Source organism: Trachurus trachurus (genome assembly GCF_905171665.1).
Source record: "Trachurus trachurus genome assembly, chromosome: 1".
In the NCBI taxonomy this organism is placed as follows: domain Eukaryota; kingdom Metazoa; phylum Chordata; class Actinopteri; order Carangiformes; family Carangidae; genus Trachurus; species Trachurus trachurus.
Genome location: NC_139891.1, coordinates 23407799 through 23551977, shown reverse-complemented (window position 1 = coordinate 23551977; position 144179 = coordinate 23407799). Strand labels below are relative to the sequence as shown.

The 144179-nt window shown below is 41.8% G+C and overlaps 3 protein-coding genes and 2 long non-coding RNA genes across 6 annotated transcripts; 3 read left to right on the top strand and 2 right to left on the bottom strand.

Moving 5' to 3' along the window:
- Positions 1 to 9195: 9195 nt before the first annotated feature.
- hhip (hedgehog interacting protein) lies at positions 9196 to 42667 on the bottom strand. Its single transcript, XM_083976472.1, has 13 exons — positions 41784 to 42667; positions 37421 to 37613; positions 32929 to 33073; positions 30880 to 31081; positions 24876 to 25027; positions 22978 to 23151; positions 22737 to 22880; positions 22419 to 22537; positions 20978 to 21101; positions 20178 to 20323; positions 18821 to 18902; positions 11985 to 12133; positions 9196 to 11752 (listed from the first exon to the last, which is right to left on the bottom strand). The coding sequence occupies exons 1-13, from the start codon at positions 42054 to 42056 to the stop codon at positions 11556 to 11558; spliced, it is 2100 nt and encodes a 699-aa protein (XP_083832598.1). The 5' UTR covers positions 42057 to 42667; the 3' UTR covers positions 9196 to 11555.
- A 37655-nt stretch (positions 42668 to 80322) lies between these two features.
- On the top strand, positions 80323 to 81917 carry LOC310995036. The gene is made up of 3 exons (XR_014595814.1): positions 80323 to 80482; positions 81414 to 81626; positions 81801 to 81917. It is a non-coding gene; the product is annotated as an uncharacterized lncRNA (long non-coding RNA).
- An 852-nt stretch (positions 81918 to 82769) lies between these two features.
- LOC310986157 lies at positions 82770 to 98332 on the top strand. The gene is made up of 6 exons (XR_014595391.1): positions 82770 to 82850; positions 82995 to 83091; positions 83197 to 83283; positions 87249 to 87497; positions 88080 to 88174; positions 97821 to 98332. It is a non-coding gene; the product is annotated as an uncharacterized lncRNA (long non-coding RNA).
- Positions 98333 to 105002: 6670 nt separating this feature from the next.
- On the top strand, positions 105003 to 133940 carry frem3 (Fras1 related extracellular matrix 3). The gene is made up of 24 exons (XM_083978662.1): positions 105003 to 110194; positions 110781 to 110870; positions 121055 to 121201; positions 122095 to 122325; positions 122439 to 122564; positions 122815 to 123066; positions 125929 to 126078; positions 126176 to 126385; positions 126781 to 126978; positions 127066 to 127230; positions 127387 to 127569; positions 127660 to 127790; positions 128905 to 129063; positions 129183 to 129486; positions 129579 to 129710; positions 129820 to 130151; positions 130356 to 130548; positions 130643 to 130747; positions 131085 to 131212; positions 131319 to 131453; positions 131685 to 131811; positions 131931 to 132118; positions 132202 to 132348; positions 132450 to 133940. Exons 1-24 carry the CDS (start codon positions 105175 to 105177, stop codon positions 133017 to 133019), a joined length of 9423 nt encoding a protein of 3140 aa, XP_083834788.1. The 5' UTR covers positions 105003 to 105174; the 3' UTR covers positions 133020 to 133940.
- An 85-nt stretch (positions 133941 to 134025) lies between these two features.
- smarca5 (SNF2 related chromatin remodeling ATPase 5) lies at positions 134026 to 143007 on the bottom strand. 2 transcript variants are annotated; one of them, XM_084000876.1, is made up of 24 exons: positions 142755 to 143007; positions 141182 to 141304; positions 140925 to 141091; positions 140724 to 140851; positions 140510 to 140610; positions 140213 to 140392; positions 139554 to 139709; positions 139227 to 139358; positions 139010 to 139078; positions 138772 to 138881; positions 138416 to 138642; positions 138098 to 138219; positions 137836 to 137988; positions 137611 to 137743; positions 136861 to 137009; positions 136618 to 136740; positions 136406 to 136513; positions 136153 to 136266; positions 135949 to 136071; positions 135525 to 135657; positions 135313 to 135431; positions 134925 to 135137; positions 134699 to 134809; positions 134026 to 134470 (listed from the first exon to the last, which is right to left on the bottom strand). In XM_084000876.1, exons 1-24 carry the CDS (start codon positions 142827 to 142829, stop codon positions 134405 to 134407), a joined length of 3135 nt encoding a protein of 1044 aa, XP_083857002.1. In that variant the 5' UTR covers positions 142830 to 143007; the 3' UTR covers positions 134026 to 134404. The 2 variants fall into 2 exon arrangements, with proteins under 2 accessions (XP_083857002.1, XP_083857003.1); XM_084000877.1 differs by having other exon boundaries at positions 140724 to 140824.
- Positions 143008 to 144179: the final 1172 nt, after the last annotated feature.

Sequence of the window (144179 nt, the reverse complement as noted above, 5' to 3'; positions counted from 1 at the left end):
AGAATTAATTTTTCTGAGGTGAAACTGAACCAAATTGTCAAACATTTACTTTTATTATGATTCTTTGGGTTGGGTATTGGACATTTGGCTCGACAAAACTGTTACCTGTCACAGTTTTTATGGCCATTCCTCATTACTTATTATTTTAAAGGGTAATTTCCTAATGAAAAAAGTTCCCCTCATAATCCCTATGACGATTTTCTAGTACTAGGTTGGACACACACAACCTATCCAACTATCACTATCACTGCCAAATTGACTGACAGGTCTTGCACAATTGAGAGTAGGGTTAGGTTATGTGATGGTAAAGCTGTGTAAAGGGTTAGGGTTAGGGATCCTTCCTTCCTTCCTTCCTTCCTTCCTTCCTTCCTTCCTTCCTTCCTTCCTTCCTTCCTTCCTTCCTTCCTTCCTTCCTTCCTTCCTTCCTTCCCGGTCTGTTTGTGTAACAACCTCTTCCTGTCACCACTTTGCCATGCCTGTTAGGGTATAGCTACATTGGAAGTACACAGTGTACAGAGAGGCAGTGCAGCCATTAGACACAGAGCTTTGGAGAGATTAGGATGCACACACAGTACACCACCGCCCCAACGACCACAAGCAGTCTCTGTACCAAAATGAGGATTAGGGCTTTGGCAAATGGCAAGGCAGCACCATAGAAGAACACTTAACCATGCAAAAGGCACCAGAGCATCGCCAAGGAAAAATTATACACCATATGCATTTTTACCGTATGTGGCACTGATGAGTGGGCAATATTTTCTGAAAAGGAATGAGCAATATTTTTTATTCAATTCAATATTTCACTGAGAAAAGGGCATGTTTACTCAGTAATCCTACATTTCTGTAATAACAGTGACTTGATTTATTCATGATTCATTTTGTAGAGTGTGCTCTAAGCAGCAGTTGGAGTTATGGGGGTGCATTTATGTGATTGTGTGGATTTGAGTGTAAGGCCACGCACTGTTGCAGTTTGTTGTGACAGCAGAGCCATAAACAATCAAGACTTTTTTGTTTACCAAGCCTTTCTTGCCTTTATGTTTAGCAGTAAATATTGATTCATTAGACGGGTGTTTTATTTTTATTTTGAATGCTGACACGTTAAAAAGCTTTAGTTAATTACACTTCAGATCTTAAAGGGATGGATATGGGAGTAAATACGACTGTTTGCTTTTTTGCAGAGAAAAGGCTCTTTCTTTGAACCTCATTGTGGTACTAGATGGAAAGTCATTACAACACACACAAGTTTAACAGGGAGTTACATGCTGAAACTCTGACCAAAGTCTTGCTGTCTCCAGGATATTAAATGTCCATCATCTGCCATAAACAGTTGTCAGTCAAGAAAAAGGTTGTCCCATGTTAACTCTCCAAAAACAAAAATTGGTGTTTTCACATTTCAATTGGATTAAAGGAGCCATTTGTGCATTTTGGTAAAACTACATGAATTAAGCATCTATCTCAAGTGAACTGAATTTAGCATACTAATACGTTAGCCCTGCTACAGCCAGACTGCATCATTATTTTCCGATACCGAGTCAGTGTAGCGTCCTCGCTGCCCTAAAGAAATGTTTTTGAGTGAGCATGGTTAGCATCGATTCTTTGCGCTAAGTTAGGCTAACTTCCTCTTGATTCATGCTCTCTATTTAATATAATATAAGATAGGAAGATAGGATGAGAATGACTTAATTAACCCCCAAAGGTCTGTCAGCTCATCTACCATTTGCAGAACAATTAAAAAGCCGGATGGCTGTAGGTCCTTCAGCGAAGAGAGAAGAGCTGTCCACCACTGCCATTTTTTTTGGTTCCATCAAGACGTTATGAAGTAACACATCAATTTTCTCATCCAACATTTGAAGAGTAAGTGAAAAAATTTATTTATCCAAATATTTCTGCAAACTATGAGTGACACTGGCCATGAAGTCTTGTTATCCGCTATTTGAGGTTGAAGGACCTGATCATGAGTAAATTGTGTACAATACAGCAGATACATGCTGCAGGAGGATAATGGCTCTTGGAGGACCTATTTGTGTTCATGCTCGATTGTGTGTGTGTGTGTGTGTGTGTGTGTGTGTGTGTGTGTGTGTGTGTGTGTGTGTGTGTGTGTGTGTGTGTGTGTGTGTGTGTGTGTGTGTGTGTGTGTGTGTGTGTGTGTGTGTGTGTGTGTGTGTGTGCTATCACTTGTGCAAACCCCAACCTCTTTGCTAGCGGTGTGTGTGATAAACTGTCTGGCCCACACAGCGCAGCAGAACGGGCCGTGCCTGCACAGATAACAAGGCGGCAGGCATCTGGCAGAGTTCACTGGCCTGGACACACGGACAGAGGGCTGATGCAAGCTATGGCCCCACTTCACTCAGAGGAAAACCACATCTTTGCAAGCACCGAAAACCAACTACGCTTGACTTTCTTTTCCCTTTGCTGCTCCTCTCTCGATTTCTCTTAGGGCAGGAAAGTTCTGAGGGGGAGTCAGTGTTTGAAGAGTAAACACGTAGAAGAGCATAGTGAACAGAAAATTAATAGTAAAATAGTTACAAGAGGCCGGAAAATTGTTCTGGGCCGTGTATATTGGAAATGGGAGACACTGACTATAGTTTGGTCTGCTACAGAGATTCAGGTGCCTGTGAACACTGGTGGACACATTGACTGTGCTGACCTTTTTTGGCTTTACTTGGTGTCGGCGGTTGACACACAGTTTGAGAGACGCACACACACACACTATTTGACCCCAGTGTTAGCTCTAGTGTTAGCAGTAAGGCTGCGGCGGATGTCCCTCTGTTGACTCTGAGTGATGTAAGCTTGAGATGAGCCCTGCAGATTAAGAGTGAAGGCAAACAAAGGGCCCTGCCAAGATGAGCCGCAGTGTATACAGATTAATATAACAATACAGCCACACGAGCGCTGCCGTAAACCATTTGCATAACTCTTTTTAAAGTGTTTCGGAAAATTTCCTTGCTTTGCTTTGAGGAGATACCCCCACATGGAAACTTATACCTAGGTGGTCCATTCCACCCAACATCAGTTGTTTACCTAGCCCGGCTGAGGATCATAGAGAGGGGAAGCAGACAGAGAGCGATGTGTTGTCTTTGACAGCCACACGCACAGTCATATAGATCACACACACACACACACACACAGAAATATGAGATATATGCAAAGTTGCACATGCACTGCAAGGGCCCTCATGCCTCTGTATATGCACTCGCAGCAACACAATAAAAATTATTTTGCATTTTTTTCCCCTTTCAAAATTAGGAAAAGACATAACAAGTGGACAGGAATGCTATCAGTTCTAAAAACTGCGTGAATGAATCTGATTCAGATGCTGGCAAGGGGATTTTCAGAAAGCAAAATGGCAAAAATGAAAGTGAGTCAAATCTAAAATGTGAAGAAGCTTGTTGGTGTCGTGTGAGACACTTGTATCTTTTGGGTCTAATTTAACCAGCATGACAAACAGCCATTTAAAAAAGTGTCATGTTGTTTCACTGCTTAGTAAGAAATCATTTTAGCAATGAATTGTTCAATTTGAGGTGGAATGGTAGATCCCTATAGATGGAGAACCATAGGAACCATAGATGGGGCCTTAACGATCCTGGTAGTGGAGTGGTTTTGAATTGCTGGTAGGAATTTCATCTTGGTGAAAAGTAGGCTACTAAAGTTGAAGTCAGATTAAAATCAACCCAGCAAAATTTACTCACATTGTTTGGTTAGAAACAGGGGGGGGGTCAGGAAATAGTGTGGGTCAGGTTGTAAACACAGAAGCAGCAGTCCACAAAGATGTAAATTATACAACATGTTATCTAACATTTTACTGTCATCAGTCTCTATCACTGCCTTTGCACTCAAACTGGCTGGACATCGGAAAGCACTGTGATCTTGGTTGTGAAAGCGAGAAATGTCTCTTGTCCTGTTTATCACAAGATTTTTCATTGGAAACTAAAAATCTGGTCTGACTGAACCACGAGGACGTTCAGCCCAAAACCAATCAGATTTTGACGTGCCCATCGCGAGCCAATCATCTAGTTACTGTCAAATTTTAATATTAGTTCCTTTCTCTGCTGCTGTCAGCTGTCGTTTGCATTTTTTATTTTGAGCCGCCTCCACCCAGTTTCATCAGAACCAGCTGTTGAATGGTTCCTTCCAGTTAGCTGAGGAATCCTGTTGCACATCACATCCATACAGATCATCAGCTATTCAGGCTTTCAACACAGGACTTTCACTTTCATGCTATGCATTCAACTCCTTTTGTGCACATATAGAATGAAGCAATTTCTTATTGAGTCTCTAAACTCGTCTCTTCTGACAAAAACCAGATCACTAAAAAATGCAACTGGAGGTAATAAACAAGAGGTCTGGGATGACGTGTGTATTCAGAAACCGAGTCATGACATCGGCTACTGCACACACACACATTAACACACAGCTGATGTTTTCACTCAGAATAATCTCTTATCAATGTTTTATGGATTTGCAGTTTTCCAAATGTTCTCTGTTACACTTTGCTCCCTCTGCAGCACAAGACCTCACGCTCACCTCTTTTTTTAACCACCAACCCCTCACCCCCGTCACTCTTACCTGTCGCCCAGCACTCAGTGCTGCTCTCAGCCCTCTGTGGGGGTTTAGCATGTGTTAACATGACAGATTGAGCCCCAGTGGGAACCTTAATTGCATCATTTCATGGATGCGAGTCAGTGCTGTGGTCCGGGAGAGTAAACAAGCTCTGAATCCAGGAGCAGAAATACTGAGGATAGGAGAGGGGGGGGGTGATGGAATGAGGAGTGGATGGATAGATGAACAGAGAGGAGGACGAAGATGGATACCAGAGCTGATATAAAGAAGAAAAGAGGAAATGCTTCAGGAGGGGAAATAACTGAGACAGTGTGATAAATTGAGGAAGTGTGAAATATGAGATAGCCGAGGTGTGAGGACAGCAGGAAAAAAAAATCCCTCGGCTAATAAGAAGCTGACAAAAACCAACAGCCCAAATCCACCCAAACCTCCTCCAAGGTGGTCGCTGAGTGCAGTTTGTTGTGTTATGTGATAAGCTGAGAGTTTAGCGAGACAGAAGTAAATGGCAGCAGCAGCGGCAGCAGCAGCAAGCGGCAAGCAGGCCGGTCGGAAAGTGTGTCTTCATTAGTAAGTGATCGGGGGCCAGGGAATATGAGAGTTCAGCTGCCTCGGCCGTGCGTTTCAGCAGTAGTACTCACTGAGTAAGCCCAGAGTAAACACATGAGGTCACAGAATACACTACGCAATTAGGGGTGTGACAAAACCAGATATACAGCCGGGGGATTGACATGCACACAGATGTACACATGCACGCTCACACACACACACACACACACACACACACACACATAAAGAAAATGCAGTTACAGACTCACTGAGGCAACCAGCACAAATGTTTACACAGTCCAGATCCAATATTCTCACATAAATCAATATGTTGGAACCAGGAGTGGCCACAGTTTATATTGAAAATCACAAGAGAGCAGTGCCAGGGTGGACAAACACAGAAGTTAATGCACAAGATTAATCAAAGTTGCTCCCCCAGCTAGGATCCTACCCCGACAAGACATCATGACTTCATATGTTAACACATGACATCAAATGTGCAGCACACATTAAACAGTGATTTCCACAGAGTTGCGGTATTGTGGTGGAGTGGTAATGTACAGTTAGATCACAGTGGAAACAGTTATTCATGGTGCACGGAGAGTCGGGCAGAGACTTGAAGGGATGTCACAATCGTAGGGAACATCAGGAGAGGTTTCCAGAGAACTGCCATGATGGGTGGACATGGGTGGTATCAGAAAAATCAAATCATTTGAGTCAACAGCTACAAGAATGGGTTATAATGTGGGTTTGATAAAGAGCGAGACAGAGCCAGAAAACAGGGGTGGAGGACTCGTCTTTTTTGTGGCTAGTTAAAGAAGTACATTGAAACATGGTGGTCCACATTTTGAATAATTTAATTCAACCAGTTTTTCAGTCCCCTTTTGTGCAAATCAAAAAGTGTTTAAATCACATTACATTTATAAAACCCTGAAAAGACTGTTTACCAATTAGCCCATTAAAATGCATACTTCACACAGACTGTGGGCTTTGCAAGTTTCCAGAATTAGTTATGGTTTTTCCACCGCTGGAGCTACCATATGTACCTGCACTGGCACACTATGTTACGTTTGAAGTTCATGCATGCAAAAAGAAAAAGAAAAATACCCATAAAAGTACATATTATATAAGAATAAACAGTTTTTCATTATGTGACAACTCCCAGATGGTGTTTGCAGTAATACAGCACTGCTAATTTATACTATGTGATTTACTTTTGGTTTGGAAAAGGATGATCTGTCATGCTATTTATCTGCTATTCGTATCAGTAATAGTATCACTGTCATTAGGCAGAGATGTTCCAGCTCCTTTGACAATACCAAAAACAATAGTGAAATTAATGAGTCTATAGCAGGTATGGAACATGTAGTGTCAGTGAAGGGAACAGAACACAGTGTTAAACATTGGTACAATAACAGCGAGACGTGTCAGCAAAGTGAAATACACACCTGCGTAAATATGACTGGATGTTAGTGGACAGCTGTTGTAGCCTCACAGCTGGTGAATGTAACGTAACTGCTCTGACTGACCTAATGCTTTTTACTTTGTAAACAATGTCTAAAAACAGATTGGATTATAGTAAGAAAATCTTTTAAATTGACAAAATCAGTATAATTACCAAGTATTACTGTCAGAGTCGCCTCTCCCCGCATTCATGACCTCAGCGCTCTGTGATCTAGTCACATGATGTTCCCTACACAAACAGGCAGACTGTACACATCTCTGGTATTGCAAAAGCACTTTTGCTGTGTATACCTAAATGTATATTAAATATCAATCTCAATATGTCAGTCTGAGTAATGTGTAATGTATTATAATAAAAAATGAATATTTAGGACCTACAGCGTGTAAGACTGATGCAACTTTGAGTTGTTAAACCCAGTTGTGCACATCAATTAATTATTTTTATTGTTGGATTTCTGTGACACAGAGCAGTGATGGTCTGTAACCGGAGCAGCTATTGAATATCAGCTGTCGTTCCCAAAGGGCTTAATGCGTTACTACAGAAAAGAAAATGCAGTATAATGAATTGCTCACTTGGTTCTGGATGAGAGGGGAAAAGAATGACGTGTCTCTTTTTTAATCACGGCGCTATTGTTTCCCTCTGCTCCGTAGGCCTGCTCCTGTTACCCTATAAGTATTGCTTGTGCTGACTCTTTCACTCATGTATACAATATTATAGCACGCACTTCCAGCCATCTCAGTCCTACAAATATTTGGTACACAGGCTCCTCATGTTTATTCAAAGTACTGGGTTACACTGTTTGGGAAAGATAGCCAGACAAGGGCCCTTTGGGAGGGGAAAAGAAAACTATTCCAAATGAAAAGTAATGATTCATGCCGCAGATAGTGTATAAACTCAAATATACGCTGGACCTCGTAGCACGATTGGACAGTTCCACTTTATGCAATTTTGATTGGATCTGAACAGTGCATAGACAACTTAGTATTGCATTACTCTAAATATGGCAGTGTGTGCACTTGTGTGTCTGTCTGTGCTTGTGTGTGTGTGTGAGAGAGAGAGCAAGACTGGAGTGAGGTGGGTGGTCTCCACTCACTATCATTATACAACACAAAGCCTCATTGGTATTTTGAGAAGGAAATTAATATTGCCATCAGCAGTGGCTCTTGCGTGTGTGCCTCCATGCATGCATGCGTATTTTTGCGTACTTCCGAAAAACAAAGTGGAGAATTTCCATTTCAAACAAGGAATTTTCAGCATGAACTTTTTTTTTTTGAGTGATGCCATGACGCTGCATGACGACATAAGCAGCCATCACGCGGCTCTCCCCTCACTGTCAAATCTGCGGGCAGCTTTTCCATTCAGGCAGCGTTGAAGGGAAAACCCTGGGACTGCAGCCATGTTGGCCCAAGTTTAACTTAAACATTTTCTCAACATCTTTCTCTTTACTCCTCTTACCTGGCTGGAGGAAAAACCATCAGTGGAAATGTTGCAGCTGACTTACCAGAAATGAGACAATTCCCAGTATGGAGCCATGACTTCAGTACAGGGTGCCTATACATTTAATTACCATGCCATTATTAGAGATTGAATTGAAACTGTCCTAGTCAGACTCTGTTTTAACATTTACAGTGTTTACAATCTGTCAACAATGTTGTAAACCTGACTGTCCATATTGTAAATCTGCCATGTGGCAATATCCTGTACATGTCATTTATTGCAGGTCTGTGCATCCTGGGCTTCCTGTGTCTCTTTTCTGTTGAAGGTTTTTCTTATGTCCAAGGTCTCAGAGGCAAATTTACAATTTGTGATTCATGATGAATAAAATTGACTTTACTCAAACTGGGGACTGATTGCATGGTGTCTCAGTAAGGATACTGTTCGTTTGAAAATGGATCAGGCAAAAAAAAAAAAGAGGCACTTGTAGTGAGCAGTTTCCCTCAGGTCAGTGTTACAGGTTTGTTTCTTTCCCCCTCTTCTTTTTCCTTTTGGTTTTCCAGCCTGTAATTTTACTACTTGGTTAAGTTTAGCCTCACCACCCTCACTGATTCTGGCTGCAGAAGGCAACTGTTGTCAGATAAAACCACTGTTGCACTGCAGACACAGTTAGCAGCTAGCTGTGGTAAGAGATGGTGGAGACCAAAACTGGAGTTAAACTGGACTTAAATTAACCACGTGGCTGTATCATGACGCGATACGAATGCTAATGTTCAGTGTCTGTAGGCAACTGTTGGTTGACCCCAAGTGGTCAAAAAAATACTTGAAGTTTAAAGTTGAAAATAAAAATGTGGTCACCTGTAACTCCATGACAACTGAGTATCTGCTGAGGAAGAGCAGGCGATATGAAGGAAAGCTCCCGGACAACTATTGAAAAACTACGAGGGAAGATTGTGAATTTCAAGATTTAAGAACGATACAATTTAATACCAGACACATGACATATGCCTTTAAATCTTAAGCTTCTGATGTAACCTAGTATTTTAGTTCATTCACATGTTGCCTAAAGATGTATGTGTGGGTATTTCACTGGATTTAAAATTCATTCCCGAAACATAAACTAAAGGTTTGCCAAATCTTATCTCATTTAAAAGTGTTACTACTGAAACAAAAGAGACATGCTATACATATTTCAGACATGCTATAAATTTTAATAGACATATTGATATTTCTGAAGAGAAACAAAGTTATCCCTAGTTTTATTTACAATACAGGAATAAAAAATAGTCACATACAGTACAATGGTAAAAACAACATAGAGAACTTAAATAATTATTTTATTTGTGTAACTACTTAAATAATGAAAATGGTTATTCTATTCACACCACGCCGTCTCAGCAGCTACAATGCAACTTCACATTAAGTGCTAAAAAAAAAGATAATTTTCCATTTTACAGCATGAATTCCATTTTGACTCATTTAGACCAGGTAGAGTTGATTTATTTCAGCAAACACAAGCAAGGCGGGAGATGAACAACAGATACATATTTTATGGACAATGACCTTCAATTAACCATGATGCTTTGAAGCTTGTTTTTCAAAATAAAAGCTGGTGAGAAATTAAAAAAATTAAAAACTGTTAAACACACTGATGGTTTTGTCAAGGCTTATGGTTTGGAATTTGAAATGGCAGAAGATCAAATGTAGACTTCTTCATTAGATAAGTTATTAGTTCAGGTGAACACCTTAACGTGGCTCCAGACAATCCCAGTCTATGTTTAACTGTTCTCTGTTAATGCTAATTAGAGAGTAGGGTTCAGTCTTTTATCTCCATTAGACAGATCCTTAGATTAATCTCTCATCTGCTGCTCTTCACAGATAAGGTCTGCCTTTGACTGAGAGCTGCTTCCACAGTGACTTGGTGGCCCGACAGATTCTTTGATCATCTCACAACAGAGACACATTTCTGACATTCGTAATGCAACCAAATGTCACGGGGGGAAATAAAAAAAAATAGATGGGCTCAGCCAACTGCTCCGAATTACACTATGCAAGCACAGACATGCATTACTTTTACAATGGAATAAAAAAAATGGAAAGAAATGTATCCTCACGTGTATTTCTTAAAAGCTGCATATGTATAAGTACAACATGAAATAACATGAACTGACAAGCTTAGTGTGAAACTGCTTTCTATAAACACCATTCTCTCCCATATATTATTACGCTTAAAAAAATAAACCCTCCTCTATGATAACAATAGTAATGCTATAGGTTGTTTTTGCAATGCTAAGTAGTACTTAGGTAAGCTCTATTGGAAATATACATCACTGCACTATCTCTTCCCTTTGTAGTTTTGAGTCCGGGTTCAGTTTCAGTGTGTGACACAATGAAAGGAGTTTGTTGAATCATACCTGTGCTACTGTTGTGTGTATACGAGTGAATGTGAAACTACTCTCATTGCGCTTTTAATAAATGTTTAAATTCATTTTGAATAATAAAGTGAATGAAACAAAAAAAAAATGAATACAGTGCATGGGAGCTAATAACTCCATTCAGATTGTATGAAACTGGCTTTGACAAAGTACAATGTTCTCACTCAGTCGTTTCTATTTCTGTGTTACATAACAGTCTTCTATTGTAGATCCATTCTGTACATTGATAGCAAAAGAGTGTTGCAAAACAAAGTATACATACTGTATACTGTTATAGCTTTTTATGACAATGTGCCCACAAACTAAATACAACATCAAAAGTGAGACAACTTGGTTTATCCCTCTTGTATTCGTGCCTGTAGAATAGTTTAGCACAAAGCACTGTGGACTCTCTGTGGCCCACGACCTCAGGTTTTTACAGCTGACGATGAGGTTCCTCCAGAGTCTGTGTATTGTGTGTAGACATAGTTTGCTGTGTTTTGAAGGGACCATGAGTACAGATTGGATCTTTGAGCCATGCCACTCCTCAATTCGAATCCTTAGAGAACCCCTGAACAATCATCTGTCTCCGCTGCTATGCCTCCATTTTTTTGTGTTTGTTTTTTTGTTTTTTTGGGTGGGGGGTGGCAGGGATGTGTGTCTAAAGTTAGGCAACAGATAGCCCCCTTAGAAGATCCAAAGTCTTGGGTTAAAATGGTCTATTCCTGTGGAGTTCCTGTTCCTGCGGAGTCAGCCGTGTGCGGGCGTTTGCTGAACGAGAGAGGAAATGTCTTAGTGGAACTTCCGTAACGTGGCCATGCTTGTCAATCATCTCGCTGCTGTCTGCAGGACTGTCTGAAATGTGAACACGGCTTGGATGCCAGGCCTGGTGCTCAAGAGCAAGTAGCTTATAGGCGAAAAAAGAACAAAGAGTTTGGTACTGTGATGTGGATGAAAAAGCAGTCTGATGGGAATCCTGTGTGTGTATTTGTATGTAATGTATACATGCCTGTGTGGGTGTGAGGGAGGTTAAGAGGCCATATTAAGAAACACCTCGTTAGAGTCTGCTGGTGGTGGTAGGTAGATTTGTGTCAACTTGAGGATGACGGCGGGGAGCTGCCCCCCTCTGCGCACCCCTATACGATATAGCTGGTCAGATCCAGGAGGTACGAGGTCATGTCAATGATGTGGTCCAGTATACCGTCTTTCTCCTGGTCGTTTGGCATACCCCTCTCACTCTTCTCGCACTGAGCGCCGGAGTAGCCGCTCTTACACAGGCACTTGTTGGGCTCCATACACACTCCTCCGTTGCGGCAGGCTGGTTCACATTTGGCTACATCACAGAGAGGGAAGAGAGGAAAACAGTGGTGGTCAACAAGGGAAGTAAAAAGATGAGAAGAAACACAAATTGGCCTTCTGACTCATTTTGAATTAAAGTCCCAACTGGTCAAATGGGTTTTTGATGAGTTGTAAAAAGAAAACTAAAACTCCAGTTACACATGAATGTTTGACTACATGATACGACTCTAAAAGCAGCAAATGCACATCTCCTAAATCGTACTCACCAACTCGGCAGAAGGGTCCCTCCCAGCCGGGGCTGCAGCAGCACTTGCCAGTGGGAGTGCAGTGTCCGTTCTTACAGTGCCTGGAACAAGCTGTCATCAGCAGCTCTGGAGGCTCCACCTGACGCTGGCACTCCTTAGGGGCATGAGGCCTGCAACAGTTGTTAAAAAGAAGTTGGAAAACTTAGTATGTGATGGACACAAGCATCACATGCCATGGTGACAAATTACACAAAGTGGGGCCAGGCTTTAATTTAATATTATCACTAAATGCTGAGTTCACTAATAGAGGGATCACGGTCTGGGCCTGGGCCCAGAAGCCGTCCGATCCAGACCCAACCCCCCGACCCACAACCTATAAATTACCAGGAATAATTAAATTTTTACTGAGCGTTTCTATTTTAAGCAGCACAGCTTTTTTAGACCTTTACAGCAGTGATGCTCCACAGCTAATCACTGTAACAGCGGTCAGAGATCTGAGCCGGGATAGCGGGGGAAAGGGATATAAAGGGATGGAGAGAGAATATGTGGGTTAAAGCTTTTCAATTGCTAAAATATTTACAGTAAAAATGGTCGGGACTGCTGAGATGTGAGGTGTGAGTCAACAAAAATGAAGAAAAGGGGATGGATGGATTCAGGCAAATTTTTCATGTTTTTTTTGCACTATGGACTTTTCCCTTGAAATGAGAAAAGAACATATAATTATTGGAGTGCTTATTATTTGTAATGATTATTAAGTGTGATTATTTCCTCCCAACCCTGTTGTCTGTCATTCTAGCTGTCTAGTAGAGAGGGGAATACAACAAATCTTTGGCTCTAAGGCAACAGGGTTAAGTCATCCGCTCATTATTTTAAATTAGGTTAAATGTTGAGCTTACATCCAATGACAACGACTGCACTGAAAATAATTAGAGATGTAAACAGGGTCACAGTGATTTATGGAAGTCACGCAAAGTGCAAAGTAAGGGTGTGTATTTGAATGAATGTTCATGTTCTTTGATTGTTTGTATTGGATAATTAATACTCTATATTTCATAAGTAAAAAGTTACACCCAGCATTGGGTCTTATTGGACAGATCACCATTCTCCACACATTCATAACTTAAAGTAAGAGGAAATCTGTGTTGGAACAGTTTAAGGCATTTGTTTATTACTTTATCATACTATGATCTCAGATGATATGTAGGGACTGACAACAGGAAATGGGAATTATATAAGAATTATTATTATTGCGTATTAAATGTGATACATGGGTAATAGAAAAATAGCAAAATGTAGGTTTTTAAACCTCTGCAAGCACAGCAAATTAAAATGAATTTATTTGTAGATTTCTTTCCGTTCATGTGTCATCAGTGTATTGAAGGTTTTCCTGTACAGTGTATTGTATCTATTGTCAAAGATGTATTTAAACCATACAGCTATGTGCTAAGTGTGGTATTTTAATTTTTACTGACTCATGTTTTCCTTAAATTTTCCCTACTTTAAGAACAAAACAAGGCATAGGGTTAACACTGGGCTCCCGCAGATATAAACATGATTTTGGAAAATGCAGACACACACAAACACACACATCTCCACACCACATGCGTAAAGTCTGAACACCAAAGAGACATATTGTGATCGTTCCATATTAAGACAAACATCCAGACACGCACATCAGCAAATGGGCTGAAACAGAATTATTTCATATCACGCTCTACAAATCTGGAAATAATACAGTGGCTGTGTAATCAAGTTCAAATGTGAAGCGTGGGTTACTGCCTGTTGCCCACTCACCACATACAAACACACGCACTTGTCTTTGTCAGTGTTTGTGGAAAAGAGAGAGGGAGAAATATAGATATGCAAACTGTTGTACAGAGGTAAAAAGCCGACAGGGCATTATTTATACACTATAAATGTAATGCCCAGTCACAGGCCTCACTGCTCTCCTCTGGAGAACAAATGGTCAATCAGCAGTAGAAACCAAAACCAGGTGGAGCTTACGATCTCCAACCAGGGTACTATTACAACTAAAATCAGCACTGTCTTAAATTAACCGTATTACATCCATCTGGGTAGTTGAGTTGACTGTGGATTTCACTCCTAGATGCTGTCTTTATTCAGCTGAGTCTCATCTGTTCTGACCTTACAGTAAATATTATTTCTGTTTTACCTACTGTACAGGTTTAACGGTGTGGACAGACTTCAGCTTCCAGTAAAAAAAATCTGTCAGCTGGTGAATAAATGACTCTATGATGCTGTGTGTGAGGATAGCAGCATTTATTTTAACTAAGCAAGTGTTTACTTCCCAGTTTGAAAAATGTGTTGCAAATGCTGTGACAGACCCACTGACTGATGGCAGTGACAATACTGTGACTGTGTGTGTGTGTGTGTGTGTGTGTGTGTGTGTGTGTGTGTGTGTGTGTGTGTGTGTGTGTGTGTGTGTGTGTGTGTGTGTGTGTGTGTGTGTGCATTAAAGTTGCTTTAAATTTGGAGGGTGGGGAGGGAGGGGGTGATTCCCATGCTCCCATCAGCACCCAACTCCAGACTCCATCCACACTGGCTTTTGTTGTTGCAGGCTGCATGTAGTTAAAAAAGAGCGAAGGAGGGAAGCAAACAGAAAAAGAGGGAGAGAGAGAAAGAGTAAGAGTCCCTGGAGGATTGGGGGGTCTGTAGCTAACACTGTTAATAGCAGGCAGGGGTCAGCAGCGCTACTAAACAGTTTGTACGACTGCCAGGGTGGCTGTGAAAACAGCACCTGCTGGTAGCGCCACTTGACAAAGGCAGCTGGGTCAACAGCCACTGTGGGAATTTATCAACTTTGGGAGGGGTGGTGTATGTGTGAGAGCGAGGGAGTGGGAGAAGGGCGACAGTGCTCACACATGAGGTAGTTACATGGACAGAGAGCAAGATGATGACGACAACAAATATCAGATAAATAGATCAAAGATTGCGTCATAATTGAGATGGAAATAGAAAGGAAGAGTGAGTGACGCATAGAACACTTTTGAATGACTGCAAAGATAGGACAGAGAAACAGAAAGTGATGCGGGTTAAAAGTAAAATCTGCCCTCTCTTCTGTCCTTCAGCTGAACATCTTAACACTGACATCCTTTCAGGTCTGTGCCATCGGAGCAGTGTGGATGCTAGACCTCAAATTTCTTGCTGAACTGTTTGATTATTATGTTTGTCAGTGTGTGTGTGTTAGTGTGTATGTGTGTGTTTGTGTGTGTGTGTGTGTGTGTGTGTTTAGCTTGTTGGCTCGCAGGGCCTGTTTGATTGACATGAGGTATATGTGAGAAAAGGACTGTGGAGTGGTGTACATTGTGCACACCAACAATGGCTTAATCAAACGGCCCAGTGTGGTCTCTTTTGCTGTTTTGTCATCCGACTCCATTGTTTGGGGGCTTCTTTTGTAGCTTCATTCCCTGTTTTAATTGTGCAAGAAATTTACTGTGTATTGTAGGAGCCAGGGCTATTCAGTGGGACTGGCAAGCAGCTTTGTCAAGGGGAGGACCACAGCAGAGATGCAGGAAGATTTAGGAGGGATAGGAAAATAAAGAAAAGGCTTTTTTTTTTTTCTGCAGCGTGCTGGGAGCTAGCGCACCACACGCTCACACAGGCTCACAGATGTGCATGTTCGCGTGTACCCACCACCCACACAGTAACACAGAGAGGCACACATACAGATAAATATATCCACAAACGAGCACCCGCGGCCTCCTTCCCCCTGCACATCTAGTGATTTGTGACTTCCATGGCTAATGTAGTTCATAAAAAGAGGTCCCAGGACCCTATACAAAGTTCAGTGTCTTTTTAAGGTCTCTGCTCACTGTAATTCAATCAGTCCAGCCTGCAGCTGACAAAACCTGATTGTGTGAAAAGTCCGCCGTAATACAGCTTTGCCTTCTTCTCTGCGGAGAGGGGCTGTAACAAACAGAAAGGCAAACTGCATTTTACACCAGAAACCAGCAGGAGGTCTGGCTCTATATGTTACAATTAAGCTATTGCCAAGGACCAACTGTAAGAGCAAGGCAGATTCTGGCCCTGCATGGAAGGAGGGCAACATGTGCCTTTTGAATTATATGATAAACATGTAACATTATTAAATGGTTCCCATGGTGTATTGTATATACACAGAGGGACAGAAACAAATCCCTGGCTTGTGCTGTACTATAATGTCATCATGTTGTTTGTTAGTATGTTTCTAAAAAAGAAAGGCATCTCCCCTCACATTATTTATTCTTGGCAAAAATATAATGCTCTCACTATACAAATAATTATGTTATTAAATGCAGACTCAGTGGGGCTGAAAAGCAGCCAGACTTGCTGATGAATACCTGTCTACAGTATGTGAGCAGAGAAAATCACAAATTAAACTCAAGTTTCACTCAGTTTGAGGTCTACTGCTTTCTAAAATTAATGTTCAAGGCTCATGGAGGAAACAACACTGTTGAAAAGCAAAAAATATTTTGTCTATATTTTGTCACATAGACATTATTTACATATTTCACTTCTTCAAAAATATCATGTCTTAAAGGTGATTTATGTCTTATTTTAAGTAATCTGAGTAAACTTGCCTTGCTCATTCTTAAAGTTATGGGATCATCAGAATAAAATCTTAACGCAAACGTCCAGTTCTTAATTATTCACAGCCTTTACAGACATCTTAAGGTAATCATATAGAGACAATATGAGTGGAAATATTTCTATCCCACTGCTATACCACAAACAAGCCCTGTCTTGCTCTCTGCCTCTCTCTCTCTCTCATACACTCTTACACCACACACATTCAGCATGTTTCAAAATGCATGGTGGCCTATTTATTATTGGAGGGGTACTCCAACTGACAAACAAATACCTAGAAATGAAGTCATCTGGCCAGGACATGTTTACACAAACACTGCTGAGGGATTTTATGGCTGATGTTTCCCTGTAAGCCTTTACCGCTCTCCCTAACAGTTCTTCTCCCCCCTCCACCCCCCACCCTCTATGTTCCCAAACACACAGTTGATCAAAACACAGTGCTAGATGCTATACCGAACCACAAAAACCACCATACTCTAAAACAAACCTCTTTCTGAAAGGGCTTTAGGGTCCAGATGTCCCTGCAGTATGGAAGAGAAAAAAGGGAAGGACCACCAGACTTGATAACGCGTTGAGGTCAGACACGTTAGCTACCCCATTTACTCCCCTCTGTCACCCCCTCTCCATCCTCTCTGTAACAAGATCCTAATAACGAAGCCAGAATGTATTAGGAGTCAAGAATCCAACACCACAGGGTCCGCACAGACTAAACAAGTCCAGTTGATGGTGGAAAGAATTGTTCTTTGGGAGAAATGCGTCCAGTGGCCATGCCAGAAAACATAAATACGGAGCGAGCCACCAGGGCCCCTTTGAAACATCTGTGGTGTAATTAATTGTGCTAATGCCTGGGTGGCACTGTCGTCACCCAGGAATAATCAGCTGCGGATACATTTCTATTGTGATTCTGAGGTATGCAAATTAACTTTCCCTGCGTCTGCTTCTCTTACTTTATCTGCCTCTCCTAATCAAATCTGATCTAGCCTAAAGAAATACTATTTATTTGGGACTTTTCCGGTGCATTCAGTACGTTCAGAATTGGATATGACCCACTTGCTGACCTGAGCAGACAGGCCCCCTAACCCTGCAGGAGCTTACTCTCTCAACTTCTAACAAAAATCCTGATAAGGAAATTTAAGGGGGTTTCAACTTGAAACCTAAGAAGCGATTGGTTTGAATTACAAAGTCTGCTTATGTTTGCAGTGATTTCTTTACTGCCAGGGTAATATATCAGACATAAAAGCGTATACCTCCCTCCTGTATCATGTGGGACGAATTCATGCCCTGTCTGCATATTTTCTGGTCTTGAGTGACAAATGTTTTTCACATGTACTTGGCTTTGCACAAACAGTTTATAGATCCATCACTATCAGATTCATTTCTAATACTGTGATACATATGGTAAGTATTATGACACAATGACACATAGACACACACACACGTTTAAATTATGAAGTCGCACTCATGCGTGTGTTCCCTGCACATTCCAGTCGTTAAACATCAACTAATTAAGTATTAGACTCCACAGAAACGGACCGGCTCGCACCATTCAAAGAAAAGTTGATGCCTGTGCTGCAGGCGGCGATGTTGAACTCGTCCACATGATGACGTATAAAATGTGCACTATGTTACATGTATGGACATGTGCATATGTTTCGACATGTGTTTAAACAGAATAAGTGGAGGTCTCTTTGCTTGACAACAGGTGCCTTTGTGTTTTCCTTACTCTCAGCAGAATAAACCCTGCTGTCAAATGCTCTGAAAATAACCAGCATGCAATAGTTACTAAAGTGAAGACTGCCAGCTAGTCGGTGTTGCTGTTAGCAATACTTTACACTAACATTTTGAAATGCTATGGTTATTCTCCAGTTACTGCTTTGCATTTGTTTTGGCCGAGGCGGGTGGTGATGTGATGACTTGTTGAAGGGCATAAAGGTTCTGGTCACAGCGATGTGCTAAGCGTGTGGGAAGGGGACATGTGTAAGCAGTGAGGACTGAAAATACGTCACTGCTGTGAAATGTTAGTAACTATAGATCCTCGGTTGCATGAGTGTCAGCTCGTCATGCAGTACGTGTGGGATTATCTGAGTTTCACCATAAAATGATTTCAACATGAAATTAGAACTCATTAGACGGCATGTAAAAATACTGAGAGATCACTTACTTGTGGACCTAAGACCACACTGTACAAACACATGATGATGGAATAAAAAGATGTGACACGTTCAGACTAACCCCCAAGAAAAATAAAAAACACTACTTCTTGATTGTACCTTTTGGGATCCACCAGCTTGTAGAGTTTCCCACTATGTGACTGTGCCATGCTTTTACTGCTTGCCAGAATGTAGACTTCACCTGAAAAAGAAAGAGAAAAGTCACATGGAAAGAATCCATCTGCATGATCTGCATTCCATACAATGTGCTAAATACTTTCCAGTGATTACCCAATGCTTGAGGACACAGAAAGTGCAATAACATATAAACATCATGTGCAAGAAAGAGGATAAGAGACAAAAGGACAGGACATAGGATACAAGATGAAATGAATTAGTATAGCTAAAGCTTCTGCAACGCTGCACTTGCCAAAGGACTTTCAGAAAAAGTTTAATGGGACAATTGGATACTCATGACTGGGAACCAGGCGGATAATTTAATGAGGAACAAGCCCGCGAGAAAATTCCATAAGGGGACAAATTGTAAACATGTGTCTGTGGGGCCCGTACTTTGGGACACACTCCTGCCCCCTTCCACAATTTTTGCACCACTTGCAAATCATGATCAAATGCAGAATCTTTAAATACTTCATCAAATAGTGACTCCAAGACCTGGCAAGAACTGTGATCAAATGTGTCTGATGGCTGCGTGAGCGATCCACATCATGTGTTCGTTGTAATCAGAAACACCAGAGCTGACAGTTAATAATTCTGAGAGTGTCTGGTGGGGGTCCAACTGGTAAAAATGTTCTGTATCATATTAACCCGCTCACCTCAGCTCACCCTATCTTATCTTAACGCTGCAGCCCCCCATGTAAACAGTAACACATCTGCTTTGTAGGTGGCCCGATACAGTGAGTGGGCCATTGGAGTGTTATTGCTATCTTATGGAAATAACAATTAACCCACAAGTAAGTATATACTACTTAATATCCTGTCGGGAATGTGCCATTAAGGTAAAGTCAAACAGGTATTAGTTTCCCTGTAGTTTTGAATGTCACTTCCTGCTGGCTGGGTGTTGCAATTTTCTTCGATTTTCAGTTGTGGTTCTATGATCTGTTAAGAGTAAAAGCTTACAAACGTCTTGTTAAATAACCAACTGGAAAATTCCACACTATAATGTAAATATATAAACCACTGATAAATATACAACAAAATTACTCAAAGTCATGATTTTTCCATAGTTTTGACATCCATCATTTGAAGTCAACAAACCATCAAGGGTTCATGTTGTAAAACTTTATAAAATATGCTAACACATAGTTGTCATTTCTCTGGTTGTTGGGAGGGAGAACAAAACAAAGGAAGAAAAAAAAGAAAGAAAAGGCAGGCAGAGTGAGACTGAGAATCCAGGAAGAGACAGAAAACAGAAAGTCTGTGAAGAACTTAGAGGGTTTCTTATCAATGTCCTACTAACCCAGTTCATCCTCTCCGAAACCCAAGATGTGTCCCACAAGCATAGAGCCGCAGGAACCAGCAGAGCCCAGGCACAGAGCTTTCTCCTGCCACTGTTCACCACTTGCTGATGTTGACAATGTCGACTTCTGAAGGATCCGCAAGTTACTGAGGCAAACGAAACACACAGAGTAGGTCAATTACAGCAGTCATTGTGTGTTAGTATATCTCATGTAGACTGTCACGTAATACCCTATGGTATATATTCTGTGCATGACATGCATGTGTCTTAAATTTTCCAGTGAGAAATACAATACAATTCATTTGCAGATGATTTGCCATGTTATAGATGAGATCTGAAAACCAGGACAACTTTTAACTTCTCGTAACATGGTTCATTGACCCATCATCTCATCTTTATGTCCCACATGGTGGTATTTAAGACGTTGGCTTTTGGTTTCAAAACAAACATCATGCTGGAGCCTTCACTTAGCCACAACAATATGCCCCCCAATTGTAACGAGGCAAAGAATTAAACTACCACACATTAAAAACAAACTTGTTTTTCGCCCCACGTGCATAGAACTTTGTGTTTGCTTTGGCACACGCCGATACAAACATTTTTCAGTGTGAGAAGAGAGGGAAGAAGACAGAATGAAACGCACAAATAAACTGAACTACATGAAGCTGGTATAGTATATCAGAGCCAAAATCAAGGAGGGCCTAGATCGAGTACACAGGGAATCTATGAAGATTTCACAACACACAGTTGCATTAATAATCAGCACTGTTTCGACATTCACCCTTTTTTTTCGTACTCACCCATTTTTATCTCCAAATACATAGCTACCATACAGTCTTCTAGACTGGCAGCCCCTGTATATGAAGCCTCCCACAGGTGGTGCCCCTCCACTGGACTGCAGGTCATAGACAGAAGGCTCATTTTCTGAGGGAAAAGGATGTAACATTCTCATTTAGCCACTTCTTCATATCACACTGCTTGTCATCCATATAAACTACTACCACTGCACACAACCTCATCGCAGAAGCAATCACTATAGTCATCAATCTGCATTATTCAGTGGTTGTAATCAACTAAGTCACTTGAGTGCATTTAATACTACCCTTCATTACAATTTATGTTTATAGTAATTGCTGTATTGTTTGTGTTAGAAACAAAAAGATAAACAATGTTTATTTCATTTGTCTGGTCCATTAGACATAATGGTTGTGTGTTTCCAATTAAAGAGACTTCCATAAGAGCAAGGAAGAGAGAGAGAATCTTGTCTTAAATAGGACAGCAGCATAATTTAAGACTTCTTCCCTGGCAGCCAACTACTGCAGAATGTCTTTATCAAAAGTGGAAGAAAATATTAATCTTTTATGCGTAAGAGTGATGTTGAGGCAACATGGCATGTTTTTTTTTTTTTATTACACTTGTCTTGGCAAAGGGAAATATGAATGGAGGTTTGCTGCCTTTAAAAATTTATGATCCAAGACTTGGTGCGCTCATTTCCCAACTGTAATCACTTTGGAGTTTGGGTAACTGGCTGTCAGGGATCTAGCTCAGTGAGAGTTTGGTTTGTGACAAGACGCAGTGTTAAACTGGATTGAGAGATCAAGGTTGAAGGACTAATTTGGGTTGCCAAAGCAACGCTCTTTGTAGAGAAGATAACCAGCCCAGCGTGACCTGGATCAGATAGCAGCAATTTGTTTTTATAAAGAGATGTAGGCTAAGCATTGTCAAGGCACTGTTATAGATCATCTTCTCAATGTGAGAAGAACGCAGCCTCTCTCAGTTGCGCTTTCAGCAATGCTAAACCATCATCTAGACAGTTATTGCTGCTGACAGCTTTAAATCTTACTTGTGGACACAATCTCACATTCTCTTGGCAAATCTTCGCTCCACAAGGGGGAAATCTTTCTAGATCACATCATTTTTACATTTAACCTTCACTGTCTCTGCACTCAATCCGGTGTGTTTTCTGAACCTGTTGCCAAAACATGATGTTCTTACAAAATGAAAGGCATTTGTAAAAACAGATGTCATTTTCAGCGGAATAAATATGAGAGGTTATCCAAGAGGTTAATGGATTTTCATTTCTTTCTTAGGACGTAATGCCATCAAACAAAGCTGAAAGGTTGCACACAAGTTGTATTTATCACGAGCTACATTGGTATTGCAAAATTAATGATCTCTTTCAAAACTTAATATATTTTTTATGGACATTTCTTGTCAATTTTCATGGAAAATGTAACTCACCATAATCTTTCCCCTTGGTAATCTCCAGTATTCTTCCTGATGATGAGTTTTTGCCACTGGCATCTGTGCAGAGGATTAGGAGACTCCCATTGTCCGTCTGAAGACGATCCACTGCACACCTTCAGTGCAGAATGCCAGAGATTAATACAGGAGAAACTGAGGTCATGTCTTGACATTTACCAACTACATGGTAGCAAATTGGCAGAACAACAGCCTGAGTTTACGATACGATTTGCAAAAGACAGTTGAAAGTAGTAGTAGCCCAGTTCGGAAGGGTGGATGATGTTGATGAAGTTTCTCGTCACATGTTTCACTCACCTGCCTGGGTCATGTAATCCATGGGCGAAAATTTCAGGTGGCTGGTTGGTGCTGTTGAAGTATGGGTTGTTCCGCGGTATGGAATAAGGTGACGTGCAACAGTCCGTGTCCACGTCTACCCTCAGGACAGACCCTGTGAAATCACTGCATTCAAACACACACATTAAAAACCTTTGTAACTCAAAAAGAAATCCAAAAGCACTCAGTCATTTGTGCGAGATCATCTGACTTGTAATCTCACCTGAGTCCATCCATTTCCTCCATGTCATCTAGGGTGATCATGCCATCTCCCAGGACGATATGCAACAGACCATCAGGGCTGAAAAGCAGTTGGCCTCCTAGATGCTTCCTGTGCAGCTCTGCTACTTCCATTAGCACCCGCACAGTCCTGGTGTCCACTTGGTTCGGGTTTTTCCTGATGAAATATATAAAACATCATTGCCTTTCGGTTTTTGACATCATGATTCAAAAGTTACGATTCCTACATGGCTAAGTGACCGATGTCTATGAGAAATCCACAACATTTCGGTACCTAGATGGTTCAATGTGGTCTCATATGAATATCCAAAGCTATACACCCTTACTTTAAAAATAATTTTGTGGTTGAGTGGAAAAACACAATGGCATGGATAAGAGGTGCTGACATGTCATAACAAACAAAATCAAACATTTAAAAACTCTGTTGTCTGGAGACATTTAGTTTGGATGTAATGCACTAGCCCATTAAGGCGAAGACAGTGGGTGGAACTCTGAAGATGTAACACAGACTTCAAAATGTTGCACAATTCCTAGTGCAAAGTGAGGATTTGGCTTCACGGTATCAGTAACAAATATTTCATGATGTGTTATTTTGGGTAGTCCTGCAATTTTAAAAAAGCAGCTTGCCAAAGAAAAAAGTGGTCTCTTAAACTACCATCAAATACTTTAACTGTCACTTCTCTATTGGACCCCCAAATTAAGGTCTATACACTGCAGTCGAGGAGACTGTGTGCCAAGACTGTAATTAAGATTAGGTCATTAAGTCAAACATACAACTGTGATTATGCAAATTAAAAATGTAACACTTAAACACGCTTGTGAGAACAGGCTGTTTTCTTAATCACGGGTCATTGTGAAGGGAGTGTGAAGTATCTACACAGCAAAAGGCTAAACGCAGCTGTCATCAAGCTCAGTCTTGCAAATGAAGGGCCATTGCATATTTAGCAAACAGTGAACGTTAGTTTGACCTACATTCTTAATCCCCATAAGAGAAAAAAACATTTCATTGCATATTTACTGTAGAACGAGTACTCTGCATGCCCTTGAAACTTTGTATGTCTACTGTAGGAGCCTAAATGCATATAATTTTAGTTATTCAATATTTGGACAATAATTTAAGTTCATATGTTATATGGTGATTATGTTTGTTTTCTAAGAAAATGACTATTTACAGTGTTTAGAGAGTTAAGTATTAACAGCTCATATTTACAGCAAGTGCATATTTTGATTCATTGCGTGTGTGGATAATTGCATAATTTGAAATCTTCAAAAAAAATGTGAGTGTATTACATTTGTAATATTTGGGAGTATGTTGTGGCTTTGTAGTAACTGTGCAACTTTAACTGCCTTTTGATATGCAAGTATCTGTGTGGGTGCGAACACCTGGTCAGACATTCAGTCGTGGAGTGGTGCCACACAGTTTTTTCACCTCTCTCTCTCCCTCGCTCCTTTTCTCATTTTTTGACAACTGTTACTTATTGTTTTTATTACTTAGACTGAAGTAAACCGTTAGGGTTAGTTAATCGAAATGATCTTGTGGATTATTATTTTTTCATTTGATGTGGATTACAAGTTAAGACTTCATTAATAAGGAAACTACACTTACTTTGATTAGCATGGTGTCTCTATTATTACATTACTGTAAATGCTTCCTTTCACGCCCTATTCAGAAATGAATGCATCAAGGAGACCTTGTCATATAGGAACCTTTAAGCAATTTTAGTTAAATAAGTGCAACTTGCATAAAGAAATGTCCGGTCTTTAATAATCCAGTGAAAAAATCAGATGTTATAGGCTGTGATGCAGCTGAGGCATTGGTGTCCTTTCAGGCACTGAGATACCCATATTTGAGGTAGATTTGGCACACACTTCTCCCATTACCTTGAAACGGTGTATTCGACCACACGGAGAATGTGGTCGTGTGGTCCGATGGCCCAGCGCTCTTGGTTGGTGGTGTAGGAGACGTAGAGCTTGCCATTCTTCTTGTAATTGGGGTGGAATGCCAGGCTTAGCAGGCCCCTTTCATCTCCACCCTGCAGTCAGATGAGAAACACAAAAGATCCAGGAGTTAATTATGTCCCTCCTCGGCTTCTGCTCGCCTGTGTGGGGATGGAATCACCCCCCTCGGCCATCTTCATCATCACCAAGACCACTACATGCAACCCCTACACACCCATCACCCCCACCTCCCCCCATCCCCTTTAATTCTTCAACCTCTCTAATCCCCTTTTTTTATTTATCCATCACATTCCCTTTCACACCCCTGCTATTCTCTCATTCTTTCTTTTTCTACCCTCGCCTGTTTCACTTCACACCTTCACCAACCTCCTTGAATATACCATTACCAACCATTATAAAGCATTTGACTCTGAGTAGAGCTGCACCTCCTCTACAACCCCCTGCCATTGCCCAGTCTTCTCTGCAGCCTGGTTATGTGCGCTTGTCCTCAGGGTCGGGGGCCCCTGTGACGCCCAGGCCCTCCCGGTGGCCTCCATTGTGCAGTGATTTGTGTGTGTAATCTTTGGGGGATATCCGTGAATGCTACGCTGAGTGGCTGAAAGAATTTATTAGCTCACTCACAGTTCATAGAGAGCACAAAAGTGCAGAGTGCTTCAGTCCATGCTTTTTGCTCCCCGTCCCCTCGCTCTTTCCCGGTTTACACAAAATCCATGCAAAATTCAAGGCTTGGGTGGGGGGGTTGGGGGTGGAGGTTAGAGGGGCAGAGTAAAAGAGGAAAAAAGAAAACCTAAACAAGGAAGAAGCTGCCAACTCCCACTGTCTTGGCAACATGTTTAGAAAACATCTAAATTGCTTGTGTAATATGTAAACCTTTGTCTTACCCTGGAGGCAGCTACATCAGTTGTCACTACCCTGGTGGTCCTCCCATCATAGTTAGCTGTAATAATCAGCTATAGCATTTCATTCCCTAGGCAAGGCAAGCCAGGTCGGCCCTTTATTTATGTTGTACTCTCCCTCACTATTTCTTCTTGACAAAAGCATGAACAGAATGCTAGGCTAAGGTGTGAAGAATGTTTATGAAGTGGTCCCTGTGTGATTGTATCGCAAAACAGCTTGATTTCTTTTGTGTTTTTTGTTGTTGTTTTTTTTTAACTTTCACTAGCAAAGTAATAAAAGAAACAAAAGTGAGCATCATGCAAAAGAGTTATCCCACTCATGGCAAACGAGGACACACTATGTCAATTAACACAGCTGTGTCATCCCTCAGGTATTCCCTCTTAAAAAGAGCAAAACAAAAGGAGTTCAGAAAGAGACTAGAGTGGCAGGCTCTGGATAGGTGTAGTCTATGTCACAAGCCAAGGAACACACATCATAAATTGGTGCACTGGATCTTCAAGTTCTGTATGGACTGCATTAAGCCCTGCCCAGTCAAACGCAGCAGTGACACAGGCCACATGCGAATGCAAAAGAGATGACTCTTTGCGAAGGAATGTACTTGAAGTACCAATGAGCAACAACAGAGGCCCACATGATAAGCCACAGGGGTTCTATAAATCTGAATATAAAGTGAAATGTTGTGAAAGTTGACAAATAAATCTCCACCCCAAAAGGCAGAGTTCCTCTGCAAAAATTTATGAGTACTACTAAATGTCAGATCATTGAAGTCAAATAAAAAAGGAGTTATGTGGGAGTGGATACAGCACACTATACAGCTGCATGTTAGTTGTTAGTCAGAGCAGAGGTGACTGCACTTTGCCAAAGAATGTCAAAAAGTTTCATCTTGGGAAGAGAAATAATCCACCTCACCTTGAAATGCTGGATCCATATGGTGGATTTGGGGATGCAGTGACCCACATCCCCAAAATAAACTCACCATAGGGAGTGGGTCGAAAACCACAATACCAAAGAGGCCTAGATCTAGAGCCAGAAGGGGGGACCACCAAGATACACAGTGGTTAAATGAGCTGAAATATTAGCTTCCTTGCTAATGACTAGCTCCTTCAGCAGCAGGCGAACAGCAGAGCTGGCACCAGAGCCATAAGAAACAAACACTGCACCAGAGAGCCTTCCACTGCACAGCCAATCCAAGGAGATACTTTGATTAAAAAAAGACAAAGTGCCAACCTGAGCACTGATTGTGGCAAAAACAACTGCCAAAACTGCAGTAGGTAAGATATTCTTGGCACAGCTCAAAAACTAATACACCTTATATAAGCAAGCACATGTAGAGAATGAACAAACTACAGGTTCTACATATTGTCCATTGTGACGTTAAATTAGAGGTTGCCCATTGCGCTGCCTTGTGTCATAGAACATTTAATTAGCTACCATAATGTGTGCACTTGTGCTTTCTTTGATTCTCACGTCAATGAATCGATCTTTCAACTGTGCATGAAGACGAGAGACGATTTAAGGGTAGGCTAAAGATTATAGTAACTTCATTAGGACATTATTCCTACACAGCAGATGTTAATGTTGCCATAGTGCCTTACATCTTCTAACTTCTATCAAACTATACAAATTTCTCTACAGTGTCAACTTAAAACACATTCCGTCCATTTTCCTCTCGAACATCTTTGTCTTTTTTATGACTGCCATCATTCTTCTACAGCCAGGCAAGGGGTTCTGATTGAATCTCTCATGAGGTATTATCTCTTCATTTTTCACAAACACCTGCCTCTGCATTCCTCTTTTCCCTCCAATTCTGTTCTCTGGGGCTCAGGCTTTGGCACTGTCAAAGTGTTGGCGTCATTCCACAGAAAGCTGGGAAAGAAAGTGAGGTGCAGGGATGAGGGGCGGTTGTTATCTCACATCTCACGGTGCATTACATGGAATGCTGACCCTGTCTGAGTGGCCGAGGCGGTGACACTCACACAACGCCACGATTTCCAATCCTGCAGGGGCAGCTGTCTTTGAGTCCTAGTGACGCATGTGTTGGCTCACGCATTGTTACCCTCAACCTTTTGATCCCTCCTCGCTGGCTCATGGGCATTCCTCACACCAAAAGACATTCCACATGAGTTGATTGGAGCATAACAATGTATACGCCCTTCACTCAATGACTACCTGAAGCATGTATGCTGACACCTCCCTCAAACGCAAGACAATACACACACCTCCTGTGTAGGATCCTCGGCTTTTCTCTTGTGCAATGAGAATCACAGTCAAATATCCATTGCAACCTCTCCACCTGTTAATACATAAATTCTATGGGAGATACGCAGCAATCCCATGATACCGTAATCCTCCCACCAACCAAGACTAAGATGCAATCCATCATCTGAGCCATAAAGTTCATAGAAAGCCTTTTTTTTTTTTTTTTTTACTGCTACAATTCAGCACTTCAGCTTTCACAAGCAGACATCCCACTGTCTGAGGATAATAGTGAGATCAACATGAGTTTGACCCCACCCCTGCTTCTAGGCAGAGTAAATAGTGAGGATGAGTAAGGCCACTTATTTTAGTCTGTATGGGAGCAGCCCTGAGGCTCTGATGACCGCTGACAGTGCAGAGCAGCAGACAGGAATAATAACATGCTGTGACGTATTTGTTTAAGCAGTGAAAAATTTTATTGGAGCCCCCCCCCCCCCCCCCCTCTTCGTCCCTGTTACACGGGCTAATACATGTCAGTGGACTGTCAGCTTTGGGGTGCCGCTCGCAGATGTCTTCATTTACAACACTCACTGTAACTATCACAGATGCTGCTCTGGAGTGTCTTCACTGAAGCTGCACAATGCAAGATGCTGTCATTGTGTGAACAGTGGCTGAAGCTTAACATCCAAGTCACAGAATAAAGAGAAGATTCTCATGTATGTCAAAGAGTACCTTCTTTGGCTTCAAATAAGTTCAAGGAAGGAGTAACTGTAGTTGTATCATTTTAATTGTGCCTAAATGACAAATTTATTTTAATAATATTTTGTTTATTTGGTAGCAGAGCTCTATTGGCTGAAATCAACTCCATTTTTTTAATACACCATCAAACTAACAAACAAGAGTACTTCCACATCTCATCACTGAACAGAACGACAGAACGTTGGATGTTTTTGTTTGCGTGGAAGACACAAATATTGGTTATCAAATTTCAAATGACTGGAGTAGGAACAATTCAAATCTGCTGTATAGAAAAATTGGTCCAATCAGGTTTGGACAGACCACTAGGACGATGACATGGGTAGTGTGTGTGTGTGTGTGTGTGTGTGTGTGTGTGTGTGTGTGTGTGTGTGTGTGTGTGTGTGTGTGTGTGTGTGTGGTGGACTAGAGTACAGAGATTGAATTTCAGGAGGAGAACACCCACAGCGCAGCGCAAAGCCCACACCACCACAGCACAGCATTGTTTCTGTGCAGTTCAGCTTAATTGGCACCGAGGGGATCCATGCAAGGAGGGGGATAGAAACGGAGGAGGAAACACAGAACATTACAATCAAAGCATGTGCATGGGGTCAATGATAGACCTGTTATCTGCCCTGTCTCCTGGGTGCCTGGGTTCCTCTCTCTGTATAAAGGCAGCTCCATCCTGTTGATGCTGCCAGTAAACACCTTAGCCCTCCCCTGCTCCCATCCACCTCGTGTGGCTGGGAGCCCGTTCTGGCAGCCAACATCACAGAATAGGACTCCTGGGGCCTGTGCAGGGATTGAGCCACGTCTAATTGTCATAATGATGACTTTATCCACAACCATTTTGGATTGCACGATGATAAGAAAGCTGCGCAAAGCAGGGAGAGCATCCTGCAAGAAGCAGTTGCATATTCAAATGCTGTGCTCCGTTTGACTCCTTGTAAACAAAGGGTCTTGTCAGTGGAGGAGCAGGAGGCATGCGTGATAGATAAACTTCCTGTCTGGGAGTGTGCCCCCAAACATCCCAGCTACACCATCTCCTTGTGCGATCTTAACAATTCCAGAACAATTTTTAGATTCAAAATCGGAGATGCAGCCATGATTATGGATAAAAACCTGAGATGTCAAAGGAGCTAAAGTGTATGTCATATTAAAAACAATGTATGACAAAATCGTGCCATATTTCCACCATCACAAGAAGAAATTTCAAGAACCTGCACCACACCACAGCACGTGATTTGTTGACAAACATCTACAAAACATCTGACATAGCAATCTTGAAACATCCGCAACACACTCAAAAGATATAAATGATAAAAAAACTGCATTTGCGCTTTTTTTATTGCCTTGCCTGTGTTTGTTTTTCTTAGATAGGGTACAAAAACAAACAGAAGTAGAACACATGTTTACCTGCCCTGGCATCCAATCATGTAGGTATCTGTGCTACTTCCTGTCAGAAATTTAGACATATCAATCGCTTTGGCTCAAACCACCATATACAAAACTAACCCCTCATCATTTTCCACTAAGAGAGCAAGAGATGGTAAAAAGTTATCATAGACGTCGGAAAAAGACAGTCCTGTTGACAAAAAAACGAACCTGCGAGCCAGTCGTTGCAGTCATCATGTGGGGTATATTGAGTAAGTGACCATGATATTAGAACCCTTAAAGGAAATATATGGGAGAGATTAAGAAAGCCATTAACCCATCTTGTGAGAATTAGCAGAAAATTAGCAGTGAGCACGATGTGTGCTGTACGTACAGTTAATTAGCAGATAATAGTGTGATGATTAGGCGCAACCCGACTTGATGAATGACTGCTTGCTTGGTATAATTATATAATTGAATGCTAATAGTGACCAGGCACCACTTCCAAGGGATTTGTCTTGGCTGGAAATGTTTCCTCCCACGTTTACATAGGTGCAAACAGTTGCATTGTAAAGACTAGGGTTAGGGCTCCACCACCTCACTCCTCTACTCTGGAAATATATCACAAAAATATTTCATTCATCAGCCTTTGGTTTTCTCGTTCTTGTTTACATCCAGGCTTGATTTACATGCTACACCTGTCATTCCGTAAGTTCATTCCTACCTTGAGACCGCTCTGCACCAGCTTGTGAATGTCCAGAAAGGGCTCCTTGATGAGTTCAAGATCATGGTCGAGTATTCTGACAATACCCTCCCTCTCAAGGACAAATAGCCGCTGAGATCCATCCCCACAGTGAACCACAGCCACCGGTTGCCTCAGACCACTCAACACCTCCTGGGCACAGTAGCAGTTGTGTTTTTGTTTCCTGGGTGACAAAGAAGGTACAGAAGATCAGAGACTGATAGTGATGGTAAGAAAGAAACAGTTATAAGATTGAAGGGTCATTAGAGAATGTGAAGTTGTAGTGTTTGGAAGCTAGCATTAAATAATCAGATATATAAAGATATAACAACAATTACACTTGAAATTACAATACAACACCATTATTTTCCATTAATAATTTGCTTTAAGTGCTGAAAAAAAAAGCTGTCAGTAAATTCAACAACAACCCAATTACATTGCTCCTTCATTCCAATGCATGTAGTCAAATGTGCACTGTGAGGTTTTCCTCGCCCTTGCTCAATTGGTGACTTGGACAGTGTTTTGCACCATTTTCTATGCACCGGATCAAACCACTAACAGCCCACTGCACACCATTGTTCTTCGTGGTTTTAATTGGAATTTTTAATTTCTCCTGATTTGACTCCCTCTACACCCATCTGAGGGCACAACAAGTACACAATCATTTCCATCTGTAGTTTATCTGGACCACAAAGTCTCACTCTGTAGCCGGGATCCACTGGTTCCCTATTTAAAAACAACTGGTTCACTATAAAAAATCGTGCACGGCCTCAACCAGATTGTTGTATCTGTCTGGCCGGTTGCGACTTAAGGCTGTGAAAGTCATCAGCAGTGTGGCAGATTATGATATCTTAAGGATGCATTGGACACACATATTTTATTAAGAGCCATGAAATATTATAGGTCTACAAAAGCCCCATTCTCCTCTCTGCATCACTGGACTCGCTCAACCACCTGTTCCCTCTCCGTCTTTCCATCTTCATTCAAAAACACCAGCTCAGTGCTGTGTGTGTGTATTATATGTGTGCGTCAACTCTGTCTTTTTAAGAGATCTGGCAGAAGTAGTGCTGGATGTTTTGACCCACCCACGTCTCCCCTCTACTGTGCAGGTATCTGGCCAGCCTGTAGAGACAAGGCCAAAAACAATTGCAGCTTTCTTACTTTATAACCAGGCAACTTCACGGACTTCATACCAGCCCATAACTAACACACACACACACACTAGTAATGGATAATGATGGATTCTTTCTTGTCCTGTCCTGTTTCTATTGTGTTCCCAGAATGAGTGACACACTACCAGCCGTGAAAATACCAAAAAGTGCACAGCTATTCCCTGCGTATTGCACAAGGAGCACATGAGTATTAGAGCTCCACGCCAAAAAGAAGGCTATAATGTTAGCCAATGAGTATAACTGAATTTTGGCATTTTCCCCGAGCCTCCAACATTCAGGAGTCCTGCTTTATGTCATTTGGTAGACCTCTCAGAGGACAAGGTGCAAAAGCAACAAATGAACCCCTGGTTCTTTGACTGTTATTTGATTGAATGTTGGTTGCTGCTATTCAGGTGCACATGTTGCTTGGCTCTCTTGCCTCAGGGAAAAAGAGAGATGAAAGGCATCTCCCCATGGACCAAAGGACAAAGCTCTCTGTGATGTACAGACCTTTGCAGTGAGGGAGGCAGACTAAATGACATAGGATAAGCATTTTCATTATGTGTGCAAAGCTTGACAAAAGCAGTCTGGGCAAACTTTAGGATTAGTATGGTATGGCTTTTCTGCCTGAAAGTATGGGCCGCGTCAAAATTGACTAGTAATGGGACAGAGGCTACGTCTGTTTCAACAATAACATAAAGCTCACAGCTGAATGTCATGAATTTGAACTCATAAGTACTAATGAAACCTGCAAACTTGAGTTGGCTGAAAAACATTTAAAAACTAGCCAAAAATAATACGAAATAGTAATGTGCACATCTTCCATGGTGTAACTAAATCCTCAAATGGAATAAAACATGGTAAAAGTCAGACTACAAACCTGCTGATATCTTCTATTTTCTCATCTCCCAAGTAGTTGGAATCTTGCCCTTGTGGTTGCTTTCGTTGAAAATCTGGAAAGCATAGACTGGCATCCCTCCTCCCATAGTACTGGCAGAACTCATCCACATCAGCTTGGAACAGTTCTAGCAAACACAACAGATACAGACATAGACAGAGGCTCTTACACTTACTGTAGATTCTGCATGGTTAAATTACTTCATAAACTGGGCTCATGTAGTCAGCTAAACCCAGAAAATTAAATGAAAATTCTCCTAATGTTGTTTTTATGGTACTTTATGTAGCGTATCATGGCTGCACTAAATTTGTGTGTGTCTCTGTGTGTGCATGGGTATGTGTAGAGAGAATGAAAGAGTAAATGAGAGTCAGAGGAAGAGAGAAAGGATGTGATGTGATGTGCTAGTGCGTTGGGGAGGGCTGGAGTTATGCTTGATGAGCCAAACCAAATTCTGGCTAGACTGGGCTGAAATGAACAAGTGAAGAGAAAATGGGCCAAACCAAATGAATCACAGATTAAACTGGGTTCTGCAGTGAACTATGCCTCTTCCAGAGAGCAAAAAGATTGCATTCTCAATTTTAGTTTACACTGTCATACTGATTTATAAAATGATCCCTGATTCATCCTAATGAAATCCTATGGAAAAACTCAGGCTTTCTTTGAAATCTGTTCGACAACGTAACAGACAGTGATTAGGTTGGATTCGCTCCAACTGGATGGTCCGTCTTTAAGTATTAGCTAGTTTTGGTTGCTTAAAGCATGGAGGTGTTGGTGGACTCGAGCTGTCAGTACTGTAACTGCTGATGGGCAAACAAGAAATTGAAAGCCTACTGGAAATGGATAGCAACACAAGTGGCTGAGGTGGCCGAAAGACACACAACACTCTGGATATGGCCATCTCAGCTGCCAAGCTCCTTCAACATATACATCTTAGTATATATTAGCTGAATCAAAGATCATATGAGGATTGGCTTGGAGTCCTGTTGTTTAGTGACATTTCAGAAGAAGAGTTCTTAAGAATGATATTATACCTACAAAAAACAGTATACTGTTTACGTTCACCCCAGTACATGCTCCTCTGGCTGAGCCAGAGATTTAAAGCACAGAGAGTCATATGTATGATAAATTACGTTACGTGTAAGTTTAAAAATTTACGACCCATCTTATGACTGGTCATACTGTATGCCACCCTTGCACGGCCACACATGCAATGGCATATCACAAAGTCATAGTCCATTCACATCTAGTTGGTGTAGAAGCTCTGCTGACAAAGGCTCAACACAACTCAACACAACTCAGTCAAACAGAAACTAGACTGCACATCAAGAACAGAATTTGAAATGAGAGTAGTTTAATTTATCATCATATGTTCATACTTTTCTCCAGGAATTCAGCTAAAATGGGCAAAGAAAATAAATTTAATTCTTGCTGTATGCAAGGTGAGGTGTAGTTTATTCAAACTGTTCTTGAATACTCAATAACACATGGGCACAGCACGAGAAATGAAATAATCAACCTGTTAAATATGGCATGTAATTACGAATAAACAAAAAATGTTTTCAGGCTGAAAGATATTCTTTGCTTTTGTTGCCAGACAAAGACGTGATGTTGCTCAAATACTGACTGACTGTATTCTACTAATTTAGCATGTGAATTCTGCCCTCACATCATTCCTTCTTTCCCTTTGGCTGGTTTGTTTACCTAAAATGTTTCAAATCCAGAGCCAAAAGTGATCTGCGTAAACATGGTAGTCACACACAGCTACGCCTCCAGCCAGTGCAGTCACAACATTATTCCCGGCAAAAAGCAAAGTGTGCAGTGGGTCTCAGAGGCCCTTTGCGACCTAAAAACAATCTTACCAATATTGTTTCCTTTAGTCAGTCCCTCAGAGGAAAGAGGAGAGCAAATACACCAGTGATAAAAACACAAACAGGACTCTCCCTGTTCCTCCTTTCATCTCCCTCTCCTGCCACACACCGACCACAAGGGCTAACCGCACCAAATACTAGAGGTGATAGGATATCCCCTCAAACATCTAAACACAACATGAAGATCAAACACACACAGAAACACACACACATATCCCTGGCTATACCACCCACCCACTTGTGTCTGCAGTTATCTTAACCATGCTGGTTGGGGACCTCGGGTGCAGGCTGGGGGAAAGAGTGAAGAGGGGAGGACATAAGAGCAGGGGAGTGCAGGGAAGGTGGGAGGCCTCTATGCAGAAGTGAGAGTCAAGGCAGTAAATGTCTTTACGGAGAAATAGGGGCTAAGTGCACAGCCTAATCAAGGGCCAGTGGGAAGTTTCATGGGAGCAGGACGACAGTTATGGATGCTGTAAAGGCTACTGTTTCATTTTAAAACCTTTGGCCAGCCATTTCGAATTAGCAGAAGTGAAGGACTTGTCATACTGTCTGTTCACGTGTGTGGTTATTTTCAGTGTTACTGCCTTACTGCGTATTTAAAAATGCCAACAGAAATGTTGGTGTCTATGTAAAAACGATTGAAAAAGAGAGGTAAAAGAGAGAAGGAAGAGCATGAACAAGAAAAAAGATAAGCAAGAAAGACAGACAGTGTAAAAAAGGATAGAGAGGTGGAGAGAAAGAGAGAGAGACAGAACTCTGTCCATATTCCCGGCTCCCCAGCGCTAAAGTTATACTTCCATCTGGTTATCTTCCAAGGCAACCTGGGTGGCCCACCCTAAGTACTTGACATCTTGATGCACTTCAGCAGTTTTACATACACACAACCTTTGTAGAAAAATAAATGTGTCATTCGTCACCACATATGCTGATCTGTGGAGGGTGGAGGGGGGTCTGAGCAGGAGGAGCACGACACTGAACAGAGGGAGGGGGGATTCTTCTCTGGATTCCTCTCTTGAGCTTTTTTGGTTTGACTCTCTGAGCCCATATGTCTATCAGCTTATGAGAGAGCCATGTCATTCCAGACAAGTTTTCTTCTGCTTTCCTCTTTCCGTGCTCCGTGGCGTCACTCCCGCCACCATCAGTGTAGTTCAAATGTTGTACATGATATGCCAGCAGGCCATTAGATGCAGACTCGGATGGACTTGGATGGAATGTATGTGTTTGATATTTGACGAGAGCTGCAGCATACCATGTGGGTGGGTTGCAGACAAATGTGTTTGAAACTGTTCTCTGTTTGCAAATCTGGGCAGATCTAATCAGTTTGTGGCGACAGAGATTGGAAGAAGACTTGGCTGGAGGAGAAAAGACAGTCAAAAAGTGTTTGATCATGTTTGGTATGCACAGGTACCTGTGATCTTGCATCCCTTCAAAGGAAATTGTTCTGAAGACCAAATGCTTTCAAGGGGAAGAAGGGTTCCAATCATTTAACAGTACCATATCCACAAGGGAAACAGTTGCATCAATGAACTTTTTTCCCTGTTCTGTGGATTCTCCATCTGACAGTAGAGCTCATTGTCAGAGCCAACAGGGGCCAGCGAACAAACACTTGAACTACATTTACATTCAAGTTAACCTACTAGTTAAAGAGCAGAGTACGAGACCCGGGTTTTTAAGTAACAGGTTATGTTTGAAGAAGGCAAGTAGTGGGAAGTCATGTCTAGACCACAACTAGGGTGCGTATGCATCCCTAATACAGAATCAACTCCAGGAGTTGAGTCTGGTGAGTGGTATCCAGGAACAAGTCATAAAATAGTCCATTCTGTTCGAGTCAAGTTTTCTGGTACACTGGTAGGACTGGGCATGTTTTTGTTAGTGCATGTGAGAAATTTGTTCTCGTACTGACCTTTGCAAATTTAATATTTTCCATTCACACGTCAGGAAATGCCTCAAATCTGTGTATTGTTACTACACTCAAGGTTTTCAAAAAGTGAAATATTTGCAAGTTTATGCTGCTTAAAATAAACTTCCATGATCCAAACAAACCCATCAGAAACAAGAGAACTACATTTTCTGCACCAGGTGCCATAAACACAGCTAGCCTGACAAAAAGCACAAATGCTGCTCCACTATTTGCAAGACCAAATATGCTGGATCAGTCTGTAGTCTAATCAGCAAACTGCTGCTGCATCTGTAAAGGCAGGAAAATTTACTGATACATTAAAAGTGCAACAGTAAAGCAAGGAGCGAGGCAGCAAGCAAAAGCAAACGGGTGAGACAAGCTCAGCAACAAATGGAGGTGAGGTCAGATGAGGTAAGAGCTGGATAAATAAATATTCACAGACCAGACTACTGACGCACCACTTCTTGCATAAGTCCAAAAATCTGCCAGTTCTACATGTGCAAGCTGAGTCTCAATGAGAAATGAAGCCTGGTGTGAATTTTAATTTATCTCAATGACAAGTGTCAGTTTCATTTCAACTGTAATCAGAAAGTATAGTGTGTGCCTACTTCCTCCATTCATGTGTATGTTTGCTTGCTATCACCAGGTAACCACACAGGAGCTGTAATTCAAGTCACATCATGGTCATTATTATTGGTGTAATTACCTGGTATGTGCCCCCTGCAGGTGTAGTAGAACTCGCGGCAGAAGTCCTGGCAGAGTCGCGGCAAGTCTGGCTCCCTGTGTGGCATCTTATCCATGTCCAAGGAGTGGAACAACACCTGGGCATTGGGGGAGCAGCGAGCACACTTGATCTCCTCCAGGAGACGTCCACATTCAGTGTTGTTGGTGGAGAAAATCTGGAGACCACACACAACAAGGACCAATGCCTGATTAAATGGTGGGCTGTTAACTTTTACTTCTCTCTTCACATTGCACAGGCAAGCCAACATGTAGTTTAGGATTAGCTGGACATTTGGAGATATCCACATGATATACATCTGATTATGAAGCATGCAAAGTTTAGATTGGAGGATGCATTTTTAAATCTTCATTATCTTAAATTCCTCACAACTTAAGACACTGTTTGAGATTTTCAAGGACTATAACAAATGATCCCAGTGAGTTCAAATTACCTTTTATAGGCACGTACTAGCCCTTTAAAGTATGTACCTAACTTTTTCGCTGTCATGTTAGTATTGGCCAATGTAATGCTAATTAGTGCTTAATTAATGTGTTTAATTAAATGTTTAGATTTTTCCAACAATAAAAAACAGATGCCTTAGCACTTTCCAGCCCTCACCAGACTTTTTATACTCAACAGCTCTAAATTAGCTAATCCCACCCCAGGTACCACACAGAAAGGCAAGGATCTCTGCCCAGCAAAATTACTCTCAAAATACAACAGCACATTCAGATACAAACTGTATGTGAACAACACCCTGCTCCCATATGCCACATGTAAAGTGAGATAGTCTCTGGCTGGCAACAAGGTGTGAAGCAACACTAGATGTCAGAAAACCTAGTTCGTATTGCTTTCTACTGCCCAGAGCATTACTTCATGTGCCACATCATATGTTAAATGACAATGCTATTATGGAGTGTTTATTTTCTACGTTATCTACAGATTTGCTGCTGAACATCCGTGGATATCTGTGAATATCTGTGGAATAAGAAATAAGAGTCACTTGCACAGTGTGAAAGTCTGCAGCATCTCTATTATACACCACACTGGTTTCACCTCTTTCCTAATTTTGTAACTGAAAACTGTACCAATTGAGGGGAGGTAGACACACACACACATCCATGTTACCGGGTGCTAAGTTCAAAAAACGTGATCAAGTGACAGAGTGACCTGATGAAGAGCTGGTAGGCTCAGTGTCGCGAGTCTTTTTCTCTCTTTTTGATCACTGTACCATTTGAACAACATAATATCACATCATAATAGCACATCTGTAATATCCACTTCTATATCCTTTGATACTGGTTTGTTAAACACTGAGGTTGGAACACCCTGTCTGTTTAGAGAAATAAACAGAGAAATCTCATTCACTCTTTCACTGCCTACTTACCCACGTTCACAAACAGTTAAAGTCAAATTATAATTTCTAAGTCTGACAGATCTCAGAGCATGAAATGAATGAAGCCAAACAAGAGCCTCAAAGCCTGACTTGGGGTCATTACACAAAAGTACACAAAGAGTTAATCCAAAAGAAATTAGCAGGATTATTTACATAACAAATTAGCTGTATTAAAACACAATGTAATCTGTTTTAGGTCAAGAGCTGTGCTGCTTGGGCAGTCAGGCAGGCAGGCTGGTAGTGCTTTGCTCTGTGTGAGGTCCATGTGTAAACACCAATTTAGAGATAGACAGACACATCATTCCCACTCTGGTATCAACAAATTAGCAGTCTGTCGAAGTCAATTACACCAGCGGTCCCAAGGCCAACATATGGACGCCTTACACTTTGCTCTGATTGCAGAACAAACTGCAACCGAGGAAAAGATTTTCTGTTTAGAAGTAGTACAGAGCTGTGTTTACCCAACAGGTGGCGGAACCTCTGGCAATACCCTGAGGGTCTGTCTGAAAATATACTGACCTACGCACAGTAAAGGTCTCATCACAAAATGTAGTAGACATAACTAATTGAAGATGGAAAGAAAGTCTCAGTTATCTGAGGTTCCACATAAAAACTAAACTCTAAACTCTACATTTTATCAAACTGTTTGACATTTTACTCAAAAAAAGGGAGCTCCAGGTTGGCTATGATGACCCTGTATGTGTGGTGTGTTCCTCTGCCTCCATGCCCTCTACACTCATGCCATGTAGTGTTGTGGGCATGCCTGCCCTCCTGCTCTAAATTGCCCATTGATTCTGTGTGCCATGGGCTGGCACAAGGTCCATGGAGAGTAGCATTTGTGTTCTCTCAGCCATGCCCTGTGTCCATATGTTGCTGGGACGGGCTCCAATGTTGCCATCATCCAAACCAGAACAAGTAGACCTTTGTTTGTTGTCTTTTGCTGAATCTCGGTGAGCATGCTCCTCCAAAACAGGGAGAAAATAGCAGCGGGGCTCAGTTGTTGCACTTTTGCTGAGGACACACTGAAACAAGGCAAGAACTGAGCCATAATCAGAAACATAGAGCTGTGATGGCATTAGAAAATAAAACTCTCGTTAACTTGTTTGGCTTCACACTACGCTGCGATGCATTGCTCCACATGGAAGAACAGCTGTTACATTATTACCTCTTTCTAGGACAGCGTCTGCATAATGGCTCTGAAATACCAGTGAAATTGCCAGAACAAACATGTTAATACACAAGGCCACACTTGGGGGGGGGGAACGTTTTTTTTTCTTCTTTTCTTTAAATTGAAAGAAATCTATGATGCTCTGCAAACCTCATATGGTCAAAGGAGTGGGAGAGAGGGGGAGAGCACTGATGTAGGCAACACTGAGCTTTAACAAAGCACTTTTTCCTCAGGGAATAGGTGTAAGTTGGTTGGCAGGGGGATATAGTGAAGGACACACACCCTCTCAAAGGTATTAACACTTGGACAGGGCTGATGACTGGGGGAGAGTGATGTTCTCCAGCTTCTCCCATTAGTGAAAGCAACAAACACAATGGTGTTGTTATTATTCTTTTGCCATAATCAGAAAGGGGGCTCCGTGTGTGGGCAGTGTAGTGTAGTGGGGAGGAGGAGAAGGAGGAGGAGGAGAAGTCGAGTTCGTCCTATTCAGTTTCCCCCCTTTTATTTGCATGACTTGAGCAAATTAAATGATGCAATATGGCTTTTTGTCGCAACACAAAGTGGGATACCACCCAGCCACTGAATGATTCGAGGAGTGGTTGTTTACATGAGAATGAATCCGCTACAACTTCAGCCCATACAGTCGCCCTTTCCCCCCCTTCCCCTTCCCCTTACCCCCACAGAGACCGGGCAGAGGTTTAAAACTTACAACCTACACCACATTTTCACACTTATTTCATCACTTGACGGTCGGGAGCGTCAGGTTAGGGGTAACTTAAAGCTAGGTTACGGTACATTTGTTGGAGCATTTACTAACTCCCCCCACCCATCATCGCTGCGTTTACCAAAAACAATTTCCTCGACGTTAACGTAACTCGTCCGCAAACACAACTGCTGTTTAACCAACCAAGATCCCAGCTGCGGTAGAAAAAGAAAGGTCGATGGTTCGTTGTTTTTTTTGTTTTCTTGTTGTTTAGAAAAGTACAACCGAGGTCCTACCTACCTTTTTTGAGTAAACGGTTCAACAGTTTAGCTAGGAGCCTACACACACACACGCACACTCCTGATAGTGTAAGTTGTAGTAGTACGGTAGTAGCGGAGAGTGGCGAGAAGCAACGTAATAAATCGGCGAGTGATTACCATGGTAACGCCGAAGCGCATTGGACACGCTGTATCAGAGTTGCACCAGATTGAGGGAAAACGAGGCACTTGGTAAACACAACGTAAAAAAAAAAAAAAAAAAACATCAACAACAACACAAAAACACTGTAAGTAGCCTATACTTAAATCCACAACAGGTAAGCAAAACATGTGGATAAACACGTGAATTACAATGAACCAGTCCCCACAGGGAGATTTCCAAGCGATTGTTGCGATATTAAAACACACTAAAAACTTAAACCACGGTAAATTAACAGAGCATACGTAGCTCATATAAGGTGCTCTACTTCATATGTCTCAAATGGGGACTAAACCTATGGAGGCAATCTACAAAAACGCAAACGTATGGTAAGATCACCTACCACAGCATACCATAGGCGCACATGTCCCTACAGCCATGTTCATATTAAGACTTTTTCACCAGTATAACCAGAAGCAGTAGTAGTGTAGCCTTATAGCTCAGAGCAATTTCTCCCCCCGACCATCCCCAAATTCAGCTGTCGACTAAAGGAGGCTGAATAACAACGCATGCGGGCTGTAAATGCATCTCCTGAGGCGTTTTAGTGGCAAAAGAAAGGACGGGAGATAAAAAACGTGGTGAATGATGGACATTAACTTACCCTGGCATCCCTGCGGTGCAGGATCTGATAGGCAGCTCTCCTGGTGGGACAGCAGGACACACGGGGATACAACCTGTGGCAAACTTCTCCGCTGCTGCTGCTGCCGTCAAGCAGCACTTTTCGCTCCCTTTTCTTCAGCCGCTTGGGCAAGCTTCCGTCGTAACATCGTCTCCTCCTGGGGCTAATTTCTCCCCTCTCGCCGAATTTTGCGTCTCCACATTCCCACACGTTGACCGCGATGGCCAGGACGAGCACAAATTGCAAATGCTTCATACTTTAAAAAATCATAAAAAAAAGAAAAAAGAAAAAGAAAAAATAATGAACCAAGAAAAAAAATACAAAAAGCGCGAAGTGTGTCCCCCTTCTTCTTCTTTTTTTTTTAGGAGAGTGAGGTTAACCTGCAATGCAACATGTATATATATATGTGTGTGTGTAGCTATATATAGACAGCTATATATGCTATATATATTTATATATACCCTATATGTAATGTAATCAACAAGAAGCCAATTATAGTAAGAAAATTGCAGATATGCTGTTTGTCAAAGCAGGTGTCCTAAATTTGAGTCAATGCTATGAAGAAAGATGTTTAGAAATAAATTATTGTTGCTTCTGCTTATATAATACAACCCAGAAAAAAATAAAAATAATAATATTAATAATAAAAGCAAAAATAATAACACAATTTATCCTGATGAACACAAAAAGTCAAACCCACAAAACACCGTGTACTGTAAAAGAGCCGTGACGTTCCTTTCAGATGTAATTCCTTTTGAGCGCAGCAAGGCGGTTTGTGCATGCACGGGGTCAAAAAAACATATAAGAAAATAAAAGTTGTCTCTCACTAAAGTCCTCAGAGCGCTCACATGTTTTCCCGTGCTCTTTCCTCCTTCTTTTTAACCAGCGCGCGAGAAGAGGAGCGAGCACGGTGACGTATGACTTGGCGGGAGCGCGCGTGTGGTCGCAGCAGTCGCGTCCACGTCGAGGTAAACGGTTACCTGGCAGAGCGGAGGACGGAGAGCGGGGGCGGTGGGCAGCCTCACTGTGGAGCTCATGGACCGAAAAAACAAAGACAAGGACTTTCACTCTCCTCCTCCTCAGTCTCATATTCATGATGTAAACAAAATATAATGACTTCTTTTGATTGGCAACTGATGATGATGACAACAACAAGACAACAACAACCTCATACAGTAGGCTATTCTCCAACTTTTACAAAAACCTGAGTTACTTAGAATATATTTGGAGTATTGTACTTAATACTTTTACTCTATTTAGAGATTACAGACAAAACCTGTGCATAGGCTACTAACAAGGTTAAGCATAGTGATATTTCATGAAGCAGGTTATTTTTGTGCATATTAGTTTTATTTTTTTTAAGTGTTTGAGCAGTATTTTAACAAAAGTCATTCTTACATCACTTTCCACCATGTATTAGAGTTACTTCATGGTCATGTACCAGAGCCAATACATGTTATCTGAAAAACAATCCATGCATTTGTCTGTGATATTGAATAACTGGCATTTGGGGCGCAAGGCAATGTGATATTTCTGCAAGACACTAACATGATGAAAAGGGGGAATATTTTGTTACATCACAAACCAAGTCACGGGTGTTTGACTTTTGTTTCTAAATATGGTCTAAAAGGTTTATTCTGGTGGCCACAGAATGAAAAAATGACATGTGTTACAGGCAGGGTATAAAATTGGCTACGATGTGAATCAGTCACTGCGACCTGATGCCCAGCAATTTGTTGCCCTCCAGTTGGACACACTGTCAGGCATCTTAATTTGGCTCTGAGCAATACCAAACCAAATGTAGGACAATTCCTCTTTCATTCCCCTCTTCAGAAAAGTCACACGATAGCGATCCGAATGGGAATGTCCAACCATGGCAATTACTTCAGAAACAACACCCCCCTCCCTTTTTTTTCTTCTTTTTTTTTTGGGGATACTCAGAGAATCTGAAATCAGTTACATTAGCGGCACCTGTTCTTACTTGGGGGTCTCCAGCACTCAGCAGAGCCCCAGCTCAGCTTATCTACAGGAATCTGGAGCGGGTGGAATCCAGGAGGGGTTGGTTTGATTGTGGGCAATTATGGAAATGACTGTGTGTGCTATGAAGCCATGGCAGACCCTGCCAGATCTGACCCCCCACCCTCTACATTCTTTACGTTACCCAACTGGAGACATTTCAGGACCAAGTATAGCCAAAGTGCTACTGCTGTATTCTGAATGTAAAGGGGGTGGGGGGGGGGGGGGGGGGGGGGGGACGGAGGGGGAGAAGGAGCAGGACCATATGCAGAGAGGGAATCTGCCACCACCAACACTAGAGCTCCAAGCAGAGAGAAAGAATATAACTGCATTGTCAAACAGCGTGAAAACATGTGGGATGCAGCTGTGGAGCAGAGAAGAGTACATCTGCAGGGAGAGATAGACCATTAGAGAGAATCACAGTTCGACAGACCTAAGCTGACACAGTCCTACTGAGGCACAGGCTCAGGGCAGACACACACATACACATGAAGAAATAAGCAAACACGCATATTAAGAGTCTGTCTTGCATGTGTGTCATTACAACAGAATTTAGCCTCTGCATTTCTGGTTTTATAACTGTTCTAGTTATATTTTAGGTGCAAATTCTGACGCTACTTCTGCTTTAATTCGGCTCTTTAGGATCATGCTCGTAACTGAACTTATACAATATTAGCATCATAATTCCCAGAAAAGAAACCCACCTGCTGGGTCAGTAGGGGAATTCCTACGCACTCAGCTTCTGACCCTGCGAGAAGGATATCCCCATGGATGATGGTTAGGTTTGTGTATGACCACATAAGGATCAACAACATGAGTCTAGAGGTCTGCGGGCCCCTCATTGCCGCCTCCACTGTTTCCCTGACTGAGGGGATGTTCAAAGTTTACTCTGTTCTCATTCTGTTTCTGCATTGTTTGCTTCGTAACTCAGCATATTAATCATACACAGCAGGACGTATGACAGAACTCCACTCCTGCCTTTTCAATTTTTCCATTCCAACCAGGCGAAAACCACTGCCTCACACCTCACAGTTCATAAGTCCACCTAGAGTTGTTTCCAGGTGTTGTAAGATTTTTGGCCATCATTTGATTCAGTAATAATTTGTAAACATAAACGAAACACGGTGTCTTTTCCAAATAGCTGTTAAAACTAGAAACTGGTCAATTTTGAATTATATTCCAAATATGATTCACCTATGACACTTGTTTTCAAATGATTAACTTGTAAGCCATGCTCGCCACTTAACTTCATGGATGATGTTGGTTTGTCTTCTGTCTGTTGATCTGCCATAGATTGCCATGAAATTACAGACATTCATGACCCTCTGAGGACGTACCCTAAATCTGGAATCACACTTGAAGCAAGGAATTAAGGAGAATCCCATATGGTGTAGGTTAGTTGACTGTCAGACTTCTATTGATATAACACCCACAGTGTCTTGTTACTTACTAATTGGCAACTACTGTCATGTAATCGCTGATTACATTCATTCAGTCTTTCATTAACGCCCTTTATGTTGTCAACAAATTTCACTGCTAACATTGCCTTTGATACAGAAGAGTAATTAGGCCCTAATGATTTTCCTCTATTGCTACCATGCGGTTTATATTTGCAGCTTGGACTGATAAATCGCAATAACTACTCAACTGACTGCTGTGAAATGTTTTTAAACAAATTCATGTCCTCAGGTTGAATCGCAATCACTTTCATAATCACTCTGAATTTCATTTGGTGTCCAATTCTATGGTTTTTGACTATAAGTTGACAGCACCAGTGGTAGATTTTCATGTATGCATTACCCAGAGCAAAATATAAAGATATTTTTGTTGTTTTACAACACAACACCAACAAAACCCTCCTCGTCAGTGTTTAATGTCAAATTGATGCTGGTATTAGACGGCATCTAGACATTGAATTTTTGGTACCTGACGTGGCAATCTGCATCTGTATCACGGTGACATTGGTAGCTAGCCGCATGCCTGCAGGATGTGTTTACATTCTTTCATGTATTGTGTGATACAGAGTGACGATTACAGATTTATGGAACTGGAGAAAACTCTGAGTATGTGCACATGGAGGCTTTGGCACAAAAACACAAATGGGTCTATACATTTATTAGGAGTGTGACTCTGAAAACCTTTTGTAAGCTGGCATAGATAAGATTCACTAGGTGTCATTTGAAAATAATACTAGCAGCAACGACTTTTCAGACAATATGACTTTTCTCTACCACAGACATATAGAATAATGCATACGCACCCCAGTTCTCCAGTGCAGAAATGACAGCACATTTATACCCTTTTTCTCAGCTCCATGACTGACATGAAATCATTAATGTCAGCCCAGTGCTAACAGCCGTTCAACCACGTGTGCGCTTTTCTTTCATGGCATCCATCCCTCACCTTGCAGCACACAGCAGCATTGTGTTACTCTCACACCTTCTTTAATGGCCCAGATTTGGCAATCGTACGCCCTAAGGCATACATAGCTCGGAAAGTGTTCACAATGTCATTAATAGTCCTGACAACAGCTTAATGAGCCTCTGCCATCTGTTTATGAAAGCTTCAGGGAAAAGCGAGAGGGAAAACAGAAAATCAGATCCAGTAGCGATTTACAGCTGTGTGAGTGCGCCTGATTTCCACTTGAACAGATATAAACACATGAGGACATTTTAAGTGTAGTGACTTATGCAGCGTCATCTACAGTGAGTCAGTGACTGAGCCTGGGCTGTCTGCCCGGTATCAACAGCCCCTAAATCACTGGCTTCAACCATCGGACCACACTACCTCGCCTTAAGCTTCCTCGCCCCTCCTTCCTCTGTACCACCCTGGAGTGTCCTTAGGCCTTGTTTGGCTAAAGTATACACATGGCATGAGTAACTGAAGCCACCCAGGGCTCCCTGGCGTGATGGCACGAGACACATACTGGGTTGCACAAGTTTGGAAGACAAAGTGTCCTGCAACTGTTTACGTGATACTCAATGCCTGATGCATACAAATACACACAATACAATGACACAGCTCCAGGGAGATGGATACAGAAACACTAGCTTGCACCGCTCCACACAGGAAATGTAGGAAAGTGATCAGTCGTTCACTTTAGAGAGTTGGCTTTCCAGATGTTTCTATGCTGTGACTATTTAAATCCCAACTCAGAGGGTTTAGAAGTGGTCATTCTACCTTTCAAGTCTCAAATCTTTCCCGTCACTTTGATCATGTCTTTTTTTTTTCTATTATTAAAGCAGAAAGAAGACAGCAATTGAAGTGACCATAGCTCCGTCCTGTTAGTACTTGGCTAATTGCCTCTGTAGTCTGCTTTGAAAGGGACTATTTCCACTTCCTCCCTGTTGCAGTTTCTTTGGTCCTTTCTGAACCCTATAATAGAGAATAGCACAATCCCCTGAAGGCAAATAAGAGGTTAATGTGCTGATTGATGACTCTTTGTGGTCACTTGTTTGTAAATGTTTCCATCGGGGTTAAACAGAACCTAAAGTAGTACCATGTTAGGCACTGTACATATGTGTGCAAATTGCAGATTCATTACAGTTGAGAATTACTGTGCTGCAAATGAATTTGGTGGGATGGGATGAGGGCGGGAGGGTGGTGGTAAGTGTAGTCTGGTGTGGGCAGCAATGATGGTGGTCCCTGACTGTCGATGCTCTCTCCCTTCATTCCCTCCCTTTACTCCCTCATTCCCAGTACCCCACCGTCCTCAGCCCATCTGTTCCTGCTTGGCCTCTCAGGCTCTCCATCAGGTAGGCCCGAGCTATTGAGCGCTCCTCTCTTCTCATGGCATCTGAATAAGCCAGGCAGAGGAGTGTTTATATGTGTGTGTGTGTGTGTGTGTGTGTGTGTGTGTGTGTGTGTGTGTGTGTGTGTGTGTGTGTGTGTGTGTGTGTGTGTGTGTGTGTGTGTGTGTGTGTGTGTGTGTGTGTGGACATGTGCACCTGCTGGCCTGTTTTTTTGTGTTTTGTTTTTTGTTTTTTCAATGTACTGTCTAAAACGTTTGATAAATGAGGGCCCACCAATGTCATTAGCTGGCTATTAACTTGACTCTGAGCAGATCAGCTCAAGTCAAAATAACTACAGCGAGTATATATTGTAATCTAATTTTAATCTCAAATACAGACAGTTAAGAAGAACAGGTGATACTAGTTAATAGATTACTTTGACACTGTTTCAAAATATACAGTGTCACCCTTTAACAAAAAGGACTATAGCAGACACCCTGACCTGATTAATTAACTCCACTATTATTGAAATTAAGCAAAAGGAAAGTATTTTTTCTTCCATTATTTGGAGAAGTAGCTCTAAGGTGGTCCTCAGCATTGGTTTGGAGGGATGATTGGTTTGGTATTGCAGTGCTGTACAACTTCTCTCAAAAGTGGACATTATATGGTTTTCCCAGGGCTTGTGGTCAGTTGTGAAATCCCGGTTTACACAGTCTCTTTGCACTCGAAAGGAAAAACACGAATGGAACAGGCACTCGAGAGAAAGCAGTAAGGTGTGGTGTGGAATCAGTTTTTTTTTTTTTTTTTAATCCTTTCATCCCCCCCATACAAAGGTCACTCTTTGGGAACCCAGCGTGTTTTATTGTCCCAGGGAATTGTTTTGAGGTCTCATTTCAGAGTAATATTTCTTGTCTGGCCATAGTTCTTTTATATCAAAAGGCTGAAGTGAAAACTTCCCTTTTGTCTGGGATCTGATTACCAAGCATGAGTCATTTTCATAATGTGCCAGCCTCTCCTGTCAGGATGTTTTTTGTTCTAATCCCTTTCAGTTAGTCCAAGGTACGTCTGCTAGAAAACACTGCCCAGTTATTACAGTATACATTTTCATATTGCCTCCCCAAATGTAATTCAAACTGTGGTCTCCTTTGTGTTTTTGGTTCATACTAGCCATGGAAGGTATTTGGTGGTGCCTTTGATGCATCAGCTTGAAACATGTAATGTGCCAGATTTGCTACTGCGTTTGTTAGCCTCACTCACTTTGAAACTCAGTGTGACACCAAAATGTTTCATTATTTATGTCCAGGTGCATTTCCACCTTGCCCCTGTTATTATTCTTTATGTATCACCTCACACTTTAATAGCTACAAAGTCTCAGAATTGGTCATGCACAACTGCATGCTAGTCAGATGTGTTCTGCTTCCTCATGGCCTTAAGGTTTTCATTAGCGGCAGAGTGAGCGCTGTGTTGGAAGGTGGTCTCCATGTCGGCAGGTTTGAGTCAGTCATGACATTTTCATACACACACGCACACACAACAAAACAGGTTACCTGGAAAAATCAAGTGCAATTAGAAAATCACAGAATGCGTCCACATCAACAACAATAGTCTGGTTGCTGTATTTGCTGCAGGCATTAATCAGGTTCCTTTGCTGGCTTCCAACATATTTTTGAACAAAGAAAAGCATATTTTCAGTCTTATCATTCAGTTATATAATGAGTTTTTTTTTTGTTTTTGTTCTTTGATTTATTGTGGGCACTTCTGGATTTATATCACAGTAAGAGAACAGGCTGTGAGGTACGCAACGTTTTACTCGATATCTGAATGTGATATTTTTGACTCCCAGGACGAGTCAAGAAGTTATATTCTATATATTCTAAGTCTAACAATAACATAACTTAAGGAGAAGTGTCTGGAAGAACACAGAGTGTGATTGAGCGGTTGCTTTCCTGGTCTCAGACCTCTTCTCAGCAGGGTTCATCACAGATGAAAGGGGTCACTGCCCTGTCTGCCACTGTATGTCCCCATCCCATTCCTCAAACCCTCCATCACACACATGGACAGACAGGCTGTCTCTCACACGGTCTGAAACATGCAGATGTCCTCCATACATGTTCTTTGACTAATCTGCGGACGGACATAAAACACTAAAACAGTTGCAGGCCTACTACCACCAGGCACTGAAAAACATAAACACCGCCTCATTATCTTCATACTCCCCTCACAGTCATTTAAAGCACACAACAAATTAACGAAAGTCAGTGACCATAAACACAGACTACATGTTTGTACTTTCTTGTGGGAAAGATCATTTTGTAAATAATTTAAAAAAACAAAGGATAAATCAGGACAGTGTAAAAACCTAAGTTTATCTTCCGCTAATTGCAAAGATACAGCATGGGACTTTTTGGGTACAGTCCCCACTGTGTTGCATTCCAGATGCTGATAGCAGCATTGGACCACCAAGGACTTTAAGTATACTTACATGACTTAAGATGTACAAAGACACTGATAAAATATTTCCCTCTGCTGCTTATCCATCATGTCCTTGTCAGAGACATGTTTTTGTCTGTAAGGCTGTGTTTAACACTTACCAAGCCTATAAGCAGATATTTGAAATCTTAAATGCAAAAGACCCTGAATTTTAAAAGCAAAGGTTACAGGGAATAACAGACTCAGTACAAAGTGGTTCTGATGAAAACTGTCCAGAATGAGCTCTTTGCATAATGAAGAATGACTGACTTGTACCATGTCTCTGGAAAGACACATTTATGTTGAATATATTTAACTTTAATCACTGCTAGAGGCATAGCTTAAGGTAATGTCTAGAAATGTTGGTCTGTTGTTTGCTAGGGCCGTCAGAAATAGTGACTGAAATATCTCAAAACCTACTGGATAGACTGCCATAAAGGTTTATTCATGGACCCCAGAGGATGAACTGCAGTTGACTTATCATGAAATGTGGTAACACCACATTCATGTACCCTTTCAGAATCAACTAATATTATTAGCGATTCCTTTACCAAATACCTTTAAAATGAATGACCTCAGCTGTGTTTAGTGCTTACTGGCAAATGTTATCCTGCGAACATGCTAAACAAAGACGGTGAGCATGGGAGTCACCATATCTGCTTCATCACTGCATTAACGTTGTCATTGGCTGGATGTTTGAGGTGATGGTCTTAATGGAGTTGAAGGATCAAAGTCAATTGCCTCAAGCTACGGAGATATTTGACCCATGAGTAACCTGCTTGACACGCCATGGTATTGTTCACTGCGGTCATACGCTTTACCGTTTTTTGTGTTGAGTTCAGTGAAAGTCCAAACACAGTTTTTGCATGCTGTCCATTTCTTGCCATTTCCCATCAATAACCCCCCCCCCATAAGTCAAACACCTGACAACAAAAATGACGTTGCTTCCTATATACACCTGAGCTCCAAGGTGAAAGCACAGCGACACCCAACACACACAGTGAATTACACTTTAAATCAGAAGATCATAAGAAAGAAAGAAATCATAAGAAAGAAAGAAAGAAAGTTTATTATAACAACACATTTGACTCCTATAAGAGTAAAAAAATATATATCTTCATGTATTCGACCAGAGTTATGTGAGATTTCAATAACATTTAGTGTAAATACTATACATCATAATTATGAACAGCTGTATTTTTAGATGAATAGTGGGCCTGTTCGAGCAGGTGTTTGACGTCGATACTTGTAAATGAACAGATTGTGGTTGTGTGCTGTAAAATGCTGACTTTTTAATTCAGCCATTGGCAAAGAAAGATAAAGAAAGACATGCGGTGTCTCACCAACATCAGGCCACGGCTTAAATCAGTATTCCTTAGACACAATGTCTTTGATTAGTGTGATTGTTATGATTTTACAGGCCAAGACATAGAAGCCATATGGCATGTTTTTTATTAGGATGCTAAATGAACTGAGCCTTTATGTTCTTGTGGTGCACTGGGCCCACCAAAAGAGCTCTGTGAATTCTGATATCCAAGGGAGAGCTGACTGAACTCGACAGTACTGGTGAGATAAACCAGCAAGCAAATTAGAGGATGGATTGATCATAAATCATTTGTGCACCACAGTGCAACATTCTGATGCATTTCAACACTTGTCTTTCCTTGGGAAAGTGATTTTTTTTTCCTACCAGTCTTTCACAACATGTGGCTTGCATGCTGTTTCAAGGAGAAGGAGACTGCCAAGTATCACTGCGTACTCCAAATATTTGTGTGGTCAACTGGACAGTGCTGTTGCGGTTGGATCCCGTCAGTAATGTTCAACACTCTTGAACCTGTTTCATGTTTTACACTGTGCTGTTCAAGTGTTGTGCATTTATTTTATTATTCGATGAATAAAATGTGGCAGCCACTCAAGGAAGATGTCTTTTCTGTCGTCTGTTGATTGCTGTTGTCCTGTTTTAAGTGAGCAGCATGAACATTTGGTACACAGTGTATCATTTGAATGAGCAATACATTTGAGTGCAATTGCTTCACAAAGACAACAATAATGTCTATGTCATTGGAAGTCCTGATCAGTTTGATCAACTACTGAGCGAGCGATTGTGTGAGTTTATAGGGTGTTGAAATTTGAAGCTTTCATAAGCCACTTTTTAATTTGCAGTGTATGTAACACAATTATTTAATTTGCATCACTAACTAGCTGACATCTTGAGATCTTTGCTTTTTTTGTCATTTCAGTTATTCAAGTGGCACAAAGGGCTACTCAATTGGTTTATGGAGGCAAAAGACACTTTTTAAATGTGTGTTTAGAGGTCAGTGGTAGTCCTGTACAAAAATTAATGATGAACTCTGACTCTCAAACCAACTTTTACTGATATTTTACAGACATTTTTCAATAAAATACAGGCCAAACAAGGTGGTTGTGGCTGTCCAGGTTGTCCACGGGTGGTTCAGTCCTCATAAAACATCCTTAAACATCCTCCATCCTTAAAACATCCTTGGAAAAGATACTGAACCCCAAATTTGCGCCCAATGTGTAACTGGTGTATGTATGTGTGTGAAAGAGATGGACTATGCACATAGCAAGTGTTGTGTGAATGAGTGAGTGGTGAGATGAAGATGACTTGTAGTGTAAAGTGCACAGAGTTTGGTTAGGTTAAGACTAGAAAATCTAAACCCATATGAGCATTATTGGATGTTACTAGCTACAGAACTTCAGCCCTTGGCCTCACAAAGCATTTTTCAAAATCTGCATCAATTACATCCACTTCCTTTCTTCTGCCCCTTGTATTGTCAACAATGTGCACATACCCTATATTTATGGCATATGTATACATGTACATGAGAGTTGTGGTAAAACATAAGATACAAACAATTTGCATTCAATGAAACGTTGCACTCCAGTGCCAGTTGTTATGAAAAATGCAAGATCTTTTTTTAAGTAATTGAAACTACTTTTTCCATTAGCACATGTATCAAACAACAACTATTACCTTGTGCTCACAAGGTTTTGTCTATCTAGCTAACGTTGGCTGGCTACCACAAATAGTACAGCTTTATCTTCTGACCAAAATAGTATTTGGCAGGATGATTAGCCATAGTCGCAGCATACAAACTTCTATAATTGTTAAAACACAGCTCAGTTACAGTAACCTCTGTGTTGATTCAACTGCTGTGGACCTCCGGTGTAGACGGAAATGTAACTTGAGAGTGAAACACAAATGTGAAAGTTTAAAAAAACTGAGGAAAATTATTGCATTTATTGGAATTGGCAAGGTCTCCAAGATCAACTGTAATAGACTGGACAAACTTAAATCACTGTGTCTGCAGCTTCATTAACCAGCAGCTGAGGGGAGGAAGCCATATTTTAGCAAATGTTTGCATACACAAGTGTGACAACTTCTTTAGTGGCCAAACAGAGAGGTGTCATGTGTTTATACCTGTCTTTGTTGAATGCTTAGCAACCAGCGGGTTAGTCATTTATGACTCTTGTAGATCCACACAACTAAGTTATTTTCCATCACAACACACTGTATGAAGAATTGTTTTAAATTGCAAAACTTCAAAATACTGATGCATCACTGATGCCTATCTTCCAGTTTGACTGTTTATCCCCAGCGAGCCACAAGATGTTGCATCACTACTCTGATATCCTGGGATACCTGTATTTGCCCTCACCTTCTCCATATTTCTGGCCTGGTTACTGATTTTTGTGTTGTGCACATACAATTTTGTGTTTGTGGTATGTTGCAGCTAAGAACAGAAACACATAACACCAAGCCATGGTACATTTTTCAGAGCATTTACTTTTTTCCTTGTTCTGTGGTGTCCAACTGACAGTCAGTGCACTATCAATACAATTTGACATTTCAAGTTAACAAGCTATTACACATAACATAAAGGAGGCAGTGCAGTATACAGATGATGCCAATGATAATTGTTTAGCAGGTTGTTTGGACTGGATGTGTGTCGCAGTGTGGAGTCCTGGCTAAATATTTACTGGCCCTCAGGTGGGGGGCTGTGGGATTAGAAGGCATACTTGGCCAAGCTTGTGTCTCTGGTTCAGGAGCAAAGAGATGGAGGCGGGGGGTTAAGATGGTGAAGTCATCGCCACCGACTGATGTCGTTAGCGAACCAGTGACGTTCACTCCTGACCCTTTTACCATTTAGGGGGCCATGGACTGATATGAGTGTTATTGACCCAGAGGCCATGCATGGCATGTTTGGGGTCTGCAGAATATATCCCAAGCTTTAACCTATACAACAGAGCCAATTATAGCTGCGAAAGGCCAAACAATACAATCCATCAGTCAGGTTCCTCGGGTAAACAGGAATGGGCGGCCCATGTCAGGGTGTAAACTCCAAATCCCAGAGAAGCTAAGGGTCAGTGGAGCTGTTTGATTGTCTAATTGGGGGTTGGACTCTGTGTGAGTGTGTGTGTCTGAGAAAAACAGAGAATGAGAGATAAAACAAGAGAGAGTAAGGGAATTGTGTGTTTGTGCGTATGAGCATGTGTGTATTTTCTATTTTTGTGAGATCCAAAAACTGGCAGGACACTTCCAGGTCCAATAGCTTTGTGGGGACCAAAGTTGTTGAACCCCTCATGTTTAAAATGTTAAAGTATTTAATCACAAAGATTTGGACTTGGCTTTGGAGTCAGGGTGAGGCTGCGGCATTCAGTTGAGATGGTCAGGGTTAGGATGAGGGGATACGGGGCCAGTCAACGATAGGTCCCCACAAATATAGTAAGCAAGGATGTGTGTTTGCCTGTGTGCCTGTGTGCGTGTGTGCATGTGTGTGTGTGCATCACTGCTCAAATACTACGGGTCCGGAGGCACCGAGACACCTAATGAATGTATGTTTGTTCTTCAGACCCCACACACCTCTGTTTATTTGAACATGGGATAGTGTTCCTGAGCTGTTTTATCCTTCTTGTGTTTGCCACTTAACACGTGCACCGCAGCATTGGCCTGTACAGCACCGAGCACCACGTTTCAAAAAAAAAAAGAAAAAAACAGAGGAAAATATTATTCAGTCTGATAATAATGATAGACAAACAAACTTTATCTTGTAGTTTGTGGATACAGTGTTCCTCTTCATTATTGTTCAGTCTTCATTATGAAGCGGGTGATAATCCAAACAGCTCCAGTGCAGACGGTGCCAAAGGCAATGGGCCAGCGGAAGATTGGCGGTCGGTTTAGTGTCAATGATGTGGTGATGTGGGTCAGGGAGAGCAGCAGCAGCGGTCATTGCACAGTGGCTAAGAGCCCAGTCAGACCACCGGGGAGGAGGCCTTCACCTCTTCCCTCAGCCATCAATCACGTACATACACATAAGCAAAGATAGATACAAGCAAACATAACCAGACGCTCATCCTTGCACCTCCACCATTATATATAATTTGGATTTACTTTAAAGCAGTATCACCCACATTGAAAAATGTTGTAATTTACACTATGTTGTATATTATTCATGCCACTTCTGTTGTTCTTAAGCTCTGATTGATACAGTATATGTTATTCGTAAGTGACTGATGTGTATTTTTTTGTCCAGTCCCTCAAGATTTTCCAGGAATGAGCCCTAAAACCTAAAATCCAGGATATATCAAAATTAATCACTTCTTCTGATGTGACATTGAAACAAGTGCAAATGTGTTTCTACACTAAAAGGCAGCATGAAAAGCCTGCCATCATAGAGATGCGATGAGATGCTATAATCATTCTAGTTGGAAAAATGGTGCAAACTTTCACACATTTTTTCACTAAAGCATTCATAGCTCTGCACTCAATGGTGACACAAGTATTTGTGTGAAGAATTAAACTGCTCAACTAACTGATATCTGCTGTTTATACTGGAACCTCTGAGCCCCGGGGTCAAATCAGGCCTTAATAATGTCTGACCTGTGGATTTTTACTTGCAGATAGGGTTATGTCTCCTACATCAGACACTTAATGCTCAGAGCCAGGTCTACTTCCCAATCTTTTCACTAATATAGTATGTGTTTTTCTTGTTCATCACAGGTTAATCAGAGCAGACACCCGGACCAAACAGAATAGCACACAACAGACTCCAGGGATAAAACAGTAACGATCTGGGCTGTATAATATTGGATCTGTCCCTGGTGTTCGGATTCCCTTTGCACCAAACCTGCTCAGCATTACATATGTCAGTAATGGTGAAATGTGTCTTTGACCTTTAAGACCTCACTGTGTCTTCTGTGGAGGCCTGCTACTCATCTGGTGTTAGCTGTTTCATGTTGGTATCATAACTGACAGTTGTTAATGTTTATGGTTATCAGCATGAAATTCACTCTGACAGCGTCAATGAGATGAGTGTGAGGAAGAAAGGAAAAGATTTTGCAAAAGTTTGTTATTTATAGCATTATGTGCAGCGTAGTGACATCAGACCTAACTGTTTTTTTAAACTTATCATACTGTTGCCCATAAAGTTGGAATAATTTTGTTTTTCAAACTCATTCCTCTTTTTATTTCTGGTTATACACACCAGTAATCACCTTATAAGGTGTCCCAGTTACCAGTTTTGAGAAGACATTGGCCTACACTTTATCTATCAAGTGTAAATCACATTGTCGCAATCATTTCATGAGAAAAAAAAAACTTTATGGGCAATAATGGCCTAGAGCATTCACAAGTTCTAGATTTACTTAACACACACATATATATATTGATATATTTGTGCTACTACACATTCACAGTTCACACTAGCACTTGCTATTCTTCGCTGGTGGTGTGATAGTGTTTGCTGAGAGTCGTTCCTCCTGAGTGTTTCAGTTGTCTGACACACTCTACTTCAGCACAAGGCCTTATTGCCCACCCAAAGAGGTTACAGGGATTCTCGCCTGCCCTCTCTCTCCCTAAGTGGGTGGTCCTCTGGGGTATGGCTGAGGCACAGGTGGAGCATTGTAGGGGTGCTCACAAAAATAACCCCCCTCTCCTCCTCACCAACAACCCCTCTCCCCACCCGTTTTTTTTTCTTCTGCTTTTTTTTTTTTTTTTTTTGCCACGCCTGCTCCACAGAAAGGTAGACTAAATTTTGTAGAACCCTCCATTAGACCGTTAAGACACTAAACACTGTAAGTGAAATGTTGACATACACAAACCTGTGTGTTCGCCATGCAAGGGGAAAAACTGGGCAAATTAAACGCATGTACAATACGGCTTTCTCTGCCATTTCGGCCAATGAGAGCTTCTTTGATTTCAACCTGTTTGATGGCTTTGAATGTGCCATCATAACAAGCTGCTCATAAAATATAATTTCTAATAAAGTTTTACCACAAATGCCATGTGCAACAAATTCCTGTTATGTCAAAAAAAAAAAAAGTCACCCCTCCCCATCTAAAAATATTCCCATGCTCTGGTTTTGTAAATAATTATAGTTCTGCTGAATGTGTTTTATAAAGTTTACATGGTAGGTTCAGTGCACCCTATCTGTTGTTTGGAACCCTGCAAACCACCAGCAAGATGTTGACATATGGCAGCTCTGGTGTAGTGCACAAGGCATGGATTACTTGGGAATAATAAACAGGAGCATAAAGAGGGATCTGTGCAGAGGGGGTTCCATGCAAGGGGTGACTCTGCTCAGACCTCCTTGTCTTAATATCAGCGGGTCTGTCTCTAGCTCTCTGAAATACTTTGACCCTCTGGGTAGACCGAGATGCAGGATGTAGTCACACACACACACACTCTCATCCTAAACAATTGGACTGTGTGACTTGGTTTGATGAGAGGCTGCCAGCCACCTGCTCATATGTGTTAACAGAGTGATTTATTGTTAATGGTTGGGACCTCAGCGATGAAGATAGACACAGAACCAGTGTCTTGATAAACTTACAAGTCCTGAAATGACAGGATATCAGCGATATAATAGTAAAATAATGAAGAAAAAAACCCATTTTCACCATGTCATGTGCTTGACATGTAAACTCCTAATAGAGACACATTTGTGCAGGAATACAGCAGGTGTTCGCCATAGTGAAACTGCAATGCTAGTGTGCACAAAGACTTGGCTGTGTGCTCCATCCACCTGCACTTATGTAAAGAGATGCCAGAATTTCTGATTCAATGAACCATTTATACAAGGTCGAGTAACATAGTGGTCTGCGTGCATCCCACCTGTACACCAATTTTTTTTTTTTTTTTTTGAGCATTGTCAAGATTGAAGACTTTGGCAACATAGCCAAACACGCCGTGACAGGCACTTCAGACAATGACGGGAATGTCAAGGAATCAGCCAAACTTCATGTGAGGCTAAATATCCATTATCAGAGTTCCTATCCTCTGACGTCTCACATAACTTCCTGCTCAGATCTTTGCAAGGGCCAGATGGTTACATTGGCCACTGGGGATAGCAAGAAGCCCAGAGAGACAGTTTTACAATGTGCAATTACGGGACAGATAAACTAAACGCTCAACAAAGCAAGGCATTTCCAGATCCCTGGCTTCTAGACTTTGATAAGGAGCAAGCTGCATTCCTTGGCCAATTTACTGTCTTCAAAATTGAAATACCAGTGCTAATGAAGACTCTGCAGCTTGACTAGGAGATTTTTGTCTCAGTTTAATGATGGCAGAGCACTCTAGATATACTGTAAAAGCATGCTTCACTGATCCAACTGTGGAATCATCAATGTGTGCTTAAAAAGCTTTGCAAAGCACTCAAAGCTGTCTGATTTGTTTCAGGTTTGGTCACATGCCAATTGATGCTAAAGGGGATAGAGTTTCTTAACCAATGAGCAGGCCTCCACATATTGCTACACTCAGAGTTCAGCCTGTTTTGTTCCACATTAACATTTCACAGAGAGATCAGGCGCCTGCCCTCTGTGCTTTACCCCAGGGAGCAAGAATCCCCCACAAACTGACACTGATACAATCTCCAGGTAATGGCTGCATGCCTGCAAGCCAGAGGGTGTCTGAGGATATATTGTGTGTGTGTGTGTGTGTGTGTGTGTGTGTGTGTGTGTGTGTGTGTGTGTGTGTGTGTGTGTGTGTGTGTGTGTGTGTGTGTGTGTGTGTGTGTGTGTGTGTGTGTGCATGTCTGAATCAAGGAGGTATCCAGCACCACTGGTGTGGTCACAGGGCCAAAGTTCACTCAGAAATGTGTGGCCTGGGGTCGAGAGGTGCAATGGCCTCCGTTAACGGTGAGGGTAGAGTTTCAGCCTCCACCCTCACCCTCTCCTCTTTCTCCAGGCTGCTCTGCCACTTACATCCCTCACCATGACACGCGTGACGACCCCCACCTTTCAGTCAGGTGACGGAGGCTCGACGGAGGGGAAGAAAGAGCAGAGCAGGGTAGCAGGGATGATTAAAAAAAACAACAACAAAAAAACAGGATCAGATAGCAATGGTTTAGATTTGTTGTTGATGAGTTGGATCTGATTTGGAGAAGGTGATGGTGCAGCGGGGGAAATGACGGTACACCTTTTGTACTGTGTTCCCATTTGGAGCAAATCAGTGGTGGAATTTCAGTGCAATGATTCAGATATTTATGGTTAAGACGGTGGCAAACTTTTTACTCCTAATTAGACCAAGGAGCCCCATTCGAATCGTCACAATAGTCATGTACTCTGTCATCGGATTTCTAATGGATGAAATTATATAATTACCCTTTTTCCTGTGGAGCCCACTTTGAGAGCCTCTGCTTTATGCTGTTTTATATCTTTATATAACAATATTTTTGAAAAAAAACACAGGCCTATTAGTTACTCTGTCTCCAGTCACTAGATTTAACATCTATCATTACCTGTTACTTTGCAGATCAAGGAATTACATATATCACACATATTCTTCCTACATGTTAGTGTATCATGAATGATATCATGCACATCATGAATTATATGTACTATGTCTACTTTTACAAATGTACTTAAATCTCAATATTTTTAGTACTGGGGTACCACGTTTACTTAAACCTGTAATAATTGATCTGACCACTTGAGGGCCATGTGTTATCAAACTGTTGCCTGTTTTCACATCCAACAGACTCTAAGTAGCATTATCATTCATTTTAAGTTGAGTTTTTTTTTTAAGCTTGTGATTGTACTATAAATCCAATCCAATCTTACTCTCCTTTAAACTCTGTTTTGGTCTCCACCAGTTGCTGAGGAAAATATCACAATTTGCTGCTATATGCTCACTTTTGTTGCTCAACTTTTAAAAAAATATATAAAGTCATTGATTGGAGCAACTTTAAGTAAAATATCAGATTATTTCTCCCACCTCAACAACATCCAGTGCTGTTTTCTGGAGTACAAATTAAAATGAAAACGTGACTCCAAAGTGTCCACAAACAGAAGCTTTTCCCTCTCTAAACTCTCAGTGACAGTTTTAGTAGCGATCTGTTCCAGTAATTTATGGTATTAATTGGTGGATCCCACAAAAATGGACACAGACACACACACACACACTGACACAAACACACACACACATTCTCAGCCGGCCCTGTTTAAGTGTTCCCCAGACGGTATGTGATCCTCAGACAGGACAGTGCTTCCTCTAGTCGTCAGGTCTTGTCTGAAGGATCAGTCTGGCGAGGTCATCCAGACAGAGAGGGAGAGAGGATCTCTCTCCTTTATGATGCTCCTGAGCCTGGTCTGAAAAATGTTGTTTTTTCAGTCCCATCCGATCTGATGTTACTAGCAAATGTTGTTGACATCTTTTTCAGATTCTCAGCATGTTTTTTTGTGCTTCACTTTTTCCTTCACTGTACTCTGCTTCAGTCTTTCCCTTTCTGTCTGTTTATTTCCACCACACTGTCCCTGTATGTCTTCTTCTGTTTGAGAAGCAGACTTTTAAGTTTCATTTACATTACAATCACTTTTAACATTAATTTCTATGCAATGATCTTTCTCTTGTATTTTTGTGCCTTTGCAGTTTTGCCTCCTTTGCCTCTCTCTCTCTCTTTCTCGTTCCCTCTGTCTCTGTCTCATTGCTGGTGTTTTTCTGAAAAATAACAAGGTCTGGGGCTGTGCGTGTGCATGTGTTTTGCGCTGGCTGCATAGGCTGGATGGGCTGGCTGCACTGGGCTGGCTTCTTGTGTGGTCCCCCGGCAAACTTTATGATTTATTCAGCTAAAGGCAGAGGAGCACGACCCCCAGTGACCACAGAGAGAGAGCTGCACGTGGGTTTAATGATTTCACCACAAAAATGTCTGCTATGGCTGGGCCCTGCATGGAGCTCAGAGCCCCCCCACTGGCTGAATGGAGGGGAGGGAGGGAGAGGAGTTGGAGGGTGGGGGGGTGGGGAGGGGGGCTTGAAAAGACAGCTCGGCTGACCGGCCTGAGTCAATTCAAACGCTTACCACTACACATCTACTGGGAGGGATTACGAGGGAAGAAGAAGACGGACAGAAAGCTACATCCGATTGGCATGTTCCAAATGTTTTAAACTCCCGTCTTTCAACAAATGCTCAGTGATTCCTGTGTGTGCGTGTTGTTATTCTTTATCACACATTCTGTTATTTTTCTTTCTCCATCCCAGCCCCCCCCACCCCCCCTGAGTCTTATAGCCAGTGGGAGATTTCAGAGGCATTATTGAAATGTGGACACTGAGGATGATGTAACCAAGCTTTCAAGAACAGGGAGAGGGGCAGAAATAATAGGGGCGGGAGAAGTGTGGGGGGTGGGGGGGGGGATGCAAGGTTGGAGTGGGGTGGTGGTTGGGGAGGAGGAGGGGGGGCGTATTTGGCATATTTTTCTCTGCTGGTGTCCAGGTCTGCTGGCTCAAGAGAGTGACTGCTGAGGGCTTGGATCTGGATGCTACGCTTGGTGCTGCTTCTCTCTCTGTGTCTGTTTGGCTACAACTCCCCAGAACAAGATGATGTCATTCACAGGGATTTGTGAACATTCTTGATAAAGAGACAAAATCATGGGGACGAGCCTAATTATGCTGGCCGAGTGTGAACAGGTCAGAGAGCTAAACCACTCCTCTCTCTCTCTCCTTCTCTCCTTCTCTCTCTCTCTCTCTCTGACTTGGGATGGCTTGGTTCATCTTGATGTTGCAAAATTATTTTTTATTCTCACATTTTTTAAAGATTATGAATGTCTCATTCTGGAAACGGGAACATTCTCGGGAAACCGATCGTGTGAAGTGCTTCATGAGGAATTTATGAATGCATGAACTGTTGATGGGGCTTTTACACAGATTACATTTACACAAGTCACACTAGGCAAAGCAAATGTGTAAATGATATGATATGATAATATATTTAATAATAGCTGCACTCCATCGAGCTGCTTCTGTTTCATGGACTTGGCGTTGGCCGTGTTGGCTCACTGTCACACACAGTCATGGCTTACCGAATACTTCAAGCTCCCAGTGTAATTCAAAGATTCATAATAACTGATGATGTTTTCTTTTTTAAGTTGAATGATCGTTCGTAACTTTGAAATATTAAGATGTGAAATCCTGTGTTCTAGTAAGTAAGTTATCAGTTTGGTTCAGTGAGATTTTGATAGGAGAAATGATATTCACCTTTAGACATTTAACTCCTGTGAAATGCATGAGGTTATTTACCTGCTAGTTGTTGACCTTCTACATCAGCTAGTCACCAACTTTTTCCATGTAAGATAAGATTAGTCTTTATTGTCCCCCTTGGGAGAAATTCATTTTGGACAGACCAGAGAGATGTAGCTACTGCTGTATGGACAATGCCAGAGCTGAGCAGTAAATCCATGACAATGAGCCAAAAGATGTAGCTGCAAAGATGCTGAAGTGAAGAGTCAGGTGATAAATGTCACACTTTTCTCATCACTAAAATAACTTGGTCGCTATCACACAATTCATTTTCACAAGACAGTGTAGGCTAAATGATAGAGGAGGTTAAATGAAAGTAGCTAGCTAGCTTCATCCATTTTGGACTCTGTGGCTCTCTGACCTCCCACTGGTTCTCTGGTCAATGGTTCACCAAAGTTGAACCTTCACACAGATTGATTTCACTGATCACTTTCTTCCATTGAAAATAATTGATTTAGCCCCAAAATGTCTGTTTTTTTTCCTAGCGCGGGCTGTTTTTGGACAGAAGCCCTTGAGGAGTAGTTGTAGCATCATTTACGTCAGCAGCAGGTTTTTAGCCTGCGTTTGCATGAATGCCTCGCAAGCGTCTCTGCATGTGTGTCGGAGGGTGAAACCGTATCAAACCAGTCATCATTACAAGCTCATTCCACAACCCCAGGAGGGATTACACAACGGTCAGTGCATAGTGGGTGTGACACAGGCTTCTCCGTCAACCTCAGGCTCAGGGCTCACAGTGAGTAATGAGTCCACCCAGCAGAACCTCAGCACACGCCCAGGGCCCGAGGAAATGTATGTGCTCACCATGTCTGGTATGACAACCCCCCTCCTTGACTAGCCAGGAACAGAAACTCATATCTGCTGCTCTGTCTTTGATCCCCAACAATCCCTCCCACAAAACATATTATGTGGTTTTTATATGGTGAGCTATGTAAGGTTTAATGGCTTATTTCCAGTAGCATCTCAAAGGTCTACAGTAAACACACAAATGTACACAGACACGCATACACATGTCCCTGTCTGCCTGTCTCCCTCTTCTTTCTGTATCTCTTTTTTTTCCATCACACACACATGCACACACACACACACACACACACACACACACACACGCTACCAGGTCTAGACATAAATCAATATGACTCAAAATGCAAAGAAAACATTGACCGAAAACATACAGAGATGATGAAGGCATTTATTTGCTCAGCATGGTCTGTGATGATATGTGAATGGACCATTATGTTTGCAGAGAAAATGGAGGTGAGTTAATTGATGTGCAGGCAGTGTAATTTAATGTCCAGGGGCCTGTTGAGCCTATTATAGTCAACTAGGGATTTCTTGTTGGTGGACTCCTGAACAGATCTCCATTACTGCGTGTCATGGAGAGAAAGTGCACCAAAGGTAAGGGAAAAATTAGGCAATTCCACTTTTTAAGTAATTTCAGTTATAACTGGAAAATTCAGGGGAGGGAAAAAGGCTAAAGGGGTGAACATCCAGGCAATGAGACAGCTCTTGTTCGTCTCCTCTTTTTCTCTGTCTGACCTCTTGTCGTTCTGGTTTCCTCCTCCCTCCTTCGCTTCCTCCTGCTCCTTGGAAGAATTTGGTAATACCGATTCCAATTCCAAGTGTGACATATCCCAGCGCCCCCACTCTCCGACCCTCCCCTTCTTTAACCCCCCCACCCCACCCCATCCCCTGCCACCCTGTCCCTCTTTAAGGAGCGTTTGTTTTGGGCCTTGTCACCACCGTGCACTGTGTGGTTCCAGCCACGATGGTGGCGAACCGTCTCTCGTTAATTACCGCACTCCCCAATGAGTCACAGAGGGAGAGACACCGAGAGAGTGGCGCTCTCCGCTATTTTTGGCCCCTGACATCGGCCCCATAAGAGACTTTCCCTTCTGTGCCTACCCCTCTAAGTCCTTCTGATCTCTGGACCTCCTCAACAGATGAAACGCGCACTTTGAGGAGGGCCTCAGTCCCTGGACCCACTGCTCTGTTTGCTGGTCTGGTGTGAACAGCTGCCTGTTTTGGTTTGTGTCAAACACACAAACATTCATGCACACTGTGTTTGGATTTGAAGGCCTCCCCTCGGCAGGTCCTCCGTGTCCTATGAGTTATGACAAACGTTATTATGCTCCCTTTCACATTATTTTAGCACATGCTGCCAGAGTAGATTGCGGTGTTTTCCTAGAGCATGGGTCATTTGGCCATCCAGTGTTTGAACAGCTGTAATGAGCACTCAACATTAATAACTTCACCATGGAGAGAGGAAGATTGGCTGGAGATGGAGTCTTCATTAATGGAAAAATAATTGAGATGGTAATATTTGCACAGTTGATTCTCTGTCTTGTTCTTTGTGGCAAAATGTCTTACACCTGAATTTACACCCCAGAAGATGCCTCTTTTATGGGGGATCTCCAGGATGCTCGGCTGAATGTGGAGCGTCACGTCTACATGGAGCTATTGTTCACAGAATTCATTCGCTGTTATGAAAATATCCACATTCAGCAGGAGTCATCTGGCTGGTGGGAGTTCTCCGTTTCTTAATGTTTATTGGTCAGAGAACAGAAAAACATCCTTAGGGAGAGAGTGCTTGCCATTACAAATTTCCATTTGTCACTGATGGAAATAAGCACATTTATTTCATTTTCACAAAGACACATAGGGAGCAGTAAAAACTACTCGCACCGTTTTGAGCTACCACAGCATTACCCCAAATTAGACTTTATGCGCCACTTTGTAATGACTAGCTACGGCCCCAATTTTACCCTTGACAAGATTTAAATAAGGACCCATTTGCTTTGGCATCAGTGGTGTAGGTAACAACGCAGCAGGCTGGCTGGCCGGACATGTGCTCTCAGCCAGAGCAATCTATCATTACCCGTGTAATAAGGGGAGCTGACTTTTTTCTGTCTTACAATTGAGAGCAAAATGAATGCTTCCACACAAAGTGATAATCATGAAGGCTTGCCAAAAGAAACGCTGCCAGAAATCCACTACTGCTTTGTTTTTCTGTGTTTTATCCCAGTGGGTTAGGAGGGCTCATAGCTGGCTGATTGCTGTCTAATTCAGCGCTGACGTCGACGACTGCTGAGTCTTCCAAGGTCAAACGGCTGCTACTATATTTGCAGTTTTTAATGTAAGATTCAAGACACTTGTTTTGTTTTCCGACGGCTCCTTTTATTTTTGCACTTAATTACCTGTTGTAACCATCTATCTATTCTCTCCCTCTCTGTCAACGGTGCCCTTGAGTTTTGCCTCGTGTGTTTATCTGGCCTGTCCTCTTTGTAGCTATTCATGGAAAAGAGGAAGTTGCGTGGCTTATACGTACTTGGTGGCACAAGAAGACAAGAAGATCTATCTATCTATCTATCTATCTATCTATCTATCTATCTATCTATCTATCTATCTATCTATCTATCTATCTATCTATCTATCTATCTATCTATCTATCTATCTATCTATCTATCTATATATCTATCTATCTATCTATCTATCTATCTATCTATCTATCTATCTATCTATCTATCTATCTATCTATCTATCTATCTATCTACTGGCTCAACTTTTTCCTCCAGCCTTGCTGTTTGACCTGCCATCCAAGGGAGAGAAAGATGTTACACTGTACAGTATTGGATATTGTTCTTGTCGGGGTATTATTATGGTAAGGTTTCACTTTGAAACTGGGTTTAGGTCAGCCGCTGTGTTGGAAATCATTCATTGTTGTGTGGTCTCTCTCCCATTTTCCATTGTGTGGTCAAGAGAATTGAGAGCGCCTCGTACAGTGCTCCATCCTGCCCAGTCAACAGAACAGGGGGGCCTCTCGCAGCAACCAAGAGTCATTTGAAGATGAGGTTTGTGGCTAGTTTCCACCCACAACGCCAAGCTGTCTCTGATTAGACCTGGGATCTAATTTGAGAAGGGGGCTAAGAGTGGGGTTCGGGGGTGTGGGGGCCTGTGTGGCGCAGCCATCCTCTCCCAGAGGGCTCTCAGCTCAAGGGCTTGTGTGCTTGACTTTCTCTCAAGAAATACATCCTGATGGAACAAATCAAAGTGGCAGAAGAACATGCAGAAATGGAGATGAATGGGAGACAACCAACGTCCTCTCTCTGTTCTTTTTCCTACAAACTACAGAGGAGTCCCCCCTTTAAAAGTCCCAGCCGTAATGTTTAGGAGTATACCCCCAACTCCACACACACACACAGAGGCTCTCCTGGTCCCAGTAATCATGACGCTGCTCGACCCTCTGACCCAAGTGATGTATTTCTCTGCAAGTGTGTGTTCTGGCTCCAGTCTGGGTCATGCATTGTCGGGAATGTTGATGAAAAATGACAGGCCATTATTACATGCCATTTCTGTCCCCTCCGCTCTCCCCCTGCCTCGCCACTGATAGGGGGATACTTTTGAAAAATGCTCAAGCCCATATTGAAAAAGCCACAGTCACTACTCAAAAACAAAACCCCCCGCGCAGTCCGACCGAGCGCTATCAACACCCATTTTTCAAGAATTTAGCGGAATATAAACTTTTGATCAGCTGCCCCTTTTCTTGCAGCCTGCCGGTGCCTCCCTCGTCCTGTTCCATTAGGTTCTTATGGACTCAGGTTTCCCTGCGGAGGTCATTGTAGTGCTAATGTTCTGCAGGGTGGGGAACAAAGCGCAGAGCATGTTAAAGAAGCCCAGTTTCCTGAGGGAGGAGATCAGGCAGCTGCAGGCAGGGGGTGTGAAGGTTTAGGTTACCTGCTCTCTGCCTGAATACACCGAGTCCTCTCCTCACGACTCAGGACCACCTGGGTAGCCGGTGAAGAAACAGATAGTGTGGACACAAGCAGAGAGAGAGAGAGAGAGAGAGACATAATAAAATAAGAATTCATGCACACGCACACACAATAAATGATGATCACACACACATTGAGGTGATGAACCCACACATCTCCAGCCTCCACTGACCCATATCTGCTGAGCACAACTCCTGGGGTCCTGGGTGGATGTCAAGAGGTGTGGTGGCTGTCAGTAACGGTTGACCCTGCACCAGTTCTCTGATATCTCCTGTCACACATCACTGCCCAGGAAGCACTTTCCTTTCTCTCATGGTCTCCACACACTTCATCATGCTGTCTGACTACAACAAGGCTCAAACCACAGAACCTCTGACCAGCATGTGCACATGTTCGCGCGTGTGTGTATGAGTGTTGAGCAGCACTTGACTGATATGTGGAGTATGTGGAAGCTTTCATTTTTACATTTTTTCATTTTTAGTTTGATAGTGTGTGGGTTTTTTTTGGGGGGGGGGGGTTTAGTTCAGTGCTTGCTGGATGGAGTGGATGAAGGAACATGTTTAATAAAAAAACATCAGTATTTATAACTGAAAATGACTGATGTTAACAATAACTGATGGTCAACATGCATTCTTTAACAAGGTAAACTCAAACTCACAGATTATGACCAAAAGCTCTGCACCAGTGATTAAAGGGACCTCCTTTCCAACTACTTATTCCAATGTGAATAGTACAACTTTCGATTTTGGTTGAATACCTACCATACAACACATGAACTCTGACCCATTGTATGAATTATCAAACACCAATTGTCTTGAGAGTTTTTTTTATTTAAAAAACAAAAAGCTCTTTCTGCGCCTTTATGTGTCTAATTAATTTTAATTTGAGGTTGTTTTCTTTTTTGAGAGGTAATGATAATTAGTGTTCAGCACAACAATGTATAAAGCTGGTGTCAGATTACATCCCTGTTTTCCACAATCACATAAAATATTGACCATTAGTGCAAAATCTTGTCAGAATTGTTGTGTTATAAGTCTTGAGTTGTGGCTAAGAACAGTTTAATTTGACCTGTAGACCGCCAAAACCTTATCACCTTATTCTTGGGTCCAAGTGAACTGCCTCAAAGCATTACATGGATAGTCACTTCGACAAATGTGTCTATGTTTTATGAAGTCACTGAGACCTTGAACTTTAACCTTTAGCCCCAAACCAGTTCTTCCTGAAAGTTGTTGTTTTTTTTGCCAAATTTGAAGAAGTTCCATCATTTTATTTTTGAGTCACTGCAATTCACAAGAATGACATTCACAAGAATGGGACGGATGTACGTACAAACTACAACATGGAGGATTAACAACAATGTGAAAGGACTCACTTATAGCTTTGGACCTTTAGACAATTCAAATCACACAAATCTGCAGCTAAATGGAGCTTCATGTTGAGTTTCAGCTCTTTGTGTGGCTGTTGGAACAACAGCTTTACTGTTCTGGCTCACCGCTCTCAAAGTGTAGTTTTGGTCGAAGCAGCACAGAGACAAACTTACGAACAGACTGGTGCACATAGTGGAGTAGTTGGTAGAGAATTGGATGGGGAGGATTGATGATGGATGGCAACTCGTACTGACGTTTCCAAATTGCTAAAGAAATAATTCATCACAGGTTTACAGTGAGACTGAAGATAAGAGTACTCAGTACTGTTCATAAACTTAAGAAAGAGCACTTTTTATATACAAAATGTGAAATTATTTATTAGGCGGGGACACGCACAATTTCCTCCCAACTCAATCATAATATTTAAAATGTTTCCACACTGAGTAATGTTTGAAATAACGAGCAGCTATGGCCATAATTGGCAGTAATTAGGAAGAGTATAGAAAAATGAATGGAGTGGAACACCACAGAGATGGTATCTGTCCATATTGTAGTCCGCATATAGCACATGTGTACATATGAATTACTTTATTTCAGTCAGCCATAATTTCCCCCCATTTAAAAGAAAGAGTAGATTAAAAGCATGCTGAGAATAGTTCCTGACTTAATATCTGGAAGCATTTAGATGTTGTTGTTTTTGCTCAGCAAACACTTCAAAGTGGAAAGAGAGCTGTGGTTGACCACAGGGGAACAGATATGGTTTCTGATCAGCTTGCTAATTACCTTCCACAGAGTAAATATGAATAAAAAAGAAAAAAACATTGTGAAAGCCACCCGGGTGTAAATGCAAGCTGTTCCACACAAATGTGGTCTTCAGATGCCTCAGTGTGTGTGTGTGTGTTATTGTGTGTTATGCAGACTACTACACTTCAGTGTTGTTGCTGCCGCAGCAACAAAGCCCAGCTACATCGTCACTGTACTCAGTCCTCCCCGTCTTGTTGACGAATGCCTTGTTTAACACAGTGAAGTTGATGCAGCCTTTTTTGGTGCTTTACACTCTATCTACGATCAAGGATCATGACAGCTTCTGTAAACGCACAGATCTGTCACTGGCCTTGGAAAACATTTCTCAATCTTATGTTCCATATGATTTTAACATGTCTTTTTTTGTTGTTGTTTTTTCACTGTTACAGAGCATGACCTTACTTTATGCTTGTATGACATGCAAATGCAGCGTTACATAAAGGGGGCAGTGATAGTATGACATGTTTTGTGGTGGATGACAGACCTGTGGAGCTGCACACACATACACACACACACACACACACACACACACACACACACACACACACACACACACACACACACACACACACACACACACACACAGTCTGCACTGTCTGTATAATTCTTTGCATGTCTGCCCACTGTAGTTCAATCACAATCCTGACGTTTCCTGCCAAACCCCTGCTAATGTTGCTCTTGACCGCGGTCCAGTTTGGAACATTTGGACTGCGGTTTGACATCCACTTGTGCAGAGGTCAGGATCATGGGTCAGGATGATGATGTGCCTCCCGAGCACCTTCCTCTCTCTGAAATGTAATGTAAACAACTCCAAGTGTATTACACTGGGCTGCTTCCTGCTGCTATGTGTGTGGCATGCTGCGTACGTCAGCTGATGAGACATAGTGAGTCTGTTTGCACAGTTATAAATACATGGGCTGTGAATGGAAGCAGCCAAATTACCAAGGACTGTTTTGATTTAACTGTCAGAGTGTGGTGTGGAAAATTTTGCAGAAATTGATTATGACATGAAGCCGACAATGACATGAAAATCATTTTTGGATAAGTTATTGTTTCTTTGAACATGAACGCCAGGAGTGGACATGTAATGCAACATGTTTTCCCTGAAGACTGATGAAATCAACAAAGCACAAAAGTTCTGACAGGAAAAAGCTGGTGTTTGTCAGTCACAAATGGACTTCAGGCGTCATTGAATTTCACCCTTGCTTGTTTCCTCTTTATATCGAAAGCATGTAAATCTAAGTCAACTAATAGCGGTGATGTTTGGCACACTTAGTCACAAACCACGCATCAATTTCAGCCAAGGAAACATACCGGTACTCAGTGAGAGTGTGCTGTTTCGACCTGGGATGCTGCAATTACATACTGTATGCACAGATGCACAGCAAATTAAAAACCAATATGAAATGTTCTAGCCAAGCTGTTGGGGCACCACGAATCTATGTAAGATGAATATTCATTTAACTGGTGTTTTGATGACGATGGTGAAGGGCGCCATCTACAGCTATTTCCACACCAGGTCCATATTTCACACGAAAGAAAGACTGAGATTGAGTGAAATACTGACATAGCATTTAACACAACGATGCTATGTACATGCTTTTTAATACCTGGTTCCATCCAACCAACGAACAACTTTCAGAACTGTGATATGTTTTTCTGATATTGGGCATTTGGGGCGTCCTAGTGGCCGCATGGTGAAGGTGCATGTAACACAACCACGATGTCATTGGTGCAATGCCCAACCGAGGCATCTGTCTGTCCCTGCTGACTGTCCAAGTGCTCAGAAATAATAATTATTATTTCAAGAAAACAAATCAATGATGTGACAAGTGTAAGGCCATATCTGCGTCAAAACCGAAGATACCAGTACACTCCATCAGTACTACGTACTTGTTGTGTTTTTAAGGAAAATCTGTGGTATAGCAGAAAGAACAAGTTATCCATAAGTCACAGAGCTAGCAGTTTGATCCACAAAAGACAAGACAAGGAAATTCACTTTGCTTCTGATTTAATGCAACTGTTTGATAAGGCAGAAAAGGGCTGTGCAAGTGCTATTTATTTTCAATTGTCAGTGTTATGTGATATTGATGCTAATACTTTGATGCGAGTGAAAAATAAAATAAATTTTGTGGTCAGTGATGAATCTCTCTCTTAAAACCAACCTCATTTCATCACTTAACTTGCTACTTAACATGCAATGCTGTTAAGCGCCTCCTTAAACCAAAACTTAAACTGTCGCTATGATCAATAGTATCTTTGATTTGGAGTTACCAAAGCCTGAAAAACTCATTGAAGTGTATCTGTTGGCGAGACAAAGGCAAAGCAAAGAGAGAAAGTGGCAGAGAGCACGGTGCCATGACCCGGAGGTCATTGGCAGTAGATAATCTGGTATGAGAACAACTGATAGCCTGTCAGTAATGATGGGGCCTAATGCTGGAGAAGAAAAAGGAGGGGAGCCGTAGAAGAAAGAAAGAAACCTACTGAGAACTCCCCTATGTTTTTTGTCATCTGTGTGCCAAATTAGGGTGAGAGGGGAGAAGGGGTGGTGGGGGTATGTGCGGGGGGGGGGGGGGGGGGGTAAAAAGAGAGAGTGCAGATGGACCACACCGACTGACTGGTTGGACTAATGTGAACGTTTTCTCTCCGGGGTCAGATATTTACTCCTAATTAGCTGGAGGAATGCGACGCATGAGAGCGGAACAGATACGTTACCGTTTTGGCCGGAATTTCCTCTCCTTCCGTGGCATGCACTGCTTTAACCTGATTAGGTATGGCACTTATCAGAGGAGATGAAAGCGCTCTGGGGATCGGTGACGCATTGCTGGACACCCCTGCTCTGCTCCCACTTCACCCCCATTTCCACCACGACCCTCCCCATGGTCATTACTGGTTGAACGCGGTGATTTACAGTAAGACTGACACCGTGCCCTCAGTGTGGCACTTGTTGCGGGACAAGATCAAAAGGAGGTTGTTGGGAATAAACAAGCAGGGAGACTTGCTATAAAAATGATTTTTATTGAAGGAACTTAAAATGAGATAAACAAGTTTTATGAGGTGGAGAGAGCGGCATGCTGTTGTCAGGAAGTGAGACAATTTCTAGCGTGCATATGCATGCTTTTCAGAGGAAGTATCCGACCTGGTGGGAGCAGATTTCGTAGCACCACCCCGGTGTAGAGCAAAAGCCTGTGACAGCGTCAGGCCTAACTTCTTGCTAATGATGGATTAGAAGTCTTTAAACGACAGATGAAGCCAGTTGATATTGGCAGGCCTGGTCCGATGTAGCTTTAATCTGCTACATTTGTGGTTTTCTCAGAAAAAAGGGTGATTTTGGCAGGGGACAAGGATATTTTTCTTCATGATGTTTCAAAGCCATTTGGTTTGAATTCACTCTGTTGCTGTTTGTTGGGGGAACACAAAGAAAAATAACACTCAAATTTTTCACATTAATCCAATTGTGTCCAGTCATTCATGTATTTTTGTTTTTGTTTGGCACGGTTTTAAAGTCTTAATTCACTCATACCACCACCACCACCACCACCAATAATTAGTGTGTGGCGCTTATGACATGAAAGAACCTGAAGAGAACTACTTATTACTGGGACTTCCAAGGAAAAGTGTTCACTGTGTTCTTTTGCGAATTGTCCAAAATAATTGCAACATAGCTTCTGCGGAAAGTTTGTCCATCATTGAAATATCTCTGACTTTTGGTGTGCATATTGTTTTATTATTAATTGTCTTCATTTGTGATGCCCAGATGCTGAATTTTTATCTTCTGACTTGGTTTTGACTTTTTTCTTTGGTGCTTCCATGAGGTTGACATTTGGAGTTTTGAGTGAAATGTCTACCATGAAATTTGTTGCAGATATCGAACTTCCTTTCATTATAAAATGTACTAACTCATAATCATCAAAAGAAATTATATTATCATCAGAAGCAGCTGTGCTTAATGCCAGTTAGCCAACGGTAGCATGCTAACAACACTAAACTTAGATAGTGAATACTGTATGGTGTAGCTATATATTGTGCATGCTTTGATCAGCATGTTAACTTATCAATGTGTAATTATTGTGACCTTTTATTTCAAAGTAACTAAGTGTGCATTAAATAATCTATATAGTCTTTTATAGGTTAAATGATAAGTATTTTGTTGTTGTTGTTGTTGTTGTTTGGGTGAGTTACTGCAGGTACTGTTTACATGTGTATTTTTTGCACATGAAGGACATAAACAAAACCCCGGATGTGTGCTTTTGAAGAGGAGAGAAATGTGTTAATCCTCGTGTTCAGGAAGGAGCTGGTGGTCCTCCGACTAATGTGGTTCTGAATTCAGGCTAAACATATATTTTTCAGAAATCCCCAACACAAACAAAATCAATCACCAGCTGTCACACAAACCACCGCTGAAGTGGAAGTCCATGATTACACGCTCCTCTTATCAGTGTACATACATAACCTCATTTCAACAGAAAAAAGGGTCATGAATATTCTTCTTATGCTTCATAGCATTACAATCTGTCTTCTTTCTCTGGCTATATATTTCAGAATGGAAATGATGTTAGATTTCACTATTACTGCCATATGCCATATGAGAGCTATCATTTCTGAATGCAAGACCTACCTCTGCTTGTAGCCAGCGGCACATCTGTGCACCTTCTGTGGTGGGCTCTGCCTGTGGTGGGCTTTACTCATGTGTGTGTGTATGTGTGCATGAAGCAAGCAGATAGATGTGCGCTCGCTTGTTCACAGGCAGTTGCAGGTGGGCCCCCAATGTGATAGCAACAACAAACTTCTAATAGATTTAATGAACACACTGCATCCAGAGCATATTCCTAACTCCTGATCCCTGCACTCCACATCCTCTATGTGATGTCCAAGCTCACCCTATGCATCATGGGAGCCTCAGAGCCGATGGTTGGGGCTAATGACCTGGATGGATAATGTCTAATGTGTGTTACAGTAAATGACAATGAGGTCATACCCTCTAATTTTCATTTTGTACCCCACACAGAGCTCGTTCCCAGACTCTGCTACTACTACTTGCTTTCTTTCTCACACACACACACACACACACACACACACACACACACACACACACACACACACACACACACACACACACACACACACACACACACACACACACACACTTGCTCACTGGTCTGTATTTGCTCAAGAGTTACTGGAACAGGCCACATTGAAGTCTGGAAGCAAAAGGACATCCAGGCTCACAGCCCCCAGGTCTCACGGTTCCACTGATTGACCTGATGAAGACCAAAGGCTCCAATCACTGAGTCGATGTGTGTGTGCATACAGTATGTGTGTGGGCACGACTGTGTGTGTTTAACACGCGTGTGTCATCACCTGACCACACACACGGTTTGGATGAACCGTTATCATTTGCACATTCGAGTCTTGAAAGTTCTCCAGAAATTCTGGGGCCAAAATCCGTCTTGTCCTTCTCTTCCTCCTCCTGCTGTCTTCTTTCTTTAATCCCACACAAGAAGGACCACATCAGTAGTCTGTCAAGCATGTGTGTATGTGTGCGTGTGTGTATGTGTCTTTGTGCATGTGGAGATAGATACCAGTTGGTTTTATCTACTGCCTAGGTGGCACAGTACAGATGATGGTATGCTGACAGTGCTGGAGTCCTGCCAGTGTGCCTGAATTCAAAAACAGCTTGTTGGAAAATGGACACACTGACAGAGACGGTTGCCTCTCGCTTCAATCCACATGTCCTGAACACAAGTATCTCATCACTATAACTACAGGTCTGTGAGTCAAGATTGTTTTCATCATTGATTAATTTGTCTGTTTAAATTGATCTTTAGAGGGTTGTTCAAACTTATGCTGCTTCGTCACTGGCTGAAACAACACAAGTCTTTGTGGTTTTTACACAGTCTTGTTTTCAGTCTGAAAATCCATCTAAAACCCAAAGATATCAAATAGCAAAAACTTACATTTGAAATACTGGAACTAGTGCATGTTGAACATTTTTGCTTGTTTAGTGACTTGGATGAATGATGTATGATCAACCAGCTGGTAAAACGAGAGTTATACCTGTATCAAGTACTGAACCAATTTCTTGATTAAAGTGTGGATCTACTGAAAACGCTTTTGATGATTGATTAATCAAGCAATCGTCAAGCTGGGATGGGAAACACACTGAGTGGTTTCAGGATTTCTTTCTTTCCTCTTTTTTACACTGATGTAAATTGGGTATGTTTCAGACAAGTCGACTTGGAATCTGGGAAATTGTGAGGAAAAGCACTTTTCACAAATGTCTGACATTTCTGGACCAAATCATTGCCAGATTAATAGAAAAACATCAAAAGACTAAAGGCTAATGAAAACAACCATTAGCTGCTGCACTATCTGTATCTGTGTTTACCTCCTGTGTGTGTGTAATCCTACTACACTGCTGACTAACTGGAAGCCAAATTTAGACCTCTCTTTACCACACACACACACACACACACACACACACACACACACACACACACACACACACACACACACACACACACACACACATTTCCGTTAGCTCTTTTTTTCCCTCCATACTCTATTTTTTTTTTTTTTTACAGTATTATAACATCACTTTCCTTGGCACTTAGATTGTGATTGTTGCCTACAGGCAACACATCTCCCATCCTATTCCAGTGGTTAACACCTATTTATATAAGGGTTTCTGACGTTTTGCTTCCGCATCAAACAAGGTAACAATGCCAATACTGTAAGCTGCTTTCATTCATGAGGCACACCAGCATCAGCTGAGAGATAAATCCACTCAATAGTGTGTGGGTGGTATGGTCTGTGTTCTCTGGGTGGTCATATTTGGGAAATGTGAAGTCCAATAAAGGTGTATAATTTGGAGGGAGTTTTCATCCAGATGTACACAAAAATGTCCTGAAGCAGTAGGTTCAACAGGAGATGTTGTATTTACAGGCATTGTATTCATAAGTCACTTTGGCAGGTGAGAGAAATTTAATGAATTCCCTTGGGAACTGTTTGCAAATAATAAGCTCAGTTCCTCCAGAAAATTTCATCTGGGAAAAGATTCAGTTTGTGCGGTTTACAGTAAGCGCCAGAGGAAGTCGGAGCTGAATTGGTCTTACTTATGTACACTTGTTGAAACTACCAGGACGACAACGCACTCATTGTTTTGCTTGAAAGATTTAAGCGTCGTCGGCGCTGCTCGGCTGGTGTCACTGTATGTAACCAGCTTATGGATCAGAGGGAGCCACGGAGAGAAGTGAGTGACAGAGGGCAGCCGGGGGAAGAAAGAAAAGAGCGAATGAGTGTTCTGGCTTCTTGACCTCTTAGCGTAAGAAGTCTTCTAAGTTCAAACTCCAGTGATTATAAGCTGAGCTGGTATTTAAAGTGCCGACCCACCACCACACACACCCCCACCCCCACCCAACCCCATTCACTCCAGGCTCGTGTGAGCTGTGTGTGCATGTGTGACAATGTCAGCAACTGGAATATAAGAGTACATACCACATGAACCTGTGTGTGTGTGTGGTGTGTGTGTGTGGGTAGGGTTTAGTAGAGTAGGTGGGCAGGGGGTCAGGGGTTGCTTGGTGGGGTTCTGGAGCCAGTGGGTCTTCTCCATTGTTCAGGCTGGAGGAGCCGAAGGGGGGCAGCGAGTATTGATGCTGAAGGTATTGCCTGCTTACGGTAGGGGGTTAGCAATAAGTGTGTGTGTGTGTGTGTGTGTGTGTGTGTGTGTGTGTGTGTGTGTGTGTGTGTGTGTGTGTGTGTGTGTGTGTGTGTGTGTGTGTGTGAATGTGGACCTTTGCTCCAGGAGGGACCCACAAGGGGCGGGAAAGGGAAAGTAATTACAGATGATATAGGACCAAAGGGAGGAAATTGATTAAAGAAAATGGGTGACCAGGAAGTAAGCAGGGATCTTTGTTTCCCCTTCAATTAAACTGAAATGTCTCAGTAGTCTGTCTCTTTGAGCTGCATGTGGAGGAGGAGGACAGGGCTGTGGAAAGAGAGGGGGTTCTCCCATGGACAGGGGGGGAGTGAGCTTACAGAGGTGATACTGATGGATGGATGAACTTGCAGCAGCACTCTCTGTAAAGGGGTGACAGTCCATGATCACCTCCATACGTTACTGTACTCAGTGAGGAAAGCACATGGGCTATACAGTACAGTACCTGCAGCCGCAACACTCGCACACTTGTGTTTTGACCATCACTGCCATTGCTATCATGAGTTAACTGTTGTGGTCTGGAAAGGCAGAAACAAAGAAATAAAAAAAATTAAAAAATAGTCACACGAACCAACAAGGAAACGTAGGCATACAGCGTAAACATCCATCTCATCATACACTGACCTCTTTTTTCAACTTGGACCTACTACTATAATTGTTGACGCTCTTTTTAAACTGACTGAAAGCATCATGATCAATAAACAAGGCATCACTGTTATATCGGACATTTCAGGCGCACAAACTGAAATGGTGATTAATCTCAGTGGTTAACCTGCTGACATTAAACAAAGTTATCACAATAGAAGAGAAACAATTGCAGTGACCAAAACTACTAAAATAAGACCCATGGGTGTAATAAAATACTTACTACATTTGCGTAATTGTGACCTATGTGACACATTTTTCTAAGCTGTGTTAAATATGTACAGCACTGGACACCAATAGACAACAGACCGTTGACTATTGTTTGATACGACTAAATATTATTCACATTGGTTGTGTTTAACTTAACATTTGGAAAAATGATGTAAAAAAAAAAAAAAGCCAGCTTGAAGTCGACTGCATCCTCAAACAAACTTTAAAGTCACCACTCAGCTTTCTACCTCATTTACTGTTGCTTCTCTGTTACTTGCTTGGCAAATGCGAGTATACAGTATGAATAGTTTTACAAGGCCAAGGGAGAAATAGGACTGAGGGGTGGTGGTGGTGGTTGTATATGTGTGTGTGTGTGTGTTGGGGTGGGGGTGGGGGGTTGGGGTGGTTGAAGAAAGAGAAAACAGGTTGTCAGTGTGGTTGAACAGCAAAATAGCATTTTCTCCCTCGGGCTCAGCCTCCACAGATGTTTCATTCAGGCCCCATGGCAGGGCCACTCTAAAAAGTGCTCCAGTCCCGACACAATTCAGCCCCTTTGTGCGCTGAAGGAGAGAAGCTCAGCCCACTGTTTACTGCTCGTCCACCCCCATTCCTCCTTGTCTAACCCCCCTCCTCATGTTAGCAGGCGGAACAATTGGGGAGGGCCTTGCCCAGAGCTGGGGCGGTGTGGCAGGTCAACAGAATGGGCTGTGAATCCTGTGCCTCTGAATCCTCCGGGTGGGTGGTCCAGCTCTCTCCCCTCTCTGTGTCTCTCTCACACACATACACATAGAAACACTCTCCTCTCCTCTCCTCTCCTCTCCTCTCCTCTCCTCTCCTCTCCTCTCCTCTCCTCTCCTCTCCTCTCCTCTCCTCTCCTCTCCGTGCTCATTAGCTCATCCACTGGGCCACGCATGGTGTTGCTGCATGGGTTCTGTGATGTGGTGATAGGTGGCCCAGAGAGGAAGCCAGACGGGGGTCTCTCTCTCTCTCTCTCTTCAGGATTAGCGGACTCCCAGTAGTTCCTCTTCACTGCGAGCAGGTCCCGCACAGACCCGGTCAGACCACTCGGCAGTGCATGGGGGCCTGAGGTGGCCCACGTGGAGGCTGCCAGTGACTGGGTGGCAGTTACAACACTAATCCTGCTGCTGATTACCACTGGCATGAGGAAATAAACAGTAATAAATGAACCTACAAGGCCCAGCACACATACGCCCTTACAACAACTCCACCCCCACAATTCGTGCTGACACACTTGTACAGTGATACTCATCCAAAAAGTGGTAGCTTTACAGACCAGGAATATTGTTTTCAGGGCTTTTTATGAATGATTGATCAGTCATTCGGTCTGTAAAAATGAAAAAAAAAAAAAAAAAAGGTGACATGATTCACCAGAGCCAAAGGAGATTGATTCAAATGTGAGAACAATATTTTAATTCAGGAAAGGTCCAAAATTCAAAGATATTCATGGAAGACAAAGAAGAGTTTCATGTTTGAGAAGCTACAAGGTGTGAAAACTTGGTATTTTTGCGTAACAAGTGAGTAAAAGTACTCACCGCTCATCAAAATAGCTGACTCAGTTGACTAATCAACTGATCTGTTCATTCTTCATCATATTTTTTTCCTCAAACACCACAGCAAAAAACATACCACAGTCCATTGTTGTAACTAATCTTAATCATTTACATCATTAGTTAGTGTTTTTTAACTTAATTTCATTCATAGTATATCACACAGGGAAAAAAAGGTTTTGTGTAACTTAGTCATACATTCAGGAAAAGAGAGGGGAAACTGCCTTGTGCATGTCTGGCATATTTCCCCATAGTCACAGCGACATCTAGTGAGCAGAAACTGGTACTGACAACAATGGAAAAATTGCACCAACTACTGTATATTGGGTAACACTGAGTTTTTTTTGGTGATCATACTTTGTTTGATTAGAGGAAACTAATTGAAAACACAAATAAATTGTTTGAACACTAAAAGGGTAAATATGAGATCAAATATTTGCTTGTATGTGTTGAAGTCAGTACATATAGTCCACATTGTTTACTAAATGAATTCATTTAAGATCCACAGTGGATCGTTATGAATTTTAGTTCTTCACGGCAATTAACATCTGCAAACTAATAGTGTCCTGCAGTGAGACGACAGAACTGAAGCAATGTACCAGCATATTTCCTCTAACAGCATTTGAGCAACGCTACATCCTGCTGTGGTTTAGAGGCGTTGATCCTCTTTTTTGGTTCCTTTAGATGCAAGTTACACTGTGATGCATTGAAGGGGAAGCTGCATATGAGAGCATCACCTGATGATAAAAATATTCATTAAAGATTTACGGAGACTACGACTCAGATTTTCTTAGATTGCTGCTGCTGTGAACCAAACTTAAAATGCCAGGGATTGGTTATAGCCTCTTCATCCTGGGTAAGGCTTCTTATATTATATATTTATGTTAATTATTGTGCAATGACCCTTTATATATAAACTCTTAATTTTATGATGAAATTAAGTGTCATGTTTTGTTATAATTTCCTAAAATCCTTGTTCCTCAAATGTTCTGTCTGAGTCTAGGTAATTTTTGTAGACATAATAATGGAGTAGAAAAACTGAATATAACCCCCAAAAAAAGCATTTTAAGATAATCATCGACAAATAAAAACATAGTGAGACTGTTATATGCTGTCCTATTAACATAGTTTGAGTAAAATATCATTGGGCAAACAGGGCCACACCCTGAATTAAACAGCTGGTTCCCCATAAGGTTTTTAATGATAAGAAAACTAAGGTCAGGTGAGGGTCAGCAAACAAATAGAGACAAAATATTAATAATGGGGATGCATAGTTACCTTTTATTGTTCATATGACAGCATATATATATTTTTTAAAAAGTCCATATTGGGGGTAGACAGAGGTTGTTTCTTTTAACTACAACCATCCTTAACTGCAAGTTTATCATCTAACCCTAACCCTAACCATTAAACCTAACTGTGACGACGTTAGTCTAAACCCTAAGTGTTTTGTTTTGTTTTTTACCTAAACCTAACCCTAAACAAACTACAGCTGCTCCATAAGCTTAATCATGCGTTTAATAGTGTTACTATGATGACTTCAGTTCCAGTGTTCCCTCCTCCATGCAGTACTGTAGCTACTATTTCAGGAGATACTCCTATAGGCTATCAGGGTATAGGGACAAATGATCCATATGGTTGATCAGATTGGGCAATTTATTGGTAGAGTCTGTTGGATCTTAAGTTGATGACACCAGAATAGAAAAACTCTATGTGTTATATTCAAACTTTGGACATTTCTGTGTTTACATATCAGAGTGTTGAAAAGGCTGTATCCCTTCCTGCAGGTGTGGTTGTGGCTTCAGCCATAGCAGATGGGGAATCAACGACTCAGTATCCAGATGTATCCCTTACCAATAGCAGTGGACTCAATATCTCCAACGACCAAATGCCCTCCAATATCACAACTAGTGCCAGCCCCAACACCAGCAGCTCCCTTTCCACCAGCAAAATGAGCACCACCAGCATGAGCATGTCCTCCAGAACAACAACGGAGAAAGGTTTGATCTGAACTATTTAAACCCTCATACTGTAGCCTATGTATTACCCAAAACCATGTCTGTCAGAGATTATGGTCCTGAAAGCCAGTCCTTAAGTCTGCTTTCCCTAATCCTTTTATGACTATTATCTGTTTGTTTTGCTGTGGAGTAGAATAAATTGTTTCTTTGATTCAGGTGGTGGAACAACCACCAAAAGCCCCACGACACTCTTGACCACAGTCACCACACCTACACCCCGCAGTCCTCCTGAAAGCCAACCTTCCACCATGAAAACCACCAAAAAGGCCGAAGGTGAGTGCAGACGAAAATGAATTAACAATAGTCTATAATTTTGTGTTCCCTGAATAGCCTGGGGATTTGATTTTTTTTAAACTCTACATACAATTAGAGAGTCAGTTTTACAGTATTTGGCTTTACTGTAAAAAAAAAAAAAAAAATAAATAAAATAAAATTCATTCTCAAATCAACCTTCCTTACCTTAGGCAACAGCTTACAAAGAAAAGGCTCCAATAAACGCTGTACGCTAACTGCAGAGTATAAGGGCTGACAGATAAAACAACTATCTTTAGAACATAGTGGAACATTTATCAGCCTAAATGAGCCGCTCAGGAGTTGGTAGAGACCTAAACATGTGAAGGCAAATGTTTGCTGACACATTCGCCAGATCAGCAATGTTAAGTGAAAATATGTCATTGTTGTGGATTCGGCTTAACTTTGTTGCCCCCAAGTGGACACAAAAAAATGATTTGCAGCTTTAAAATAGTTGAGTAATATAAGGGATATTGGACTGAAGTAACAGGGTTTCCCAATCTAGCATCTTCTGACACTAGGGTTTAACATTTAACAAGTCATTAGTAGGTTTCAGTGGTGTCCCAACATAATATCCTGTTAGCAATGTATCAAGTAAAGCCTCCCTCTTTTTAAAACACCTTTTTGTATTTCTTTTTGTTGCAGCAACAACAAATCCCAAACAAAAACTTCGCAATGAAGATGACAATGCTGGTGAGTTGAATTTAGGTTTACACCTCAAACAATATCAAACTATAATGTATTTTTGAGGTTGTATCTATGCTGTACGCTTTGACATACATGACAGATTTATGTCATTACCTTCAGCCAAGACTTTGAACTGCTGCTCCTACAGGTATTATCATCCTGGTCGTGATCATCCTTGTAACTGTTGGATTTGGACTTGCTTGCTTTCTTGCACGGAGGAGAGGAAGAGTAAGTAGAGTATATTAACTCTTCATTTCCACTTCCAAAACAGGAATAGCTACAATTAATGGTGAATAGCACAGTCAGCAGATAGTCAGTTTAATTTGGCTTGAAGTTGTGGAACTGACGATGTGTGTCTCTGAATCTCCTCAGCGCTACTCTGTTGACTTCGCCTCCAGACCAGATGAAGCTAACATCCCTCTCAGCACCGTGGAGCCTGTGGAGCCTGCTGACGCTGGTTCTCAGAACGGTCAGTCCACATAGTATATCGACAACAACATCGCTGAGAATATTTGTCACTATAGCAGAAAGAAAACACATCCTCCAAATGTGCCCTATTATTATCATTTTTCAGGTTTGCAGACATTTCAAAGCCAAGAAACTTCTACTAAAGAGCCACAAGAACAAGCAGCAGAGCCTGAAGTCCAAGATGAGAAGAAAGGTGAGACCCAATAATAAGCTGACAGGTATTTTCTATCTGTTATATAACAGTTCAGTTCTGTGAAACAGAAGAAAGAATTAGTTTTAGCTGTGACTTTAAGTGTGGTATGTGCACTTCTTTATTTCCTCTATCGTAAGATCACTGTTAAACTTAGTAAAAGGAAGTATCATTCGTGACAGCTGTCTGAACTAAATATATATTAACACCAACATCCTGTGAGGTGGTGTGAATGCCCAGATGGGGAAAGCACAGACTTTTTAAAGCTGACAACAGAAAATGCCCATTTAATTCACGAAAGGCATTGATTTCACAACCTAATGCCAAAACTATACTACAATATCAAGATGTTCTGCATGCAAACAACCTTGAATCCAGTGTGTCTGTCATCACACTAGGTATGAATTTCATAAGAAATTACATTTGACGTTATGCAATGCCGTGACTCATCATTAAAAGAACTTGTGCAAAGATAAGAGCAGTTAAGGACCATGCAGCTGAAAATGTTGTAATGTTGGTGACGACAAGATGTGCACAACTCAACAACAGTTCCTTAGTTGGAAGGGGGGGGGGTGTCCTGCAGTACCGGAAACCACCACTTGATGGAAATGGAAGCCAGGTTAATATATTATAGGCCAATGCAGTTTGCTATGACTGATAGCTGATACTGATATCCAATAACTACAATAACTAACTGGGGATGTTAATGTGCATAATACAATTCAGAAAGTTTTATATGCAGTCACTCAGCTTTAAAAATCGGATATTGACATACTGATGAATGCAAGAGCTTCTTCTGTGTGTTGTATATATTACGGCACATTCCTACCCAAACTTTTGGTCCACCCTGCAGCACAATATATGCATGTCCAAATTAATTTTCCTTGTCCTATTGTTTTGACATTTTCATTTGTCTGAGGATGTATGAAGCGTACCTGTCCCCATGTTGAAAGGTAAAAAGTTCAGTCATGTCTGAGCCTGCCTCTCTGCCTTGAGCCACACTTTGTTTAAAACGGACAGTGCTGATGGCTCAAATGGTTCTCTTCCGAAACTCTTTCAACAATCAGAGCAGGTGGGGAGTCAGATTTTCTAACTGCTGCTGCTGTATAGGTTCAGGTTTTTGGAGAAAGATTGATCTGATGATGTCTGTCTGTAACTTGTTTCAAAAGGGAATACTGAGGAAACCAGTCAAACACTTGGCAAATTACAGTTTCCACACAGCCAAGGCTATTTGTTACAGCACCTGCTTGAAATGTCCATTTACAATATGTGACAGACAATAACCTCAACTTTGCTTAACACAAAGTCACACCCTTGATCTCATGAAAACACACATATCCAACCCCATTCATCCTTACTGGCACTTTGGCAACAGAGCAACTTAATTTTATTTTTGGGATTGGGTTGTTGTTACCGTAGCTACAACAAAGAAGACAAGAGAGGCAGAAGAAAATTTATTTTTGTATCTAAAGTGGAATCCATCTGAATGTGCGTATGACACCTTAGAAATACTTTATTTAACACCTACATCAATGGCAAGCATGCATTAGAAGAAGTGTTAGACCGGAAATCACATCATTGTGCAAACTGATGACTTAAGTAACTTAAAGTAGCTTGTGTGAGGTAACTGGAGGAGAAGGCTGTTGGACCGGGACATTTGTAAGCTGTGCTAAGGACATCATCACAGGTTCATCGTCTTTCAGGGATAATGAGGTGAAAAAAGATGCAAAACATTCAGCTTTCTCTGTTTTTTTCATTTTTATTTTTTTTTATCTTTAGCAGGTGGTTAGTCACTTCCTGTGGGTTGAGTGCTTCCTCTTTATCCTACTTCATTTCATCGGAAAATGTGTTAATGCAATTAAAAAGTTATTCTAGAGAATTGGCCAAAGAAGAATATGTGTATTATGACAATAAGTAACCCACATAAAGATGCCAATAAATTACCACAATGACACACTCGAGAACATCTAAAAAGATTTGCAAAGAGGTACTGAAATCATCCAAATAAATCTCTAACAGTAAAATGTTGAATGGGTAATTAGACAACAGAAATATTGGAGGGGTCTAATATCTGTAAATGCCCACACAACCATCGACTGTAATAATTGAGATCACCTGTCCAGATGGGATATTTTATCATAGATTTAAGATTGGTTGAATCTTATTTGTCTAAGGACAAGTTGTGCTTATGAGCAACTTGTTAGTGCATTCACATGTTGAGTAAGACACAATACCTGTTTACATATTATTCTTATACTTAAAATCTATTTTTACTGATGCTTTATGCTCTCAAACAGCAGAAATACAAGACACAACCGCTGTGGACAGTTGGGCTGCACTAATGCATAGCAGAGCTAATCAGTCAGTCAGAATGCCAATATGCTCAAAATGACATTGCTAACATCCATATGTTAAGCATGTGTGATTTTAACATTTCCATTTGATGGTGCGTGAGGTATTTTAGAGTTACATCGTGTTTCTGTATCAGCAACAACAACCACATACTTCTCATTTCATGTCTTTATACTGAGCTCATTTCCTCTTGGCTCTAGTTCAGTACTGACCATGAAAATGTTCAAATAACCATTTTGGGGAAAGCAAAAAACTTAAAGGGATAGTTCACCCTAGAATGATATTTCTTTCATTATCTACTCACCCTCATGTTGACTAAGGGCTGGAAGAATTTCCAGAGTCCACCGTCCCTTCTCTGAGTTACAGGGGGTCTTGGCGTCGCAGTGCATTTCAATGCAACGGTTGCAAAGGGACACCAGAGCTCTTCGTAAAAAAACACACACAAAAAAACATCCAAATACCTCCATGATGCTCGTATGTAATGTCCGTCTTGTGCTGAAGCCCCAAATTGCGTAATTGTCCCGAAAAAAATTAAATAAGTCTATATTTTAAGCTTGTTTGTAGCGGAAGCTTCTCGAAGCTTCTCTTCCTGGTCCGTCCAAATCTCGCGTGATTTGCGCCGGCGTCAGTGCGGTTACTGCGAATCACGCGAGATTTGGACGGACCAGGAAGAGGAGCTTCGAGAAGCTTCCTCTACAAACAAGCTTAAAATATAGACTTATTTAATTTTTTTCGGGACAATTACGCAATTTGGGGCTTCAGCATTCTTCCAGCCCTTAGTCAACATGAGGGTGAGTAGATAATGAGCGAAATATCATTCTAGGGTGAACTATCCCTTTAACTAAAATGTTGACCTTCCTTATACTGCATTTTAACATATTTTACACAACACCAATACAGTCTCAGTATATGAAATGAGAAAGCAAAGCTGACGATCAGGTCCACGGTCTACCTGTAGTAAAGAGTCTAGTCAGCTGCCATAAACCAGACAGACATGATGATTCTCTTAAGGCTGGAATAACGCCCGAGGAGCCATCTTAGTCATGGCAGAATTATGTCCAGAACGACGGTCACCTTCCTCTCCCCTTCATCTCCGCTTTCCCTCCACCTAACCCTGGGTCAGATAATGATGGGGCCGCCCTACTTTCCCACAACCTCCAACAGCTGCATGGCTGTAGCTCATTAGGAACTGGTCAGTAATCAGCCGCCTCATTACCAACATGGTGGCCCCCTCAAATGCCTTTGCCCAAGAGAAATCCCCCTCCCTGACTGTCAGAGAGGGCAAAACCACTGCAGGCTATGAGTGGAAATACTGTTATTATGTGGCAGCTAAATACAGAACACACTGAACCAGTCTACCTGCAGTTTAAAACGTCAACCAAACAATGTTACACAATTAATCTATTGCAACAGTTTAACTTCCTATTAGATAAATGACGACTGTTGGGTTTTTCCACTGTATTTCAATATTACCCATATTGTGTGTGTGTTTTTAACTCATCCCCGTGTTTCTGTTTATATTTGTGATGCCAACTAGATACAGAATAAAAACGGGCTTCCTGCTTTTGAGAACCACTAAAAAAGGTTTTGCTTTTCCTTTGGTTTGTGCTTCACAGCTGAGACTGATAAATCTGTCGATGATGCCACTGCCGAGTCTGCAGCTCCGGCTGGTTCTCCAGACAGCTCTGTCTCTGAGGACAAACCCAAAGCGGACGTCGTTGAGCAGACTCCTGATGCTCCTGTGCAGCAGAGCGTGGAGGAAAAAACTGATGATGAAGGCGTCGCCTCCAACCAGACTTCGGTGGAGTCACTGAAGGCGACAAATGAGAACAACAGCAACAGCACTGACTTGAGTCAGAAGAGAGGTTGGTATTTTAGGAAGTTGTTCACTCATTGTAATGTCCACAACTCCAAGATATCACCTGAAGCCCACTTGAGGCTGCAGCAGTCTGTACAAAATCCCCTTAATGCTTTCTTTCTAAGCTGCAGTGGCGTGATGGTAACGAAAAAGGGGGAATTAATTAGAAAGACTGGGACAATGGGAGATCCTCACTTTATTTGGCAAACTCTGAACTGCTGAAGTTTTACATTAGCTTTAGATAAAACTTATCATGCAGTTTTGAATGGAAAGAAGGTAGGATTTCGTTACCCATCTCTTCAACTGGAGTAGACCCTATGAACGTGATCATGTAATATGATGAGCAGTAACATTGATGAACTCTTATAATATACAGTACATGTAGCCTACTTCAGAACACATCCTACTGGTGTTAGTCGTCTTGTTCATGTACGTGTCTATGTGAAGAAATAGTTTTTATTACTGTAACAAATAAATTTATAGGGTATTGTCACATACTATAAAGATTTTTTTGTTAGAAGATGTTATCGTCCAACATTTGACCAATAGACAAAATGCGTTTTAACACCATAATGTACTTTGTCAACAGGTCTGGAATTGAGCAAGGTCTTCTGGGACGTTTCCCTCGACAGTCCAGTGTGACATTATTGCCTCAAAGCTCCTGTCCTGTTCTTCAAAACCTTGGTAAGATTGCAGCGGGCGAATGCTGTGCTGCAGCTGCTACACTGCTCAGCCAGTTCAGATGTTAGTAAATGGAAAACCCCCACCCCACAGCGCAGGTCAACAGATCACGTACGACCACTGGGAGTCCTGTGTTACAGCTTCTCGTTCTCAATTATTAAAAATAGATAGTTAGGAGTCATAACCCTTAAATCTAAAATTATAAAATGTGCTCGTCCCCAGAATTGTAAATCACACTGATGGCCCGGTATCCAGTGGTTTATAAATATACTTTATGGAAGCTGCATCCAAAAGTTGAGCCTCACTGCAGGAGACAGTATCACAACATACAGTATATTATTAATGTAAACTGCTTGCCTATACCTTTACTTGCTTCTAGTAGTGTCTATTTGCTAAGTCACACTTTGTCCACTCTTTTTTTTCCCTGGAGATATCAACTACACATCATCAAATATCAAAACATGATGACGACCGGGCAAACTCATTCAACTTGTGAAGAAAGGGGGAAAAAAACTATGAAGCAGACTTTGACGGCTTTTATGTTTCTATCAAATTAATTCTGTTTCCGCTAAATGTAAACCACCCATTGCTTCCACTCACAGATGAGATTCCTGTCGCACAGGTAGTAACAGTGGCCCTCTCAGTCTAATCATCACATGCTTCAGGATGTTATGCTCACATCTGCACCTGCGCTCCTTCTCTCTTCCTATCTGCTCAGAAACACTCAGGGCCGAAGCCTGAGGCCCGAGGAATTTGCACAGCTCTTAACAGCTGATGATAAGCTCACATCTGAGGAGCTAACCGCTCAGAAGCTCCGTGTTAGCAGTCACGGATCATCTCTGTTCCCACAAAAACACCAGCTTCAGAAATCTCAAGCATCTGCATTTCAGCAAAGGTGGTCAGTTCTATAGTGCTTCTGCAGCTCTAAATACCTGTTCACATAATGAGAGGAATAAGAGGTTATATTAGTTTTGTTAAGTCAGGGGCAGAGTTTTAAATTCATCTTTACTCACTATTTTATTTATTTCTTTAAAAGGATCCCCATTAGCTGATGCCAATGGCACAAGCTAGTCTTCCCGGGGTCCGAAGAACCTTACTCACTACATCTTAGCCTTTCTATTAAAACTGTTATCAGTTATCACATTGGCATCGGTTATTTGGAGCAGGAAGTTATTGATTATTGGTATCAGTTGGAAAAAGTATCATGCATCCCTAATACTAAAGACAATAAAGACAACTATGAAACTTATTGAGATGCTGTATGTGAAACCTGTTGCTGGAATATGCCTCCAAGTAGACCTGTTTCACAGAAGAAGAAAAAAAGAAATACAAGGTTTTGCAATTTACCTCAACTCTGTAAAAATGTTTTCACATCTAGAAATGATTTAAGAACATGTATTTAAGATTTAGTGTCATTTATTGGTGACACAAACTAATTACCCTCCATCCCTCCCTGTCCAAGTGTGCAAGACGACCTATGTTGGCTCTTTGGTTTGGCCGTTCTGGTCTACTGTAGATACAAAGTTGTGTAGGCATGCAGTCTTGTTCTAAGCATCATTTCTTAGTTTCAGGTGATTATACACTGATGAAAACAAAATCATGAATATAACAGGCTCTAGTAACTAATGTCATTCAATCTTAAATCCCTGCCTGCCACCCCCTATCCTTCCCCTACCTACCTGTATCTCTCACAATGTTACTCTGTAATAACTTAGAAAATCATCCACTTGCAAATAAAAAACATTATAAATATTTGTTGAGATGCCTTAAGTTGGTTGAGTAGCAATAATGAATACAATTTAAAATTAAATCCAAAGTTATGGAAAGCAATCATTTCTTTATCGTGGTCTTAATTTCTATTGAAAAGCACATATTTAGATTAATTGTACAGAATTTTGGGTACGTAGTGAAAGTGATTTTTCTAAAACAAAATGATATTATAAGAGATAAAGCTTTGATTGACAGGTCACATGAGAAGGTCCTCTCACATAACACAATTAACACATGATGGAAAAAAGTGGAAAAGGACAATTGCGCTGAAACAGCAGAGAAAAGAAAAAGTGAAGTCTCTACTTGTTCCCACCTGGGATGGGAAGTGATGAACAAGCTGGAAACAGAAGTTGAAGGGCTGTTTGCCATTCTGCGCCAGTAGATAATTGATATGAACTGACAGGTCATAAACTAAACCAGCATAATTAGACCTGGGACTTCACAGTGTTATTTTCCAGTCAGTGCTTGGCTTTCATGTTTGATGACTATAACGTTGGTGTAAATTGTCCGTCCCGCCTGGGATGAATATTTCACAGAGAGGTGGAGGCAGGCGAAAGAGAGTGACAGACTGAGATTTAACTGTGTGAGACAAGGCTATAGTCAGCTAAAGCAACTTCACAGAGGCTCTTATTTGAATGAACTGCTGTTGCTGGTTCAGAGACAGGTCACAAAGACGAGGAGGGTCAAGGATCTGAGCATGAAGAGGGTAGTTAATCTCTCATGGGCCTTTAACTTCAGGGGAAGAAATTTTGTCTCTTTGGCTATTGCAGGTGTAACAGATTTATGGCAACAGGATGACAATACTATACAGTATGTGGTCAACACAGGATTTGTATCTTGGTAATAACAGTGAGAAGAAAGCTTCCTGCTCGTGAGTTTTGATGTGGTGCGGGTAGACCATTACACCTGGGCAGCTTTACAGGAGGGTGGGACTGTCGGAAAGCGCAGACTAACACTCCCCTCACACTACAAGAAGAAGAAAACAGCTGGTCCAGGCTAGGTCCGCCCCTTCCTCCCGACACTTCCCATCCCAAACCATCAAGTTTTAGTTAGAAATTGAAATCTAAAACTTTGCAGTTGCAAAGTGGTGAAGATAGCAATTAGACCTGCCTTATTACAGGGCTTAAAGGGCTGCCCCTGCAGTTTAAGCTGCACATGTAATTTCATGGTGTGTGTCATCGCTGTTTTCCTGTGATGACGTGAAAATTTTATTTACTATGTATCCTTTATGTTTATAGACTCCAAAATGCCCAGTGTCATTTTCTTACTTTCTAAAAAAGTAAAAAGTATTGCCATTATTGAGTGTTTCACCGAAGAGTAGTCACATGCTATATGGATAAAGAATGGTAAAACTGCAGCTGAGTGACAATAAGTGAATATATTATTACTGGATATTGGTTATTGGATAGTGCTTCACAATATTAATGTCAGGTCTGGATTATGTTACCAACCAATATAGATAAATGTCATTAAGAAAAAAAGAATGGTCAAAAACCATTTAGGGACATTGCGTTATTACTCTCATGCATATACTATAATAGGCTATATCTCAAATAAGGAGCAAGATGATATTATACAAATATCTGAAATTTTAATCTTAAAACAAAGACTTACAATGAAATACATTAAAATCTTTTTTGGAATTATGCTCATTCACTTTCTTGCCAAAAGTTACATATGGAGAGCAGCATATAAAATGAAGCTGATGCTAGCAGACAGTTATCCTCTTTTAGCATAAGACTTTAGCCCTTTTATACAAAAGACAAAATATGTTAACTTACAGGGGCTTTGTAGTCGACTCTTTCTTGTTGCCTATTTGACGGTGAAATTAAGACATGAAACTATCAGGATCTTAAAAGAAAATGAAACTATAGAAGAATTTCTGAAATGCTTTAGCAGACAAATAGTGCTTTGTGATGTAACTTGCACACTGTTCAGCTTTATTTGTTATAGGTCTAATTTATAAGTGAAATATATTTATTGTCATTGCAGGAATACAGCTGTCCCTTCTCGGACAATTTAAAGATAATAAATTTGTCAGTGGTGTTTTGAGGATGCTGTTTCTTTTAACTCCTTGTCAACATATTAGGAGTTGTGCACCAAACAAAACGGAGCAAGAGACAAGCTGATTGTTTCCCAAACAGTTCAATGAGTTTGTTTTGAAACCGAATCGTTTATGAGGTCATGGTGTGATTTTGTTGAAAGAAATGAGACACTGATAAATGAGCTCGACTGAAACCACTGCAGAACCTTTCCAGGTGCCGTCATGTACAGCAGATCGATACCTTCCTTCATGTCTCACAGGTTAGCTTCCTGTGTTGTGCTTCTTTATCACAACCATGCAGTTTGTCTCTTTTTCCCCTCTTCAGTTCCTTGACCTGAAGAGGCTCTGGAGTTGTCCTTTCCAAGGGTCATAGGTCAGACAATCCTAATTAAAGGGTTCACAGTGACTGCAGGAGAATAATGTGGCCTCAATGTCAGAGTCAACTGGCCTACATTCCTCTACCTGTCGCTGAGCAAGTCTCAGCAGAATAGGATGTGTGGCGGCTGCTGTGATGTGAAGCTCAAACCAGGATACATTTCAACGAGGCCACTGCACATGACAGAACCTGAAACAAACTACAAACAATATCTGTGAGAAAAATGGATGGAGAAATGAAAAACTGTTCTTGGTGATTTTAACGTCGCCTTAGAGCAGAGTCTCACTTTCCTTCACAAACACTTCAAACAGCTGACAGAAACACACATCTAATGATTTAAAATGATGTCAGCACTTTTCTGATAATCATTTGTTCAAGCTTAACTCAATTACTTTCATTTGGAGCCATTTACCAATATTAAATAGGTGTTAATATGGAGAAATGAAACACTATTTATTTTTTTATTTATCAAAACGACAGAAAATGACCAAAAGTTGCTCTAATTAAGTGTTTATATTGCACCATACATTTTTTTTAATTATTAATTTCCAATTAATTTTGTCATGATTTATAAGTCTACAACAGGTGAGTTAGTCGGAATTACTAACACAAGATGAAAGAAAGTGGTCACCTAAAAGGCTTCTCACCTCTGCTTTCCCTATTGACCCGACCAGTGTCCTTTTATTTTAAGAGGTGTCCATGTATGCTGGGCCTTGACCTTCACTATTTACACTTAGACATTTTACAACTTCAGTCCATACTTTGGCAGGTGGCCTGCAAAACATTTATAGGGCTTAGTTTGGCGGTGAGCGTTTCACTTTTACACCATGCTGCATGTCTCTCGACAAAGGAAAAGAGGAGGGGGAGTAACACAGTGAAAACAATGTGCAGAGAACACAGAAATAGAGCCGGCGCTCCAGTCGTATACTGTGGACTCAGGGTGGGTTCGTTGTGAACAATCACACCTTTGACATTTTGCGATCTACTGGCTGAGCTGCCTCTACTCTGCCTGGTTACTAATAGTCACCAATGCTTTGATCTGTTTTTGCATTTCACCTTCTGTAAGGAGGAAACAGCTGTTCAGTTTATGTTGAAGTAATGACAACCGGCTGCAGTTTAGAAATTTGTCATGATCACTGAGGAGCAGTGGGGTTTTTGTTTGTGTCGCTGGTTCCCCCGGGGACAGCGTTAGGTAAATGTTTATATTACTGTGAAGAGAATAAAGAAATCACCACTCTCATGTTGCGACCTCGCCCAACTTATGTGTGTGTGCGTGTAAAATAAATCAGGTTGTAAGCTTAGATGTGTATTAACAATCTCTGAGTCAGGTATTTGTCATGATTGAAATTCTAGACTTCATAAATCACCTAAAAGACTAAGAGGCTACAGCCACGCTAGTAACTGTGCAAGGCTGTTCTTAGCTGCAATGATAAATGCTAGTGGCATCCTCATACTGACAGTGTCAACATGTTCAAGCCCAGAGAGTAATGTGTACCAGCTTCCCTTGCTTAGTTCAGCTTAGTGCGTTAAAAGGCGAACCTTTGCTAACTGGCACTGAAAACCAGGGGATGGCGCTGGATGAAATGTCTGAAGATTACGAAAGTCACCTGATGATGTGAATTTTTTTACCAAAATAACATAACATTCATTCATTCATTCATTCAACCTCTTTTTAATTTGGTAATACACCGAGGTGGAGACCTCATTTACAATGTAGCCCGGCAAAGTTAAAAGGTACAGACATAAGAAACAACAGTGTTGCACTTACATAAAAGTGGCAGAAAACACAAACATCACCAAATCCAAAAGTGGCAAGAAATAAAACAACAATAAAAGTCTCTGAAAATATGAACACTAAATAAAACCTCAACAGTAATTGAAATATTATAATAAGGATGTAGGCGGGACCCTAACCATCACCCTAACCCTTAGAGATCAAATGTGATGTAAGTGCTCTAAAGCTAAACAATAAGAAAGTTTTAGAGTATTCTGCAAGTTGTTCCATGTTACAGAAAAACTAGATCTTCCAAGTTTGATTAAGTTGCTGAGGTGTAGCTAAGCAAAACAAACAAAACATTTCCTCAGATGCAATTTTCTGGTAGCATCAGAGGCAGAGAAGTCACCAAAGTCATTAGAATACATCATCAGGGAACCATGAATGTCTGCACCAAATGTTATGGCGATCTATCCCATAGCTGTCATGATATTTAAGTCTGGAACAAAGCAGTGAACCAAGCGATCCCCAGAGCCGGGCTTGTCCTCTCCCATTGTCCCATCCAGACTGGGTTAGACATTCCTGGCCCGGCTTTGTGCAGTTGGCAGGGCCGCTGTGATCAGGAGGCCTGCTGACAGACGGCCGTTGATTCACCTGCTGGTATTGCCTCTGGCAGTGGCTCCGAATTCCTCAGGCAGTGTCAAACTGTCAGAGTCCTATACTGTTGCTTTATTACATCTCTGCCTCTCATCATTCACACACAGTTTAAAGTGAGCTCAGGTGGAATCTCAGGTGATGATGAATGAAAGTTCCTAAAAATGTTAAACCCTTAGTTTCGTTTCATGTGCTGCGAGTTGATGCGCAGACATGTTGAAATATGAACATGGAAACAACCAAGAATTGCTTTGAAATCTCGGTATCAACCCTGATGGGTATATACTGTATGTATCACACTGTGTTACAACGCCAGACGATAATGAGTAGAAGGTAGCAGGTGTCACTGTAAGTGCAACTGACCTTAAAGGGATAGTTCAACATTTTGGCAAATTGGCCCATTGCCATAATCACTATAGTCTTAGCAGTAGGTTCGTTACCTTTAATTGTCGGTGTAAGCTATTTTTAGAACGGAGGAGCGGAGCGGCAGGCTGCTCAGGGCTACGCTATGGAGGCTAAAGGAATTTCTTGGTTTCCCTCATCAAACTCATCAAATACAAAATCCCAAAACTCCAAAACGCTTTCGTGGACAAGTTGTGACCTGCACAATCACCACGCTATGAGATAATAATGGAACGTTACGAAACTGAGCCGTTTTCGAGGTAAATACAGAGTCTGCTTGCTGAAAAACTGTCCCTGAACGCAACGCGCATCAGCGGTTTTGCATGAATTTACCTCTAAATCAGCTCCGTCTCGTAACGTTCCGTTATTATCTCATAGCGTGGTGAATGTGCAGCTCACAACTTGTCCGCGGCAGCCTTTTGGAGTTGTTGGGTTGTGTATTTGATGAGTTTGATGAGGGAAACCAAGAAATTCCCTTAGCCTCCATAGCGTAGCCCTGAGCAGCTCGCCGCTCCACTCCTCCGTTCTAAAAATAGCTTACACTGACAATTAAAGGTAACGAACCTACTGCTATGACTATAGCGATTATGGCAATGGGCCAATTTGCCAAAATGTTGAACTATCCCTTTAAAGCCTGCTCTCGTTATCAGCATGTCTTCTCTGAATGGATGGTGCTGAATGCTTGAAGCTAAGAAGTTAACGGCAGCTTGCTGGCTAACTGGTGACCAGCCAGGACCAGCACCAGTACCAGTCTGGTAGAGAGCAGCATGTGTTTCAATCCGACCTTTGGCCCTTGGCTGCATGTCATCCCCTCTCTCTCCCCCTGACCCTCCAGTCTATCTTTACTGCGATTTTGACTGATATATTTGATTTTGCTACAATACGTTTGGATTTTGTAAACCTGACTTATAGCCTACCCAAGCCTTAATTTAAATTATTTAGATTTCTATTCTAAACTGAATCCAGAGTCAGAGACTATGTTACACAGTAACAGTTTCTTCTTCCCTTCAATATTTCTAAGATTACTCACTTTTTTTCCCCTTTGAACTAATGTTTTCATCATTCATACCTGAACCATAAATCTGCATCCTGTTTTGTTGTGGAAAAACATCCTTCCACATTCTAGTGCATGAAACTTAACCTTGGGGTAATCAATCCATCAGGTCTGATACACTTTATCGCTCCAGTTGTTCCAACCTCTGTTTTTGTGCACACCCCCTGTCATGTCTATAGCCCCAATAAAAACATTAATCACCTTACAAAATACACACACGATCACTTCAGTGACAAATTATGTAATTTAGCGTTTAGCTGTATGTTTTTGTCCTGATACACATCAATAATAGAGAAATTTTGAATTTATTATCTTTCTTATTTATGTTTTAGGAGCAAAGTAATAAAACTGAAAAAAGTTTAAAGGGACAAAGAGGAGTTTTGGAAAGCGAAGTGTTTCCACACTACATTTCCCATGAGCCTCCGCGTGCACGGTGAAATTCTTAGACCGGCGCAAAACGGACGAAAGAGAAAACATTTGCCAAAATGTTTTCGTTAATGAAGAATGAAGACAATCAGATATCATCGTAGTTCCGACCATAAATGGCGATTCGGCGGCGTTATTCCCATGACCCGCCAGACAGCTTCTGCCAAACCGAAACTAGGAAATGCTGGGCGAGCCGACCACTAGTAATAATAACAAAATAACGATAAAGACAAAATGATATGGAGCCATTAACAAGTGTGGGTAACATAGATTCATCCACATTAATATGAGACTTTTTTATCACCAAAAGCAAACTCCTCGTTGTCCCTTTAATTGTTTGTTTTCACAAACTTACATTGTTTTACCTAAATAGTATTTGTGGGTTTCCCATTTGTGTGTGACTGAGAAGAAGGATGAACATCCATATAGGGGATTCGGTTGAGAATTTTCCTCCACACTCCTAAATCCCCCGAGGAATGCCCAGTCTTTCAGCAGCCAGGTTTCACTATAGTGGTTAGTGGTCTCCACAGATCCCTATCTGTGCCTGTGGCTCAGCTCAGTGAAGCCCTAAGATCAATGTGAAGTCTCACCTGCAACCTGAGCCCCAGTGGTCACATGACTGGTTTAAAACCAAACTCCTTTATAGTAGATGCAGTTCAGATTCACACAGGTCAAATTTGGGATTTGTGGGGTTTGTGAGAACAAAACACCTCTTTGACAGATACGATGTGAGTTCGAGAGATTGCCAGTAAGAGTGATCTAAACTGTGCTGAAAGCATCAGCCATTGTCCTCAAGTTATTGCTCTAAAACCACTTAACACTAGCTATACCTTTGTTTAGACAAATATTTGGATACATCCACAGATGAGCATCCTCTGCGCTGTTGTCACTTCACCCTTGGGCACTACAGTGTTCTTTTTGTGCAGCTGCTTAATGGTTAAGCATAAATCACATCAATAGATGTGGAGTGGGATTATGTCAGCTATCCTTTTCCTCAAACAGATGTTTCTCCATGAAGGTGAAAGGTTATGGCAAAGGCCACATAAACTTGGCCAAAGCAGAAGTTACAAGTTACACAAAGCAGGTGATTGCAGGACACATGACTGTGGGACGAAGTACATTGTCTTATTTGATCTCTCTCTCTCTCTCTCTCTCTCTCTCTCTCTCTCTCTCTCTCTCTCTCTCTCTCTCTCTCTCTCTCTCTCTCAGATTGAGGAAAACATGACCAAAGGACACTTCTCCAAACTTAACTGGATGTTGCTTTCCCGTTGGAAACTGATTTGTTGTAACAGCAGCTTTTTCTAAATTAACTTTCAGCTGAGCTCAGATTTGTTTATAATTTCTATGTATTATATATCGAGTGTAACCAAATGCATTCAAATCCAGATTTATTGGATTAACAGACATGTTATTATTTTTGGTGCAATTTCACAATGAGGTACACTTATAAAAGTTTTAAATGTTATTACCACAGTAATGGTGAATATGATGTAAATAAATGTGTTTTTATAATTTAAGTGTAAATAACAGTATTGGCAGCCTATAGTCATTGCCCCATGATATCCTCAAAGGCGAGCAAAGCAACCTGGTTAACCAAGACTACTCTTTACACTTAACAGCCAAATGGGTCCATTTTTTTCACATCAAAGTTTTTTGTGAAGTGTTATATAACTATAGGCCTATTACACATGCATAAACCAGACAGTATTTGATTGTAAGATTTAAACCAGTGTTTATGTTGGAATATTATTTTATTATGCTGAATTTTGCCTTTTCATGCTCTCACCATTTAGTAGTATTAAAGTTTATGTTATGCTGAAATACTGTTGTAATTTGTATTTTATTGTGTCCCACATGTTTTTGACATTATAGTTAAAGGCAGAAGTAAGCAGAACGTTTGTGTTAATATAAGTCTTAAATAGTTATATCTTCCGACAGCAATCACTTATATAGAGTGTTTGGTCCGAAACACGGGTCTGTCAGTCACTCTGCTCTGCTGTAAACAGAGGAGAAAACTTTCCTTGTATCCTACAACCTTTATCCAATGAGGAGAGAGAACGGCATAAAGGAGCGGTCCTCTCTGTGTGTGCAGCCAAGGGATGCGCGTGAATGTGGTGACGTAGGGACGAGGGCGGGGACTGCTAACTCCATCGGCTGACAGGAAGTTAGCCAAAACGACCGGATCGCTTACTTCTGCTTTAAAGTTTGATCAGTCGTGGCCTCAGAACTAAATAAATTCCGTAAATATAACCAACAAGTTGCGATGTGATCCGAAACAACAACACATCTCTGTTGTTACCCCACTGACATCTACAAACTGTTCTTCAGAAAGCCCCTGGCTTGTTCTCCTGTAAGTGCAAATATGAGGTCCAGGTGCAAACATATATAGTTCAAAGTGACAGTGTTAAAAGACAAGAATCCCCCAACACTGTGCAGCACACATTCCTAGGTCAGTATCTGAGTTTCCCTTTTAGGAACCAGTGTTCTCTAGGAGCAGTGTGTAGTTACATCAGTATTGATGCTAATTAAACCTTAAACAAGGAGTTAAATGATTGGAAAATTATAATTTTATGATGCTATCAATCAAATATGTCAGTGTAAGTCTGATAGAATATTAATTTGCTATTTAATAGACAATAAACTTCACCTTACTGTGCGTGGTTTGAGCTCAACTAAAGGGACAGCATATATACTATATGGCTTTAGAGTCCTGTTTAATTGCATAAGGTATATAACATTTTTATTATTTCCATCTACAGTGATGTGTTGCCCAGTGTTTGGGCCTGATCCAGCTGCTATATCCAGCCTGTTTCCATGGGCTTCTACTCTCCTTTAAAGACAAGTGATAGCACCAGCCTATATCAATCTGCCTGCAGGATGCTTTAATCCACCATTAAGAAGATGAAATGCTGCACTGAGCCTGCGGTGCAGCAGTGACGGCAGGAGCGGTTCTAAAATTTGTGCGCCTACCCCCTCAAACCTAACCGCAGTCATGGACACCCTGCACCAAACCACCCAGTACAGCAGAACACAAACCTCTTCCTCCTCGGAACTGGATCCAAACGTCTCGGGTCTCAGTATCCTCTATTTATATGCTGTGTATATTTACAACAGGCCGGATGATTAGGATGCAAGCGAGTATGCAGCGTTAGAGCAAAGAAAATGTAGGCGCAATCTTCTTCAGCTATTCTGAGGGGACAACGAGTTTATTAGGGGTGAACCACCTCACTGATGTCAAGGCTTGTTTTCAAAGAATCGCTCAGATCAACTTTCCTGAGCAACTTCGCACATTACATTTTTACGTTGTTTCTTCATGGCCTTTATTTATTTATTTATTTTGAGTAATGTAGGAAAATCCAGTACAGCAAAAACAACCAATAAAGTCAGACATGTGAAAGCACAAGAGCATAAACACATAAACACCTGTAATTGACAGTATGTTCTTGGGTAACTGTTTGGGTAACTAAATATATCCATTGTCACTAACAAGGCCTATGTATTAAACACAAATTACCTTATAGTTACCTTCAGTGTTGTTTTTGCGGCAACCTTCTTTTTCCGCCATGTAGTCCTTTATAACATGTCTCTCCTATAATAGGATGAGCAATATCTCCATATTGAATTTCAGATGGATAAACCTTCTAGTAAAAAAAAACATATTTCTACTAGATATATGAGACACAGAAAATTGATGTATTTTTCAAGTGTGACTGTGTTGACATTGTTTTAATGTGTTCAGCAGATATTCTATTCTATTCTCAGTGCAGTGGGGATTTTGTCTTCACTGGATTAAATGTATGTAGGAGCAATACAATAGGAGCAGTGTCTTTAACATGACTCAGTAGATCTTTACCTATAGTTGACCTCCCGTATTCTCGGCACACTGATGCACATACACACACATTTACACACACACAACAGTAGCTCTAGTCTGAAAGTGTTCAGAACAGCTGGACTTAGCTGTTCATCAACCGCATGAATGGTTGTGGAGATGTTCTCGAGTGATAAGTGTTAAGGACACGCTGAGAATGTGAAGAATGATCACTAAAACTAAAACTTCTGTTGAGAGAAAACATCCATTAACACTTCTGTCAGTGTGCCACATTGTGGAATGTTATAATGATTAAGTCTTTTGTGTTCTGATCTATTTTTGACACTATTAAACTGACCATATTGTCTTAATTTAAGTAAATATATCTATACTTTTCTATACATTTTCTCTTTAGAGTTGCTCCTACATGGATAAGTCTTAATGACATCACAGATTCAACATCAGGAATTATTTCCTGTCTTTGAGATATGATGACCCCGTACAGAATTTGTGAAAAACTGCAGTCACTTTAGTAACCAACTGTTCCCATGGATACAGGTTTGCTTAAAGGGATAGTTCACCCTAGAATGATATTTCGCTCATTATCTACTCACCCTCATGTTGACTAAGGGCTGGAAGAATTATCAGAGTCCACCGTCCCTTCTCTGAGTTACAGGGGGTCTCGGCGTAGCAGTGCATTTCAATGCAACGGTTGCAAAGGGACACCAGAGCTCTTCGTAAAAAAACACACACAAAAAAACATCCAAATACCTCCATGATGCTCGTATGTAATGTCCGTCTTGTGCTGAAGCCCCAAATTGCGTAATTGTCCCGAAAAAAATTAAATAAGTCTATATTTTAAGCTTGTTTGTAGCGGAAGCTTCTCGAGGCTCCTCTTCCTGGTCCGTCCAAATCTCGCGTGATTTGCGCCGGCGTCAGTGCGGTTACTGCGAATCACGCGATATTTGGACGGACCAGGAAGAGGAGCTTCGAGAAGCTTCCGCTACAAACAAGCTTAAAATATAGACTTATTTAATTTTTTTCGGGACAATTACGCAATTTGGGGCTTCAGCACAAGACGGACATTACATACGAGCATCATGGAGGTATTTGGATGTTTTTTTGTGTGTGTTTTTTTACGAAGAGCTCTGGTGTCCCTTTGCAACCGTTGCATTGAAATGCACTGCTACGCCGAGACCCCCTGTAACTCAGAGAAGGGACGGTGGACTCTGATAATTCTTCCAGCCCTTAGTCAACATGAGGGTGAGTAGATAATGAGCGAAATATCATTCTAGGGTGAACTATCCCTTTAATATATTTAGATTGTCCTGTGCTAGCCAAAGAAACACAAGACCAAGACTTTTCATGTAAGTAGCTACACTCTGCTCCTGTAGGCTACTTAGACATTATGTTTAGAGCTAAATACTAAACTCAGCATGATAACTGGTCACAGTGACTATGGTGTTTTATGCTTAACAAGTGTTTTGTTTTCCATGTCACCCTCTGAGTTTAACATGTTAGCATGTTACATTTGCTACTTAGCGCTAATCACAAAGTGTGGCTAAACAGCATGTAAACAAACCTGTTGATAGAGGATGAACCTAAAACATTTTTAGGCAACTTGAGTGCAGTGAAAAGCAGTTGTGAACATAGCTGGTGAACGTAAGTGGCTACAATATTCACCTTCACAATTTATTTTGCCTTTACCTGAGGAAAACATCTCCTGAGCAGGAAACCACCTAGCTAATGGACCTGCTGTTTGGTGCTGAGAAGTTTTTTCTTTGGATGTAGAACTATCTGCCTGTATTGGCCTAAAATGGTGTCATGAGAGTGTGTGACAGTGATTGCAACTAAACAATGACCTAAAAATGACTATAAACTTTGATAAAATGCTGATGCATATTGATAATTCTCTGTAGGTTCATTTTGACATTCTTATATTAAGCTGTTGAATCACCACGGCCATTAGGATTCATCCTCTGCTGCAAATACATTTTCCTTATAACATTTCATGGGACCTCATCATGAAGCATTATGAACTTTGCATTCTGTGTTATTTAAGGAAAACGTGTCTCTGAAGAGCTTTACAACAATGACTGAGATCTGGTTCTGAACACAGACAAATGGAACAACTGCACCAAGAGGAAAGGTTGCAAATCCCATCTTCTCTCATGGGCGGCCGTGAAGGATACAGGTATGTGATCTATTTGGGCTTTATTTTCCATCTATCATGAGGTCATTAGTGCCTGCTGTCATCGTGAGCTGCCCCCTAGATGAAGAGTTGATCCTGGGCAGCAGGGCTGGCCTCGAACCAGCGTCTCCCTCTTTTTTACCTCTACATGCTATAGGTCATGTCATGTCTTTAATGTAATCTGGACATAGGCAAACTAATGGATTAATAAATATCGTGACAGCGGCTCAAGAACAGGCAGATTTAGAAGCTGTTTTTTTTTTCAGCTAACGTGCAGCATTTGTGCTGGAGAAGCAGTTTCATTTCCCATGTTTCTTGGCCTAAAGAGCAATATCAACATTTTCTCTGTTTTAAACAAAGTTGGATTCAAATAAATTCAACAAATCATACATTTCTGAAATATGTGGGTCTTGATATTTTACAAGGCACTTCTTCAGCATGAGAGGAATGTGAATGAAATCCAAGAATAACAAAGTATAAAAAGACTGCTGTGTTTTTTTTCTATAGTTACACCCTGCGGTGTGAGTGCCCCCTTTTTATTCTTGGCTGGTCAAGTGAGGAGGGCAAGATTTATTTAGAGGATGCAATGAAAAGTGTGATACAGAATGCCTGGATGCAAATGGCATGTCTGCTATTTGGCCCACATGGAGGAAGGTTGCTGGGAGGTTCACAGTGTTGTCCTTAAAGTTTTAAAGTTATCTTCCAGATCAATAACTTGAGTTCAGAGAGATATTCACTGATCAGACACATTTTTCTTAAAATCAGCTCTCAATATGAAAAGATCTGTCATTATGTGCAGCAATGAACCCCCCCTCACAATAGTAATGTAAAAATGTCAAAAATTCCAACCACTGCCAGAGAAACAACTGTGAAAATGTTCGAGCAATGTGCACATATCACTTCATACAGTGTCAGGCGCAACTCAAAAGATGTTCCATAAAAGGCTACTAGGTATTTTTATCTTAACACGACCTTGTGCACCATACTGAGTACACATTCTCACATTCTCACTGCATCCAGTATGACCGCTTGATGTCTCCATGTTGCTTTTTGTCAGTATCAACTTGTTTTATTTATGTATTCACCACTCCCTGCTAAGATAAAAAACTTGTTATGGTGTTAAACTTAATAACATATTTTCTTTATTGGTAAAAATAAATAAATACAAATAAAAATTCTCAACATCTTGCATCTTATACGTATATCATATCTATAATTACAGACTGACCCAATAAGAAAGAGTCTTTCATTGCATGTTTTAAACCCTATAGTCAGCAACACAATATCAAGCACTAAGCAGTATTTTGGCTGTGTTGTTTTTGTTGAGACCAAACAGTGTCTATACACCTGTCCTGCCAGCTGATGCCAGGTTATTGTCCCTCAGTGTGGGACTAATTGCCACTCCGGTGCCGAGGTGTCCCTCTGACACGACCTTATACACCCTAACTCGTGAACACAGCACAAAAGACATGGAGGATAGTTGTTCACGTGTTTCTGTCTCATTTTTGTAATCAGAATTATTTTGTTGATTGTTAGTAACTCCTAGGTTTCAGGTAAGAACTGAAATCCATGCTAAATTTGCTTAGATTCTCTTTAATTCAACTGGTCAAAAAATGTATAATGGTCAAATTACATTTCTGCATTTCACTAATTCTCTATTAATAGTGTTAATAGAAAGTGGTACTAGATTAATAGCAGTTAGTCCTGGGTTGCCAGCTCTGACCTTGACAGGGAGACACTCAATGAATTGTATTATCTTTAGGACTTTCTTCATGCCCTTCCCACCCTTGAAGACCCCTCTATCTCCCTCTAAAGCAGTATGTGAAATTAAACAGGTCAGTGATGACACAAACATGTCTTTACAGTACTTAACCTAAAATCAACTTGACACTAAACAATGTATTCAATATTATCAGGAATAAGTACTATGTATTGCTTTATATATTCAACTTTAATGCACAGAGGGGACAAAGGTATTTTCATTATGATATGTGCCCATTTAAGGGCCAGTGCCAAGGCTTTAATCAAATTCTTATATTACAGTAAAGTAAAGTAAACCCTGAAAAGACCAAGGAATGCTCCGAAGTCATACTTTTAAATTTATTACATAATATGGAGACCACTGTTTATCTATTTATTTATTCTCTAAATTCTGTGAAATTAGTTTTTGCACTGACTTTTACTCACAGTTTTTTTCTGTGAGCCAAGGGGAGAGGGGTGGGTGTTGGCTGGGGTAGCACTTTCACAGTCTTGGCCAATGGTCTTTCTTTAATTAGCTATGGGGGCAGGAAGCTCCCTCCCCGTGCTGACAGAAGGAGGAGCCTGCGCCTGTCACTGTCTACTGTTTCATTATTACCTGCACAGCCCTGCAGCATTCACCACACTTGTGTCTCTGTGTGGCCACACAGAAACAGAGAGACAGAGACAGAGACAGAGGGGACAGACTCTAAGGCCCAAACCATCAGAAAGAAGTTTCTTTGATGCTTTTTCCCCACTTGGGAGTGTAATCTGCCTGCTACTGCTGACTTGTAAAAGACATTGCAAGGCAACTAGCAGTGGACATGGCTGGTTGTCTGAAAAATTGCCAGCTTTGGGCATATTTGAGATGCCTGCTTGTGACGTTTTCTCTCAGCTTTTGCTTCACTTCAGTAGATGCAGAGCCATTTGACCCAGCTCACCTCTATCAGTACAGATCTGGACCTAATGAAGATAACATCATCATTGCCAACAATGGGATCAGGGTGCCCTTTGGGAGGTCTGTGTATCTGGACCCAGTGAGTGACCTCGTAACAGAAGTGCAGCCTGGTGACCGCTGCCACATCACAGTTTTGGACAATGACCCACTGGCCCAGAAACCTGGGATGCTGAGCCCTAAAAAGTTCCCCTGCTCATTTGGACTGGATGAAGTGAAATACACTCATTTTGGATCTCGGAGCCCAAGTAAGGATCGCGTGAAGCTGCAGCTTCGTTATGACTCCCAGACGGACACAGTTATTATCCCTTTCATGCTGGAAGTGGAGGTGGTTTTCCAGCAGCTGGAGATCCTCACCAGGAATATGCCTCTTAATGTAGAGAAGCTAAATGGTGACAGCACCCCTGTTGATAAAAAGGCTCTGGAGTTTTCCTTTGAGGATGGTGTCACACAGTGTAAGATCACCACTCTGGTCGGCGCTGGCGGTCTCCCCAGGTATGGCACTCTTTTGAATAACCCTGCAAATGGCCAAATGATTGACTGTGATGAGTTTGTGAAACAGGGCATTCGCTACAAGCACACCGCTAAAACAAATTCACCAAACAGAGACTATATTCCAATGATGGTGGAGCTGCAAGATAATGATGGCAACACTATAATGCAAGAGCATTTCCAAATGATGGTTAGAATCAGAGAAGGTGCAGAGAACACTGCTCCTAAACCCAGCTTTGTAGCCATGATGATGATGGAGGTTGATCAGTTTGTGATGACAGCTATTACAAGCGACATGCTGGCTGCTGAAGATGTTGAATCTGACCCAGATGATTTAATCTTCAACATTACGTCACCGCTGGGCCCTCAGCAGGGTTATATCATCAGCACAGATGATCAGAACCTGCCTATAACCTCTTTCTATCAGAGAGACATCAAAGACCTTAAAATTGCCTATAAACCACCCTCAGATGATTCAGAAGTAGAAAGGATTTTCCAAATAGAGTTTGAAATCGTAGACACTGATGGTGCTGTGTCGGATACATTTGCTTTTATGATTATGGTGAAACCTATGAATACATTGGCTCCTGTAGCAACCAAAAATACAGGGCAGTTATTGTTTGAAGGACAGTCACGAGCACTTTCCAGCTCCCAGAATTTAGAGATTAGTGATGAGGATAACCTAGACGATGTGAGAATCACTGTTGTTGATGGCTTAAAGCACGGAGAGCTGACTGTGCTTGGAGCTCGCAGGAAATTCTTTACACCTGCTGATCTAGATGCAGGCATTGTGGTGTACCAGCATGATGGCAGCGATACCTACAGTGACAACATTATTTTTAGAATGACTGATGGCAGCAATGAAGTGGAGTTTTTGTTCCCTATCACTATTGCTCCCACTGATGATGAGCCCCCTATTATCAATGCTAACACTGGTGTGGTGCTGTTCAAGAATGAGGTCATGCAGATCTCTCCTTTCATCCTGAGTGCGACAGACATTGATTCAGAGGACTCTACCATAAAGTTTATCTTAGAGGCGCCCTACTCCTCTGTTGGTGAGCTGCTGCTAAGGCAAGTTGAGCCTCCATCTGACCCGTCTCTATGGAAATTCAGCGAGACAGATGAGATGTTTGAGCAGGTGGTGACTGAGTGGTTCCAGCAGGATATTCTCGATGGAAAGCTGTTCTATCGTCACATCGGACCCCATAGCACTACCACTGTAATTGACCACTTTGTGTTCCGGGTTCAAGATGATAATGACCCTCCTAATCAATCAGGCGAGCACAAGTTCACCATCAAAATCCACCCTGTTGATGACCTTCCCCCAGAGCTTTGCCCAGGCACCACCCTTCACATGACAGTCCAGGAGTATGAGCTGACACACTTCAAGAAGAAATTCTTGTGTTATACTGATTTAGATTCAGATGACAGAGACCTCAAGTATACCATCACAAAGTCCCCAACTGACACAGATGAGAACAATCCAGCCCCCTTAGGTGAAATTGTACTGACTGACAACCCTGACACTATAATTATAGAGTTCACACAGGCCCAGGTTAATCACCACAAAGTAGCTTACAAGCCTCCAGACCAGGAGCTGGGAATCACTCCAAAAGTAGCTCAGTTCACATTCATTGTGGAAGACACAGCTGGTAATACAGCAGATGGACTATTCACCATTTTCCTACAGCCAGTTGACAACAAGCCCCCTCTCATTACCAACACAGGTTTCACTGTTATGGAAAGAAGTACATATGTCATTACTAGGAAAGAGCTACATGCCACTGACACAGATACAGATGATGAAAATATCATATTTACTCTGACCCAGATTCCTCGGTACGGGTATCTGCAGTACCTGGGGATCGACATGTCAAATGGTGAAACGTTTGTGCTTGAGGACATCGCAAATGGCCGTCTAAGTTACATACATAGTGGAGAAGAATCTCTTACTGATGTTATCAAGCTTGATGTCAGTGATGGTTTCCATGAAGTACCCATCATCATCAAAATCACTATTGAGCCCGTTGATGATGAGGCGCCTACAATTATGCTCCCAGCCGGTCTACTGGGAGCCTCTATCGATGTATTGGAGAATGGAGCAACAGAGATTACAAGCAATGTAATTCAAGGCCACGATGAGGACACAGATGATCTTATGCTCACTTTTATTGTAGAGGAACCTCCCAGGCAGGGTGAAATCCTGGTAAATGGTGCTCCCACTGAGAGATTTACCCAGGAGGACATCATTAATGGGGTGGTGATGTATGCTCACACATCTGGCGAAATTGGACCAGTCAGAGGACATGACTCCTTTAACCTTACTTTATCTGATATGTCGGATCAGTGGGTCGTTGGTGGCAATAAGGTCCAGGGTGTGACAGTCCATGTCACCATCCTTCCTGTTGACAGCATTCCACCCATTGTGCAGGTCGGAGAGCAGTTTGTTGTTGTGGAAGGGGAGAAAAATGTTATTACTCTAGACCACATCCAAGCAGAAGATATTGACACAGAGAATGACGATATCCTGTGCACCATCATTGTTCAACCAAAATCTGGTTACGTGGAAAACATCTCCCCAGCTGCAGGTTCTGAGAAATCCAGGTCAGGGACAGCCATCACTGCCTTTACCATTAAAGATATTGCCCTTGGTCATATCTACTATGTCCAGAGCATCCACAAAGGTGTTGAACCGGTGGAAGATCGTTACACTTTCCGTTGTTCAGATGGTATTAACTTCTCTGAACGCCATTTCTTCCCGATAGTCATCATTCCAGCCAATGATGAGAAGCCTGAAATTTTTGTTCGTGAGTTTGTGGTAATGGAGGGCATGAGTCTGGTCATTGATACACCAATTCTGAATGCAGCTGATGTTGACATCCCTGGGGATGAGCTGCACTTTGAGATTATCAAAAACCCCAAGCATGGCACAATAGTTCAGCAGCTCAGTACTGGCACCATTCCTGTGGATAACTTCAGTTTGGAACAAATCAAAGAGGCGTCCAATATTGTCTATGAACATGATGACTCCGAAACCAAAGAAGACAGCTTTGAAGTCAGACTCTCAGATGGAAAACACACAGTGGAAAAAACTGTTCTTATCATGGTTATTCCTGTTGATGATGAGACTCCAAGGATGGCTATAAACGATGGCCTTGATGTGGAAATTGGAGAGACAAAAGTCATCAGCAACAGGGTTTTAAAGGCCACAGATCTTGACTCTGAAGACAAAGATCTGACGTATGTCGTGCGGTATGGCCCTGGGCAAGGCTACCTCCAGCGAATCAGCAAGTTTGGGGATGTTTTAGGTAACATCACCCTGGGGATGAACTTCACACAGGATGAAATCGACAAACAGCTCATTCAGTATGTACACACTGGCCAGGAGGGAATCCGCGACCTGCTGAAATTTGATGTGACAGATGGTATCAATCCCCTCATTGACCGTTACTTTTACATTAACATTGGAAGCATTGACATGGTCTTCCCAGATGTTATCAATAAAGGTGTGATTCTCAAGGAAGGAGGGAAAGTCACGCTTACCACTGACCTCCTCAGTACCACTGATATCAACAGTCCTGATGAGTATCTTAGCTTTAGCATTACAAGGGCACCTAGCAGGGGTCACTTAGAGTGCACTGACCACCCAGGTGTTCCCATTTCTACCTTCACACAACTGCAGCTTGCTGGCAACAAGATCTACTACATCCACACCTCTGATGATGAGATGAAAATGGACAGCTTTGAGTTTGAGGTAACAGATGGTTACAATCCTGTCTTCCGAACCTTCAGAGTGTCCATCACTGATGTAGATAATAAGAAGCCTGTCCTGACTATAAACAGGCTGGTTATGGAGGAGGGAGAAACCAAGCTCATCACACCATTTGAGTTGACAGCTGAGGATAGGGACACTCCAGATGATCGGTTGCGCTTCATAGTCACCCAGGTACCAGTGCATGGGCAGCTGCTTTTCAACAATACCCAACCAATCTCAACCTTTACCAAGCAGGACCTGAATGAGAACCTTATCAGCTATAAGCATGATGGTACTGAGACCAATGAAGACAGCTTCTCCTTCACTGTCACTGATGGCACACATACTGACTTTTATGTCTTTCCTGACACTGTGTATGAGACACGCAAGCCCCAGATGATGACCATTCACATCAACACAGTGGACAATGGTGTGCCCCAGATATTGGTCAATAAGGCTGCAGCCTCACTGAGGGTCCTTCAAACAGGACACCTGGGCTTTGTAATCACCAGCAAGTTCCTTCGATCAGAAGATCGTGATAGTGCTCAAAAGGCTCTGAAATACATTGTATCTGAGACTCCTCTACATGGCTTCATGATGAACACTGGCCTGGGCAATGACAGCATCAAAACCTTCACACAAGGTAAGCTAATGTCACAGTATTACATTCTGTTTAATCCCCTCAATTCCACTGAGCATTTCGGGCATTTTTCTGCCCTTTTTTTATTATTGGTTGGCCATTTCCAAATGCACATGCTGTAGCAAACACAGCGTTGTGTTTGCTGCAACTAGCCAAAAATAATCAGTTAATGCTTCTTAAGGATCATAATCATACAACACAAAAAGAGATTTTTTTATAAGGTTATTAATTATTGATTAACAAAATATGGTATTTCATATGGCTGTAAATGATAATGAAATGAATGCATGTTTAATTTAGATACTGCATTAAATTGTCATGCATGAGATAATTATGTACATGTAATTTCTCTAATAATAGTGATGATATTAAATGCAGATAATATTTCTGTAATAGGATATTTCTTACAGATAATACTCTTTGACTAAACAATCCTGAATGCCTTGTATCACATGTCCTCTGTGGCCTATATTACTTTGCAGCTTAAGGCCTGTAACTAAAACCTTGTTAAAGTGGCTTAGTCGTCACAGATATCTTACTAAACGTTTTCAGCTACCACTCACTCTCTCTATATTTGTCATACCAACAGCTGATATCAATGACATGAAGATCTGTTACGTGCTGTTGGATGGGAGCAATGCCACAAGTGATATCTTCTACTTCACGGTTGAAGACAATGGTAGGAACCCTTTTAGATTTCATACTTGTGTGCACTGACATCAAACTGGGCCCCATTACTAAGGAATCATTTGCCCAAAGGCTTTCCCCAGACTTTATCTGTCTTTTTAATGGCTTCTTAAAATTTAAACTTCCTGCTCTCTGTCAATCACCGAAGTGTTTGCATCACAAAGACTTAAGGCAGTTGGCCATGACTGACACCCAGTATAGAGCCGCCAACTCTTTTCACCCCACTGGAAAGGGTAGCAGGTTTAAAGGAAAGAGGTCAAATGAGACTTAGGACAAACACCAACTATTGGTTGGTAAAAGTGAAAGAAATGGGACTACCGCATGCTTTAAACTTTATTGTTAAAGACAATAGGGTCCATTCCCTCTGGGTGCTTCCCTGAGCTTTCAAATGTCCCCTTTCATTATGCATTGGAAGTGACACTGTGAAATGTGTAAAGATTTGCATGATAAGTGATTTAGTATACTTCCCTCTTGGAACCAGTGTCACAAACATGTTTCGGTTCTGAGAAAATTTAAAGGAACAATATTTGTCATGTGAGTTTCATGATAGGTATACCTCAGAAACCCATTAAGTGCTATTTGAGGAGATTCAGAGTTTAATGATCAATGCCTGATAGGATCCTCTATATTCCTACATTTCCCTCCTTTCTCAGTTTACACAGGCTGTGTTTGTGCTGTAGATTATATTTCCCTTTGGTCCAATGGCATATGATTTTTTTAAATATTATTATATATACTGGTACAGCATGACTATCTGTTAACATCCTCCTATCTTGTTTATCGTGAAGAATTCTCTTAAGTAAAGCAGATTTGCATGACGACATGACGATGAGTTACAGTGTAATGTCTAAGCTCTGCAGCTTGTCACCTCTGGCTCTTCCATAAACTCACTTGAACAGTGTTACAGATATAGCAAATGCAGAGCAATAAAAACATAAACAGGTGTGCCTTGCCCTTTAAGCATTAGCTATCGAATACCAAACAAGACGTGGGAAAGGCAATTGATGGAAGAGAGAAAGTTTGGTCTATAATTATGCTGCATTGAGGGTCACGTTAAAGCTAATGCCACCATTACCATCATTGGGAAGGCAGGACCAGGAAGATGTGAGCTTTTACCAGATTGCTGTCTTCTGTCAGTAAAGTGAAGCCTAAACTGAACGCCTACAAATTAACTCCTTCCCCCTACTGTAAGTGAAGCAGGTGATAATTTACTTGTAATGAGGGTCAGCAACTCTGGTATTCCTTAATATTTCTTTACCTTATATTTGTGACCCATCAATTTGACTTAAGCAGGGCTGGTTGGCATTCTTGTCTCTAAGTGGAGGTTTAACCACAGGAAGGGAACAAGGGCTTCAATTAGCTCAACAGTCCTTTTTGTGTTTGCTTTCCCACTTTGTTTAAGCTTTCAGCCAGCTCAGCGGAACCAGGTGCAGTGGGGCAGGCTGGGACACAAAACAAAACCATGTTTCTGCGTGACCACGGGTCACATATGGAGGGCACGGGTCACATATGGAGGGCACAGACAAGGCCTCACACCATAGTAGCCTATACAGTATAGCATCTGCATTTATCTTCCCACACATCATACACTGATTATACACCCACAGCATCGCTAGGCAGACAAGCACAAATCACACACACACACACTCAAACACCCAGAGAAAAAGATCAAATAGCAGATAAAAGTGGGATGAGCCAACAGGTGAATGTGAAGTGTTGAAGAGGTGACTACTGAGACGGGGGTGGAATTATCCTGGACAAGTAGGGACATGCAGGTGGGGAGCATGTTGATGGTCAGCCTATCTGCTTATACATCTAAGTAGGTGAGCTTTTTGTGTGGGAAGGAAATCTCTGGGTTAGAGGTGTTTTACTCCCAATTCTATAAGGCATCTCTGTTACTAGTTAACATACTAGTTTAATTTCATAACTTTAAAAAAAACAAAAAACGTTCAGAAATTGGTCTGAAACAGAAGAGTAAACTGATGTTAGATCCAAACAGAGTTCCCTTGCTAAATGAGCACTGACCACAGTGGTTTAATGGGCTATACAACTCATTTTCCAATTGCATTTTTTTTTTTAAATTTAAATTTAATTTAATTATTGGGTTTTTTAGATGCACCAACAATTTAGATAAGTCATGTTAAACACAGCTTGAGTGTGATCTCACGTCAGGGCATACTCCTCAGATATACTGATATGGGCAGTGCTTAAGGGTCTTAGCAGCCTTTAAAAGGTACCTGCCCCTACATGTACTGCACTGATGCTTTTTTTTTTTTACAAGTGGGTCAATAACACACCCACACAAAACACACACAAAACACACAAATCATTAACATTTCCTCATGGGGTAATGCAGCAGCGTTGCATTCCTTAAAAGTCCTGTAGGCTCAGATGTTACTAGCATGCATGTGGGTGTAAGGACATTTAGATCCTAATCAGAGACTTTAAGGTGCCTTGTGTGAAGCAGGATCAGTGTGTGTGTGTGTGTGTGTGTGTGTGTGTGTGTGTGTGTGTGTGTGTGTGTGTGTGTGTGTGTGTGTGTGTGTGTGTGTGTGTGGCCAGGCACAGCTGAAGTGTGGCTGACATAATTTTGTAACAAGTGTGTCTCTGGAAGAGGTCAGGAGTGGACGTTTAGTTTCACGCCGGGAGTCTGAGTGCAGAGCTACTGGTCAGTTGTTAAATTCCAAAGAGAAGAGAGTGAGAGCTGTGTCGAGTCAGGACACATCAATCAGTCTTTTAAACGTCTCACCTCTTCACAGAAATGCATCAGACATGCATAAATCCTGAATCCTGCAATGAGTGAAACTGAGAAAGTCAAACTACTCACAACAAGTCAAGTACATATGCAGACCTAAATGCAACCAAAATTTAAGTTTCCATAACATCAAGTGCATGTGGTTGTTTTCTCTATTATTTAGATTATTTATTATTTAATTCATGGACATTGTAGAGTAGCAACTCAAAAACCCCATTACCGATGTGGCAGTGACCTCAAAAACAAACTGTAGTTCAACTTGGGTCATTCCTGCTGTCTGCTGGGAATTTCTATGGGAAAAGCAATAACCTGTGTGCAAATGACCAGGTCAGAAACTCCCTACAGCCATACAGAGTGTGGGACACTGAAGCAATAAATACTTGTTTTTACAAGTGGATACACAGCTTGCATATCCTTGTCCATCAGGCCTGGGCCGAGTGAGCCACAGGGTATGAGAGGAAATCCTTTCTTGCTTGCTTTCAGACGTGCTGGGACATCTGTAGCTTCATGCTATTTCCCACCTCCTGGGGACTGGTGCAGTATACGTACAGTATATGTCAGATCTTTAGATTTTGTAGTATTGGTCTGCCTGTTCTTGCCAGGTTAGGTGCAAGATAGTCTTAGATTTCAGTGCAACACTAATCAAACTCTCCTGATAAAGAAATGAAGAAGAAAAAGAGAAGAGAGCGTCTGCATTCAGATAGGCTGACTCTGTCTCTTCTTCCAATTGCAACAATATAGTCTTCCAGCTCTGGAGAGGGATCATAGACCCCGGTGGGCTGAGTGTTATGTGATCATTCAGAGCTGTGAGAGGAATGCACTTCCTTGGAGACTCCAGACTCCAGGGCCACAGACAGAGCAGGGCCTGGAAGTGCGGTGGTATCCCGAGCAGACAGGTGTGTACGTGAGAGGGAAGGCTAAAGCGGGGGATCCCCTTTCAAAGCCGTCCGTCACCCCATTCCCAGCTCTGCAGAAATCCAACCCATTCTCAGATAGCCCGATAACCCACAGATTTCCACTGCAGGGGTCTTCGCCCTGGAGGGGCATTTCCCCACGGGGTGCAATAATACCAATAAAGAGAAAAATGAATGAAACAGAGCTGCAAAATGTGATTATGATGGCATGTACTGTAGCTAGACTTGGGTGTATTCTCTTGTACAGTAGGACTGTGTGCTGATTGACAGAGCCATGTTACACGCCCACTTCCTAACTGTGTTTTGGGATCTTACATGTCACCCGTGTCAACAGTCGCCAGGAGATTTACTGGCTAATGGTGCCACAGTCAGGGTCCCCCGTGACTAGAAGAAGCTGAGGCCTCTCAGCCCCCCTCCACCACGCCCCCACTCTCTGTTCTCACTCTCCTTCCTTTCCTTCCTCTATGACCCCTTCGGGTATCGCTATTCTTCTTCTCTGGTGTGTTCATGTCTTCACTTCGTCTCAATTTCTTTCCCCTCTCCTTCGTCTTGGGCTTTTCTCCTATCCCTTTCAATGATCCATGGTATCACTGCATTCTTAGTCCGTCTTTCTCTTTTTGTCTTTTTTTTTCAGCATTGATTTATGCTGCTTTGAGGGACTGTTGGGGTGGGGAGTTATGATGTATGGCTACAGCAGTTATTCTTATCTGCTCTCATATGGCAAAGCTGTTGCTGCCCTAAGCCAAACTGTCATTGAGTTACTCGCACTGCTTTCCCTGTCCTTTTCTTTTAAGCCGCACTGTTACAGTTCTGATTGCAATGTTGCTTTGTTGGTTCAACACTGGCCCACGCTGAAATATCACAACAAATTGTGAATGGATGGCCATAAGAGTTGATTAAAAACATCCATAGTGCCCAAGGGATGTGACCCTGTCTTTACTCCAGTACCACCATGGTTGTGGGTTTGAGTGAAATGCATTAAAAACTATTGATGCAATTATTCATCTTCTCCTAAGGAAGATGAACTATAACTTTCATCATCATCTTTTGATTTCATCAAAACATTGTCAAATGTTAATGTCCAGTTCTCTGGTACAGGACAAAAACATTTGCTTCAGTATACAGCATGTTATGCTAATAGGATTCATAATGACCATCATAAACATTATACTAAACATCAGCATTTCAGCACTGTCATTGCCTCAAAGAGCTGATGTTGTGACTTGTTTCTATATTACTGTTGTTTTGATGTAGGCAGCATGACTGGACATCTGTGTGTCCCTAAACTTTTTCTTTATGTCCATTTTCGCCTCATGTTTGTTCAGCATTCTACAAATAGTTTAATGAAAAGTGTTGCAAACGTCTGTGTCACCATGTCGAATGTGGTAAGCGAGGGTCAAAGAGGATGTAGCTCACAGGCCCTGTCAGATTATGATTTGCAACATCCTCCAGCGATCACTTCTCTGTCCTGAACTGAAGCAGTAATACAGCCACTGTAATGTGTCGATTTACAGCACATGCTGCCACTGTCCGGAAGGAATGATCACAGTTATTAATACATTTAACCATGTTGCATTCCTAACATATGAATTCCTTTGAGCACAGAGCGGAATCTAAGCTAAGATACTGCTAATTGAAAAATCTCTTAACTTTCTTATTGAAATCTACAAGAATTTAAATTTTGACATTTCCCTGATTTAATGGGACATACTTTTTTTTCTCTTTTTTTTCAAATGCTCTGATATTTAAATACCAAGCATAGCTCACTGGGACCTCCTCAGTATTTATACCAACAGGATGATTAATGAGGAAATGCAATAATGGCAATGCTTGTCACTTGATAAGGATATTCTTAGAAGGTTGCTCTTCCTTGCATCATGTTGGTGAACGTCAGAGCTCCATACTGACCTTCCTTTCCAATGATATCGTCGCCTGACCCACTATCCCACTGCAGCTATGTATGGCGCAGGCAGCACGGCTGTGTAAATATAAGCTAATGAAGAATGTGCTGTCCAAGGACACTGATGCAAGGCAAATCTGAGGCTGTAATTTCATGTACTGTATATGTTTTGATGTTGCTTTGCTGACACAGGATATTGGGAACTTGAGATTTTATTTTTAAACACTCTTTTCACTGAGTCATTCTGCTGTCCTATACCCTCATCAAAATTATTCATCATCAAACATTAAGTTAAAATCTGTATTGACAGCCACTTTGTATAAGTGTTTTGGCCCTAAAGTCTAGAAGCTTTTAATGAGGCACTGAAGAGAATCCATTTCATCTCACGAAGGTCCTAAAACAGAATAACATTGTCACGCTTCCTTGATATTCCTTTCCTGCCTGTGACAGTGATTAGCATCAGTCACAGTACTGAAGTTAATTTATTGAATAGCTGCTAACAGGAACATTTAAGCAAAGCGTGCAGCCAATAAACTTTTCATCCCGGCAGAAATGATGATGATGATTGTCAGTTTGAAAAGCTAATGGAAATGTGAGCTGAGCCAGGCAGCTACTGTGTGTATTGGATTTGATGGCCAGTCCAATATAGTATGCGTGTCATAAAAAATGTAAATAAGACCATCCATCATGTTTAAATTCATGTAAGAGGAGCAATTTGAACTTTTGTGTTTTCTGGTCAGGGCAAACTTAAATCATTTTCATGGCTCTCTGAAGCAGGCGGCTATATCTGTGTTACCCTGAGTAGTCCTTGTAGCATCTTGATTATTTCTTGATTTGTTGAGACTCATGCCAGGTCCAGCCTCAGTGTCTGACAGCATGTACAATGGAAGTCAGAGTTAGAGAGATTCCCCAGTCTTACACTGGTGTGAACAATGTGGAGGCAGGCGAGGAGGAGGCATGCCATGGTGGTGGATGTGGCCCACCCAGACTGTGGCCTGCTGTCCCTCTCAGTTGTTCATCCCCTGAGCGAACAAAGCCGACACAGGGAGGAAGGGGAACTCAGAGGTGGAGGAGGAGGAGGAGGAGGAGGGGGGTGTGGACTACAGCTGTCACTCTGCTCCACATAATATGGGAGTCTGGCGGGAAGGAGGGTTTCACAGAACAAAGACAGACGGACGGATGGACAAAGACAGTGAGAGATCTTTGCTTTGATGATCTCGCTTTTCCTCTCTCACCGAGGTTATGTTATTATTACCTGAATCAACAGTGAATTACAGTGCGGAGCTGAGAGAGGGCAAAAGAGATGCAACACTGGTATTTTGGACAGTACTGACAGAGGTAATGTTGGGCTGCTTGCATGGCAAAAGAAAAGCACCTGTTGACCACACAGTGTTGTAAACCCACTGACCAGGCCAAAGTAAATGGCAGATGTCACTTCATCACATTTCCTCAGTCCTTTTGGCTTCATGTAGGTGGCATGACGGCAATTAGACCTGAATGTCATGGCAAACTGTTAGCACAAGAGGAGCAAAATATGGAAGATTTATCAAAAAAAAAAAAAGTAATATTTTTATATAACAGATATAAGAATGAGCAAAATCTGATTTGATTATAATACAGTTTAAGGAAAAGAAAAAAAATAACCCTTCAACAAGTTGCCATGCTAGGGGCCATCATCAGACACATAATACCCTGACGTCATTTCACACATGTCATGTTACACCTGTACCTCCAGTTCACACATGTACATATCAGGTAGCACTGTTACAGACATGGAAAGGTAACACGTTTCATCAGCTCTTTATTTTGTTCAGCTGAGCTTGTCAGTTTTAACCATTTCTCCAGTCAGGGACTCAACACCTACTGTTTAAGATTATTTACTGTATTCATTTTTGACTCCATCATTTGAAATATTGGTATCAGTTTACAATAGGACTAACCTTTTAAAGGATCTATATATTGCTTATAATTAGGTTATTAGTTCACTTTATAAATCACAACTTATAATTTTCATACATTGAGGCAAGCTCACTATTTGGCAAGATCAAGTTAATGTTTACTATTGATTATGCTCACTAATGTATTACTATATTTTTATGCAATAAAGTCAGTCTTATTGTAGTGTAAAACAATCATTAGTTATTAATAAGTCACTTTAAAACTCAATTTACCTGTTATAAACAGTAATAAGTCATCATTAGTAAGATTATTGAGTAGTAATTTAATTTACATCACAAGAGGTGCAAGAATAGATGACTATGAAATTGAATTGACCAGAATTGAAATGCAATAATAAAAATAAAATAAAAAACCCTATTTTGTACTACAGGTGTCTCTTATTCAACACTAGTCCAGTGTCCGATGAATTATCAGTAGTGTAGCTGTGCTCTGGTCTCATTCATAAAACCTCCATTGTTTTTAGGCCTTGTAGCAAAGCAGAAACCTAAAACTGCCTGATTGCTCCATGTCAAAACAGAGGCAGCTTTTTGTCTTAGCCGTGTTCATTTGATAATCCTCTATGATAGCAACTGAGTAAGCTTCTCATATCAGCTCCAAGTAGAGGGCCGGCTGCCAGGACACACTTTTTCAGCACAGAAACAATCTGATAATTGAAGCTTGTCAAGCAGCTTCTTATGTTTGTAACTGTACATCGTGTTGGAATGAGGGTGTTTTTCTCATGGGTTAGTGTTTGCGAAAGTCCAATCAGTCACAAAAATTATTAATTCAGGATGCAGGAACTCTAGTTTTTGTACATGGCACAACAAAGGCATATGTTTGCTAACTTCACCTCGTGCGTATACTGTATCAACAGGGTGAGAATTCAGGGTGAGCAAAAACAGACATGATACATGTTTCCCCTTTTTTTAGACTATTGGAAACCTGAGCATGGAGCATGGTCGAGGGTGGCTGTGCCCACTGCTGCTCCATGTCGCCTCCTCTTCACCAGTGTGGTTTCAACCAGGGGATGAATTTCATGTGTCCGTCTATGTGTCTTCAGTCTGTGTGTGCGTGCGTGCGTGCGTGCGTGCGTGCGTGCGTGCGTGTGTGTGTGAGGAAACATTAAACTGACTTTATGTTTCTGTCTCATCACCACATCTTCCAGGTAATTAGCTCCAGCAGAGACATGATCCAATGTTATTTCAGAACAAACACTGGACTTTATCAGCTCCATCTGAACACACTTCGTCCTCTTAATGAGTGTGGTGTGTCCCTGTTGTGACACAGGCTGGTTTGGCCCCAGTGTTGACATGTGGGTTTAAGGAAGTGGCCCCTCTCCCCATCCTGAATACCCACACTCAACCCCCCAGTGTTTTCATTCTCTGCACTCAAACAGCAGAAAGACTGCAGCCTCTTTCTTCCTCACCGAGTTTAGTGCTGGTTTATTGTGTGGACAGACACAAACCCCCTCGACAGTAAACTGTACATGTCATGTTCACCTTTGTATTGTATCATTCCTAGGACATATATCACACCATGTAACAAATTATTATCATTGAATGAATGTGTCCCCTGAACCAGTGAAGTTCCCTTGCTCCTCTTGGTGTTTTTAACAAAGTTAGGTCAACAGGGCCGCTGTCAGTGTGACCAGTCGTGCAAGACTAAAGAGAGACCAGCCTCTCCAGCCTCCCTGATTCAAAGAATCCACTGATCCTGACCCATTTCACATCTCCCCAAGTCACAGGTCACCAGGCTCGTCTCATTGAAGGATAAGACGTATGGGGCGTTTCGGCGCTGTTGTTAAAAAAACATTCACATTATGCAGCAGAACCCATAATCTTAAACATCTCTGAAGCAGTCAGTATCAAGTCGATGAGCAAAACTGAGCTGACAGCTAGAGGGATTACTTGAGTCATGAGATAGTGTGGATTAAGGACAAGATTGGGCCTATAGTTGTTGATCAGTGACAGGTGACTCTGAGATTCATGTCAAGTGTTTGGTTGGTTTGGAGATGTGTGTTTTACAAGTAAGGCCTCTTAAAGATGATAAAGAGGAACCATGTGAAGGTCATAAGTATTTCACTTCCAAATAAATGGATCCAGGGCTTTTATAATGAATATAACTGTGGTAAGATAATGTGGTATCAGTTTAAAATGGGAACAGTGTATAACCAGTAGTATGCCTTTGCAGTCATAATGAGGTCCCTTCTGCTCATACTTAAACTTTACCCTGTGTGACAGGGAGAGCGACAGAGCGTGGACATGATGGAGTGAGGTCGATTCACAAGAGGCCAGCTCATTAATGAAATAAAATGAACTATTATTCCATATCCACATCCTAATTTTTCCATAAGCAGACCATGTACAGTGTATTTATATGTTTCACGTGGGCAGAAGTGGATGAGAATCAGGGGAAATAAGAAGCAAAGCAACTCCTCTTGAAGCCCTGTGAAGTGAGGTTTAGGGAAGCCCTGGTATTAAGTTATCATGTTTCCCTTCCAAAATTAAAATGCCCCTTTGATTCCTCTTAGCCTGAAGGAGAGTGCAGTTTATATGCCTCACTGGCTCCTAATATGAACAAAACAGATTGTTTCCTTTTTGTACTGTGCAGTTGAGGAGGTCTTTCAAAGTAAGTGCTGAGGCATTAAGCTTTTCTCTCTCTCTCTTTAGGTGGAAACAAACTAAAGCCTCAGCCTTTCCGGCTCAACTGGGCCTGGATCTCCCTGGAGAGGGAATACTACTTGGTGGATGAGGATGCCAAATTCCTGGAGGTGACACTGAAACGCAGAGGCTACCTGGGCGAGACCTCCTTTGTCAGTGAGTGACAGTTGTTTGTTTAACATTTGTCCTGATATGTCATTATTATAAATACTTCCTTGACAGTGGATTGAATAGATTAACTTTATATTTTGGAAATCAGTGAACCTATGTGGTTTTAGTTGAGTTCAATAGTTTTTTTTTAGTTTTTTTAGACTATATTTAACTTTTATTTTTTAACTTTGGTGTCAAAACAGAGCTAGAATTTCAAGCAGATGTCACTAATTACTTGATATGAAAGATGATGGTACCAGTCAACATGCCCTTATTAAACTGACAATTTAACTAAGAATTATCACCCCTGCACCGGTTCCTTAAGGCCTGCATTATGCAATTTATGTGACATTTCAAAGGCCAAGCTGGCTATAAAATGTCAACATAACCGACTTATTTGAAATCTGTGCTGACTCTTTTAAGGCTGCAGGATGTCGCCAGTTTTATCCTACAGTTAACCCAAAAAGAAACAAAGCGAACAGTGGAAATCTTTTGTTTTCTTGTGGCACTGTTGCCATACCTTCCTCTCTTGTCTGTGAGAGAGGCAAGTTTGAGAGCACGTATGATCTTCTCTGGAAAAGGTCACACAGAAATGTCAACATGTTGATCACTGACACTTGCATGGTAGAGATTTATTACTACATATGTTGCTATCCTGTCTTTGAAGACACAAGGGGCATGTAAAGGAGGAACCAAGGCAATACATAACTACATGACAGGCATGATTTCCCACTACATGTAAAATCTGTAGCTGCTATTACAGTGTCACTTCATCTCATCTACAGGATGTAAATCACAATTTCCACTGAAACTTACAATTTCTGACAACCGGCAGCTGCTTAACTCCACTTTAATCTTCTTACATCATTTTCCAAAACATCTTCATCCCTCTCCCTCAGGTATTGCCACTAAGGATGGCACGGCCGAGAAGGATAAGGACTTCCGTGGTAAAGCCCAGAAACAAGTCCAGTTCAACCCTGGTCAGACCACAGCTACCTGGAAGGTGAAGATCTTCACAGATCAGGAGTTTGAGACCTCAGAGGTCTTTGAGATCCAGCTGTCAGACCCAGTCATGGCAGTGCTGGAGTTTCCCGACGTCGCAACAGTGGAGATTGTTGATCCTGGAGATGGTAAGAGTCTGATATTTGAGTCAAAAAAGACAAAATAAATTACTTGAATGACTTTCAATGTATAGTAGTTGTGAGAATATTTACTCATCTTTACTCTTTCTCTTCCAAAACAGAATCTACAGTTTTTATTCCTCAAGCAGAGTTCAAGATTGAGGAGGATGTTGGAGAGCTGTTAGTGCCCGTGCGGCGCTCAGGAGATGCCACCCAGGAGCTCATGGTTGTTTGTTACACTCAGCAAGGTGAGATGAACCTGTAGAAAGTGAGGAATTCACACATAAAACAGCCAAATGGCAACAGGGACAACAGTAAAGTGTCACACTATAAATCTTTCACTATGTAGCAATGAAATTTTCCTATGTTACCATGTTTGCTATTGTATTTTTGTACTTTTACGTCTTTATTGGTATTTTAGGCTTCTGTTTTGCCATTTTTTATCATACAGTTGCATTTCAACCGAGATGTTCTCTCATTATTCCCATAATTCCTCAGCTACGGCCACTGGCACCATACCCAGCACTGTCTTGTCCTACTCTGATTACATCACCCGGCCCGAGGACCACACCAGCGTTCTGCGTTTTGATAAGGACGAGCGCGAGAAACTCTGCCGCATCATCATCATCGACGACTCCCTGTATGAGGAGGAGGAGACCTTCAATGTCAGCCTCAGCATGCCCATGGGCGGCCAGGTCGGCGCCAACTTCCCAAGTGCCAGAGTCACCATCTTGGCAGACAGCGACGATGGTGAGTGGAACTGCACGTCATGTGTTGACGTCTTGTCACAGTGCTGCAGACGGTTATGACAGCTATTAATCCACCAAAGGTGCACAGACAACACCGTAACCACAGTTGCCAGAACAAAGATCCTTGATACTGTACTCGCTTTAATGGCTTGACAACATTTGGTTGGCGGTTCGAATCCCGCTCTCTCCCGGTTGCTGCCGTAGTGTCCTTGGGCAAGACACCTTACCCACCTTGCTCCTGATGGGTCGTGGTCAGCGCCTTGCATGGCAGCTACCGCCATCAGTGTGTGAATGTGTGTGTGAATGGGTGAATGCAATGTACTGTAAAGCGCTTTGGGTATCGTTCAGGTATAGTAAAGCGCTATATAAATACAGACCATTTACCATTTACCATTTACATTTCCTGGTCCATTTCCTTTTTCATGCCTGAAAAGGGAACTTCTCAGTTTACATACCCTGCTTCTTTCACCCAACACACGGAAAGTCTGTCTGAATGTTAGAAACGAGACAACAATAGACAGGTGTCGAGACAGAGAACTGTGGCCTCGGTGGATGTTATGCTACATCTGCCTGTCTGACAGATAAAAGAAAAACCTCGCTGTGCTCCTGGAGCGACCCCCCGTCCTAATTGGCATTCAGAGGAGCTCAGGGGGGAAACACAGGGCATCCCATTGTCTGCAGGGACCAAAAGGCAGGTGGCAGAGAGAGAGGGACTATTGTACAGGGAATCCAAATGACTGGCATGTTTTTTACACTGTTCCTCCGTTTGATGGTTTTCAATGCAACCCTGCCTTTCTTGTGCTAAAGATATTAGGTTGGCTGCAAGGAATGCAGGTTTGAGAGTCATAAATCACAAATTTGTCATTGTCTTAACAAGTCTGACAAACTGCAGCCCCTCAAATTGTCAACATCCAGAGGTCATTCTCGTCTTTTCTCTGCAACCAAGCTCATTTTGTCTTCCTAACATTTCCTGGCTGTCTCTTGCACCTTTCAACACGGCTAATTTCCTGAAAGTTGCCTTGTAGTGACAGACCTGCTCACAGAACAAGCATCCCTCCCATGCAATTTGCAACAGAGGTACAATCAAAGTTCATGTATAAATAATCAGCGTGCATTCCCAGACATGTGAAGAGACAAGAGAAGACTCCTCAGTGTAAACCTCTATTGTGGCTCCACATCTTGGTGGGTCTTGAAGTAACACCCCACCATAAATCTGGTTGTGTGTGTGTGTGTGTGTGTGTGTGTGTGTGTGTGTGTGTGTGTGTGTGTGTGTGTGTGTGTGTGTGTGTGTGTGTGTGTGTGTGTGTGTGTGTGTGTGTGTGTGTGTGTGTGTGTGTGTGTGTGTGTGTGTGTGTGTAAAACCATCTGCCTGTCTGAGTAAACTTGTGGTTTGGACTCTTGCCAGCATCAAGCCTCTATTGTTACTGTATTTGTCTGGCTCTTCCTCCCACTGATCTTTAAGGTTGCCATGCTGGCACTCATTTCCCCCTTCCAACCCTCCCCCTCTGCTACTAAATAGCAAAGGCTTGGATGGTGAAAGGCATTGAAAGCGTGCCAAAAATACTTGCTTCAAAATCAGTTGTCTGTTGCAGTATCTGTCGACTTCTAAATAAACCACAGGATCTGCCAATACAGCTCAAACACTAAAAAACTGAAGGCAATTTTTTTGTGAAGACTTGGCCTACGCGCTTCATTCTGCTCATCAAACAACACTTTCAAAGACCATTTAGACAGACAAAATGAAATGTATCTGTGTATATTAGATTGGTCATTTATCGTTAAACACCCCCCTGCTATGTTTGTTGTATTTCAAGATGAATGTTTTAAATTACTGTTTGATAACCTTGATGAAGGCATCACGTTTAAAGAAACCCGATGTCACAATGGCCATTGTTGCCATAAGTGACACCAGCAACACTTTATAAAGAGTACACACTATTTAAACATTAGTTAAGCTTATTTAATACTTAATTGGGCACTTATAAAATATTTTTACCCCAATTGATAGTAATAAGTGTGTAATGTATAAACAAAGTTATAAATGTGTGTAAATTCATGTCAATAGGTTTTTTAGCTGTTAACATATGTGTGTGTTAATGGATGGATTTTTATCGATGTGCTTATCAATCAAGAATTAGATAATTATAATTATGTTTATCAATGTTCCCTGCATTAAAACAAAGGGATGTTTCATAAACCTGGCAACCCAAATCTTATTTTGCATAGATAAAACCTATAGTTACTATTCACAAACCCCCTTACTTGAAAGTGGTACTGTGCAGATTCCACTGTCTCTACACTGTCTTTCTTTTTGCTTTAGTTTTTAACCCAGAAAAGCTGTGGCTCAAATCTCCACCCCTATCAGTTGATCTTTAAGAGCACTGGCTGGACAGACTGTGTTGAAAAGCAGTTTTATGCCAAAGTGAAGAGAGATGAATCGACGGGGTCTGAATTCTTGCCCTCTGCCTCTGCAAAGTGGAAGGCTGCCTTGCCTCTCTGTCTCTGCCACTTCACCTCTCCAAAGTGCTTATCAGCTGCTCCATCTCCAGAACATCCCTTCACTCATGCATCATTCTGTGTGTGCACACAAGCACGGCCCTTATTCTTCAGGTGTAGCCTCAACCCTTTGGTGCTGAGTTCAGACAGAGCTGTCTGGATTTAGATAAATGGGGAGGAAGGAGGACAGGATAAGAGGGATGACAGTTTTCTTCCCATGCTGAGTCAAAAATGAGTTTTTCCTCAGCAATTCGTGCCAGTCTGTCACCAAATCTGACCACAAAGCCACAAGATATATGGTCAAAAAATATTATATACTATAGTGACAGCTTATATTGCATTCGTCTGTGTTTCCTAAATCGCACAGAGCCCTCCCTGTACTTTGGCGAACCTGAGTATGTTGTGGATGAGAGTTCAGGCTACGTTGAGGTGAAGGTTTGGAGGACGGGAACTGACCTGTCCAAGACGGCCACCGTCACCGTCCGTTCCAGGAAGAGTGATCCCGTCTCCGCAGAAGGTAAGATCAGTAGTTTGACAGAATCACCAGCATTCACTCAGTCGTGATTTAGCTTTGTGGTGTTGATTTGATTCATGACTTTCTCTCCATCTGGCAGCTGGACTAGATTACGTCGGCATCAGTCGCAATCTAGACTTCGCTCCTGGAGTGACTATGCAGACGTTTAGAGTGACCATCCTGGACGATCTGGGTCAACCGGAGCTGGAGGGGCCTGAGACCTTTGACCTTGTGTTGCGGATGCCCATGAATGCTGTGTTAGGAGAACCAAGCAAGACCACCATCACCATCAATGATACTGTCACTGATGGTAAGTGCCAAATACAGAATAGTAACACACATGTAGTTTCTGATAATAGATGCCAAATAACACACCACAGTACATTTACATATTGATTCATAACAATTCTAAAGTCTGTTCTGAAATATTAATAGAAATATTGATTTTATTAATTATATAACCATTCAGTTTATATATAAAGACACTTATGTGTGTTATATTGCATTATCAGTGCACAATGCTTTATATTAGTTATGCTTATTGACAAATATATTATGAAATACTTTGAAATGTCCCGATATCTGCTTTCAGTAACTCTGTGGTGTGTGATTGTTTATAGGCACTTACTGAGGAGTGTGATTGAAATAAAGTGTTACTGTCACCTCCACCACTGTCTGCTAACAGGTTTATTCTTGTCTTTACAGTACCAAAGGTTCAGTTTAAGGAAGGCAGTTACAAGGTGGATGAGTCTGACGGCGAGGTAACAGCCATAGTGTACCGTAGTGGAGACATCAGCCTTAAGTCGACAGTGCGCTGTTATACTCGCCAGGGGTCCGCTCAGGTCATGATGGACTACAGTGAGAGGCCCAACACAGATGCATCAGTCATCACTTTCCTGCCGGGTGAGACTGTGCTTTTCTCCACATTCATCTTTCTGTGCCTTCATAACTGGCAGCATTTTATTAACTTTTGAAAAACTTCTTCTCAAGGTGAGTCTGAGAAGCCGTGTGTGGTCAGTCTGATGGACGACTCTGTCCATGAAGAGGACGAGGAGTTCCGCTTGGTCCTGGGAAGTCCAAAGAGCAAGTCTCCATACGGAGCCTCTGTCGGGGAGCAGAAGGAAGCAGTGGTCACAGTCACAGATGGGAAAGACAGTAAGTGCTTTATCGACATATTCTAAGAGCTGTAAAATATTTAAATGTAACAAATACCAGTGGTTCGTGTTCAGATCATCAATGGTTTAAATGTAAAAAGATCCTAAAACGTTGACAGTGTTTTTGTTGATGACTGTCCTTTGTTTCCTGCTCCAGAGTCCATTATCCGTTTCTCTGAGATCAAGTACAGTGTGCGTGAACCCCAGGTCAAAGGAGACGTGGCGGTCGTGAAGATTCCTATCCTACGTACTGGGGATACCTCGAAAGTCTCGGTGGTGAGAGTGCACACCAAAGATGGCTCTGCAACCTCTGGAGAAGATTACAACCCGATGTCAGAGGGTAAGAACCTGGTTGAAGTAGCTTGCCTGGTGTTTTTTGATACAAATTCATGTCTGAGATTTTATTGATTTATTATCTGGTTTTTCTAAGATGTTGAGTTCAAGGCGGGCGACAAGGAACACTTTGTGGAGATTGAGATCCTATATGACGGTCAGAGAGAGATGAGAGAGGCCTTTATTGTGCATATGAAGCCTGATGACAACATGGTGGCGGAAATACAGGTGAGACAAAGGCCACGCAACACACACAAGCAGATAACACACACATCACATCAGAGATAAACCAGTAAGAGTACGTGTGCACATGTACAGTACTTCATATCTACACATGTGAGCGTGCGCCCTGTCATGTCAGCCTGTGTTAAAATAGCCAGGCAGCAGCTGGCATTGCTGTCAGCGCGCCTGAACCACAGAGTCTTATAAAAAGCTTTTCTCTCTGGAATGAGATGCTTAGGGGAATGTCCCAGCAGAGCCAAGCAGTAGACGGGCCTATAAACAGAACTGTCACATTCTACCCACGACTCCACATCAGACATGCCCTGTTCACGTGACACGAATAAACTACCTCTGACTAAACTGTTTTGTGCTTTTTCTGTGAATGAAAGAATGATCAGCCAAATAAGAAAGTGCTTTGAGAGAGCACGCCATCACCAAGGCAGCACACTGCTCATAATAGTTATGATGATAATAGAAAATGCTAGTAAATTTTATCATCTGAACCATAAGAGACATAATATATGATCTGTGATTTATAATAATGCAGTTGTTTTGGACAATACCTAAATCCAGTCAAGTGAACAAAATGGCTTTGTGCAAGTGAGAAAATATAAAGTTTGTCAGACTCATGACCACCGAGTTAGGGAAGATGTTCATTAATGATGTTGCCAAAGCACCATATATATACAGTACACAGTATATGTGAAATACCATCTATTTTTCAGGAATTGCTCAGACTTTATATTGAATGTAAATTTGGCCATAAGGTCCACAATGCACTGAAAAGTTACAGTATACAGTATACTTGCAGCCAGTCTCAGGGACATTGTCAAGTTTATCAGTGCAAAGTGATGACGTTATAGTTATAGATTTATCTTGACCATAGGCATTCAAAGAACAAAATAGATATTGCACCTGTGCCCACCATGTCTGGTTTGGGAGTCATATAAGCGCTTTATAAATGGCAACAGTGTCAGCATCAAAGATTTTCCTTTGTCCATGGACTCCAACAAAAACATAACCTCATAGGGAGATGTGATGAACGATGAGGTTAATTTTAATTCTTGATCAATTTCTCAAGTTTACAACCAGCTGACAATGCTTCTCTTTTTCCTGCTAGATGAACAAGGCCATTGTGTACATAGAAGAGATGGACAGCGTAGCGGACGTCACCTTCCCTGCAGTGCCCCAGGTGGTTTCCTTGCTCATGTATGACGACACTGCTAAAACCAAGGACAAGCCCCATCCACCCAATGGATACCCTGTTGTGTGTGTGACGGTGAGTATGACGATGCTTTTGCATGCTTTTTAAGGGCTGATTATCATGTAGCATGGACTTACTGTTAAGCAACTTAACGATATTCTCATCCAGTCGCTATCTTTTGTCCTCTCTGGCAGGCCTGCAACCCAAAGTACCATGACTTTGATAAAACCGGTTCTATCTGCACTGCGGAGAACATTAACGACACCCTCACCCAGTACCGCTGGTTGGTCAGTGCTCCCACTGGGTCAGATGGAGTGACCAGCCCCATGAGAGAAGTGGACACCAACACCTTCTTCACCAACACCAAGTCCATCACGTTAGATTCAATCTATTTCCAAGCCGGCTCCAGGGTTCAATGTGCTGCGAGAGCCTTCAATACCAATGGAGATGCAGGACTGGAGCTGTCCAGTCCCATTGCTGTGATCAGCAAGGGGGAAGGTGAGTGGAAGGCAGAGGAGATTTTTGGGTGATAAGCGTAGATTTATGCTGGTTATGGAAATAATTGGATTAACCAACTTATCTGTTTGCAGGTATGTGTCAGCCTCGTGTGGCAGGTACTGTTGGGGCTGAGCCTTTCTCCGCTAAGATCCGCTACACAGGCCCAGATGACCCAGACTTCCCCAACCTCATCAAACTGATTGTCAACATGCCTCACATGGATGGTGAGCAGAAAAACCATTTAGCAACTTTTGTTACATGGTCATTGTTATTTATTCATCTCAACTTAACTCTTACCTTGCGTGATAAAAAGAAGCTTTCCCCTTCTGACAGGCATGTTACCAGTGATCTCCACAAGACCGCTGTCCAACTTTGAGCTTACCCTGAGCCCAGATGGCACACGTGTAGGCAACCACCGCTGTTCCAACTTACTGGACTTCAATGAGATCCAAACCGGCTACGGCTTCATCACTGATGCGACAAAGAACCCGGAAATCATTGGCGAGACTTCACCCTACCAGTATAGCCCTATCATGCGTTCAGCCAACTCTCTGCGCTTCTACAGGAACCTCAACTTAGAGGCCTGCCTCTGGGAGTTCACCAGCTACTATGACATGTCCGAGCTGCTGAATGACTGCGGAGGCTCTGTAGGCACTGATGGACAGGTAACAGAGATTCAGATATTCGGTGCAAGCTCTTACAAAATTTCCAGAAACATTTAGTCATCTCAACTAAATCCGTAAGATCAGTGGATTTGCTGTTTGTCTTTATCTAGTGTTCAACCTTACTGCACTTTGTGCAAACTGTCTTTGTTGGAGCATGAGCCTCCTACAATTTCCTTCACAATGTCTATTTTTGCACTTCTTCAGGTTCTGAACCTCGTCCAGTCCTACGTCACCCTGCGTGTCCCATTGTTTGTGTCCTATGTCTTCCACTCCCCCGTGGCTGTGGGAGGCTGGCAGCACTTTGACCTGCAGTCAGAGCTCAAACTCACCTTTGTGTACGATACAGCTATTCTGTGGCAGGACGGCATCGGCAGTCCTCCTGAAGCTGAGCTGCAAGGTACGTTTGAGGATCAACACTGCTCCCTGTTGGTGACAAAAAAAAGTACATTATTTAACTAACTAGTGTGCAACTTTATTCTCTGTCGTCATAGGAGCCATGTATCCAACCAGCATGCGTATAAATGAGGAGGGCCGTCTGGTTGTCAACTTCAAGACCGAGGCTCGTTTCAGGGGACAGTTTGTTATGTCTCATCCAGGTAAGACATTGGTGTCCACACGTACACATACATGCACTCACAGTCCTGTGTGGTCATTCTATACAAGCAGCCTCCTATTAGATTACCCAGTGGCCCTCATCGTCTCTTCATCTATTTGTGGAGCTCCACATTAGGGGTCCTTCCTGTGTGAAAGTGCCAAAGGTCATTTCACCAAATGTCAAAAATCACCCCGCAGCGTTTACACTCAGGAAACAAGTGGCACAAACAATACAAAAGGTCACGCTGTAAATAAGAAGGTTGGATGCCGTCGCTAGCTTTAGTTTGGACAAGATGTAGCTTTAAAGATTTATGACTGTGCGCACACGTTTGTTTTCAGGAACCAGCGTGTCATCCATGGTGATTTGTGCCGACCACCCTGGGCTGACGTTCACTCTGGCCCTGGTCAGGACTGAGCCGACGTACAACCAGCCCATGCAGCAGTGGAGTTTTGTCTCTGACTTTGCTGTGAGTCATTAGGAGGGAAATGCTGTGACTGCTGCAGAAAACAAATTTGCAAACTTGATGCAGAGTACTTACGTTATCCATGTGTGTGTGTGTGTGTGTCATGCAGGTGAGAGACTACTCTGGGACTTACACAGTAAAGATGGTCCCCTGCATTGCTTCCCCCAATGGAGAGTTCAGCATCCCTCCTGTCTGCCACCCCAGGGAGCCTCTTACCTTTGACATGGACATTCGCTTCCAGCAGGTTAGCCATTACCACACATTACCAGACATTACCTATCGTTTAGATTTAAATACTATAATCAATATTGTTTTATGTTTGGGTGGGTTATGTTTATCAAGAAAGGCTTCAAATATCTAAATATTTGATCTGTTAAGGAAAGGAGTTGCATTGTTCTGCCTGTAATGGCTGATTTTCACTGTTATTGCTTTTTGCCATTTGTTCCGTATACTGAATCCCTGTTCTGTGATCCAGGTGAGCGACCCAGTGGCGGCTGAGTTTAGCCTAAACACTCAGATGTTCCTGCTGTCAAAGAGGGAGTTGTGGTTGTCTGATGGCTCCATGGGCTTCGGAGAGGGAACTGACGCTGCTTTTTCTGATGGTACTGCAACACTGCCATCTAGTGTTCATAAATAACTTTACAGCTGACAAATGAATCATCCCTATGATAATCCGATGCTGCACTTTCCCCCTAACCACTTCATCCGTCCTTTGCTCCAGGCTCCATGATCTACGGGCGTGTGATGGTGGACCCAGTCCAAAACCTGGGTGACTCCTTCGCCTGCAGCATTGAGAAAGTCTTCCTCTGCACAGGAGCAGATGGTTACGTTCCCAAATACAACCCCACTAACAAGGAGTATGGATGCCTGGCAGATGCCCCATCGCTGCTTTACAGATTCAAGATCCTGGTAGGATGCAAAAGACATAACTACAGATGTGGAAGCTAAAAGAAGTAGATCTCATGCCTGATTTCTGTGTGTGTGTTCTACAGGACAAGGCCCAGCCAGAGACCCAAGCTTCAGCATTTGGAGATGTTGCTTTTAAGGCCACCCTGGCCTATGACACACCTGGAGCGCTTACTTTGGTCAGACAACCAGGATCAGATGGCTTCACGCTGTCTTCATCTCCACTTTTCCAGGTCTTGATGAGTATTAAACTATACTTATGTATATATCATGTATTGCATAAATATATATATAAACACTGAGGGAACATTCTCAAGTATCTCTCTTCTTCCAGGTGGCTGCTGGTCGAGAATGGTTCATCCACACTATCTACACTGTTCGCTCCAGAGAAAACGCCAACCGCAACATTGGCAAGCGCAGTGTGGAGTACCTCCATCATAGTGTATCGTCAGTTGAGCAGCCTGAGACATCTAACGGGGCCGCCCGCCACCGCCGCGCCGCCCCTACCTTCTCTGGCCCTGCTCTGGCCGAGGACATCGGTGTCGATAACAACAGGGGCACCAACATCCAGCACATCGCTCTGGACCGAGCGGACCGCCTGGTGGTCAGCCAGCGCCAACCCTGGTCCCCCAATCGCGACCCTCTCCTGGAGCGCCCCCTGCTGGAGAGTTCTGGTAGACAGCCGGCCGACAGCTCCACCGTGCCCATGTTGGTGGGCCTCGCAGGTCTGATCCTCCTCATCTGCCTCATCGCCACCATTGTCATTCTGCTGCTGCGGCGCAAGAAGAGGGAGAAGAAGACGACCCAGTTCCCCCCTTACACCACCTCCTCCTCTTCTGCCTATGGCGGCTACAGCCAAAGTCCAGCGGCCATGTGGAGCAGTTCAGACAGCTCTGAGGTCTAGATGTGGAGTACCTCCAGCTCAAACACCTGCCCCCCCCCACACAAAAAAAGACTAAGATAGTCCCCTCCACCATTGTGCCTTCAACGCCCGACTCCTGTAGCACTGACGCCCAGAACAACCTGTGGACAGCATGATATGTCAGTGCTTAGGGCCCACATGCAGAGAATTCACCGGTTTTCTGAGGCTTACCGATCTCTGATGATGGTTCGTTCCTGCTGTAATGTACGATAGGTTCTTTCTTTTTTTTTGCAGCAAATGCATGAAAATCCCAAGATGCAATTATTTACCAAGTAAAACGCAACCATTTTAAAACTTCATGAAAGAATTTCCTATGTTCCTCTTTTAAAGATAATTAGTTTACCAAGTTTTTTATTACTGTGATTCACTGTGTTCATTATTTTGTTTTGTGGAGAGTAGCACAAAATGGACTGAATGTTAGTTGAGGCTGTCCTTTAATGAATGATAATGTGATAAATGATTTTTAGTAATGGTATTTTTCTGTTGTGCTTTAAAAAGCCTGCAGTATGTTGCCCACTGCTGAATTAACAATACCACTATGGTGTCATTGAAAGGGATTGTAAATGTCGTCATTTGTCTTGAGAATGCAAGATTACTTTTTTTTTTGATAAATTCATTTCAGGTTAATATGGATGAAATCAGATGCAAAACTATCTGTGTACATATCAATGTAGGACTATGAAAAAAAAGGTATTATTACACCCTGATGAAACTTGAAAAATTATGAACTGTAAGTCTTTCTAGTTCATTAATCAGATTCTGATAAAACAAATGCAGTATCAAAATTATAAATATTCTTCTACAGTATATTTTCATGTGACAGTTGTTAAGACTTTTACAGCTTATTCATTTATGTCAATTTCAAGAGTTTGGATGTTTGTACACTTAAACTGCCAAATATAAATGTCCTTTTTTGAATCAGTGTCTTATTTACCAGAGTGCAGACTTTGGGGTTTTTCTCTTTTTTTAAAAAAAAAAAGGTAACGTTTATTTGTGACGTTCAAAAAGACATTTTCTACTTCACATAGGAAGAACAAATGTTTTCTTACAAAAAGGGGTACATATTGTTTCAGGCAATGGAATGTAGTACAACAACAGGCATAAATACATTTATTTCAATTAAGTACTAGTAAAAAAGGGACTAGCAAACAAAAAACTAAACCAGCACAGCTGCAGTGTTTAGCTCGGTGACAACTAGGCAGGCTTGTAGAAGGAGAGCACTTCCTAAAACCTAATACAACCAGATCAGTCCATCAGGGAAATTTACACAGTACATTATCACAGCCTGCAAAACAAACAGACACTAGAACTAATGGTACCGGAGCTGGCTGCTGCTCTTGAATTCTGTTTGTGGGTCATCGTCTGCTTCACAACTTGAGCTTTTTCCTGCGTCCACGACCGTCTGGGGTAGCCTCCGACTTGCGTTTCTGAGCCTGGGAAAGAAGAGAAAATCAGTTTCAACCAATCAGATTCATACTCTCAGTTACATATTCTGTCATCAGGTAGTTTCTGATTGAAACCACAACTTTGCCAATTAGTTCTTCTGCTTGTATCTGGTCAAGATTACCCATCTCCAGACAACAATTATTCTGAATTTAAACAAGTCTTGAAGTATTGACAAACAAGCGGCTTGTAACATGACAATGGATTCCCCCTCTCACCGAAGTGTTCTTTGGGCCTCGTTTCTTTTTCTCAGCCTTCTCTCTCTCCTCCAGCTCCATGTTCTCTCTCTCTATCAGTGTAATCAGGGTGTTGCATCGCCTCTGGAGCTCCTATACAACAAAGTCACAATACAACATTTAAATCATAAAGCAGCATTTCAAAACATTACGCAAAATGGTATGAAAACAGGAGAAATTGTGGGGAGAAAAAAAGCCAAAAATTTACCATGGCAGTCCTGGATTTGAGGAACCAGTCGAAGCGGAACTGGGGGGAGTTACGGATGCACTGACGCAGCTCGTCGTACACGCTCTCCTTGTCGAAGCCCAGCTTGTGGAGCATACAGATGAGGAAGCGGTCCTCTTCCTCTGTGTAGTTCTTGCCTTTGTTGGTGCCGTACGAGATACGGAGCTGATGGAAGGGAGCCTTGTAGCGACCAATCTGTACAACAAGATGAGAAACACGCAAGACACTTAATTAATCAGGAACAGATTAATGTGATGCAGAGACAATTAAGGAATCAGAGCAAGAAATTAAGTTAAAGTACTTAATGAGATGAAACTAATTGGGTAGTTTAAACCAGAAATTAAGAGCCAAATGGCTGACAGGCAGCTACCTTTGAGTCAAGTGCCTTCTTGATGCTAATCCTTCTCTGAATCCTGGCCTCTCCTCTCTCGATCTGGGCCATAATCTTCTCAATATCCTGCAGCTCATTGCAGCGCTCCCAGAATACAGCTGCAACAACAAACACAAACATTAAAATCACACAAGCAAGGCAAAGGTTTGAGTTTACTTTCTGGATCAAGAGATAAAAAAGTTAAACTTTACCAGAATATTCCATGACTTCTTCTGGAGTTTTTCCCTCCACTTCTCTGGCAATGTTCTCAATATCATCTCTTCCCCACTTCTCATTGGCTTTAATGAACTGGTTGAAGTCGCGTTTGTTCCAAATGGTGAATCCCTGCAACGAAGTTAAAGTTGATCAAAATATGCAAAATCGAAACAAAGGTAAGATAATAACAAAAAAGATGATTTTATTCTTTTTTTTTTATTGATATAGTACAGAGGCAGATAGATAGATAGATAGATAGATAGATAGATAGATAGATAGATAGATAGATAGATAGATAGATAGATAGATAGATAGATAGATAGATAGATAGATAGATAGATAGATAGATTTGTCCTTTTCAGGAGAATGGTTTCCACCTTCCATACATACAGCTTCGTATGAGGTGAGAATGATCAGTACCTGTTGCAGCAGGTTCTCCTTCTCCTCCAGTTCCTCCTCTGTGAGAGCCTCGGCCTCATCAATCTTAGCCTGCTCTTCTTTCTGCACCTGAGCTGAGTTTGGCATGTCTGGATTACGAGGAACCTGCAAAGACACACTTAGAGTCATTTCTATTGACATTTGATCAACTACGATCGCACTCTTGCCAGAGAAATATCTTTGTACCTTGTAGCCTATGGTCTTCCTATAGAACAGAATTTCCTTTTCTAGAAGCTCAAAGAGGCGTGGAGGGAAGAACTGGAAGTCCTGGACATTTGGCTGCTTGGGAGGACGAGGAGCCTGGGAAATGGAGTCGATTAGACATATGTTATGCCACAAACAGGATAATACGCCATCCATCGTGAAAAACATTGTAATTACACATTCTGTTACATGAATGCTTTATATCCTGAGGTTGTTTAGACTGTTACAGCCATACCTTGGGTGCTTTGGGCTCACTGACTCGCAGGGCCTCTCTGAAGTATGCATCCACAGCATAATTGGCTTTCCTCTCTCTCTTGGGTGGCTCGATCCAGTTGGTAATGACCTGAACGGAGACAGAGGAGGGGAACAAGGTAAAGCTTCACAGGGTCATGTAGCTGGAATGGGGGCAATTAGAGACCGAGCGTTGACATTGTTAAGTCTCTCTACCTTTTTCTTCTCTCTGTAGTCCTCTCCCTCAAATGTGTACACACTGCTGTTCTCTGTGTCCATGGTGAAGTTTCGCAGAGAGCTCTCACCCAGGTTAGATAGTTTCTCCTTCATCTCCATAGTCTAGCACATGAGAAGATGAGAGTTTTCATTTAATGGCAAAATGAGGAATTTGTACAAAATTACACAACCAATGTAAAATCAAATATCGCCATAGACTTCACTTCATGCATCCAAACTCACCTTCCTTTCACCTCTCTCCAGGATTGCGTCAATGTCATCATCTGTGATCTCACTCTCTTTGGAAGCAAACACGTGCGTGGCACCGTGACGGATGATGGACAGCATCTCGTCCTTGCCCACTTTGTTGGCGCTTGGATCCACAAGTCTTCCTGTTAAACAAAAGCATGGAAAAAATATGGCTTGTAATCTCCTAATTTATTTCATTTTCCATTTAAATTACAGCAGCCACTGTCTTCCATTCTGAACAACAATGTTACCCGTGGCTCCTAATTCTTGATCATCACTTTGAATCGTAATCCAATCTGTTTCGTTCAATTAAAGCCCCTGTACAGACTTTTCATTTAGTGTTGATTTTGGCGGCCCCTGTGGACGAAAGCGGCGGAATGAAGACTGCATTTCCCACTGTCATGAAGACATTTGTCTGGCCGGCGCGTGTAGATTTGTTTTGGAAACGTCAGAAAGAAGACGTGACTTGCTTTTTTTTTTTTAGCAGCGTAATGTATCTATTCGTATCATTTCGTCAGTGGTCCGACCTGACCATGCCTTCCTGAGGTATAGAATTAGACTACTTAGAAATAGCGTATCTTCACACTGATGGGCTCATTTGCTGTTGTAGGTAACAGAGACACATCAGCAGAAACCAGAGACTTTTGCGTATCCAGTTAAAAGCTCCGTACAGGGGCTTTAAAAGGAGGTAAAATTGCTCTTTCCTTCCTTATAACCCAAAGTTCAGCAGGTGACAAGAATTACCTTGCTGGATGACAATAGAGTCCAGGCGCAGTTTCATCTCGGCCCTCTCTACGATCCTCTCCTCCACTGTGTTTTCGGTGATGAAACGAAAGACGCGCACCTGCTTCTGCTGACCAATCCTGTGAGCACGATCCTGAAATCAAGAAGATTAAACGAGTCATGTTTCCTGCCTCTGAAACAAATGCATCCGTTTACCGTTGAACTAGGAACATAGTGAGTACCGACCATGGCCTGCAGGTCGACTTGAGGGTTCCAGTCTGAGTCGTAGAGGATGACAACATCAGCTGTCGCCAGGTTGATACCCAGCCCACCGGCCCTGGTGCTCAACATGAAGATGAACTTAGCGCTGTTGGGCTCATTGTATGCGTTGATAGAGATCTGAAACACACAAAGAAAAATAAACTTAAGTGTCTCTTACTACACTCAATTATCGGTTTTCTCCCATTAACCCTGTCGACTTGTACAGTTTGAGAAATAAACATCTCACCTGTCGCTCCTCGTGAGGCGTCTGCCCGTCCAGGCGGCAGTATCCATAGTTCCTCCACATGCAGTAGTCCTCCAAGATGTCCAGCATCCTGGTCATCTGACTGAAGATGAGCACACGGGAACCTGGGAAGGAAACAGACATCGATTGTCAACTCAATGTACAGAAAAGACTTTAAGTCTCAATTGATGCAAAGACTATACACCGAAATCCCTTTTTCATTGTGTTATCACTTTTCTGATTCTTTTTAAATAAAACACTAAGTAGAAGATAACGGAGGGGAAAAAAAGGGTCCACTGATTCCAGTACTGATCTACATACCTTGCGCCTTCATCTTGGGTAGCAGCTTGTCCAGCACCGCCATCTTGCCACTGTTGACCGCCAGGTGGAGGTCAGTTGTGTAGGGAGGACCTGGCTCAGCGCCGTCGAACAGGTACGGGTGGTTGCAGCATTTCCTCAGCTGCATGAGGACGTTCAACAGGCGCATCTTGTCCATCTTACCCGCCGAGTTCAGAATGTCAATGTCCTTCATCAGAATCTTTGTGTACCTGATGGGTCGTAACAGGGGTTAATGTTACACTATTGTGTACAGCTATCCAAACAATAGTATCCAGGTGCAGAGAAAGTAGTGTTTCGGGATCATTTTAAGTGAGGAAAGCTTAACTCAGGATGCCTACCACTCTCGCTGCATCTTGCTCAGGCCCACATACATCTTGACCTCTTTTTTAGGGAGCAGAGTCTTTTCCACATCAGCTTTGATACGACGGAGCAAGAAAGGACGCAGGACCTACATACATGCAAAAAAAAAAAAAACCGCAGGTCAAAAGAATGTTTAAATCCAAAACCAAATTATATTTAATCTTAAAATGAACAGAGATAAGTTTGGAGATGTCAACAAGAACATTCAATACGTACAGTGTGAAGACGTTCAACCAACTTTGTGTCACCCAAGCAGTTGTTTGTGTCAAACCATGAGTCAAAGTCCTTAGGAGAGAAAATATATAGATAAGTAACAGAATCATTAAAAAAGAAAATCACCTTTCTGCTAAATAATGGATTGGAACAAAGGAGGATATGTTTTGCGACAAGTAATAATCCCTCATGTGCTTGCACATTTCTTGACATTTCTTACATCTGCAGAGTTAAAGACATCAGGCAGCAGGAAGTTCAGCAGAGCCCACAGCTCGTGGAGGTTGTTTTGCAGGGGTGTTCCAGTCAGGAGTAAACGATTGGTGGTCTTGAACTCTCGCACAATTTCTGAAAGCTATGGGAAAGCAAAGAGCAACTTTAAAGGATAGTTCAGGTTTTTTTAACGTGGGGTTGTATGAGGTACAAATGCAAAAAATCTTTAAAAAAAAACCCACAGAGAACTATTCTTTTAACCTTTTCTAGACTATCTTGTGACACTACGTGTAAAACACATGGGGAAAAAAACAGTTTATTTCAGTAGCTGTCTGACCTTGGACTTCTCATTTTTGATCCTGTGGGCCTCATCAATAACCAGGTATCTCCAGTTGAATTTCTTGAACACAGCCTTTTCAATGATGAGCATCTCGTAGGATGTGACGCACACGTCCCACTCTCCTGGCAGCAGCACATCTCTGATCAGGGCAGTCTGAGAATGAAGCAAACGTGTTTTTAGCATTTTGTGTTGTGACCTGTGACACACATCAACTTCTTGCATGTTAGCGTCGCTCATCATAAACACAGTTTTGGAAAGATGATTATCACTTCCAAATAAAGGCACGACTGATTGAATTACTGTTCATTAGTGAAGCTAAAGTTAGCTTTAACACTCTGTTCCACTGCTTACAAAGGAATCTTGTGCATGCTGTTGACATATATAGCATATCCTCTTTCTCACCTTGACACAGACTGTAAAGAAAAAAACTTGGTGGTAATGATCAAATCAAAGCAAGCACATGATCAAATTAAGCTTAACTATTAGATTAGTGCACTGCATACTGCTGATTCTACACAGAACTAGGGCGATAGTCGCTGACCAAACTTATAATCAAGCAAAAACGGAACCATTAGTGAGTAAAAGGCTGAATCACGCTGACTGCCCTCAATTAAATCTTGCTTTCCAGAGAACTGCAACATTTTGATGAAGCCTACCCTCTCCTCTCTGTCTCCGATCAGGCAGACCGCACGAAGAGAAGGCACCCATCGCTTGAACTCGTTCATCCAGTTGTACAAGGTGGATTTGGGCACCAGCACCATGTGGGGACCAGGGATGTTTCTGTAGTGCTTCATGTAACCCAGCAGAGAAATAGTCTGGAGAGTCTTACCCAAACCCTGAGAAACAGCAAATGGAAAGTGTGTGAGAGGCCGAACCGTACATAAAAATACTAAAAATAAAAACAACTTGTTCACAAATAGAGGGAAGCACTTTGACTGTGAGAGAGGACTGACCATTTCATCAGCGAGGATGCCATTGATGCCATTTTCATACAAAGAAATGAGCCAGTTCAGACCGCGGACCTGATAGTCTCTCATTTTTCCTGCTTTGACATCTGGAGGAAAGACAGGAAAACAAATAAAGTTCTGGTATTCACATGCACTTCTTAACATCTGTGCTTTATCTCAGGCCTAAAAAAACAACAAAAAAAAACACTGAATTGCTTACAAGAAGGAGATTCATCAAAGCGAGCGCAGACATTAGTTGTCTTGGTGCTTTCATTCAGAAGCTCTTCATCCTCCTCCTGCTCTGTGCGGCGATGACGGTTGCTGTCAATACCAGCCAAGACAAAAGATCTTATGAACGAGGTATAAGAGCAGCCATGATGAAATGACACTTATAGGTTTTGTGCAACTCCGGTCTACTCACTCCCCGGCTGACAGCAGGTTTTGTTTCTCGTCTTTCTTGATGCGAGGACGTCCTGGTTTCATCTTCAGAGGGGATGTGGGGGTCTTCTGTGCGGCTGGTTGGATGAAATGAGCAAACAACTCCGTTTGCTTCAGCAGGTACTCAAATCTGTTCGTCCGGTCTGTTTGCTACACACAGAAGGAGAAAACACGTTTTAACTTATTTATCCAAAGATGGTGTTTAGTTGCACCATGCAAACCAAGATCCAGTGTCCTTACCACTTTCTCCTCATAGCCTGGAGCAGAATCTTTAGTTTGAGAGGAGGAGGAGGATGCATCTTGTCCATCAGGACCAGCTTCTGAGGAGGACTCTTTTCCAGCATCGGAGGAGTCAGATTTCTCCTAAATAGAACAAAGATGTTTTAGTTAGTGGTTCTTCTCTAGACATACAAATCACCAGCTTTGTTCACGTCTTTTTCCCCGCTTACAGCAGTTGTTTGCTTTCTGCACTTTGTCTTTCCATTATAAAACACTCACAGATTTCAGTACCATCATTCATAACAGCCCATAATACTTTCAAAGCACCTCACTCATGTATTACAAAAGTGTACGTTTTGATTTTCAATTGCATTTATTCTGAAAGCACATGCCTGTATTTTCTTACAATATTCATGTTTACAGCAGTTTACTACACATTGTTAGTTTTGCATAAAATGTAAATGACAGATGACAATTTTTTTTAAAGTAACTTATACTTCTGTCTGGACTCGTACAGTTGAGTTGAATCAATAAAGTTTGTCTCATATAAATGACCAGCAAAACATAAAGGAAATTCTGTTAACTTTATGGATATTATCTAGTGTCCCCACTGATGGCACAATGCAAGTGATGTTATTATTAATGGGCTGGCCTCATATTGAGGTTTCCTTTTTATTCTCATGTTTTTGATTTGTTTCTCATTGTATATTACTGACGTTACTGTGCTGTGTGCGTTTTACTCTCATGGAGCTATGGACCTCTCTTTGGGATGTATCTTTAATAAAGTATATATTTCTATCTACCGTATTATCCATAACATTAGAAAAACTAGGCACCAAAAGCAACAAAAAACAAGTTGCAGACAGGCAATGCTGCTGTTTCTATCCTGTATGGGTTTTACTCTACTCTACTCTCTACCCCGCTCTTTGGGAATGTGACTTTAATAAAGTTTATCTATCCATCTACTGGATCCACCTACCGGTATCTATTATCCATAACATTATAGAAAAACTAGGCAACAAAAGCCAAGTTGCAGACAGGCAGCGCTGCAACAGTATGCCTTCCTCAGTAACAACAGCCATGGCTGCACTGTCCCCCCTCTGACAACAAAGACGCAGATGGGACAGCTGAGCGGGCTGCTGCTCCACACACAGTCCTCCTCACGAGGCTTTCCAAAGCAACATCGTAGCTACAAAACCCACTCACTGGGGACGAATCTAGACCAGAAGTAAACAAAAGGGCACTTGCGTTACTTTTAAACACCATAATGAATGGGCAGCTAGCGGGGCTAGGTAGGCTAGCAGTATGAACGTTGTTACGAAACAGACCGGCCTCGTTGTTGCTCCGTGCCGTTACGTTACCAGGACGGAGCTAACGTTAGCGCCGCGGCGGTGGCTAACTAACTAGCTTCATCACACAGCCCGCTTCGGCGTTGACAAAGTGAAAGTTTCACACAGCAAAACTGAAGAAACCCACGTCTAAGAGACGAGTCGGGGTCAAAGGTAAAGTCTTCAACAGTGGGTTTGAAACAAGTGTATGTTATGTGTGTTGGGAGCAAACAATGCCTGTTTTAAAAATAAAAAAAACATCTTACCTCCGCTGCTCCTCCGGCTTCTTCAACTTCGGTTTGCTCTTCCCGCTGTTCCACGCATTCTGCGCTTTCGGACATTTTCAGTCGAATTTCCGCCTCGATTCAGAGATATCGTCCCTTATCAGGTGCCTTGTGTGATCCCGTGTACGAGCAGTTGGAGATTTTCCGAGGTTTGTCGCTGTAAGTGAGGACTATCCTCTTGTTTTTTAATGAAAGACGCACCGGTTGTTCAGAGGCAACACATCCGCGCTAGCGAGGATTTTCTCGGGCACCCGCGCTAACGTAACCCGGTGTTTACACTCTATCGCGAGACTTGGGGATGCTACCTTCAGGGACGGTGGGACATTCTTTTGTCCGAACATAACAATTTAAAGCAGAAGTAAGTGATATATTTGTGTTAATATAAGTCTTAAATAGTTATATCTTCCGACAGCAATCACTTACATAGAGTGTTTGGACCGAAACACGGGTCTCCCAGTCACTCTGCTCTGCTCTGCTCTGAGCCGAGGAGAAAACATTTATCGTATCCTACAGTTTTTATCCAATGAGGAGAGAGAACGGCATGCAGGGCTGTGTGTGCAGCCAAGGGACGCCGTGAATGTGGTGACGTAGGGACGAGGACTGTTATGGTGCGTTCAAGGAAACTCGTAACTCGTGTTTTTCCGACCTGTGAAGTCGTACCAGTTCGATCTGGTACGCGTTCACGGGTCGGAAGTTACGAGTGGCAGTTATAGTGACTTTCACCGGTAAAACAGGTCGGAAAAACACAAGTGGGTTGCCTGGAACGCTACAAAATCGTAAGTTGTGACTTGAAGCTGTAATTTACGGTTTCAAAAGCCTGCCTGGAACGCAGCATTAGCCAAAACGACCGGATCGCTTACTTCTGCTTTAAAGTTCTCATTCAACATGATTAATGATTCATAAATAAATATATCAATATATCAACATCTATTTAGCCCAATTTGGTCTTTGTTTTTTTTTGTTTTGTTTTTTTACAATGTTGGATAGGCTACAGACAAACTGTCTTGACTTGATGCAGCTTCATAAAAGTTGAGATATCTTGGCCAGATACAATTTTACATTCACTGATGTTGTTGATATTAAATCTAATGCCGGAAATGGTAAATGGTCTGTATTTATATAGCGCTTTACTATACCTGAACGATACCCAAAGCGCTTTACAGTAGGCCTACATGACATTCACCCATTCACACACACATTCATACAGTGATGGCGGAAGCTGCCATGCAAGGCGCTAACCACGACCCATCAGGAGCAAGGTGGGTAAGGTGTCTTGCCCAAGGACACTACGGCAGCAAAGAAAAAGAGCAAGATCATTGTCAGGAGTAAGGAACACAAGAGATTAACTTTTTTAGCTTTTCACTTGAGTGGTTATTACCTTAAGGTTTGTGAAGAAACAAAATATCT

Excerpts from the sequence above, each read along its gene's own strand:
- hhip (XM_083976472.1), bottom strand. The coding sequence starts at position 42,056 with ATGAAGCATTTGCAATTTGTGCTCGTCCTGGCCATCGCGGTCAACGTG. Across the intron at positions 33,074-37,420 it reads CTGCAGGGGGCACATACCAG|AACTGTTCCAAGCTGATGTG; the intron begins GTAATTACACCA and ends TGTGTTTGCTAG. Across the intron at positions 22,538-22,736 it reads GGATTACATGACCCAGGCAG|GTGTGCAGTGGATCGTCTTC; the intron begins GTGAGTGAAACA and ends TCTGCACTGAAG.
- frem3 (XM_083978662.1), top strand. The coding sequence starts at position 105,175 with ATGGCTGGTTGTCTGAAAAATTGCCAGCTTTGGGCATATTTGAGATGC. Across the intron at positions 122,326-122,438 it reads GATTGTTGATCCTGGAGATG|AATCTACAGTTTTTATTCCT; the intron begins GTAAGAGTCTGA and ends CTTCCAAAACAG. Across the intron at positions 132,349-132,449 it reads CTTCATCTCCACTTTTCCAG|GTGGCTGCTGGTCGAGAATG; the intron begins GTCTTGATGAGT and ends CTCTTCTTCCAG.
- smarca5 (XM_084000876.1), bottom strand. The coding sequence starts at position 142,829 with ATGTCCGAAAGCGCAGAATGCGTGGAACAGCGGGAAGAGCAAACCGAA. Across the intron at positions 141,305-142,754 it reads AAGCCGGAGGAGCAGCGGAG|GAGAAATCTGACTCCTCCGA; the intron begins GTAAGATGTTTT and ends TGTTCTATTTAG. Across the intron at positions 134,810-134,924 it reads TCAAATCCAGGACTGCCATG|GAGCTCCAGAGGCGATGCAA; the intron begins GTAAATTTTTGG and ends TTTGTTGTATAG.